This window comes from Cygnus atratus, chromosome 1, assembly GCF_013377495.2.
Source record: "Cygnus atratus isolate AKBS03 ecotype Queensland, Australia chromosome 1, CAtr_DNAZoo_HiC_assembly, whole genome shotgun sequence".
In the NCBI taxonomy this organism is placed as follows: Eukaryota; Metazoa; Chordata; class Aves; order Anseriformes; family Anatidae; genus Cygnus; species Cygnus atratus.
In genome coordinates this window covers 42,477,629-42,592,684 of record NC_066362.1, presented here as the reverse complement: position 1 = coordinate 42,592,684, position 115,056 = coordinate 42,477,629, and the positions used below count along the sequence as shown (strand labels likewise).

The following is a 115,056-nucleotide window of genomic DNA, read 5'->3' as shown; positions in this document are numbered from 1 at the left end:
TTAATTCCAATGATGATCCTCAACTGAAATTTTCTAACCAAAAGGAAAAGAATCACTCACAAATTCCGAGTTTTGACAGGTAGCCATAATCCCAAATCTTAAAATACTGGAAACATAGACATCAACAGCTCACTGGAAAGCCATTTAAAAGTAAATGATGGCTAAATTACACCTTGCTAAAAAGGATTTATATATTTCTTTCTACACATGCCAATATTTAAAAAGGTATTTAAAAAGGAAATTTGAACAACATAATGTCTACTAAATTTGAAAAGTTACATTATAAAACATAATTGGTGTCTTTTTTTTTTTTTTTCCTGCAGAGTAGTATATCCATCCAAGGTGAAAAAATAGCCTGGTGAAATGAAACACATTTCAGTTCTTGAGATGAAATCATATCCATGCAATGCTCAGTTCCATTGGCATGAGCATTCTATAGGTTCTTGAATGACATACATAATTTCAGTGCCATTTCCTGAGCAGTGTAGTGGCACAGTCAGATTACGTGTTCCATTTTCTCGACAACATTTACAGAATCTTAAATGGCTATCAATATTGACATTGAAAATTGTTGCAGACGGGCATTTTCCATCACAAGAAGCCACATTTATCTATGAGTAAATAAAGAACTGTAGTTAGACATCTCAGGTTTTGTTTTCCAAACTTCTTTCTGATTAAAATCCATTTTAATTCTTGAAAAGAACTCTGGTTTTAAAAGTTATCTTCTAAAATTCATTCATTCCAAACAGAGATACATTTTTTAAATAAAGCATTTTGGTTGTATTCTGTCTTAACCTTGAGCAAAACTTTGTGCTGTGGATACCAAAATCGTATCCTTAGTTTACAAATGAATAATTTCGAAACAACATATCCAAATTCACATCCGTTTCATGTTCACTGCTGAAAAGTTACATTCTACTAAGCAAAACAAGGGATAGTCTATCATTCCTTTTGAACGTTCAAGAGGAAAAGTGTATCAGTGCTAAAGCTTTTCCTTTCTTACTCATACTGCTCACAACTAAGAGCCCAACAACACTAGCTGTGTCATCACTGTAACAAATATATTAGCAAAGTAGATTTAGTGTCAAACAGCAAGGGGAGAGACAGGCTATAAAATTATTTATTTGTGCTCTAGACTTCATCCGAGCTAGTCTTTCTCTCACTATTATATTACATGAAGTCTTCATAGGTAATATTGTAACAGAAAAGAAATTAGTAGTTTTTAATTAAAACTTCAGCCAACATTGATATACTACGAAATCAGAATTGGCCATATTAGACCTAGTTTTTTGTTGTTGTTTGTTTTTTTTTTATTTGGTTGTTTTTTTTTTTTCCATGGTAGTGTTTCAATCTGATTTCTTATTCAGGTGAAGCCTGTGAAAGGTACTGTGATCCACACCCTCCAAGTGGTGTCTGAACAAGTGAGACATATCCAAACAAATTATATCAAAAGGTTAATCTTAAGGCTTTCATGAAATTTGACAGGGAACAAAAAAAATAGTATATTAAGATCTTGTCCTAATCGTTAATAATCTCATTTACTAATTAATTAAATGTAATCATGCTCAGCCATATCAGAAGTTTGACAGCATTAATCTGGTCAAAGAACACAGATGTAGCTCCAAACCAGCCACAGCCACAGCAGATACTGCCATTTGATAGGCCAAAGACTTACAATGAAATAAGGTCCCAGGTATTTTTGTGGTAGGAGATCTGGAAGGGGATGGAAGTAGAACTGAGGAAGTGAGTAGAGATTATGTGGACATTAAAATGTGGACATCCTTCTGGTGAAGGCTGAAGGAATCTGAGCTAGCAGCAATAAATTAAATGGGAAAGAAGATGCTGGGGAAAGGGGCTTGTAAGATGGATGGAGGTGAGATGGGGCTTCTTTCTAGATGTTTTTTAGAAGGTGCATAGACGTGGAAGGAAAGATAAAGAATGTATGGTAGGAAGTCAGAAGAAGCAAGGCTTAATTCATTGTGTCATTCATGGAATGACTCAGTGAACATTCTCATTGCTCTTCCCTGAACCCTCTCTAGTTCTGCAGCAAGGTAGGGAGACCACAATTGCACGGAGGACTCTTGATAGTATTGCACCATTGGCTCTTAAGAGACGCTAGAATGAGTTTGTTGCCATTCCCTGTCCTATTTGCTAAATGTCCTATTCGCTACTTTAAAAACCTATGAGTTTTGACTACATTTTTCTTCTTAATATTATTTGCTTTAGTCAACACCATGTATTTGTTTTGTCATATTGGTGTCCCCAGCTTGCTAAAGTAACTGTGAAGGTCTCCACAATCTTCTCTGCTCTTAACTACGGCAAAAAATTTTAATTTAATCTACAGACGTATACTCCCTAATTACCTACCTTTCTTCTAAAACTAAATAAATACACCACACATGCTTATTCCTCCAGTTAAACCTCAGGTATGTCACTGTTGTTCTTCTGTCAGGCTGGAAATTAACCTGCCCATCTTTCAAATTGTGATGCTGTTTCACATCTTCCCTTATGACTGGTTCTTCAGCAGAATCGTATCAGAACCATTTCAGAAGGCTCAAGATATTGTGTCAATTGCTTCTCTTTTAAGTGCTACATGAGAAGCCCATTTGCTCCTCAGACATGTCCTGGGTTTTATAGATGGGGCTACATCAAAGCTGAGAAATAAGATATATGAAGCAGACTCATAAATAAATGGGATCATGAATTTATGATATGGAGACATGCTATGTGGAGGAGAGGACACACAGAGTAAAGGTCTTAAAGGAGAAATATAGCAGTGTTTCCATCACATCCTAAGTGGAAGCATTTCTACTCCTCTTGAAGAGTGGGATGTTATTTCATGGTGAAGAGTTCAGTGCCCTTGTTAGTTATAAGCAATTATGGTGTGTACTTTTCATTTGAAGCCAGATGTTTTTCCAGGTAGGAGGACTCAGTCTTTCAGCGACAGGAACAGCTAACTTTAATCCATTTACGAGTAGAATAACATTCCTGGGGTCAAAGGTCTGCTTTTGAGAAGATAGCAGCATTTTTTGTTGCTTGTTGATAGGCATAACCCATTTCTAAATACTTGGTTTGGTACGCCATAGGCCCAGCATAAAACACAAGTTTTTTTTATGCTTACCGGGCTTTGACTTATACAGTCATTTTTTCTTATAGTTGTCCTGATTGTCATTTTCTGGCAAATCCTTTCTTCCTTTTTGCCTGATAAAATATAAAAAGAAGGCATATTGAATCAATATACTTTTTGCACTATGTTTTTGTTAATAAAAAGTTAAATTATTAAAATAAATTCAATGATTACACATTAGTTTCATTAATTTACACACTGAAACTATTACTTTCACAATTATTTTTTCTTAGAAAAAACTAATATATTAATAAATACTTTCAGGAATTATTGATTTTTTAGCTGGCACATATGAGGCATCAACCTGTGCATTAATCTATACAGATTTTATAAATACAAAAATATTAATATGGTTTAAAATTGTCCATATTGCAAGATAAGTATAATACTAGTAACTAAGAGAAAGATCAAGTAATTTTGAATAGTGATAGAATTAATTCTCTTTTTAATGGGAATATTAAAAGTATGATTTTGTTTCTGCATTTTAGAAGATATTCAGAACTTGATATTTGAGAAGATAAAGCTGTGAATGTGATTACAACTTTGATGTGATTACAACTTTGATGCTACTATGGCTGCTTAGAATTTAAATAGAACGATATCCAATATTTTTCTTACAAAGAGATCCTTGAATGAAGCTTTGAAAGAGAAAGATGCATATATTTCCTAAATAATGGTGCAGCTTTTACCATCCAGAACTGAACCATGTAGCATCTAGTCAGCATATAGATCCAGGATTATGAAAATACTGCATTTTATCAGTATGGTCTGGGAGATATTGATAGGAGAGCTTTTCTTTTATTTGAAAAATAAAGCCGTACAGTGCAAAGCCATTTTTTAACATAACAAAAATCATAATATAATACTGAAATAATTAAACATAAAATCTTCCATGCTGCACTCCATACCAGACTGTTTGCTATTACTATTTGTGTAACAGAAATTATTTAGATCTCCAGTTCCAGTAAGCATCAAAATCATCTATTTGTTTTCCTACGTGGACATTCTAGGCATACAGTTTATAAAATAATAACCACTATACAGCAGTCTCTTCACCTTTAGCACATGTGTGCATAGTCAGGTGTACATAAAAAGCACAAGTTTTCTTCTGAGCACTTTTATAAGATTAATGAGCTCTGAGTAACCAAGATATTCTGCAATCATAGCTTCAGTGGGTATCTGAAAATTAGTCTGCCTCCATAATACATCTAGCTTTTAATCTAAGCATTGCAGGATCAAACAGGATTCTCTTGTGGAGCTAGGAGATGACTGTAGGACCAAAACTGTTAGCCTGCAGCATCTTGCTTTTCCTTCCTCAGCAACACTAGACAAAAAGTATTCCTATGATTTTTCCATCAGAAAGCTTTTGCCATCGTGAATGTGCGTAGACGACACAATCCTTATATTTCTACAACTTATACAGATATATGACATTTCAGCATATAAGGTGCTTATGTCTAATGAAAACTTCTCTGCTGCTATACTTTTCTCTCGTCCGTTTTCAACTGTCAAAAAGGTCTTCATTCAGTATTAGGTGTACTTGTTTCACTTGTTCCTTGTTTGAGTAAGGAATCTTACTAAAATTTCTGTGACCTATCATTAAAAGCAAAGAGTTATGACCATAATGCGACAGTTCTGTAACCTCCCACAATTACTGCTGTAAAGAGTATTTATTAATGCGTGATTGTACTTTGAGGATTGTATGTTTTTTTCCCCCAACATTTCCATAACTTTGCAAAACATGCTATTCGTGACAAAGAAGTACTATATAAATCCATATCTACAAAGATGAGATAGGGCAGTAATGTGCACTTTTGATCTATTTTAAGGCAAAAACAGTTTAGTCATTAACTTCAGAGACATAAACACGAGATCAGAATCTCTTAGTAGCAGTATTAAGGATGATGATATTTTTAAAAGTAAAATAATTTCTTATTATAACTGTATATTCTATAGTTATTTCTTATTATGTACTGTACCTTGTACAGTAGGTCCATGTAATAAAACCAATTTTAGAAACAAACAGGAGGAAGAACCATCTGCAGCATATAACATAAATGGATGAACCTAATTCTGACAGGTGTTGAGCAGTGAACCCTAACCAGGTTTTAAAAAGTCACTGATTTAGGAGGCCAGCATCTGATTTAGGAGGATCAGCATCTCCCAGCATCAGGCCCAATACCATTAAATGCATTTAATGGTGATGGCACCTATATGCATATATACAAGCAGTGCTTACACTATTATTAAAATAAGAAAATACATTATTAAAAATAATACCTGGTTCACAATTAATACTATCAGTAGGCACTACTGGACTAATGGCAAAGGGTAATAGACCCAATCCAGAACCTGGTAGAACCATTAGGAATATAAGTTTCTCGTGAAATAAAAACATATTTATATAAATCACATTTCATTAATTCTTACACTGCCAATTGCAATTTTTCTTTTAGCAAAAGATGATGAGCTTTCCTGTTAGTATTCCAAATTTAGAAACTGTAGCTGCTTCAAGTCTCACTAAAGATGTCCTAAACTTTAGTAATAATCTCCTGATTAACACAAAACTGGAATGATGCTTCCTTGTAGACCAAACTTTTGCAATGAGTCTCTCTATGGCAAGGTAAGAATTAAATATATGCACTCACTTTGCATGCACTGAATCAGGCTCTTCCAGAAAGACTATTTGTTCCCATTAAAACCCCAAGGTTTTGCAAGCTCTATTTACACATACTGTTTTTATCTGCTTCACCACTGGGCACATGCTATTAGTTAAAAATAAAACAAAAATAAATATAAAATAGCATATAAGTGTATGGATCATATATATTTTTGGCAGCCACCTGAGTAAGAATTTCTGAAGTATAACAACACCTTTCCTGAGGCCACAGAATATGGCCAAAATTATAAATCTTCCTAGTCAACAGATAATCAGTAGTCATTAATTCTTTAAGATAATTTTCTAAATAAAGCCAACCCATTTTTTCTGGTTTTAGTTAAAGATTTTTCAACATAGCTTATTGCATTAGAGAAAGAATATTGATTCATAAGATTTTAGCGCAATTCTGGTGTGTTACTTTTCTCTGCTGATTCTCATTCAAAAAAAAAAATGGTATTTTGTTATATCAAAATTGCTTCTATTTTCTATGCTATGCATATTATAGAGCAACAATACTTGCAGATCACTTCCAAAGCTTTACATAATTTGGAAACTAGAGTATTGCTCTATATTTTATAAATATGAATATTTCCCCTTATATAGCCAAATCATTTAGCTTACAAACACACGTGTAGCTAATCCATTGCACTTCTGAATTTTACTCAATACCAGTGCAATATACTTACAAGCCTGTGACTTTCTATTCAATATTTTTAAAGCCTTGTTTAAAAAAAAAATCCAAAGACTACTTTTTCTGTACATTTTAACTCTGATATTGAACACAAAAAGATCAAAAAAGGGAGGTAGTAATTTCTGTAGCATTCAACAAGTTCTTGCTCTATGTAATTAATTTCACAGAACAATGTTTTATTTTTACATCTAGATGATTATTGAACTTGATCAGAAAACCTTTCCTAAACAAAACTGCAGAGAAAATTAAAGATTGTTCTCAGCCTGTTCTTAAACTTTAAATAATGAAGACTTCATGTGTTCATAAACTTATGTAAACTTTGGTAAACATGCATCAAAATACATTCATCAAATTTTAAAGTTACACACACAGAAAATGTGAATGTATTTCCAGATATTAAAAAGTCAATTTTATATAAGAATTGTTAACATCAATACTACTCAACTCCCAATGACTTTTCCTCATTTGGGATTGAAATATATTTTCTACAGTGGAAAGAAATAATTTTCAATTAAAAATATTTTATTTCAGTATTTTGACCCTGGAAAATACACAGCAGTGAAACAGAATAAATAAGTATGTTTGGAGACTTAACATCAAATTAAGTATCAATTTTAGATGGAAAATATTTATATTTTATGGTGAACCTAATTTAGGCAATATTTTATAGTCTGCTTAGCAATAAAGGCAATCTTTTAATTATTTTAATTGAGATAACTTTTCATCTTCTACAGGTTATATTTGGAGAGATTTGGTTATACTCCAGAACATTAACATTACAAACCACCAAGTCAGCAGCCAAATGAAGCGAGACCATTTAATAAGAGTAGTTAAGTAACTATAACAATTTTGATTTGTGTAGGGACAGCATGCTTTTTCCTTCTTTGTGTCCCAGCAACAGGTTAAAAAACACAGCCCTCCAAAACCAAAGCCAAACTAGCATTTACTGCAGCCTTCCTCACTTACAGGTCTTGCAGCAGCCATCATTATATGTTTGCACAATTCCTCCATTCTAGAGAAATAAAAGAAGAATATATCAAAAAAGACTGTGCCCAATGCAAAGGTATATTTTATCTCAAGAGGTTCCATGTTTTAAAGATGTCCAACTAATAAGAAGTAATATCATCTAAATCAACAGAATTGCACAAATATGCATCAAATGTTTGGTTCACAAATTCTTTAGTCTTTAACACCGAAAATGAACTCATCCCTGGTTATCTGACCTGATCTAGTATCCTTTGAATAAGCCACTTAGTTTCTATAAGCCGTTTTTTATATTGCCCATTATCATCTATTTCACCACCAGTGAGATTTAGCAGGAAAGTTTAAAAAAATTCATTTATGTAACTTTGTGGATGATGTAAAAGGATTTACACTTCTTATATACCTAGCAGAAAATTAGTACCTAATAAGGAGCTATTTACAACATTAGATATATATATGCATGTACGTATATATACATATACACACACTTTTGAAACAGAACATGAATTGCAGAATTTCACATATATCAATGTGCTCAATTATTTTTTCTCAAACAGTAATAGTCTTTGCTATTTTATTTGCTAAAGTCACTTGTTAGCCAGAAAGTAAAAATGTATCAAAGTGGAGAAAATGTCCTTGTAAAATTAAAAGAAAGGACGAGGGAAAGAAAGACAGAAAGAGAGGCTGCCGTCTATCAGAATGTGTGCAAGGAAGAAATATGTCCCCACAGTTTTATTGCATAGCCCAGAACTGTGTGTAAAGCAGACAACTGAACATCAATAGCACTTTTACAACAAAAGACCAAAGCTTCCATTTGTAAGGTTCCGTCGTTTCATGCATATGTGCATTTTTTATCTCATTACAGAAAAATTACTAAGTTGTTCAAGAACTTCTTAGATGAGCACTTAAACTCAGCCTCTTAAATCTGTATTTGTTCCAAAGTTATCCTGAACTGTCAGAAGAGCTTTCTCCTGGATCAAGTCTACGTTTAGCATCTCTGAAAAATAGGTCAGCCTGATTCAGGAAGTTAATTTTAGTGCTCTGTTCATTACAATCTCAACTAGAATTATTAAGGAAAGATCCTAATAGATAGTGACAAAAGGGTTCCAAGGAAGAAACTCAAGGATAAAGTTAAAGTGGAACAGGCATTAATTTTAGATTGAATGCCTTCTTCATGACTGGAAGAAATAAGGAATTTTAAACAAATGCAGTGGACACATAAGAGTTGGGCTAAATTTGTAATGTGTAGTCAAGACAGCGATGGTACTTACACTCTCTACCTTTTTTTGTTTGTTTGTTTGATAGCTTATATATGGTATGATATACCACAAGTGCAAGAACTAGAAATATGAGAAGTATTATAAAATTAGGGAAGTACCAAATTACAAGTATACATTTTTCAAACAAATTTGTAATGTACATGAAGCATCCACATTCTTTAAATCAGCTTATATGGGCATGCCAAAATTACATTTTTAGATATATGGTGTAGGTAGATACCCTTTCAAGTATGATAAATACTTTTTGTTATGTCATACAAAGTTTAGTTTAGGAGATAATAAAGTTTATATACACATGGTCATCCTTCTAATCCTTGCATTGCTTAAGTAATTTTTAATATAGTTCACATTTATATGCAAGATTTCTGAACTACTTCATCCAATTTATTTAATATATATGCACTATAAACTTAAAAGTATTATTCTGAACTGAAGTAAGAACTAGTGATTAGCACTTTATATAGTGGTATCTCAAGCGCAACACAAATTCAAGAATATTTCAAAAGCAGTTTATTTTATTTATTTTTAAAGCCCAAAAGGAGTTTCTGTGCTCCTCACAGATACTGTTAGTCAAAATGCAAACAGAAAAACAGAAAACAAGACTGTACGTTGATCACTTACATCTTATAACTTACCACTTTTTTAAGTTTGAAAAAGCCCACAAAGTATGTGTGCATTTTCAAGTTTAGGCGAAACTCCATACTGAAAGATGAGTTACTGTTACTCACCTCACCCAAAGTACAAACCTTTGTACACTCAGTGTCATTGAAAGGGGGGCAAACCACACCAGAGCCCAGTATCATAGCCCCCGCAGCAGTCTTTGTACACTTGTAGTTTGTGCAGTTGGTGCTCCAAGTGCTTCCCTCCTGAATGTGTAATACAAAACTGTTGTCAGCAAATAAACACATTTCGGCTATATCTCAACTCCCAGATGTCTGTACAAGTCTTGCCTTCATGCTGCAGTACCTACTGGAGTGGAAAGTTTGTTACACGTTTATCCACACCAGCAAAGACCATCCTCTAACTGCAGTGGCGGCTCCTCCCTGGAGGTACTGGGTGTATGTACTAGAGCAAAATGAAAGGGGTCCGTGCCAGAAAAAAAGGGGTAATGCTTTCTTTTGCTCTAAAAGCAATGGAAAGCATGAACCAAGCTGTGGCTAAATCTAAATGTTCTTGTATGTGGATGCTGGAATACACCAGTCAGATTCTGAAACCCAGTGGCTGTTTGCACACTTGCTTGCTGTAGAAACCAGAAATGGAGAGAAGAGTGGCCCTGGGAAGAGGGGGACGCAGAAGTCCTGATGTGGACCCAGAAGCCCAAAAGTACTGCCAACTCATCTCAATCACAGGATATGACTTAGAGCTACAATTCAACCTCTACCTTGCACTTAGAACATATCCAGCCTTAAGTAAATGATGACTACCTGTCTTTGTGGAAGATATTACAACCAATAAAATGAAACACAGTATTCATCTGCTGTGAAATGGCAAGTCTATAAATAAACATAATTTTTCCCTATTATATCATTTACCATAAACAGCCCATAAGTGCATTAGCAACAATAAGGAAGTATGAAACAAGACTCACTGCATGAGTTAACTAAGTGACCATCAGACACCTGTGTTTATCATGTCGTTATACTTATCTTCTGTCCCTCTCCAGAGGCACTTACCTCATATACAATTTGTGTGCCATTATCAGTGTGAAAAAAACAGGACACATTTAGACAGGTACCACAGCAACTATGATGACTGGAGGAAGGAATATATATTTGATGCTAGAAGGAAAAAAAAAAAGGCATTTTTTTGTAAACATACAGTATATAAAAATTCATTGAATTCTGAAAATAAAAATACCAAGAGAAACAATATGGATGGATGGATGGATGGATGGATGGATGGATGGATGGATGAATATATTCACGAACACTACTAAACATCACCTCTTAAAAGAAGCCTGGAGTCACAGAAAATATACATCATCACTGTTAAGTTTTCAAATTCTTTCTGAGCAAACTAGACTAGCAAAAATCTGCCCTTTGATTTTTGTCCTAATTGTGAAGTTGTGCTTACAAATTGCATCATTCCACTGTTTAAAGTATACTTACAGCTTCACATTGCTGGGAACAGTTCACTGTTGTAAAATGCATGGCATTGTATCCCGTGTTGTGATCTTTTTCTTCTAAACACTGTACAGTATAACAAAGGTCTCCATCCAAGTACTGAATCACCGATTGTCCAGGATTCAGTACTGTTACTTCTTGGAAGATGCACACATCATCCTTTTCTGACACCAAAAGAAAAACATGTTACGAGTAAAAAAAAAAAAAAAATCATCAAATAAGTTAAGAGAATCTCTGTGAGGACAAAAGTAGGGCAAAGTCCTATTTGTTGGAAAAGGCTTCCAAGTTTTAGATTTGATCAGTTTGTGGGTTTAATTACCAAACAAAAGAGGGAGGGGGTGTAATTCAGCTCAAAAAAATGTTACAAAGTGCATTACTGACTAAAATTGACAATATTCCTAATGTGGAATTTAAAAATAATAAAGATAATAATAATCTGTTGTTCTTTTTTAAAGAGTTCTGTTTTTTAACATTGGGACAATTAAATTACATGAATTATTCTGCACATCATAAAATGTAGCCTTTTTGTCAAGTAATAAAGCATTCCTACAATTAAATGTGGGACATTAATATATTCAAGCTGCACTGTAAATTTGTGCTTTGCTACCAGAGGCAGTTTAGCCTGGGCTTCTGTCAGGATTATGAGATGCCTCATGAACTCCCATAGACAGTGGGCTGAAATCTAGTCTGCATAAGGTAAATGAGTTACAGAAGGGAGCAGAAGTCTGATCTTAAAATTGGGCTCCTACCCTCATGCTGGCTCATTTGAGATTAATAATGTGCAGAAGAAAAGAAAGGAAGGAAGGAGGGAAGGAAGGAAGGAAGGAAGGAAGGAAGGAAGAAGGGAAGGAAGGAAGGAAGGAAGGAAGGAAGGAAGGAAGGAAGGAAGGAAGGAAGGGAGAAAGAGAGAGAGACAGAGAGAGGGAAAGAAAGAACGAAAGAAAGAAAAAGAAAGAAAGAAAGAAAGAAAAAAGAGAAAGAAAGAAAGAAAGAAAAAGGAAGGAAGGAAGGAAGGAAGGAAGGAAGGAAGGAAGGAAGGAAGGAAGGAAGGAAGGAAAGAAAGGAAAAGAAAAGGAAGGAGGAAGAAGAAGAAGAGGAAGAGGAAGAGGAAGAGGAAGAGGAAGGGGAAGGGGAAGGGGAAGGGGAAGGGGAAGGGGAAGGGGAAGGGGAAGGGGAAGGGGAAGGGGAAGGGGAAGGGGAAGGGGAAGGGGAAGGGGAAGGGGAAGGGGAAGGGGAAGGGGAAGGGGAAGAGGAAGAAGAGAGAGAGTATGGACAGTTTTAATACACTCCCTATGCCTCTCAAGACCAAACACAAAATTGATGAGTTTGCAGACAAAATATAATATTAAGTAATGACAGCATAATTCTATATCTTGGTAGACATCCATAACAAAAGATTGTTAAAATTGAGAAAGTGATTATCACCCTATTTCTTCTTTCTTTGTATGCCCTTTGTAGTAAAATTTAAAACCAAGCAGACATGAATAAAAAGTTACCACAAATGTAGTGAGTGCATCCACAAGCACTGTAAATGCTACTGTCTATTTTTTTAACTTCTCCCTGAGTGTAAAAAGATAAAAGAATTTGCAAAGTCACACACAAATGTATTTCTCTAAATTTCTCTAAAAATCTAAATTATTGCTTTCATCACTTTCACCCTTGCTTCCATAGAAGAGTAAAATCGCAGTGTCCTCAAGAAACAATAGCACATTCAAAAATATTCAATGTATTTATCTCTTTAAATAAGTGCACAAGATTTCATTTTCTCTAGGGTTGAATATAAATAGCAGAGTGGTTATAACAGCAGTTTTTCCTGAGATAATAAGTTATTTCAATAATGAACATATCAGCAAAAGAATGCCTGCTACGAATTTTCTTCCCAAAGATAGATAAAAGCTATTAAATTTTGCTACTCCTGTTTACATGTTACATTATCTTTCTTCACATAAGAGGAAAAGGGGGACAAGCATTTAATAGGGAAAATGTCCCTGGTATTAGGAGTTTGAACATTCACTTATCAATATTTTCCAGATCACTGTCCCTGTTGTGGGAGCATACAAGGAGCAAAGTATTTATGACTTCTCATATCTAAGCTAAGATATAGCTAAGTTCAATAGTGTTAAATCATCTTAATTGAAAGCATAAATGCTTAACAAAGTAACACATTTCTCCAGATGATACATATGATCATAAGGGTCATTACTCATTAATTGTTAACAAGTTAGGAATTATTTAAGTGGGGAGAGTTCTAGCATTTTGTTTTGAGTAAATATTGAACAAAATAATATTACAGTTGCTTTTCTTCTTTTGTCATCCTAAAACACACAGGATGAAATTTCCCCAGGGAACAGCTGACAACACCATACAGAAATTTGATTGAGTTACACGCTTGAGCTGAGGGCTGAAAAGCAGAGTCCTAGCCTGTCCAGGTTCAGACTCATCACCCTTTACAACAAATTAAACAAAGAATTGAAAGGGAGGAGTAAGAGTGCAGTCCATGATTAATAAAAATATTTAAAGGGCAGCTCTTACCAATTTGCAGGTCACCGTAGTAGCATTTTCACAGCTACATTCTGAAAAGAGAACAAGAAAAGCATATCAGTCAGTTACCTAATTGTTTTTATTATCTGCAGTGACTAAGGAATAAAGTAATAATTACCACAGTGCCATTCTGGACAACACTGCCCAGGTATTTTTTCCTTCACAAGTTTCATGTCATCTGTGCAATTAATAGGAGGATCAGAACAAAGGTTTTCATCACAAACTAAATGGGAGGAAGAGACACGTATCAGAATACTAATGAAGAGTACAACAGAGGTACAACTACATAGAAGCTGTCTATTTTATTACAGATGTTTTTAATGTATGGATGTATATGAACAATTGTATATTTAAACACTAAGGATCAGATTTGGATCCAGATTAATGTATTGGTGTCTAGATACCAATACATTGAAAGTAGCTCTTTAGTGTTTGGTGAACTAAATAAACTCTCCAGACTCCACTGGCTGTTCTGGTTAGACCACCATTGAGTATACCAAGAACTTTGAGCCTATCTCAAATGTAGACACCCTCACTTAGAGCACTTAATCTCTAGCTGAAGCACATCCTAAATGCTGCATCAAAAAAAACTCCACGCACACTTCCTGTCATTTTTATTAAATTTGATAACATATTGAACTGACAACAGTTATACGCACCACAGTAGTAATGAGGACAACAGTAATGTATGGTATTAAGGTCTACAGTGAGAATTTCCCCTTCATTACACAAGGGAACAGGCTCAATACAGGATTCACAAACTAAATGAAAAACAAAACAGATATTTACAAATTTTAGATAATAGTTAACATGTGCACATTTTATTTATTAGTACAAGTCTTATGCCTCTTACTTGGATAACAGAACTTTTATGGACTGGTATTCAAATCCAGAAACATGCAGTGCATGTAGTAGTGCATACACTTAAGTGTCAGGACTTACACCAAGTCATAGAGAGCTTGGTGGTAAGGAACTACTGAGGCTCAGCTGTGATCCATGATATGGCACACTGACAACACAAATCATATAATTTAATGGGGAAGATCACTGTATGTTAACAATATTAATCTACAGTGCAAGTATGATGTTAAAAATTATGTTTGAAATGAAAGATCCCCAAACCCAAGTGTAATTCATGCTCCAGTCAGCTTGGCCTGTGTGAAATCCCACTGACATCTTCAGGAATTCCTGGATTAAGTTATAAGGTTTAAAAATATATACTATTTTTGTAAATACTTAACTATTCCTCAGTTACCCACAAAAATAATAGAGTTTTTTTACCACAGACGTAAGAGAAACAACAGGGATCTTCCTGTTTTGCTTCAACAATAAATTGGTCTTCTCTGCAGTCCAGCTGAGAAGCATTGAAACAAACTGAAGGATCACATTCTGTAGGATATGAAATAACCAGTATTTTAAAAAGAGTCAAAGAAACAATGCTAAAAAGATAAATAAAATGAAATCTTCTTTTGCTTATTAAAAAAAAAAAAAAGACTGTAAATCAAAACTGGCACAAAACACAAATACAAAAAAAAAATTGAGAATTTGAAATAGATATACCATTGCCTGGAGCTATTTACAGTGTCCCATTCTGCTAAAAATCAAAACAGGCTGTAAGGCAAACTTTCTTACTACAGACAGTAGAAGCCTGGAAAGTGTCCCAGTAATTGTGGTTTTGTGTTTCCCTTACCACATCGGTATTGTGGACAGCAGGACAGAGGGTTGTAGCCTACAACCAATTTTTCATTGGTTTTGCATGTTGGAATAATGGCATCACACAATGACATGTTACATTCTGTGGGATAAAAAACAATCTGTTTTAACATATACGAACAAATACGAGTGCAAGTCCTATACCTCAAGGTATTTATACCATTTACTAAGAGATCCACAAACAGCAGTCCAAGTCAGCTTGCAGTGTGCTGCACATCAGCACGTAAGCCTCCCAGCTCAACCCAGGGCTGGTATAGCTCTGTTTATGTAGCACTGTGCAGGCACAGTGTACCTAAAGCAGGTACTTACTTTGCCCTGCTTCCTACAAATGGAGCCAGCTAAAGTGTCGCAGTGAAAATGTTCCTTAAACAAATCAACAACACAGTGTTAGTTACAGGTAGCTAAGGAACAAAATCACCAGATCTGCTGGACAATTTGTTCTCTTTTTCCCTGAAGATGTTATGAAGACGGAAGTATCTTCTGCTTAACATTTTTAGCAGCAATAACTATATTCTTTTTGCTACAAACCATGGCTGGGTAGAATACAATCAGTGATCATATCATGGAGTAATGTTTTCTTTGAAACGGCATGAGGTCAGAGAATACTTCACTTAGCACAAAGACACTCATAAGAAATGCAGATAGGCTCTGGTAACTGCCCCAACTACCAAGCAACCTCTATCATTGAGTATTTGTTAATTTCTTTTGAAATTCTACTGAGGAGCTTAAAAAATCATTTTTTAACAGAAGGTTTGTTTCACTAGTGGATGTGGAATACAAAATAAATAAATACATATTTCAGTGAATCACTTCTTACAAAGAAGAGAACTTTGCTGACCCAACCAGCCAAAATTACCGAAAAATCACTTCTCAAAAATGTTACCTTGAACCCTGTCTAAAAATAAACCTCTGCCAACAAATACCAAGCACTTAACTTACACTTCTGTTACTGAAAATGTGTGCAGCTGGGTACATACCACAAACTTTCTTGGGACAGCAAGCCCTTTCTTCAATGACATGGATGATAACTTCTCCTTCTCTTTCACAAGCTGGTGGTGGATCATCATTACATTCAGGTTCTACAGCAACAACAGTTCCATTTTCTAAGCAGTTGTATATGCAACAACCTCTCATGGACTCATTCCAGATCTCCCCAGCAGAGTGGGGTTGGCCTCTGTTATCTGTACATGCTGAGAGAAAAATATCATATCCCTTTGACAAGTAGAGAGCACAGATTTCCTGCAAGCAACTATTAATTAGTTTGTCATCTAGGTGGCCATACTGCATAAAATAAGAGTGCTGCAGAACATTATGATGAAGGAATCCCCCCCAAAAATGATGACATTAAAAACCCCAGATGAACAAATAATCTGCTAGGGGTGGAAATAATCAGTTGATGCAGGGGAAAGAAGCTGTCCATTCTACTCATTCCTAGTACTCTAGGAAAGAAAGCCTGGGAGCTATGGAAGAATGACCATCATTTTTCCTGTGCAGGGTGACATCAGCAAGTGAAGTTAAAGTGCAGACTGCTATAGCTTGAGATTAAAGCTAGGCTCTGCAGAAGGGAACCATTCCAGATTCACTCTTACTGAGGACTGAAATAGAAATTAAACAGCTTACACTGGTCTGTGGTTAATATTAGCAAATATTTGCCAAACCCCTCTGTCCTGCTGAACTTACTACATTTTTCTTCTGGAATACAGAGGTCAGAGTCTGTTCTATGTAGAATAGTGCCATTTTTACACACACAGTCTTCCCTTAAATAGGAACAGGGAGAATCTTCATACAACCACTTATTCAAGCATGTCTTTGCTTCACACGGTTGCACACAAGGCTGGTATTCCTTGCCCTCTGGACAATTCAATGCTGCAAGTCATAAAAAGAGGAAACTGAGTGTTGCTATCATTCTTTCAGAATTTCATTAGGTAAACAGGTAATAGGAACAATAAAGTATATCACAGAAAGCATATATTTATATTTTTAGTGGTACTTTAAATAAGCTTCTTTTTCAATCAAGATTAAAATTCTTTCATGACACTAAGTGGTGATACATTTCAAGAACTTGGACCATGGCTTACTAATGCTGTGATAGAATGAGACAGCACGTCCAATAGCAATAGGAAGAAATGTATTTTTTAACCCATCTCTATACACTGCAGCAGGATAAAGTCACATTAGAATATAGAACATTGCTGTCTGCTTACAGCAATAATCAGAAGTCCTCCATTTAATGCAGATATTGTGCTTGTTGCATAACGCCACATATGCAGAAAGTGCATCACACTCATAATTCAAAAAATGAGTGCTGTTGATCCACATCTTTTCACAAAACTCCTGTGGTGAAACCTAGGAACACATTGTAATTGAGAATTAACACGTAGAAGAGTTTTCTGTAATTAAAATTAATCATTAATTACAAGAAATAACACAGGTAAAGGGGAAATAAAATCACAAGCATTCTCCAAAGTAGAAAATATCATTTTTTTTTTTTTTTCAGAACACTCATTCTGCAAAACTTAAATTGCCAGAAACTTATTCTCATTAGTAGGCATGAGACTGTAATGCTACTTACAAGAACTTCTGCAGTACTGTCTGATCAGCTAAAAGTCAACAATCTCAATTAAACATTGCAGCTATATCTTCCATAAATTCCTGCTGTGAATGAACTATTAGCAAGTACTCTTTTTGTCTGTGTATAGGGCCTGATTGCCTATGTTACTGAGTCTAAATGCAGGTTCCAACCTATTTTATTTGCATTGTTTTTCTTTGCATAAGTTTACAAAAAAGGTGGAAGAAGTCAGAATTTGTTTTATTCTGCCTGTCCACTACTGTGCAACAGCCCAGCCCTCCTGGTGGTTTCAGCAAATCTTCAACCAGTTTTTCATTCTTGCCTTACAGTTTGTTACACAGACGATTCTGTTACCTATCCTTGTCCAGTTGCTTCATGTCTGTGAAGCACACAATATGCTCCATCCAGTCTCAATCTGCTACCATAATGTGCATGAAAGAAAACAAACCTCGTAATGGATGTCAGATTTTGATATAAGCCAGGAAGAGATGCAATTGCATTGCACCTCAGGATATGAGAGTTCTCCTGGAAACATATATGAAGTAAGAGTTCTGACTATTCAGATTAAATTATTTCCAAATCAGATATGTTAAAACAATTATGAAAAACATATTGCTGCCCACTGGTGGTATTCTCCCTTATGGATTCCACAGTTCATTCCTTGCCATTCAGCTTCTGTGGCAGATAGCTATAAAATCTCTTTAAGCCATGTCTTTAGGAAGAATTCCCTCCATTTTTTCTACCTGGGAAAAATGAGGAGAGGACTTGGGATTTTGAAGGAAGGGGTTCAGCTGTCTACAACACCTGTAACAGCATTTGTCTGCGATGAAGACCACAGAAAGTAATGCAAAGCAAAGCCAGGCTGGAAAAGCAGAAGAGCTAGAATTGAATCAGGAATCTAGACATGTCCATCTCTGAGAAAGAAAGGGACACTTAAATAATTAATCCTTTTTATATTGAATTAAGTGGGAAAAGTCAGTGTTGAGAGAAATGGGCTTTTTCATTTCCCATTGTGGGAAGCAGCTGTGCTGCTCTAGTCGTAGTCTGCATGCTAGAGATACATCTCTGTTTGAAAGCACTGTTTCCAAAAATAAATTATTATGATTTCTGTAAGAAAAGCTACCAAACTGTCAACATAATAGTAACTACATCAAAAGCTGTTTAACAGGAAATGTCATTAGTCCAATCAGTCTTAGGCTATGTGAGTTGCTTTTGTATGCAGAAGAAGCATGAGGCTTTTATTTGTAGTGACTGTTGTCAAGCTTTTGTTAAAAAATCGATCTTTAGGAATAAACCTGTGTTGGGATGATGAACTGGTGCCACTTCGTTGAGCTTTGCCTAATCAGTGATTTAAGAAACAGAGTTAAAGCACTGAGATCCACGTAGATGTACTTTTCTTTTTACCTGAGGAATTATTTACAATGTACAAGATGACAAAAGCATTGGAGCCACCCTGTTATGAACTCATGAAAATAAGCAAAACATAAAAAATCTGCATCTCTCTCACTCTTTTCTTAACAATGCAACTTCCATTTAATTTGCACCTGGAATTTCTTTGAACTTTGTACTCACTTTCTTGTGACAAGGGAGGAAAACACTTCTGTTTAACAGTTCTATGCAGTATGTGCAGTTATCTTCAGTACAGTTTCTTACTGGCCTCCTAGTTGTTACATCATGTGATTTCTCAATTTCCCAACTCTTAATGAACATTTCAATTTCCTCCACATTTGTAATTATGGTCCTGTTTTGCATTTTCAGGTCATCGGTAGGATCTCCATTACACACCCCTGGAGTCAGAGCATCACATTCAAAGTAAAAACAAGCAAACAAGCAAAAAAAAAAAAAAGGAAAAAAAAAAAAAGGAAAAAAAAAGGTGTATTACTTCCTTTGAGAGAGAAAAGTGCAATTGATAAAATTAACATTGCAACAAGTTCATGTGTGAGACTTAGTCATCTGAATTTATAAATCACAGCAACTACATGTCTGCTGTAGATCCAACCGTCTAGTTATGATTCCATGATCAGCTTAGCAAAGCAAGCAGATCATATAATACAAGTAATAATACTTTTCCCAATAATGAATGAAGTTTTAAGAAAAACTGTCACCAAAATGTGCTGTTGAGGGGGCTAATTCATTGACATGGCACGAAATTCTCTGCTCTTCTACTGAATAGCAATCAGCTGCATCGGAGTAAGTGTAGATGATTTTCAAATTAATTGCACATTGCTGACAATCTGATGCTTTATTCAAATTTAATTGGACATCTAAATGCAAGAAGTTGTGAAAGAAGCCTTTTGATGAACAAATTGCTTTCTTTATTGAAAATACTTTTCCAAACCTGTATATTAATACCAAAGCACTCAAAAAAGCACTCCCCAAGACCCGAACATCAATTGGCTATCTGAGCTAGAGTGTAAATAGAGTGTATTTGGTTAGTTAGTTAGTTTAGAAATAGTGTATTTAGTTAATTTGTCAATGGAAATACGCATCTCTTATGAACACACAAGAAGTCAATAACATCAGCCTTTTTAATTTTCATAATAGTGTTTTAAATCCCAGAGACAGAACACCCAAAGTTTCTATATCCTTTCTCCACGTTGCTTCTACATGGCTAATCATAGCCCAAGTCTTCATGCTTTGAGCCCTGTTTCCTGATACCCTCCAGGGACCCCGGTGGACTAGGCTGGTGTGACAGGCCCTGCTATTCTCTCAGACAGCATGGGGAAGTACAGGAGATAGTATTTGCATGATAAGAAGCACTTGATAGTAGCACTGCTTCTTCTTGCTGTCCCAATGCCACCCCACAGCCGGTACTGGCATTAGAATTCTGTAAGATCACCCTACAGAACTGCAGAACCAATACAGGTGTAAAAATAAAACCAATTTACCACATAGCCCAACATTTTCTTCAGTATGAAGGGGAGAGGACAGGAGAATTCCAGACAGAAGCAAACATTAGATGACAGAAAAAAACACTAACTGAGGCTTCATACTTTTTGCAAAATACCAGGTAGAGCAGCACTGTTCAGCTGAGATTGGAGTTGTGTGCATATTCTTCCTCCTCCTGTCTTTTCATGACAAAAAGAGCAACTATTCTATAATACTTCCTACCTGCAATCTCATCTCATCCCAACCTTTCCAGTTTGAATAGAGATGATGATACTGGGCATGATACCAGGAAAAGTGCAGTATCTGCCACAGCCAGCATTCCCCTTCTCTCACAAGATATAGAACTTTTCTTTTGTTCAAGCAGAATACAGAAATTGATTTTAAATACTTAATTTGCTTAGAATGTATACGTAAACCATACCTGAATTATTTTGTTTGCTTTTAAAACTAAAAGCAGATTGAAATATTTTAAAGAATATTTTTTTCTGGTCAATATGGGATAGATTTCAGTAAAATAAATGCACCAGAAAAGTAACATTTATGATGCAATTAATGTTACTCTAGAATACCTGTTTACATTTTTCCATAAAATTCATACTGGCAGAGTTATAAAGGCATTATTAGGGAAGCCTGGAGCATGCAAAATTTGCTGTCATTGTAATTTAAGTCTGATAGCTTAGACAGTCTTTGACCCTAGATCCAATTGTAACAGGTCTGAACTTGGATTCACCATCCTTAGTGAACTCAGACCCTCCCCAAGTTACACCTTTTATCAGTATTTACACCTTTTATCAGTATTTGCATAGCACTAGGTATCACTGCCAGCATCCTATAGTTATCCCTTTCTCCTATAATCATTGAAGCATACTCTCTGTACTTGAACTTCTTCAGCAGTCACTTCTCCATATAAAGTTTTGCCCTTTTCTTTGCTTGACTTCAATGATATTCTTAGCACAGGAAGAGATGACTACATTTTTTAAAAAAATTAATTAAATATAGTGTATTGATCATTACTTGTTCTGAAAACTGCTCTGTTAACAAGCATTGCTTTCAAACAGGATTATTGATTTATTACTGTTAATTAATACAAATTCACAAGCCTACTTCAAATATGATTGACAGTGTAATTAAAGGGAGTAACATGGAAAGCTATAGGGATAACAGATCACAGACACAAAAGGAAGGTGTAAATTGTAAATATGAAAGTAATTAATTGCCACCATAGCCTCACCACAAAGTCCTTCCGTCTTCATTGATGTGTTAGAGTGTAATCCATACTGTATATCTATGATGCCTGTAACATGAGCCCACTTGATGCTAATACCAGCTGGGGTATTAATGACATACATTGCACCAGTATCCTGAATACTCAGTCCTTCTTTTGAAAACGGTAATGATGGAATTACAGAATCCACTACTACCTAAAATAAACCAAATGCTTTTTAGGGATAAAAACAGATTGCAAGGATGTATTTTATATTTATTTACATCTTAAAGCAAAAGATAATTTTACAGTGTCTGCCACATACAATAGCAGTAGTCACTGTGTTTATATCACAATGCTTCCTGTTAGTGACTCTGTAACTGCAGATGAAGTAGGCATGAGAAAAAATAATGATATGGAAGTCTTCTCTAATTAAGGAAGCAATAAATATTATGTATCCTATATCATATGGTAAAACAAAACAACAAAAAAACCCTGATTATTCTGATTTTTCAAAGTTATCTGTTCTAAACTGTTCTAATCTGTTATTACCTAGCAGAAATGACAGCCTAAATATTTATCACATCTTGGAAAACTATTCTGTTCTAGGTTTTCTGGAAATATTGTCTCACATATAAATGCCTTTGCAGCTTCTTTAAAATCTCAAATCACTTTGAAGTGTTGTATAAATGACAGGCAAGTGAGGCTTAGTATCAGAAATGTTATTTTTTCTTCTAGCATACTATGAATTACCAGGAACATGAACTGCAGAAGTAATCCTATTCCTGTAGTACATTCATTATAAGCCTGACCTACCTCATTCTACATAGAATAGCTCTCCAGTTATCTCTTAAATGTACACATGCTATATGTTGGTGATATATACTTACTTTTCTTGCTAAACGATTAATAAGTAATTTAGATCTATGTGTTGTTACATTCAACTTCTTAAAGCAGAGCCCTGAAGTACTTGCAGGGGGAACCTTGAAAGAAAAGTGATTAAAAAGTTTTAAGGAGTAGAAGAATTATTTCAATATGTGTAATACTCATACAATTTATAATTAATAAAGGAAAAAAGTACTTACTAGATTTCTTATTGAATTTGCACTCTGAAAAAAAAAAAAAGTAGATTAGAAGTGCAATGATAGTCAGCAGAATTCTTATTTGGCAAGAATAAGTTGAATGTTCTCTTTGTGTTTAAAAGTTCTTCTACAATCAGCTTCCTAATTTAAATCATCCAATATATTCCTTATAAATAAAAAATAATACACATTTCCCAGCTAATACATTGTACCTTTCAATTAACTAATTTTAGAAACTTTCTTTACTTATTAAAAAGTTAAATAAAAGGGGTTTATATGGCAAATAATACAGAAAAGACAACCCAATGACCTAGACAAGTTGAATAAAAAAGAATACTTAGAGATATAATGGTCATCCCAATAAAATCCCCTGCCTTAACCTTGATAAAACTATTTTACCAAGACATCTTTCCACACATGATTGCAACTCATATATACCATAGCTCAGCTGGCTTCCAATGAATCACCTTTAACATTGAGAGCGACTCATTAACAGCCTCATTAATCTCAGCATATGCTATAAAACCTTTTTAGAAAATATTTATTAAATAAAAACAGCTACAGACTTCTCATTTGCCTATGTAAGCTGCAATCACACCTTTAGTCTGCATCCAAGAAACAGTGAAAAGAAAGAAAAAGAAATTCAAAAGAAAACATCTAAAACATTGCAAGACTCAGGACTTAACATTTAAACATACCATTGCCCAGAATGTATTAGAGAGTGGTTATGAGACCAAAGAGGGATGGGAAGGAAAGAAGACTGCTAAAGTACCTGGTGAGGAACTTGTTTATCTACAAGCCAAAGATGGAAATGCAAGCCAACTGATCAAGGTCTTCATGAATTAAAACCATGGGCAATGCAAAGGAAACATTTGTGCAGACTCTAAAGACGAGACTGACCTGACGAAAAATGGCAGTCCAAAAATGAAATGTCTGGACTCCCTCTGCAGGCAATGCAGAGGGGTAGACAGTGGCAAAGTATCTCATCACACTAATCCTGAACTTCTACTACCTTCCTTAAATAAAGGCAAAAGATTTTTGTGACTATTCCAAATATTTCTTCATTTTGACAATACTGTAATGTATAAATTCAGATGAATTTATAAAAACTGAAAGTTTTTAGTGATGCATTTTTGCACTATTTCATACCTATAACACCAACATTCAAGACACAAATTATTGAGGAAAGGCAAGTATCTTACCTGATTAGAAGGACATTTTTCAATATGAGCAATAATAACTTCTCCTGGTAGCTTGACTAAAATGTAGGAAGCCATATTACAGAGGGCTATGTTGTTTCCATCAAATGTAATAACACTCAGTTCAGACAGTACAGAACACTGACCTAAAAAAGAACTGTCATTTATTAAGGTTACCATGAAACAGAATACTAGGCATTTCTAAAAACATTTTTAGTTTGAGCAGTAGTTACTTTCATATGACGTACTTTCATGTATATATTGCCGGCATTGTTCCGTAGACAGCATATTGAGCCACAAGGAGAAGCATCTTATGTTATTTAGTGGACATAGCTTAATCAAGTGCTATATGCCCAGTAAATTTTAAAATGGTAAAAATTTTCACTTACAACAATGTTTTACAAGTAAGATTAATGAATCTGTACATCGTCAGATGAAATATGTACATTAATGTATACAAATATTTGGCACGCTGATAGCAAGATACACATCCATTTGATCTTGAAACAAATATTTTAAAATGTGATCTGTGTTTCAGAAATGACGCAAGGCTTTTAATATGACTTCTGTTTAACCTTCTGGTTCCCTTGAGTCTGCTACCTGTCTCTACAGTTTCTAAATATCATTAAGTACTCCTTTTAGAGCTAAGTGAAGTTTCGGGGGGTTCTTTCAGAAAAAACAAGTATTTAATTTTTCTTCCCAGAAGTGTTGACATCTCAATGTTTTCTAATGATAGAAATTCTGAAGATTTTCTGTTAAAAATGTTGACATTTGATATGTGGATCTAATTGCAATGTTTTAATTTCAACCATCTTTTTGACTCTCCTGAATGTTAATTCAAAGATACCAAAGCATTTACTATATTTCATTGTTTTTCTGATGAGGCCCAAAACAATCTCCTTTAAATTCATTTCAGTATTCAGCTTAATCTTCCCACTGTATTAATCCCTTAATTTATCACTTGAAATTTCCATATTAAGTCTCTATGTTGGAAGTATATAATAATATAACTGTGACTTACAGGGACATTCCCATTCTGGGCAACAACTATCAGCGTTAACTTGAACTGGCATTCCTCGAAAACCACAGTCTGGCTTCTGCGCATCCTTAGGGCAGTTCCTTGATAGGTTGTATAACATCCAACCCATATTAACACATATATACTGGCTACATTTGTCGACAGGTTCAAGATATCTTGGCTGTCATATATGGAAAAAACAACCAGAATCAGCTTTACACTCATTGTACTTATGAAGTCCAAGCGATCGCTAGTTTATAGCCCTACTCTGAGACAGAATTAACACATTTATGTGACTCCTCCTATATATTTGACTTTGGGTCTGGAAGCTGGACTAAAATATTCTTTTGTCATGCAAGTTTAGATACAGTACAAACTAACACCTGATCTTGCATTTGACTACAATGAGATGCATAGGATATCAGCAAGCTAACGATAGTCTCTAGATCTCTCCCAGGCAACCTGGTCCCAGGTTAAAAAATAAAAATAAAAGAGAGAGAGGGATCATTAAATTAATATTCTGCACTGCTAGTACTAGAAAGTAAAAGACCCCTAAGTAACCAGAACACTGGGAACAAAAATGTAGCACTTCCTCAGAGAGATTAAATACATACCCACAAACAAACAAAAAAGGCATTAAAATAAATTGCATTAAAATAAGCAGAAGTCTGAAGATAATTTGGCCAGTTAAATCCTTCACGCTGACAAGACAAGAAGGCTTGGGTGAGGCAAATATGTCCTACAATTTAGATACTGAGTGTCTAACTTTGCTGTACAGACTTAATTATCTTGCAGTTGTTGTTATTTGCATCAGTTATTTTGGAAATAATTGCTTATTTGCTACAGATGACAGTGATGAACATCAATTCACCTACACCCCTCCTGTTCCATCTAGTGACAGTGGAATACTCTATATAAAGCATTATAACACAAAAGCATTTAAAAAAAATACAGAATCATGCATTCCCATCATTTTATACCCTATCAGAAAGAAAGAAATGGAAAACAGAAAGGCCAGATTGTGCACAAACCTCCAGATTCTATGGACTATGGCTTTTTTCTGAACCTCAGAAATATATTTTGCTGTCTAGAATCAGCACAAAGCTTTAGACTTTTTTTTTTTTTTCCCTGAGCAATAGATCTAATTTGCAGAATATACCAGGGCACTAAAAGTGCAGGGATACAACAATCCGCTAAGAATAATTCATTTTTACATAATAGAAAAATGAAACGAAAATAGGAGATACTTAAAATCTCTGGTATAACATGCTGAATATCAGTATAGATATCCATACATTAACGCATCAAGGCAAGTAAAACTATCATACCACGCATTCAGAAGATGTATACGACAGTGGATGTATCATTGTACCAGAAGAAGCCTTGTCAGCTATAGCTGTCAATGTTTTTGTGCTTGCCAGAGAAGTTTGTGTTTCCATAGTCTCTGAAGGGGAAGAAAGCACCATTTCACCAACAGAATGGGATAAATCTATTACAGTTCTGTTCTCCAACTCTGTGGGCTCTGTTAAATTGAAATAAGGTTTACCTGTTCTCTGTGTTAGGATTTTAGACCAATCAGATGTTGTTACATCTGGAACTTCAGAGAGATTTTTTGCTAAGGTTATATTTCTTTCTCTTGAAAAGGGTGAACTCTGACCTGCAGGTACTGTCAAATAAGGCAGGGAAGATTTCTCTGTTGTGGTTGACTTTGTCTTGGTTACATTTCTTTGCAAATGTGAAGTCTGGCTGCTTTCTAAAGTATCTGAAGTTCTTTCAAATGAGGTTGCATACTTAAATTCTGAAGCTGTAAATGAAGTACTCTTTGTCTGTGATAAAGGATTTGTAGTACCAGTTGTTTTCATGATTGTCATTTTTGGAGTTTCTTTACTGCTCTGTGAAACATGAGATACTGGAGATGTAAATAAAGACTTGCGTGATACATACATAGGTGTTTCTATGGTGGTAGGAACTGAAGGTGAAGCCATATGAAACTTCAAATCAGCAACAAAAGAATCAGACGTTTTTGAAGTAATCCTAGGGAATACAGTAGTGTCAGAAGCAATTAATAAACTGGCTGAAGAACTGGGTGGTATTTTTACAAAAGTATAAGGTGTTTTTAGGGATGTAGCATTCACTGTTGTGTTCATTATCATTGGTGCAGTGGATTGAGTGATGATTCCAGCTGACATGACTGATATTGTTCCATCTTCTGCTGAAGAACTTACCGAAGAACTCTGTTTTCCTAGAGAAACAGCAGAGATATGAGTGGTCTTAGGAGGAGGTGAAGACATGGAGACCCTACCAGACTGGCTTTCTAAAGTGACCTTAGGAGTTTTAGGCATTAGTAAAGAGGGCATTATAATGGATGTGTTTAGTGTTGCTGAAAGGGAAGTACAAGAGCTAATGTTTAAAATGAATGCAGAAAAATCTGTAGAAGCTGCAAAGTCTGTAACTGGACTTTTTGAGGCTCCTTGTGCATCTAGAGATGAAACTGGTGTTTGGGTAGCAGTTATATTTTGTGTTAATGAAGATGTCCTGCTGAATATGGGAATCGCTGAAAAACTTGTAGTATGAGATGTCACAGAGGATGGTTGTGATGTTGATAAGATTCTAAGTAGAGATGACGGTATTGTAAAAGAAAGATCTTTAGGAGCGAAAGTGCCTGCACTCTGTGCAACAGGCATGGTTTTCATCTCTGTGCGAGGACTTACTAGGTACTCTGTAATTTTTTCAGTGGTTGTTAATGTTGCATTTGGAGGTAATACCAATGTCCTAATAGGGAATACTGTAGAACTAATGGTTTTCTTCGGCTTTTTAGAAATGAATGACAGTGAAAACGAATCAGTGGGGATTATGTATTTATTTTCTGTTGAGGCTGAGCTTGCTAAAAACATATCAGAGATTGTAGGATTGGCTAGTAGAGACACTGAAAAAGTGGGAGGTTCTTTATAAATACTTTTTGAGACAACAGTGACATCTCTCATAGCTTTGGGCTTCAGGGAAGTAGTCAGAGAATGCACTGGTATTGAGACTGTGTGTGTTACAGAAGGACTTGAAGAAGTTTTTATAGGGATTTGAGAAGCAACTTGAGGTGAAGATCTAGCCACTATGGGCAGAGCAGTTGAAATACTGCCTTTCATTAATGGGGCTGTCTGCTTAGAAACAGTCACTGAAATTTCCACTGAAGATAAAAATGGCTTTGGAGAAAATCTAGCTAACGAACTTGTATTTAATGGTACCAGAGAAGTTTTAGACAAGGGTTTGGTTGTTTCCGAAGATGAAGATGAGATTAATTGAGGAAAACTTGTCTCAAAGCTAGTTGTTTTAGGAATTTGAGGAGCTGCTGAAGTTAATGCAGAAATGGGTGTTGAGTGAACTACAGGTTGGCCAAAACCAGACATAGTTCTAACAGACAAAGTGGATACAGGAGAAGTAGGTGCACTTAATGTCAGCCGTGAACCTAGAAGAAATAGGGGTCTTGTGAAAGTTGCTCTGCCAGCCAGTAAAGCAGGCAAGGACACTTCAGAAGATATTCCTGTTCCCTTAGAATGACTTACTGAAGGACTTCTACTCCTCACAGTCCCTGCTGGCAGCTCAGAAGTGACAGAAGATGGTTTGGAGATCAAATTTGTTGAGGTAGAGGGAACAGTTCCTAGCTGAGTGGTTGATGCTTCAAGTGGAAGTGGAACTACCCCTAGTGAACTGGGTATTAATAATGTAGAACCTGTTGGAAGAGGACTGGAACTGAGTAAGGTTGTTGAAGTTGCTACTAGAATAGGTGAAGTTATAGATGGGGTAGAACTGACAGTATGTGATGTGACTGCTGAGGTTTGAAAAGCAGTTGGAAAATCTGTTGAAGATATGAGTTTGGAAAGGACAGAAGGGCTTGCTGTGCTGTGAGGTACACCAGAAGGCTCCACTGTACTTGATAATGAAAAGGTCGAATAGGTGGCTGCATTAGATGCTTCCAGTGAATAAAAATCTGTAATGGACTGCGCTGACATATTCATTCCTGCTGAAGTTGTGTTTGCCTTCATGGTAATTTCGGTTGTCATATGGGTATGAGTTGACTCAGTCCCTGAAGTAACAAGAATAGGATGTTTCTGAGGAAATCTTGCTGTGGTACTAATCACGTGAGGGAATAACAAAGAAGGTTTTGTTTCAATTGCTGATTCCACAGGTGTCACAGCTATACCTAAAATGAAAATGCACATTTCACTGTATTTTGTGGATTATTCGTAAAGCAAGATATCAACATCTATGTATATTCAAGTCCCATTTAAATACTAACAAACCAGAGCATAATTTTGCTGAAAAGATAAGTTACCAATGGTTCCAGGTTGCCTGATGGCTTTGAGGAACTCAACTCACTCTCAAGAAGATTCTAATTTTCTTTGCAAATGGAGTAGCCAATTTTTATTATTACTGAAAACCTTGAATTTGCAGAGCAGTTTTGAAGCAACAAGGGAATTCTATGGAAAATTCAGTAAATCTAAAATAGTAAAAAAAATTGGCATAAGTAGAGTATAGAGTATGCTATCTTCTTTTATATCTTTGGAAGGCAATATAATATATGAGATAACTTTATACTAGCAAATATCAACATGCAAATAATTTAAATTTGTAAAGGAAAAAATGAAGTATTAAAATGCAATAGTTGTGTTAAAAGAATGCAATATTCAAAAAATAAGCAAATAGTGGTATCTTCACACACTAAAAGTTATTAAATAGATCTAAGGAAGTTGTTAGGGATGGCTCACCTACTGAAAAGTCTGAACTTTTCACCAAAGCAATATTTTTTCCATTTGAGATCTTTCATATACATATGACACTCTAGCATTATATAGTCAAATCACAGTTATATTGAGTCTAAAAACACCAAAAATGTTGAATTTCACACTATTAGATAAATGAAGGAATTCAATATAGATATTCATATGAATGTAGAAGATGTATTTTGGATGACTGGGAGTGGAGCCTAGGTCCCAGAGTGAGGCTCTTCAACAGAAAGATATTTTGTTATAACATTTAATAAAAATAAAAAATAATAATAATAAAAATCAAAATACATCTGATTAAATCACTTCTCATTATCTGTAAAACAATTTATAAGATTAGATTAATATCGTAAAATATACTTACAATCTTCTGGGTAAACACATTTAAGTGTGACCTCATCAAGGATCATGTTTTTGGGACAGTATGGCAAGCATCCTTCAACCCTTTAAAATATTGTATAGTTAATTCTAAAGCCACAGCAGAAATATAAATCAATTTTAAATTATTTCATTTTGGTAAAACGAGACATTTGATTGTCTTCCCCATCAGAGTTCTGAGAACTTTCCAGTGTAAAGATGAACACAGAATTATGAGTTATTTTAAGGTCAATGAGACAGCACAATTCTGTTTCTAAATTGTTAATAATCAATTATGTGCATATGCTGATGGATGTGATGGTTTTGGAGCATTCTGCTTCCACACACAGGTGGAAGTTCAGGTGCCAAAGCTGAACAGATTCCAACAGGACCAAGAACTTAACTTGCAAGAGTGCTGTTTTGCCCAGATATGTTCATTTCAGATATTAAGATATTTAGACTGACTCTATAAAAAGTCTCATTCTTGTGCAGTTTCAGAGTGGAAGACTACAGACAAGTCTACATATTATCTTACTTTTTAATTATGGGGGATTTTTAACAATAAAATCATTCAATAAGCAACCAGTGTGCCAATACAGAAAAAATGTAAAAATAGCAAGACAGGAAATTAGTTATATTAGTAATAATCCTAACTATAGATTGCATAGGCCCATGGAGATAATCTGAAATTCAAAATATCATTTCTTTTCCACCGGATTTTGTGTCTTGAGTTTTTAGACATATTGTCCTTTGGTTTATTTATAAAAATTCACTTTCCATAGATGCCGGGGAGATCCATGGAAACAGGAAAGCTTATTACTAAGACTAACAAACTAACACCAGCAGGGTAAAATCCCTCCTGTCATGCCAAAGACCATCTTTTAGTGTAAAGTTCCATCCTCTCACAGGAGAGGGCGTCATTCACCCTAACTATTCCTCTAGCTTTTGGTCTCAGACTTTTAATCACCAGAAGGATTAAATCAGTTACAGTATCATGAGATACCAGTTTAGGATTTGAATATATCATATCCGCTGAAGGGAACAGAGTTCATTTCATTTAATAAATGTCAATCTAGCACTACCAGAAGCTAATCCCCTAGGCTAAATACAAACCCTTTTATTCTTTGTTCCTACTTACGTCAAAAGTTCATATGTAAACAAGAATATATAACATGGAAAACAAGTGGCTTGTTGCAAATGTTTTCACACTAATTGTGAGAGTTGCTATTGAAATTTGGATGACTAAAAATTAATGGACATTACAGCTGAAGTAATTTTCAGAAAACATACTGTATGAACATTACATGAAAAAATATAGCAGTAATATTGAGCTTAATTTGACTTACGGAGGAAGAAATTTACATGCTATTCCTTCAGGATCACTACATGTTTTAAAACAAGGATTAGCACAAGATTCATATCTCCATTCACACATCCTTCTATAAGGCACAGAGGCACTGAGTTCTGATAAAGAAGGAGAAGGTATTATTTATTGGTTTAGTAGTCAAAAAACTGTAAATTTATAGTATTTTCTATACCTTTGGAATTTTCAGAAAAATGTAAAAAAGGAAAACCCAGTATGGAAATATTCAAGAACTTTAATAGGTGAGATTTTGTTCATTTATGTCATTTGAATAAGTATTTTAAATTCAATCAAGGTAAAAGACACTGAAACATCAAAGATACAAACAACTACTTATTTTTCACAACACATTCTGTTTAAAAAGATCAGTTAAACATAGCTAAACATAGTGAATGTACTCTTTGTTTCAAATGTGATACTGTTACTCCATTCATTTAAGAAAAAAAAAAAGATATCTGTAGCTCAATAACAAGACATTAACATGCACTTTTTGTGACATGCCACATTTATTTTGAAAGAATAAAACAATTAAAATATAGTCAAAAAGTAAAGTGTTCTTTGTATCTGCAAAAAAAAAAAAACATTTGGATGTAGAATGGAAGACAAAGACAGAATAGTACTTAAGAATAAGATAAAAATACTTGTTACTATTGCTAATGCATGAGAAATGCTCTGAAGGCAAGAAGAAGAAACCAAATTTATCCCTGTGGATTATGCAAAATTTACCTTCAATACTAAAGCTACTTAGACGTTTGAATTCTTCTGAGTCATCGTACTTTGCCACTTTAACACCAGATGATGTGAGAATGATGAAAAAACCTTTTTTACTGTGCAGTTCGAAGGCACTGAGCCCTGGACTCCAGAGGCCTTGGTGGTGGAAAAATGTGGCTCGTCTCCGAAAGGAGGCACTTGCCTGCCACTGTTCCAGACCAATGGTTTCATTAGCATGTATGTACAGAAAGTAGTTTGGCCTTTCAGCAGATTCAAGGGAAACAAGAGAGAGAGCTTCGACAAAAGAAAAAAAAAATTAATAGCAAACTTTTCATAGAAAACAATCTGAAAGTGCGATTCAATCTATATATTGGCTAAGTGGCTCCTTTTAAACACTGCTTTATAGAAAAATAAATAAATAAATAAATAAATCTATAGTATGGAAAAGGTAGAAATGCAGGTCAAAAAGAAACTTCAAGTGATCACATAATGCAGAGTTCACCAAAGAGCTAATCAGACAAAAACTACATTCATCCTACTACTACCAGCCTTCAAAATAATTCATAAGCAGTCTCAACTTGGGATATGCTCAAATGGAGATAGTTTTTCCTCAGCTTTGGACATCCAACTGTTCAACTGCAATGAAACTTGTTTAGTAAGTAACATCGCAAATTCTGTAAGAGCGTGCTTTACTTCATCTTCATGTCAAGCTTTTTTTACATACAGTCATATCCAGAAATACAGTAAGAAAACTTGTGGGCAAATAAAAGACTCAACCCCCTGTTTTTTCTACTCCTGCCAAAAATTGAAAGTGAAGAAAATTATCTGAGAGTTTAAGAACTTAGAATAAGGCTGACTTCAGATCTGTTTGTCACCTTGAATACAATCCAGCAATATCTTTAATCTAGATGAGCACTACCTCATCCCTCACAAATATGAAAACTGTGTACTGCACAGACATAATGAATATTTTACTTATACTTGACACTGGTTGGATAATCGGACAAGACTGAACTAATTCTTCTATTTTATATACTTTCTGTTTTTAAAATTGTAGCTAAAAACCTACATGGAAAATTGTCCACAGCTTGTGACTATAGTTTCAAATTTTATAGTAAATACAGCCCTTCTCTATGTTGACTTCTGAGGGTTTAGGATTTTGTCAAAAAATTAAATTCTGTAACTATAGAAAGCAATGAGAAAGTCAGTATTGACTTCAGTGGCACAAACTCAGTGTATGTGAAGAAAAGAAAACATATGCAGAAGGCAGAAGGTAAAATATTTAAACATCTATTTTTGGTTATATTGTTTGGATCTGTCTCTGATAAATGAAGAATAGACTTTAGGAATAGCTGTTGATCTAAGAAACTTCCTTCTACATTATATTGAGATGCTGCTCATTAATAATGCAGGAGCCAGATTGGTTGTTCTAATTTGCATGCTTTATGGTGCATTAATAGTCACAAAAGAGAATAGATAGAAAAGAAATGATTTTACTGGAGACAAAATTTTCTTCACTCATCTTCAGAATTGTTACTTTTTAGATACATATGCAAATTTTTCCATTTTACAGTTACACAATCTAATTACATTTTCCTCAAGAAGGAATTCTTCACTCATATTTTGCAGCATATCTAAAACAATTTCTGAAGTCAGCTTTACAGCTGGCAGGTAGGTTTTCCAATATTTTTTTCAAAAAAGTCAGTATTCCTCCTCAAAAGCAGAACACTTCAATGTTATTATTCCAATAACTAAAAATATCTAGACTATTTTAGGTTTAGAAGGTGCAGCAAAAAACATTCATATAGTTTGAAAAATATGTATTGACATTCACAGTAATGTTGAGAACACTTACATAAATCTTTATCTTTGAAAAGACCTGGAGTTATCATGAAACTGAAAAATACATTTCCATATGCTCCAGTTCTAGGCAGGGGAAATATCCTTCTACTAGATACATTAGCTCCTATAATTGTGTCATTTTCTCCAGAACTTGCCAAAATATAGGGTCCTTCACCAAGCCCTAAGAGAAGAAAAATCAAATAGTAAAAGAAAAAACAATCCAACTTGCATAACATACAAAACTTAAGCCTTAGCTGACATAATATATTGCCTTAAATATTTCACCTTACCTGGAATCAAATATTTTTTGAGCTACAGCTCAATGCCTCAAGGTGTTATGCTGGAGTAGGTCTGTATCTATCTGTTCAAGGTACTCCCTTCCTCTTTGCTTGCTTTCCAAAACACAATAGATACAAAGTGAGCATAAAAAAGTGTGGGCAGCTATCCTCATAAAATGGCACGTACAAGAAAGCGATCTGGGCTGCCTCTGTGTAGTATTTTGTCTTTCACGTGTCCTTATTTCCATATTTTGGAATATCAACACAGTAACTTTAATATTATTCCCCAAATAGACACTGAAACTACTCCAATATCTACAAGGCAATTAAAAAAGAAGGCTGTAATTGAAGTTCTGGCAGCTCCCTTGCTTAAGCAGTTGTCTAGTTCATCTTCTCCCAAAGACCACTTGCTTCTGTCCCCCTACAGCCCCATTTATTATGCCAGCCTAAGTACTTCAGCAGTAAACTAATCCTACTGAAAAATGACCAGCTAAATTTTCCAGTCTGGTTCAGCACATAGTCATCCAAAAGTTCATGCCAATATAGCGGTGACAACATCTTCAGCTGGTACAGCTGCCAAAATGCTGCTGTCCCAACTATGCCCCAGACATCCTATAACATACCCTTAAAGCTATTTCCGCGGGGCTGGAAAGGCTCACAGGGATACATTGAGATATAACAGCATCAGTCTTTGTCACTATACCCCACTGAAAGAACCAAGAGCAGCATACTTCTAAGACCTTGCCTTGTGAGTAATAAACAAGGTTTGTAAATTTTGAGAAAGCTTTTAATCCTTTAATCCTAGTGAGAAGACTGTACCCCTTTCCTAACCTAGAACATCTGCTCTCTGATATGACTCTTCTAAGGGGGAAGAACTTATCTTAATAACGAGATTTGGCTTTGCTAGAAGTTAAACACCATTTTCTGAAAAAAACTGCAAGAAAATAATTAGTGTTTTTATAATGAAGCTATGCTGGAGTTCGTATGCACTGGAAGCTCACAAACTTGCCACAAAGTGATCCCTTTTATGGAAGTGGCAAGTCAATTACTGACTCTACCCTAAATCATGGGATGTTCATTCCCACGTACTAACAGACATTTTGCCTGTGACTACAGCAAAATCAGGACTGAGCTGTAACTGAGAAAGTTTCCACAAAGATTCAACAGTTTGACATCATGCAGAACAAAAAAGAATCAGAGGAAGAGCCATCCCACACACCAGAAGGTGTTTTGATGGCATTCAATGGTCAACACATGCCATCCTTGATTTTCATACTACTTTTTAAGTAAGACAAAATTCCACATTGCAAGGAATATTGTAGAAAGCCAGGTATACGTAGCAGTATCTAAATTCTGCTAATGTAGTGGGTTGGACTCTCTAAAGCAGAAAAGCATTGTCTACTGTATGATGCTCATTACAGGATGCAAGTTGCTAAAAAGGATGTATCGAAAGTCACATTTGTGTGATTGCAGTTAGCCAATTTTCCCTTCTTTTTTAATATCTCACTTCCTACAAACGCTTGAACAGTATCCAAATCTAAGAAGGGATGCCACAGGAAGTTTATTACATGAATACTACTCTCGTTCTAAGGAGTTAGTTACTTTACGGTACAGGAGTTAGTTACTTTATGGTAGAGTACTTGTGAGACCTGTGCAGAAAATCATGTATCCTACCAATTTCAAAATGTAATAGGTCTCAGTTCTGAATTCTGGAGCACAAGCACAAGCTAACTTCCTTCTAGAGCTTCTCCCTGACTTCTAAAATGTGCTGCATGGCACAGCAATCCACCCACATGCTGAAAATGTTGAGGTTATGAATTGAGACATCAGGGAATACTAAGATTATTTAACACAGCTGGATCACTGACCTTCACCCATTAAAAGTAGAAGCAAATCAGTTATAACTACACATGCCAAGTCAAAGAATCATCCCATCAGTTGGTTCAACTGAATTCTTAATTGAACTAGAGCAAACTCTTTTATATGTCAATATAAGAAGGAAAATCAAAAGAAAACAAGCCAATTTAGAATAAAACCCAATAGCATAAGTTAATAACTGTGACAAATATTCATAAAATGAGGTGTTTTTTTTTTTTCTAAAAATCCTATCAGATTAATTATGATGATGATGATTAATCTTAACTCAGTATCATCAGAGATGCATTATGTCTACACCATTCCTTTCTGGATAAAAAGACTTAAATTTCACAACACCAAAGGTAATTAGTTCAGTGGGGTGAAAATTCAAATGGTGATAACCATGTATAACTATGTTAGATGCACAACAATGTGTCAATATTTGAATCACTTACTAATGTGAGATTATCTGTTTTTATTCACACTGGTCAAATCCCAAATAGTATATGAGATACTGCACAGAAAAAAAATAATAAAATAAAATAAAATAAGCTTAAAAAAAAAAAAAACAGCATTTTTAGATACCTATAGCAGAACTGAATGGAAGAAACACACACACACACACAAAATAACAAAAATTGTGGGTTTCCTTAATCATCAACCAAATCTTTCATGTTTTAACATCCCACATGCAATATCCAGTTTCCATATATTTTATTTTGTTCTCACAGATATTGTAGCACTACACCAGTAAACAGACAGTGGCAAAAAGTAATTTTGTGCAGATTCATCCTGTGAAACTGAAGAATACAAGGGATGTGTTCATACAAGCACTTGCCTCCAGCGATACTTTACTGTGTCTGCCTAAGTGGAGGAAAACACCTTTGTTACTAGTCAGAGGTTATGTTGCAAAAAAATAGTCAGTATAGTGACATAATGATATTAAATGAGCAAGGAATATGTGGCAAATTACATATTTGTCACCTCTTCTATATAATGGATCTGAAGGTCCAGAGAACTCAAGTGATTGTGGTGTAATCCCACCCAGGGAATGGGGAGCACAGAAATGAGATAACCTCCAACACTGCTGCAGCTTACAGAGACTCTTCTCAGCACAAGCTATAACTAGTTTTGTCTTCTGTGTGCAGTGTATCATATTTCATCTGAGATTCCAGATGTGTGTTTTTACTTACAAGTAAGTTGTTTGTTTCCATGCTCCCACTGTCTCTGGACATACAGCAAAAAGACTCATGGAGACTTGTTTTGCTAACTTGCTGAGCTCACTGAACTCATATACCCAAATCAAGAATCCAAACAAATAAATAAATAAACCAATAGATAAATCATAACAACTAAAGAGATATAAACTAAATCATAACAGCTAAAGAGAGATATTACCAAACTAAATGTTTTTCAGGTTTAGTCTGAGTGAACCAATATAAGACAAGTATGTCTTGGGTTTTTGTTTTTAAAAGAGAAACAAAATAATAGGTGGGGAGAAAAGTATTTCAAAATAGCATAGTACAGAAAGAAAGATGATAAACCGTTTGTCAAAAACACCTTCCAAATTCTAGAGTGGTCAATGTGAGAAATTACTGGGTTTTAGTCAATGGCCTGCAACTAAGTGCTTTATAAAAACAGATTCGATGTTGTAATCAGGGAATACAGATTTGTTTCTAGCACATAGCTAGGTGGTATACTAGCAAACATGAAGCCTATGTATTTTCATCAAGGTATATAAATACCAGGATGAATCAAAGAGAGTAATATTAAGTACTACATACCTCGATTGTAATATTCACAGTCGTAAGCTAAAAGAAAAAGAAAACAAGGATATTATTACTATAAATTAACAACAGAGTTCATGCTTACCTTCACCCTAAAAATGTAAAATTCACTTTCATCAGAGGAAGTTTCATTTTCTGTAACATATTTCAACTAGTGACTTTATTTCCTCTGGCTTTTATTCAGTGACATAGAGCATATTTGAATAGATGTGCCAGGACAGCAGACCGGAAGCACTAATTATTCTATAGCTAAGAACTCTTCCCACTGTCAGTGAAAGGTAGAACAGATTGAAAGTCTTTGCTACCCTACACAGAATCCTGGGCATTCCCCACATGTGGTATGCCTGTGCCTTTCCAACAGCCTCTGAGCACAACCAGTCTTCTAAAGAGAGTATATTCAGGTGTTTAGCAGCTAACACACAGGTCACTTTAAAATATGTAAAGTGTATTTATTATCCACCTTCTTCTGTTAAATTTTTAATTTTGGGAAGAGAAAAGCCAAAGATGTCCTTTTCTCTGAGTGGGCTCTGGTCTGAGGCCAGCCCAGGTACATACCACAGAGAGAGGGAGATCGCCAGTGTATCACCGCTCCTTGCTGGCAGCACTTGTGGGCATAAGCTGCAATACTGGTACACAAACATTCACAGTCTCCGCCAAGATTGCAGTTACATGTGTCTGTATGACAGTTTTTGACAAAGGAAGTCACATCAATCTGGAAAAAAGGAAGGGGGAGGTGGGGAGAGAGAGTGGGTGACTTTATTGCATGAGCTGTACAGATTCCTGTTGCACAATTTTCAGCAGGAGTGCTACTTCTGGAAGGATTGTCTGAAGTAATTTACCACAAATATAAGACATTTTCTAAGGTTTGGATACAATCCTTTTCAAAAACTGCATTGTGGATGACCATTTTGTACCTACCTTACAGACCAAAAGAAAAATTTAACCAGTGATTATTAACAAGTATGACTGTCTACACTTTCTGTTTGTTGACTCTGAAGAGCATGTTGAATGTGACAGTTCTGTGTTTTCATAAAGCAAATGCTGCCACCTATAGCCATCCTGTTAGTTTTGCATGAAGAACAGCAAAATCAGAGCTGCAACTGATGATTGAGTAATTAAAGTAGCGATTTGTAGAGGGGCTTTTGGTCAGGAAAATAAAGCTTGAGCACTTGGTGACATATTGCAGAAATATATTTCTACATTTATCAAGTTTTTAATATAATTTGTCCAAAAATCTTCATTAGTTCAGACACTCACTTCACCACTCTAAAATCCTACTGCAGTCCCAAATTTAATAGCATGATAGTGATACAGTATTTCTTGGATTTAAATCACCTTTTTTGTAATATCGAGCTAGATCTCAAAAAAAAAAAAGTGTTCTTTTTCAACACATAGGAACTTTAAAACAATGTATTTCTTCAGTTTGGAATCATTTATAGACTCTAATCTAGCTCAGCTGTAGAGCACTCCAGTGGCACTCATCAGATTACCCAAATACCGCCACAGCAACAAGGCAGCACTTATCTAACATTGAGACAGCTTCTCAGTTGGCAGTTGCTAGACGCTGGCAGAGATAAGATGACCATTTTTCTGCCTTTAGTGCTTGGAGAGAGATGCCATTTTGCTTTCACTCTTTTTCTTATTTTGAAAACCAGTGGGTCAGGGACATGAGCATTAGCTCCGTTGAAAATGGCTATAGTAGCTTAGCAGGAATCGCAAATCAGCAGACTGGCTCCAGAGTTCAACCTGTGTCTCCCATTCGCAGAACAGCATCTCTCCATTTTGTGACAAGCTGGGAGGCTAGGGTCAAAGCTCCTGCTGAGTTCAGGAGTTATGAGGAAGACCTTTCTTTCTGCAAGTGTCAGGGCTCCCCTCAGGCCCTGCTGAGCTCAGTGCTCAGCCGGGCAATTGCAATCCATCAGTCACTGCCAGCCAGAGATGCAAGATTTTGTCTCCCTGAAAACGGGGTTTTCCAGCCTATGCTGAACCCACAGGCCACCTGTCCTAGAGAAGGAGCTTGCCCCCATGCACAGTAGCATCCTCCACTGCCCACACAACAGGAGTGACTGCAAGAGCACGGCTCCATGCACCTCCTGAGACCCACATCTACACCTTCTGTTCCTCCCAGGCCTCCAGTGTCTGTCTCTGCTTGGATATTTTTTTTTTCCTTGGAACCACTTACCCTGCCGGTGCAGCCAGTAGTTAGGCAGGTAGGAAGTCACAGTACCTTTCAAAAGAGCAGTATTTTTCACATGCTAATGAAGAGGTTGTAAAAACACCTGAAAGATGTTTACTTTACAACCTGTCTCATACAAGATGGATATGTGCATATGAAAATACCTGGCAACTGATTAAATGCCATGTTTTGCACCTGACATGAATTTCTTAACATCATTATGCTAAGTTCTTGGAATAATACTTGAAAATGTTAATCACAACATGGGTAAGATACAGGAAATGAATGTTCAAGAGAAAATGTCTTTAAGAGTTATTATAATACAGCTCCTTAAAAACTCTCAAAAGTTCCATTTTTATTTATTACTTTCCACTTTGAAAATACACTCATCACTGTGTTCTCAGGCACATGCTCAAAAAATTCTTCACATAGTAACCAAAGTCAACATTAATAAATTTCCTGGGTTAAGCTACTGCAACCTCCTCTTCAGGCAAATTCCTAACCATGTTGATATCAAACTTCAGTCCTGAAAGTCAGGAGGTTCAGCTGAGACATCTAACAATCTCATTTAGTATCAATAGTCATAAGGAAAACAAGAGACTGAAACAAAATATCATAGTGGGTCTTGCCTGCACAGGTGTTAAGAAACACCTCCAATTACTGAATACCTTTGGGTGGCTAAAATCAGAAAGAGGCATAAATGTACAGAGCACATCATGTGTTGATAAAGGATGAACTATGATGGAATAAAAGATTCCCGCACAAGCTGTTGTCATCCCCATCTTGTCTAGACTGAACTTAAGGACATTCTTGCAACTCAAGTTCCAAGCTCAGCCAGGTATTGGGGAAACAAAGACACCATACTGCAGAGTTTTGATAAAAAGCAGATGATAAGCTGTCAGCCAATTAAAAATACCGATAGCTCTGAAGTTAAAATCTCGCTCTCTCATATTTCTTTCTATATTGAGCAGAACAGTTAACAAAATAAAACCATTTTAGATAAGCTGGAGGCACATTACACAAATGTTTATTTTAGAAACCCATGATATACACAAAAGCCTTTAAAATGCAGTTACCTATATAAATAAAAGATATAAATAAAACCTAAAGAGAACAGAACTCTGATTGTCCTGTCTACTAACTCATGACTCCCAGTTACCACCATAATGTTTAGGCTCCAGTTTTGATAGGAACAAGGAGCTCTGCTCAAACATAGCCCACCCACATAGTTGCAGGGCTCTACTAAGAATCCTCCATGGCATTCAGGCAGAGGGGAATGGCAAAAAGAAATTAATTACTGGAATTTTAATGTTTTCCTATTTGAGAGCAAATCTGGGTTATTTAATAAACTTACCACATTGCGACAAGGTGCGAAAACATCACTGTATAAAACTGAGCATTCCTTTTTGGCATAAGGGAACTTGCTCTGATGTACCTCACATGGTCTTAGTGTTTCATTTGGGCTCTTGCACTTAAAAGCAAACAAAACCATCACAAACATTTTACACAAAGATATGTTTACCATGGACTCAGGTACGCTATATGCATCATATATTTCAATACTTGCATACTCAGAAAACTCATATAATGTTTACATGCTATTTTCTCTATCTTCTTCTTTCCCTGATTTGTTGTTATAATTGAAAACATTTGAACAAAACAGAATCTTTGTGTTTTGTTCTGAAGTACTAAAATGTTCCTGCTGTCTGCTCAGTGTATGAAGACAAAATGTTTTCTTTGTGACACACTATAATCATTACCAGAGCAACCAACTGTAACATCACAAACAAATACGTGGTCCAAATCCATCCCTGGTGGTTTTGCACTGACTTTAAATGGAGGCACACTACAGATGGCTTTAGCCCTGTAAGTTCAAATAAAGAAGCAGCGGTAGGAAGAGAGCAACACATAAAAAAATAGAGTCAAAGATCATCACGATAACTCAAAAGGGCTGAGATACAGCTCCCTCTCTTTGAGTCTCTCTTCAAGAAGAAAAACAAATGAACAGAAAAATATAACCAAAATGACGCTCAGCTCAGAAAACACAAGTTCATCTGAAAGCATACTCCCTTGGTGCAGCAGAGAAGCCCAGGAGACAGCAGTGATGGACCTGTAGGCAGAGTTGGGGTGTCGTGGCACAGCCTCGGCTGCAAAGCAGTCACCCAGCGACTGCCCTCCTGTGCGGGTGCTCCAATAGTGCTGTGTGGGGACGTGCTGCCACTCCCCGGAGGGAGAAACCCTGGAAGCGTCCCACACGTCTCACCGTGCCAATGCTGGCATGTTTGCCAGTAGCAGAGTTGGGTTGTAGGCCTTCAGCTACCAAATACGCCTTTCCAGTGTTTAGATTATGCAGAAAGGATGACCAGGATACCTCTCTGCAAAGGCCAGAGGTCCTTTCTGAAAAATGTCCTAATGACGCCTACTGCGAAAGCAGATGCAGTGCCAAGACTGGCTGAGCACAGGCTGCCTACTAGGCCAGTAATGAATTCAGGTCCTCCGTGCTCTGGCAGCCACAGAGACCGGATGATTATATGAGATTTTACAAAAATATATGGCCTCAAAAAGGCAAGTGCAAGTTTGGGTTGGTTAAGCAAAGGTCATAAAACTCCAGAAGTTCATGTTAGGTTCAAATTGTGCAAACACTGTGCCGTTTATTAAAGCAACCACTGAACCCACTGAACAGAGAAATTGAAAAAAAAATATATATATATATGGGATTGGAACCAAAAAGATATCTTTAAATTTTTTATGGAATAAAACCCAAAGCCTTCCAGTTACACTTGCTTCTTCAAGTATTTTTTTCAAAGGGAAGAGAGCAAATGGAGAGCTAGTCTCTGGGACCCCTCCTCGTACCCTGCACTGGCTCTGAGTCATCAACACAGTGCCCAGCCAAGACGAACACTTTCAGTGCTCACTGTGTAGGAGCCAACACATTTCCCTTGCTTGGTCACAGGATTAAAAGATTTTATGTGGTGTAATATAGATCCAAAAGGAGAGATTGAGGGAGAAAAACCTCAAAGGCTTTCTTCCAAAGCAGAAGAGATATCATATTCTTTCATGAGGTGAGAGATTCTGGTTCAATTTCCTTCTCTGAGTCAGGGAGAGAACAGATTAAAAACAGGGTCTTGCAGGCATCCTAAGGGAGTGTTTTACAAATACTGATTTATCAGGAGGTTCACAATGCTATAAAACCTTTCTCCTTCTCAGCACAAATGAATAAAATACCTATTCTCCTGTGTGATAAAACGCAGTTGCACAGTTGCTCTCTCCAGCCTCCTCCCTCCTCCTCTGAAATCTACTGGGTTGTGCCTGATGCTGTTCTTGCCTTTTCTCTCCCACCGCTTCACCACTGCTGCTTCATCAGTTTGCTTTCTGATTACAAACTATAACCAAAAAGATCACTGATTGAACATGAATGTACATTTTATAGCCTCCTTGGCATAGCTCCTCCTCTGAATTTCCATCTTGCGCTGTGGAGAAAGCCCCTCGTGCGCTCACTTGTATGCAGGCAGCCTTGGAGGGCTGATGACACCTCTTTCTCCAGTTTATTCTTTCAAATCCTGTTTGCTTTCAGTATCCAGATCTCTTCAACATCCAAGAAATTACAATTGCTATTAAAATTGGTCTGAATCTAAATATCAAAAGCATTTTATCTAAATTTGTAGAAACTGAAATGCAGACAGCATCATTAATTATCCAGTGATAGATAGTTTTCATTAATTAATACAGGGATCACTGTATCCTTACCTGAAAAGATTGGATGGTTTCATTTAAATTCAGTATATGTTTCTTACAATATAAGGCATTATTATCACATCTCATACCTATACACATAAAAATTCAAATGCCCTCGTGTATACTGACCATCAGTTTAGAAAATCCTTGTACTTCATGTACTAATAACGTATTCATTTATAAATTAAAATTAATGGCTTTTTTTCAAAATTTTTACTGGACACGGAACTTACCTGTCCTAATACCCAGCTGTCTCCAAATATCTGTGCATTTCTCACCTCCATGTTGTTGGATGTAGTCAGATCATTTGAAGTGTATTTGTCAAAATTTCCACACAAACCTGCCAGTTTCCCCTAAATGAGAAGGATTTATTTTTAAAAAATACTGCTAGTCAGTAATCAGTATGGAGTATATATGTGGAGTAAAATATTCTTAAACTGAAAAAGGTGAATCCAACTCTGACTTACACTTGGAAAATATCTGATATTATGCTATGCTTACAGTAACCGATTGCAAATAACTTTCTTCATGTTTCCCAGAACTTGCTCTAACTACAAAGTAAGAACTTAGTAATATTTTCTTCTGAAAGCTTAGTACTACATCAAATCCAGAAGTCAAAAGTTCAGGTGAATTACCTTGTAATTTTGCAGCCTGACTAGTTGTTATGATTAAAACTTGCTGCCTCTAATTTTAGATCAGTTAGCAAGAACATTCATAACAGCAGTTATGAAAGAGACAGCTGCAACATTCTTGTGTTTAGGGAAGTGCTGCTGATGAACATACATATATGCATACATGCATATATAGATACATACAGAAAAAGATTCTTCTGCATAATAGTACAATGTGGAGCTGGATTTCTGAGGTGCTGCAGCTCACTCTAATTATTTTTTCCATAATGACTGCTGCAGACTTTATCTTACTAAACTAGAGCCTAAGGAAAAAACAGCTGCTAGAAACAGAAGGAACTTGAAGTATTTGTGCATCTGCATGCAACTTTTAGACTTTAGCCCCTTGTTAGCTTACTGTAAAATAGAAAAAGAATTTTTCATCATTATTATTATTATATGTATCGACGGTTGATAAATCAGCAAGCATGCATCTTATGGCTATTGAGAAAAAAGCCTACAATAATGTTGCTTTAAAATAAGATTAGATGGTTATTGTAACTTTGACCTACACTTCAAAATACCTGATACTGTTTCTAGCATGGTGTGCTTTCTCTTCTTTTACTGGAAATTGTTCCCTCTCAGTACATGCACTCATAGCTGAGATGGAGCAGGGATGTAATTATTGAAAGTGCAGATTAAGTTACTTCATCAGAACTCATGGATTGAGCTGCAGATGCACCAAGGCATATAGATGATGATGTAGAAAAGGACAAGGGAAGAACAACCGGTAAGATAAAGAGCCTCACATTCTGCCCCGCATCATTACCTAACCCTGTCACAGTATGCTTACGAGGTTTAAGTGTAAGTTCTTGTTTAGATCCTTTCGCATATTGCATTTTTTTTAATCAATACCCAAGATGCGACACCATCTGTTCATCTCAGCAGCCTCTACTACATCTCAGGGTGCAGTTCCACCATCAGCCTAATGCAATCGGTGCTACAAACCTGTTTTCTTCCGTGTTGCTAGCTATGCATTTCCTGTGCTTCTTTTTCACTGTTTTCAGCAATTACAAAAACATGCACATAACTAGGTAACTCAAAACAAATCCTCTTTTCCCATCTCAAATTAACTTTGAGTCAGAGCTGAATCACTTGCATTGCAAGGTTGCAATGTGTGGAACATCAGAGTAAACACGCGTATAGGAACAACCCCTTCTCTTCAGGACTTCAGTCATTAAATCACATCCTCAGGCACTTCTTACCCGTGAAATGCTAGCAGCTGAATACCATGTTAAACAGCTATATCAGTAATAGAAGAAGATATCACACTAGTAACAACGAGAACTACACAAAATCTCAGTTGCATTTTTTTTTTTTTTGGCTCACCTTCCATCGAGGTCCAACTTTAATATGCATCATGGTCTTCTTATCCCACAGAATTGTAATGTCCTGTTCTGGAAAGTGTATCACAGTATAATATCCAGCCTTCCACAGCTGATAGTTAGATTTGTTTTCCTGTCCCCTTAAGGCATTCTGACAGAAATGAATATTTATTAATATCTAATAAAGTAACTCTACCAAGGTATGCAGCCAATTAAGAATGTAAAGTGTATAGCGAAGAATATTTTACCTGTAGCATATAACTTAATCAATACTATTACTAGAAAGATTGTTTAATACTTCAATATTCTGCCTTTTGGATCATTCAAGTTTGCTTTTGTTAGATACTTTGGTCTCTCTTCAAAAAAACAAATGGAGAGAAACAAATAAATGCCAGTATGGTTTGACTCCTTGAGGCTTTTGAGCAGTCTTCTTTGTGAGACAAATAGAACTCAGAGAAAAAAATGATAAAGTAAGATTTTTCCTGGGAGCTGCTGTGTATTTGAGGCCTAGGCACTTGTGCTGCATTAACCCCGATTGAGAGATATTTTCCAAAAATATGCTCCTTTAGAGTTGTAACTTTAAAACACTTATCTTAAAAAGCAACCCAAAAAGGAAAGAAAATAACTAACCTGCTTCTCAGAAGGTTCACTGAAATAAATCTCAGTGTCTCCAACAGTGATGAAAATATTCTTTGAGCAAACAATATCATTATCAAAGCACTTTTTGTTCTGAGCAATTATAGATATGTTTGAGTTATCTGTGCTCTGCAACATGAAGAAGAAATCATTTCACTTATAGATACAATTGCATTTCATTCCTACAGATTTATTCCAGCCTCATAATCAAAAAAAAAAAAAAAAAAAAGTTGAATACCTTTGTGTTTTCACATCTTAGAAATTAAATTCAAGAAAAAACACAAATCAAGGAACTTCATTTTTAAATTCAAAACTGAGCCTTCAAGAAACTTGGACTTTGGATTTAAGCACAAAAAAACATTATGTTCAGCTGTGAGTCCTCTTTCTGAGGACCTCACAAACTTATAGGATCAACCTATCCCTAAACTAAGAGTCTAGTTTAGTCTTGTAAAATGTGCTCATACATGGAATCCAATACTTACTGCACAGTCTGGTTGTCAAAATTGAGACATGCTATAAAAAGAGCTTTATTTTTAAACCAAGGTACTTGAGATCAAGCTGTTCATATTTTTAAAGCCAAGAAACCTACCATCAGTCAGTAGTAGATAAAACAATTTTCATACAACCATCTATAAAAATGCACGAAACTGTGAGTCATACTCAACATTACTGGAGTGGGGAATCATTTCTGATTTTTTTTTTTTTTTAACATTTAGAGGTGTCTTCTCTGTTGTGTTGATTGTTTGGCTTTCTGGTACCTCAAATTCAAATATAATCCATGCTGCCCTCCCAAGCCCATATCCATTGGCTGTCCAGCCTGCAAATTAATTTTGCATTCTCAGCACATAAAATCACTTTTGTGATCTCACTCAACATATCTGTTCATTCACCTGCAGCTTCTGCAGCTCCTTCATACCCCCTCCCCCAAGGGAAACACACATCCATGCTGTAATTCCCCATGATAGGGTTGGTATTAGAACAAAGGAGACCAGTGGTACTATCAGCGTTGATAACACTGCCACAAATAAAAATCAAGTTATTATTACTGTTACCGTTTTTTTTTTTCTTTTATTTCACTTCTGTACCAACCCTTGCAGGACAACAAGAAACAGTAGCTGTAGAACAGACTCAAAAGGGTTATCCATAAAGACCATATAACCATTTATAACCATAAAAGCCAGTAACAGTGCTTCTGAAATAAGCTCAATTTATGATCAAATTGAGTCCCACAGTCCTTACAGACCTGTGACAGACATGAAATAAAAATTCTTGGAGGTTGCAAGCTCTATATAAGAGCACTGAGTCATTCAGTCACGTATGAGACACTTGAGTAGTGCTGGAAACAAAAAGATGTTTAAACTTCTCTTCTTACTCCCACCCTCCTTTAACCTCTCTCTGAGAACACGACTAGCTAGAACTAATTGCAGATGCTAATGAGCACAGTGGGCAAGATGGGAATGGTGGCTCTCAGCAGCTTGCAAGTGCTGGGAACTCTTGTCTCCCAGCAATGCTTGGAGAGCTCCACTCAGCCGCAAGGGGAGGGACCCCTGCCCTTGCCCTGGTCTGTACCCTCAGCACCTCTTCCCAGGGCCTTGCTCCCTTCCTTTGGCAGTGTACCCCAAAAGGTGCAGGGAGCATACCCCTAACTACTCCCTGCCTGTCTTACCCATATTTGTTCTGCACTCATCAGAGTTCAAAAATAAAAACTATATCAGCAATTTTTCCTTACCAGTGAGAAACAGTGCATACAGAAAATACTCCTGCTGCAGGAAGCAGCTTTTTTTTTTTTTCCCCTTTAATAAAAATCAAGGTGACCAAGCTGTTTTAAAGAACGCTTTCAATCCAAAACCACAAAAGAAACAGACAAAAAAAAATCCTAGGTGATGGTAAGTGTAGAGGTATTTTTGTTGCCACACAGAGGAAGTGCTCTACAGCTTTGCAGCCCTGAGTCTAGCATGGTCCACAAGCCAGCGGATGATGCTGCTTGGCGTAGAGAAGGCTACAGCAAGCGTGAGTGGATGCGATGAACATGAGATCCAGTAGATGCCAGCGAGTTTTGTTACCATAACACCAGGGTGTAAGAAACAAGTGGGTGGTGTGTGCCAGCAATCAGCTGGGAACACAGTGATTAAGGTGGGCTAAGCAGGGACTAGATGCCAGTAGTAAGGGGCTGCAGGAAAGCAGCTCTGCTCTTCACCATTTAGCAAGGAAGCACAGCTCAAAAGTACTGGGAGCTTTGGGGTAGAGTGAGGTTCATCTGTCCTGTCCTGTGGTAAAGTTGTTTTAGGTTGCACTCGGAATAAAATTGCTCGCTACCTTTTTGGGAAATACACTATGTTTTAATTAAGTCAGGCTTGCTGCTGGAGCCAGTCCAGTAATTATTCCCCTCTGAGTCAGATAACAGCCCAGAGCATTTTGGGATTTATTGGAGGCGATGCTGTAAATTAAAAAGGAGACAAACTCATTAGTTTGGTAGATAGGATGCAAGCCGATACCTTCTATGCTGGCCAAGGGAAAAGTGAGCAAGGAAGCTACCCCCCTGCCATGAGTCAGTTCAGAAAGGGGCTTAGCTTGCAGTCTGTGTGTCTAATTGATGCCTGGAACATTACGGGCTGTTTTCATTGCAAAGTTCATTCCTCTTCAGTTAGCTTAGCCTCAGTAAAAGGGGGTACTCTGAGTTAATGGGGAAGCAATGTCTTCACTGTAAGGAAAGAGATGGAGGGTTTTATTTTAAATAAGGATTGTTAATTCAGGCTAATTATCCCACAGTAAAAATACACCTTTTTTGGCAATGAAGGCAAGTTCTTGGAGCAGCATCGGGTAACTGTACTCGCTATGCTAATCATAACTGCTGCCTCTGCCTTCTGACAGTCCAGGCCAATCCCTTCAGCAGAACAGCATCAACATACTCGAGTCAGAAGTTTTTGTGTATGGTTGGGATTTGAGCCAAGGGCAAAAGTTGAGTTATATTTCAAGTTAACTCTGCAGCAGAGAGAAGTCTGGAGACAGGGAGTGTTTTGCTGACCAAAGCCAGAACAGGGAGTCCTGAAGACATGTGAAGTACTTCCTTACTTGTAGGACTTCATGTTGGTGTTAAATTACTGGAAATGGTGCAGGATGGAAATGCAGTTCAATAGAACTATGCGTAAACAGACATTTAAGAAAAAAAGGTTTACATTAAATACTGAATCTTCTGTACTTTCTCCCTTTCCAATTAAATCTTAGACCTAAACCCAAATTTAAAAACAGTTCTCTCTTATGGCTCAAATCTTTCAAGACAAGATTTCCTTTACTTACGCACCCTTGCCATTCTCTCCATACACCTCAGTAAAAATGGTTCTTTCGCCACCCATGCAATACGATTCAAATTCAAAGTTGATTACACAATTACTACAATGGCCTTCAAATTAGTCTGTAGCTGCTGTATGAGCAGCCTCTGCTATCAGCAAGGAAGAAAAGTGTGGTTGGAATATAGTGCTTAACTATTGCCAATGCAGAAGAAACAAGGACTATTTAGATAAAGTGAGGATTGTCTTTTACTGTTTAAGACAGTGAGGTCTTGCGGAAATCACTGGAGCTCTTAGGGACTGTGACATTATAAGTGATAATGATCTATTTCCATCCCTCTAATCTGTGCTGGATCCACACACAGCTATGAAAAACAGCTTTTGTCAATGCTGTCGGAAGAAATGTCTGAGTGGACACTAGAAGCAGGTCTAATAAATAATAAGGTGTGTGTGTGGGGGTGCTTTTCTTTCCTCTTTCTTTCCTTCTTTATTTCTTTCTCTCTCTCTTTCTTTCTCTCTCTTTCTCTCTTTCTTTCTCTTTCTCTCTCTCTTTCTCTTTCTCTCTTTCTCTCCCTCTCTCTCTCTTTCTTTCTTTCTCTCTTTTCTTTTTTCTTCTTTTTTTTTTTTTTTTCACAGCCTTTCGAAGGCAGAGTTGCTCTTTACCTTTTTAGGTAAAATGCACCCGACAGGGGATGTACTACAGTTCATCATGTGAAACCTACTTACGCTGACAGAAACTAGAAATAAAATGGTTTTCCCACTGCAAGAGTATCTTCCCACGTAAATTACCATATCCAGCCTGTTCCAACTTAATATCAGTTTCTTTGTGATAACATGGAGTTGCCAAGCAACAGGGAAGACAGAGTCACAGATCTGGGCAGTCAGTCAAGCGCTCATTGTCAGTCCTGCTTCTCAGAACATTCTTTTTCTAGACTTCACTGCAATTTTTTTCCATATTTCTTCCTATCCAAAAAAACATGGTCCTTCTTTCCATTTTTTTAGTAGTGCTTGGGAATGCTAGGGCTTATTTTTTTTAGAAAGATACTATTTCAATATCCCAGCAGAAATTTCAATCAACCAATAACAGCAGCATACTTACATAATGAAAATGAAGCCTGGGATGAGACCATTTACAGGGGGCTGTATTTATTTCTTTGAAAGGTTCATTAAAATCTCTCTAATTTGTTAGTATGAAGACTTCTTTTCCATTCTTGATATGCTGACTTCCCTTTTTTTGTGTGTTTTGTTTCCTACAATATGCTAACTTGCAAACTAGGTTGCCCACAAAAGCATCTAGGGACATACTGTAAACTGGACAGAGATAGATCAGCCCCATTTTCCTTTTGTTTTCATGACTCATTGGAGATTTTCATATACAGCCGCACACGCAAATACATGCCAAAAGCTCCAAAATAATGAAAAAAAAATACACATTAGTTTAAAAAGTATATATATTTTTTCTCCTTCCTGCATATTTTAAGAGAAATGCTATTAGCTCTGTTCAGTCTTAAGCTTTTAGGAAACTCAGAATTAGTTTGGTGGTCGTTTAATGTGCTGTGAATTTCTTCTGAAGGAACTTAACTCTCGAAAACGTTACTTCAGCAAGCTTGATGAAACGGGGAGTAAAGCATCTTATCCTAGGTTTAGTGAGCACTTCAGCATAAATGTTAAAGTGGTTTTGGAGACCAGACATATGATTTGGTACCTGACATGATCTTTCTCTGTTAGTTTATTGTGCCATTTTCTAGGGTGTTTCATAATCATTAGTTATTCAAAATTCATTCACAATTGACACCAAGAAGCATCTCTGATTGGAAGGCTTTTTTCTTTTTTCTTGTATGATAATTTCTCCTGTACCATTCCAAAATGATATACATACATTCTGTATAACTATATAATACCTGCTTATCCTGAACACATTTGTACCATCAGTTTTTCCTATAGCTATTCAAATATTGGAGCAATATTGTTCAAAGTCAGCAGATGGCACTGATACACACTGTCTCAGTTTAGGAGAAAATCTGCATGAGATTTTGGATACAATATTATAGGAAAGAGAGAAGTTGTCCTCTCACAGGAGAGAGAAAAGGAATAGTAATATTATTTATTTTCCCACTGATGTTATTTCTATATAAGTACACAAAAACACACTTCGGAACTAGGAACCTAAAAGAGCTAAACTGCTCATATACATACAAAAATTTTTAAATTCCATCAGTGTCTTCTACAGTGGCAGACTATGTGATTATTTGCACTTAAAATATGGCAAAGAAACTTGCAATGAGTCTGTGCGATATGACACATTCCTGTTACTGTCATACAATTAAGTAAAGATGGAAGAGAGCAACACTAAATAGAATCGCTGAAGAAAATTCAAAGGGAGAGAGATTATCCCAGCTACTGAATCACTCTCAAATTACTTCCAGATGTCTGCTAATGCATTCATGATAACTCTTTTCTATTTCTTTAAAAGAGACTTCCCAAAAATTATAAACCTCAGGAAGAATGAACTCTCAACAACTCTTAAGATCATTACAAGTATTTGTACATGTATACAAGCAACAGGAAAAATAGATCATCATATCAGTTTTTCTTTATTATATAGATATTTAGTTGTAATTTTTATGGCAGTATAGAGTTGTTGGGTGTTCTGGGGCTTTATCAGTAATACTATTTAAATCCAAATAAATTTCATAGATCTACTGCTAATAATGTAAAGTATATAACAGGGAAAATTTTACTTGATATACTTCATAACCTTTTTTTCTAAGTCAGCATTTCTGAGTTTTTAGAAATTTGATGAAATCAAATAGAGATAGCTGGAATGGGTTTGGTTTTTCTTTTTAATATTTTAAGAGAAATACACTAAAGAGGTTTGAGAAAAGATCCTTTAAAACAGATTTTCTTTTGTTCCACTTAGTTAGCTTTGCATGTTTATACCGGCAGACTTGGCTTTTGCTCAGGTCACATTACTGCAATCCTTTTCTAATTAAAAATTAGATATTCTGAAGATTAAGGATTCGGGAACATTCAAATATTTGTTTTCAAGTGACACAGTCTGCAGCGCAAGCTGTTCTGATATATAAACCAGCAGCACAGTTGGTGATGTTATTTTTACATAGCTACATAACTATTTATATGAAACTTATTTGTATTGTATTGGGATTGTTTTATTAATAAGTGCACAATAAATGTAAATATTTTATCACTATTCATTTGCAATGATAAAACGTAATAGAACAGAAAACAGAAAAGGACAGGACATAGTGGTGACAAATTTGCCTTTTCTGATCTCTAGCAAATTATGGCAGGAACTACAAAACTGGAACTTGCAGGAAAACTTTTTATTTGCTTGTTTTTAATATAATAAATGTTAAATGTGCTTATTTACACTGCTCTAGGCTTAAGTCTTGTTTCCATACATTCAAAAACAAAAATATTCATATCCTGAACTAAACCAAAGTAAATTTACTTCACATCTCTCATTGACAACAGCCAGCATCAGAGGCCATAAAATGCTAAGCAGCACCTATGGGTGACAAGCCTGAGCACCTCCCACTTCAAAGATGGCAATAGGCTTCCATTTCACTGCTGACAACGTACCATAGAGCTTCCTGAAACAGCAGCACATGATACTATTTTTTCTTCACCTTTTACTGCTCTATCAATAGAATGTGGGCATCAACAGTCCACAAAGCTTTACCCACCAGAGGTGACTCAACTGAGGCAGCCATTATTATGGTGATCTGACTTTTTGGGCAGCTATCAGATGATAACATTTTAGAGTTGGTATGACCAAAGAGCTGATGGATGCTGAACATAAACAGAAATCCAAGGTGAAAAGGTCACTTTCTTCAAGCTGGGTGGTTACTAAATGGCAAGGCCTTCAGAAAGAGGATCTAACTTAGGAGTCATACCATGCTCCTCCAAATTGCCAGCATCATGGCAAGAAACTTTTCCCCAAGCCTTTCCTGGAAATCTTCCATGCTAATCTGCACAAATTGAAAGAAATCTTTCCTTTGTTGGAGAATAAAAGTGATTCATTCACTGCATAATTTAATGGTCTGAAGAATCAGGTGTTGGAGACAGAAAGGCATGTAGAGGTAATTGAGTCTGAAATCATTGATCTGGAGAAAATGGAACCAGAGTATAAATCCGTTGCCAACTGTAATCAAATCTTCTGCTCACAGAAGGCATAGAACAAATGGAAAAATACAGACAAGCCAACATTATCTGAGCTCTGTGCTGCCCAGCTGAAGACTAGGATGGAAAGGGATGTCTCCCACGGGGACCTGGCTATTGTCTTTTGCAGGATTTCCATAGACCCAGAAAAAAAGTGGGCATCCAGAATGATTTCCTCTAAAATAATAGGACTGATGAAAAGCAAACTGTTGGTGTTCTTTGCAACTAGAGCAAGGCAAACAGCTCACAGTAAATAATATTTTCCCTGAATAGTAATGTCCTTTTTGGGACACTAATTTGCACAGAAACTGTCAAGAAACACATTGTTATTTCTACATAGTTACTGTTGATATAACTTACTTGACAAGTGGTTTAAGGGGATATATTTTGGCATATCTCTTACTCATGAAAGCCTTTGATGGAAAGTGGCTTTGAGGATTAGGTAGGTTAATTAAAAAAATAAAGACATTCTGATTATAACCCCATGTTACAATTTTATTCCCTGAATAAAAGAACTTTTAGAGTCAGGTTTCCAATTTAAAACACCTATGATATTAAATTCAATATTGTTTACTTTCCCTTTAAAATCTTCAGCCTGTTAAAAGAAAAGAATTTTCTCAACTATGAACAGTTCATTTGACAATGTTGGTTAACTGTGAATCTGCAACTGTAATCCTCCATAGGGTGATCAACAGCAAGCAGAATGTATTAATTTTACCAGCAGGCTATGAGAGAGATCATGAAGATGCTACTTCATTCTATAGGTTTGCTAATTTAATGGATCCACAGACTGTCTGACACAAATGATGTTCAAAAAAGCCACACACAAAAAAAATATATATATAAATATTCAATAAGGGGAAGTGGGATAAAGGCTACTTCTGCCTCCTCAGATGTGACAAATAAATAATTGAAGAGCGGTTGCTTTGTGTGTGGTTGCTGCAGTTTATACAGTCATCATTTAATAAATTTAGTAACCACGTTAAATATATCAGCAAGTAACAGGTAAAAGATTATCACTGCATCAAACAACCTTTGTATTAAGCCTTCTAATAAAAAGAGCATAATCTAGGAACTTCAAAATTGTCTCAAGTTATAAAAGAAGGGATATATACAAAAGAGCTTCCTTACTGTATTCCTGAGGGCAGACCCACTATCTAACGCAAGGGACACAGGATAGTCATTTGGAAAACTGGGATACTGGTTTAGCTGATCATGTATGTTTTGTTAAACGAACTTCTTTTTCAACAAATGGGCTCCCATGTGGTGACTCTTGAACCTTCTAATTGGCATTACATTCCAATTATTTGATCGAATGTCTGGTTGTTGTTTTCATAATCCTCCAACACATTAAAACCAGTGGCAACTTTGTCTTTAAAAGTGCCTTCATGGTTGCATCAAAAAGATTTAGAAAGTGACTTTAACATGGCCAAACCCACAGTCCCTCTAAACTCCCCCTTGGACATTTCACCAAATCAGAGAAAATATAAATCTGCTTCTCAGAAGAAAACAAGTCTGAGGGGCTCCAAAGTGCAAACATTCTGACCCTACAAACCTCAATAAATAATATACTGAACTGCAGGACTGGAAACCAACAGAAAGCTAGAAAAAGACCAATGTGTATAATAGAAAGACCGCAATATTACTGTAAAAGCAGAAACTCTATAAAACACACAAGTGGAAGAAATAGATAGCAAGCACAAATAATGCTCAGTAAAAGTTTGCTAGAAAATAAGATCATTTTGTTAGGGAAAGAACGTAGCGTCACCAAAGACAGAAGATAAGCAGGAAAATGTAATAAAGCTAGGTATTTACATCTTTTTAATTAGGAAATTGGTTGGCATAATTAAATCAATGAAGTATTTACATGATCCATACTGATAAAAGAGAAATTCATTGGTCTCCTATGGTTTTCTTTTTTCCTTTGAAATTACTGAGTCAAGTTTTAAAATGTTAGGAGCGAAAATATTGATATCTTCTCTGTGAATGTCATTTATTCATACAGAAACTTTACTCCTCAGTGTGCAAGGTAACTCCTAATTCCTTGTTATCATGTCATGAAACATTAGTGGCCTAATTTTCTTGATTGCATTAAATTCTTTTGGTCGTTGTCTGACTGATGTATATATCTGTTGAACTAATCATAAAGGGCTTTTTCATTCACCTACTGCCACCTTAAACAAAAAGATCTGACAGATGATACTCATGTTGAAAACAAAGTTTAAAGTTTCATAATTGGCTGAAAGATAATACTTGATTTTCCCCCCATCAGAGCACAGGAGTTCCTTATTAAAAAGTAAGGACGACTTCTTTGTTCAGTAGAGTGCAATACAGTGTCAAATTAAAGAATTGTTCAAATATATCAGATTCATAGAGGCTAACAGCCAAATCAATTGGTGTGTGTTTGTAAAGCATGTGGGAACTGAAACTGGGGACATGGGATCCAGATGATAATTCTTAGACCCGGTTCTGTCTCAGGGAAGAATTAGTATGCTGACAAATTAATTGTAGTTATGGTTTCCCTTATTGCACTGCTATGGTACCCTTGTTTAAAGTATTTAAGATAGCAGAGATTAAATGGTCCAGTTCTCACAGGAAAAAGATTAATAAAAGGACAAAATTATTACAGTGTTGTATATATATAAAATATTAGGACCACATCAACTATTCCAATTTCAGGTGTTTGGTGAGCCAACACCTGAGCCAACACGTTATTCCTAAAAATCGACCATGTAACAGCACTCCAAACTACCAGTAAACCAATTAATTTTTCACTAATAACTATCAAATCTATGATTCTCTGTAATACCTTGCAGGTGTGCAGGTGGGGAACCTGAAGAACACAGCATATACATCAATTTATTTTTAAGTTGAAAAATACAGGTTTATGGGACAGGTAGTATGGTTTAGGAGACAGCTCTGCCTGCCGGGATGTTAGGTGAGGCATTTAAACTTTGGCAACAACATCTACTTTCCCACCTTTCATCTGCCTTTTTTATCTGGAGAACAGACTATAAGAGACAGGGCTCTCTAGCACACATTCTGTACAAACAGGTGCTCAAGGGGACTCATTATATTAATGTGAGACTATTATTTAAAAAAAACAATGCTGCACATGGCCACATCTATATAGAGTAGGGCAGTGATGAAAATACAGCCATGGAATCCTCTGATCTAGGAACAACAAAGCCTGCTTTGAAAGAGCAGCCTCCTCACGAAAACAAGTCTGCACATATCGTGTAGTTTAACCACATCACTGCATGGTACGACTGCTCACATGTATGCAGTACAGTTGCAGTGGAACTGTGTGCATGGAAATAAAAGCATATATGAAATTGGAGAATGGATGATACCTTGGATTATCACTCAGGTTGCTGCTAGTAAGACACCTATTACAACTGTTTCTTGTACTTTTGCCACATAAAATTTAATTCCTGCATATTAATAGGCAATTTAGAGCCTATCTTCATGGTAGCACAGTCACAGTTATTTTTTCTAAGTGTGCACTGATCTGTATTTTTCATTGTAGAATTTTATTTTCCATTTTATCTTGTAGTGTTTTCTGCTGTAAGATATGCTGAACGTTTTGGTGGTCCATTTCTGTTTCAGCTGCTCAGACTGTTTCTATATGATCAGCACTCTGTCTGCTCAGTCCCAACAAAACCGTTTCAAAATTGTTACTGAAAATGCTAAACACAGGTTTCAGCATAGATCTCCATGGGATATCACCAAGTTCTCCCCATTCAAAAAAAAAAAAAAAAAAGAAAAAAAAAGGCCATTTATTCCAATCCTTTAAATTCTAACTTTTAAGTTATGTTTGTTATGTTTGTATCTTCACTCTCAACTAGTCTCTAAAAATTATTTGTTGAAATCTGTCTCCAAAATGTCTTTATGTCTAAAATACACACATATTGACCTGATCATTCTTATCCATATGTTTGTCTTCACCGAGTAAGTCAGAAGATTCATCATGTGTGACGTTCTTTTACAAAAAAGAGTTCAATTCTTCCCCAATATCATGTCATTTCTCTTTATTATGATTTCAATTAATTTCCTTCATATGGAAATCAGATGTATTAGTCTGTTCCTGCCAAATTCAGCTCAGGAGTCCTCTTAAAATATTTAGTTGTATACAATCTTCCATTCCTCTGATTCCAGGATTACAGATCACATAGTTCCTCAATTCTATATTTTAGTTCCTTCAAAGCTCTTGTGTATCTGCCATATGATCCCATCTTTTGTTTCTTTTTTTTCCCCTAAAACTTCTCCAAACTTTTCACGTTTAAAAAGGAGCCCACAGATGTATCACCTATTCTAGACACAATTATTTAGTGCCTGACTTGTAAAAAACATTCCTTCAATATAGATCAAGTTTTCCATATACTAAAGAGAAATGAAAGATCATGAACAAATTAGGCCATATTTTCTCACATTAGCTAAGTTGGGAGGAGGTGGGATCTGAAAAGTCTGAAAAACAGATCTACACATAAGCAGTAATTTAGTCACTCCAGTTACCGTGTTCACCTGCTGAAAGGACTGTTGGCAGTGTGCCATGTGCCTTAATGATGTGACTGCCAATTCTGTTCTTGGTCTCCAAATGCTCCCCATGGTTTGTTTCCAAATAGGTGTTTTCATATGTAGTAGAGTGTCAGGTGACATTTGATTGTAAAAGCAAAACATTCAAGTATCATATGAAAATTTGAAAAAGCAGCCAAGATTTGTCTTATACATCTCTCTAGCTGGATGGCATACAAAATAAGAAACAGCAACCCACTTTTTTGCCTTGTCATATGGGCAAGATTATTTCACAGTTAAAGTAATCCCCACTTCTTGCATCTTAAAGCAGGAAGGTTTGTGCAAATATTCATGTTCCTCTAAGAGTAAGAGCTCTGTTTTGAGACAATATGATACATGGCAGGAGTTTGTAATGAGGTATTCTTATAGAAAAAATCTGTGACCATATTTATTTTGCAGCTGTGAATACCCTACCGAAGTGTACATGAAATAAACTATTTTCAGTAGTCCTTGTTGAGAAACCATTCTTTTTCTTAAAGTTCGACATTTAGGGTTGACAGAAAATGAATATTCTTCTAAACACATTACTGTAACTCAGAAGACAGACTCTTAGCCTTAATAATAGCAACAATAACAATAACAATAGTGTTGTGAGAAATAACAATAACAATAGTGTTGTGAGAAATAGAATATATTTCTAAATGTCAGTAATGGTATTTTTAAACAAAAAAGGCTAGCAATGTACTGTAAATATGTGCTATGAAGAACATTAGCATGTAGTTGCCAGACAATCTCAATGAAGTATTTCATTATTCAATTATGAAATCATCATGCTTGATATTATTACATAAACTCCAGACCTAATGCAGAGCACATATGAGAGATTCCAAGCAGCCTCTGTGGTCCTCATTAACCCTCTGCCAAGCAGAGTTTACAGATAATTTTTGAATAAATCTAAAGGTTGTACCTAGCTGTAGACCAGTTTCTATAACATTATTCTTCCCTCATTGTGATGAAAACATGGATAAGGTGGAATAGAAAACGTTGATTTCTGTTCTTCTCTAGACCACATAGCTACACACCCATGTACCATTTTCAAATGAATTAGCACAAAATGTCATTTATGGAATCTTCCTTTAAACACATCTGTTTTACACCTGTTTTCTTGATGTTTGTTTCTCTATATCATCTCCTGATGTTCCAAATATTTGCTTTTTCATGGAAACTTTCAGCTGGACATATGAAAATATATGAACAATCTTCCTACCTTTAGCAAGTAAGCTTGGCAGTCACTGACATAATCATACTCCAGTCCATCAAAGGTATAATAATGTCGATCTCCATAAATAGTGCATACAGCTGGACAGGGGTAACTAGTGCAATTGAATATCCCTCTCCGACAAACACTGTAAGGAAGAGTAACAATCAGTATCTTCTCATAGCATTTTCTTTTCTATTTTTCAGACCTTGAAACACAGAAATATTCTGTGGATTGCTTTTGAAATTCTTGGTGACACAGTGGAAGAAAAGTGTTGAGTATTTGGCCATCAGCACACAGATACAACAAGGATCCATAAGAAATTAATACAAAATCTTAAAAATGTTATGACTTATGCAAATATTTTCCATCACTGCCTCCAGTAGAGCTAAAACACTCAATCATAACATGCTCATTCATAAAACATCAATATTATATTTTTTCTTAAGAAATTTTGTTACATTTTCTAAGACGTAAACAGCACATATTCAGTGCAAAGGACCTTCAGTTGCTGCCTGTAAGATTTCAGGGTATCATACAAGTATGGAATGAGTTTAAGAAATAAATGCTCATACTTTGAGGGATTACTTTACCTGCCAGCTATATTCAGAGACATGCTTGAATATGTTCAAAAGTAGCAGTTCCAAAAATTATGAGAGCTTCTGGTTGTGCATGTCTAAGTTTATAAGCTCAATCAATTTGTCAATAATGTCTTCAGCTAATTAAAAACTGCTAGACCAAACTTTTAATATTTTGATAATTCAATGTATATTAAAGTAAAGACAGATATTTTGGCTAGCAAATTATAATGGATGAAAAATTGTTTTGTGTCAATGTGAGTCAGATTTTTCAGAAAAGATGCTGGTATTATCCCATTCTCCAGTATTAATGCTTTTTTTTTCTTTTTTTAATTTCCTTTCTATTTTTATTGCCCATTTACTTCCTTTACAGTCCCTCATGCTGAATGGTAAACTCACACTGCAAACAGTCCCATTTCCAAGGCGCAGCCTATTTACCACTGTGAGACATTTAATTTTCCTTTTTTTCTCTCTGGTTCTCTTTCCTGATAATCTATTCCCAAAACACCAAATGTCTTTTCTCTCAGAGATTACCTGATATGTGTGTAAAAAAACATTTGTTCTTGACGGCTTTTTAATTTCAATACCCACTGCTTCCTTTGTATACCTGAAGAAGTACTCACCCAAGCCTATCTATTCTTCCAAGACTCTTATTGAGCTTAATAACAGATATTTCTTGCAACTGTTTATAAACAAGCACATACATTTTTGATTTTCAATGTACTCAACACATTTTCTATGCCAGTTTCACTCTGTGACTAGACTGGGATGATTTGGAAGTACGCAAAATGCATGCCACTCACCAAGTGTAACAAGGCGTAGCTATCACTTCTCCTGACAAAAATTCCCTGTCTTTCCAGGTGCATGGACAACTGTCAGGAATATAACATTTCCCTCTGTGTTCAGCCATCCTTTGAAATAAAAGAATTATTAAGATGAAAAAAGTAAATTCATAAGTATATCAACATAGATAAATGCCCAAATCACATCAAGGGCAACTGGCCTTGCATCCAGCCAGGGACAGTTGTTTCAGCAGCAAAAGCTGCCCAGATCAAAAGGTGTCCTCTATGCACAGCTGAAGACCTCACAAAGCCCATAGTTATGGCTCCTCCTGCTACCTCAAAGACGGGATGTTTGTGTGAGGCAGCAGTTTCTCTGCAAGAGCACAGGTAGTGTAGGTACTCCTCCCTGCAAAATGCAACTGCAAAACCAAGTATCCTTCAAGGGCAGTGTCCCACCTAACTACACAACATCCTTGTGTTATGCATGCTGCTGAGGCCACAGCTGGGCTGCCCTTCCCTCTCTGCTGCTCCTTTGTCCTCATGTACCAGAGAAACAGCCAGACTGGCATGCCTGCACCTCTGTCCAGAGCAGCAGTCACCCTGTTCTGAGCACAAGGGAGTGAGTCAGGCTATGGCAGCTGTTGCAGAGTTGGCAGAATGAAAGAAACACTGTTTACAAGGAGCAGTGCTGGAGGTTACCTGCCTACACCAGGGAAATGGAAACAACTAGCGAGGTTAGACCAATATGCTGGCATTTAACGCATAAAGTTGCAAGTCCAATTAGATCATGAACAAGTGACCTAGAGATGTGGCTAACTAGTTTTTGCTGTCTCCTGCTTTCCCACTATTTGGCAGCATTAACATTTTAAAAATGATACACTGCTGGTGTTGCTCTGGAGGGGAGCACTTTCTGCAGTTGTCACTGCAACTGTTGAGAGTACAAGCAGAGGGTTTTTTCCTCAAAGTATGATCTGTAGATGCTTCACTTGAAGCTAAAGCTGAAATTAAAAGGAATACACAGATTAGAGTTTTCTTCTCCTCATAATTAATGGTTTGCTAAGGATTAATTAGTTTCAAGTAGAGTCAAGTTAAATATTCAGAAATATGATTAAAATGGGAAAGCACTAGAATGGATGCCTTAGGAAGGTCATTTAGAGTCTCCATGAATGGAAGTGAGTTTAAAATCTGCCAAGAATAATACAGGTACTGCTGACACTACCTGAAGGCAGGAGAATGACTTAGGTGGCCCCATGAGGTCTTTTCCAGCCTACTCTTCTCTGCTTCTGTGATTCAACAATACCCTTTTATCCGTATCTCAGTGTTAGGATAAGTTTAAGGACAGCTTTGGATGATGAAATTACTGGCATTCTCAGATCACTTCCTCATGAAATTTTGGGCTGTGCTATTCAGGTTTTATAGAACATTCCAGAGAGCTTCAGCATTTCTTATTCTTTGCCACCTCTTTAATTACTAGCTAAAAGAAAAACAAGTTGTGTAAGAGCTTTAAGAATAGAAAATTTTTAAGGTTTTTTTTTTTTTTTTTTTTTTTTTTTTTTTTTTAAGAGGACCATTTTTTGCATAACAGTTTGTCCTGCCATGTGTTTCCAAAGGAAAGGGCTTCACTACCATTCACAGTAGTGCTTAGTCATCTGGGAACATTACAAGTTTTTGGAAGGGCAATTCTAGCAGTCTCATTACACTGTGATCTGTGCACAACCAGTATACTATCAGGGGACCATTGACTACTATTCAGGGAAATAAAATCAAATGTTGATTTAAAAAAAAAAAAGTGAGCAATCCACTTGAGGTCAAATTGCAGCAATTTGCACAGCATATTTGACTCTTCAAATCTGAAAGTGCACACAGGAGGTATTGGAGGGGGGACGGGCAGGGGAAGGAGGGAGTGGTAGTAGATCCTGACAGAGACTTCACAACAAGTGTTTTTAGCTTTCATACTTTGATTTGACCCCTACAGAGCTCAGCAGACTGTTTCTGGGCAGCAAATAAAAATATGTGAGTGGAGAGAACAAAAACCTTGGCTGAGTTCAAAAGAGCAGAGAATGAATGAAGAGGAAGTGTGCAGGATCCAGCCCATACCCCCTCCCTCCCTCCCTACCCCCATCAATACCATAACCCTGACTAGAAGTCTGGGTGAGACAATTACTTGTGTAGTAGGCAGGAACACAGATGGTTTACTTTATGATTTGTGTCATGTTTGCTTCTACACTCATAATAACCTGTACTGAGCAAATGTTGGGAGTCATCCCCTGTCCAGACAGTCCCAAATACCAGTTAATCAGATTGTTTGAGTAAGCTGGGTATCTCATGATACTGGAATCATGGCATCAGGATGGAAAAACCATGGGACTCCATGAAAGCATGGATCCTCATGCCAGCAGGAAGGAGAAAAGGACTGTCAGAGACAAAAGAGACGGACTTTTAAGTGTGACTCTATATTTTCAAAAATAGATAGAGCAATTGATAAAGTTTCAAAATTAGAGGCGTGATGCCAGTGGAATTTAAAAAGAGGAAGAATACACAGAGTCAAACTGTAAAAAATATGCACATAACTTGTGCTACATATCATTCTGCCGAAGCTTACCCAGGGGGGCAAATACAGCCACTGGCACAGGGTGGTGAGGGGACACAGGAGAAGTTCATGGCAAGGTTTGCACAGGAGATCCCACAATTCACACCTGCTGCTGGTAATCCAGGTGCAGGAGATCTGCAGTCATAGTAGATTTTCCCTTCTGGGCATGTGTGAACTTCAACCGTAAAATACAGGTTAAATGAGATCAGCTGCTCCCTTACACTGACTATTTTCTACATGTTTTAGTTCAAAATCTATTTATTTTAATACACAGCACACAACATAGTATGTATAAGAATACATTCTGAGTAAAAGTCTATAGCTTCATCTTTATTACAGAGATATATAATGATATATGTTTTAATGTAAAACAATAAAAACATTTAATGTTAAGCATCTGTATCTATGCACCCTGGATCTAATACACAGTCCATTCTTAAAGGTCAAGTCATTATGCTTCAGGGTGGACAGGCTCTTTAGAAGTGGCAGTTTTCAATGCACTGAAATCCTTTCTGAATCCACTAGAAATTTATTTAAAATTTACTTGCTAGAAATCAAGGTCCTAAAACTTACTAAACATGGATACCAAGCCTTAATTTAGGTATTCCCAAACATCCTGACCTACACCTCACATTCAAAACCAAAAAAATCCCAAGTGACAAAGTACAATTTTTACTATACAGGCAAAAAAAAAAAAAGGCAACTTGTGCTACTAATCTCCTATTTTAAATATGTCATGATATTAAGTATATCAAAATTATTATAGACATGAGGGGAAAAAATGATTATTCAGTATCAAAAACTTTTTGTGTGCAACTGTAAGAATGGACAAGACGATTTACCTGTATTGTCTGTAGTAGCTTCCATACATTTCACTGTTCCATTCAAACACTGGCTGATTAAAAGAAAAGCAAACCCACCTTTATTCTATGGGAAAATGTACATAGCCACCATGTTTAAAAATAAATAAATACAATTTACACCCAACTTAAACAACAGAAATCAGGGGGAGAACAATGATTAAAATCTGAAAGTGCAAGTTCTGACCAACATTTTCTTGGCTCTTCTAAACACCGATGTGTAATGAAGGCCCACATTCACAAAGGTGCTTAGGTACTATTTAATTGTCTAAGTTTCACCAAAATAAAAAATAAAGTGGGTACTTAAGTCTCTCTGGGAACATAGGACCAGGTGGTTCAGGATGCTGGCAGTGTAACACAAAACCTTATCTGCCCTCGTGAATACAGAAGGCTACAGCACGCAAAATTGCTTGTTGCAGAGAAGGTAGGATATACAGCTTTATTCTTTTGCTGGTAAAATGCAGAATAGCAGAAAAACACAATAGACAATAGACCTAGTCCACTTTTTTTTTTTTTTTTGTTTCCCCTCATTAAATAAAATGTAAAAAACAGAGCATAGGAATCACAGAAAGTGAAACCCCCACTCTCACCTCTTCAACTGTATGATTACAAAGCTTCAATTATAACAACTGCAAAATATGAGACCTCACCAAGAGCCAGTCTTGACACTCAGGTCCCAGACATGTTTTTAAATTAGCAGGTTGAGAGAATTCCTTGTAAAATGAATAAGTTTGACCAGGAAACCTGGGAGGTTTCCTCACTTGTTTCAGTGAGGTCAGGATTCCATCACAAATTCATAATACAAAATGACACAAATATAGCTCCCTACAGGCCTTTGTTTGAAAGACTTCCCAAGATAGAATCACATTGTTTATTCTTTGGAAACCAGCCTCACTTTGCTATCATAATGCCCCAAGTCTAAGAACAGCACTGCAGTCTTGATGCGTATATTTTGAGATATTTAAAGTCTCTTTAGTCCCTGGCTTACAGAATCTTTATGGTATCCTCTTCTTAAAACAACTGAGTATACAATATAATTTATATTAAGCTACCTATCACTAAGTGTGTAAAAGATATAAAATCTTGATACAAGAGACTTTCATTCTATGTGAAGAAAAAACAGCAAACAAACAAATCTCAGGACTCTTGAGTAGCATCTGAACTGTAATGCACAAAAGATAAAACCCTTGGCACTGAAACCTACCAGGAGCCTGTTGGTGTGGGGAAGATTTCTCCAGGCTGTAGGGCTTTGCCCTTGTAATGACAACGACAGGCAGATCTGTTAAAAGAATGTTTGTACATAGAGATACAAAAGCAAAAAGAAATGGGATTTAAGGGCAATTATCAAGCTATTATGATAAGAAGGCCTTGTAATTCACTAATTCAATCTCTGAAGGTCCTTTCATCTGAACTATTCTATTCTATCCTATTCTATTCTATCCTATCCTATTCTATCCTATCCTATTCCATTCTATTCTATCCTATTCCATTCTATTCTATCCTATTCCATTCCATTCCATTCCATACTTTTAATTTATATTTACAATATACTTCTAAAATTAAAGGATAACACTCTAGCTGTATTGAAGTTAATGGCAATACCCCCACCATCTTCAAAAAAGCCAGGCCTTTCCTCAATCTCCATATTATTTATTTGCTATTTCTGTACATTACAGTCTTATAGAAAGAAACGTTCCTCCCTAGTTATGGGAGTAGTATGGCAACATGTAGTTCTTGTTCAAAGTAATTTAAAAATCATGGGAGAGGGGAATTGTCATAGCAAAATCCATTAACCCTGTCCTTGATAACAGCCAGATGGGACAGAAGTAGTAATAGAATTCCCTAGAAGCCGTCCAATAACATAGCAACACCTGGCTACCTCACACTCTTCAGTCATTTGAAGCAGTCTTCATCCCAACAGTATGAACTTTAGGGATCTTTCCAAAATATATGTCACAATGAACAGCAATATCTCTGAATAATCTTGAAATTTGTATAAATATTCATTCTAGTTTTTACTCAGTACCTGAACTCAGTAACTACCCACAGTTGTAAGCTGCAAGCTTTAGGTACACAATTACAGAAACTATATCCTTTCATTGACTATTTCCTTCCATTTAACTGGAAATTCTTGCATCGTGAGAAAGTAAAAATACTCCTAGCCACTTTCTCCGTACTATCTATGACTTTATGGATTGCTACTATGTGCATCCCTTCCAATTTTTTCTTAAGTGTTAAAAACAAGCTTTTCATGTGAAAATCCTTTCCCAAGAATTAAAAAAAAGTTTCATCACCCTTCTTTAAAGCAGTATGACATATTTTCTGTGATGTTCAATAGATGGCTTTACAGACAATAGGGTATATATAGTGTATGAGGCCCCACTATTGATTAGTACATAGCAGTGTATGAAATCTTAGAACCAGAAGTATTGAATGGTTAAAGATCACCTAGTCCAAGCCTCCTGCTACAGGCAGGGACATCTTCCACCAGATCAGGTTATGCAAAGCCCCATCCAACCCAACTTCAAACACTTGCAATAATAGGGCATCCACAACCCCTCTCGGCAACCTGTTCCTGTGTCTTAGCACCCTCATTGTGATTTTTTTCCTTATATACAATCTAAATCTTCCCTCCTTAAGTTGCCCCTTGTCCTGTCACTACAGGTCCTAGCAAAAAAATATTCACGTGTTGCTTGCTATCCTGTTTCTTAGGCAGTCTACACATTGAGGGAAACAGCAGAAAAACTATTTTCAGTCTTGCTGGAAAGAGAAAAATGTGCCTACGCATATATTCTATTTTAGTACGACTTACATTGATACACAAAAGTTGACCGACTCTTCAAAGTATTTCCCATCAGGACAATTGCATCCTTCTGCACAGTCATCACCACAGATATTTGCCATAGAAAGTGAAGCACAGGAGTGTTTACAAAAAGAAGAGCACTGATGATAAAGCATACCACTGTGACACATCACAGCTGGGGGGGAGAGAGAGAGAGAGAGAGAGAGAGAGAGAAGGAAAACAGCATACTCTTAAAATGTGAAAAAAAAAAAAAATACAGTATATCATGGGAGACCAAAATGGCAATGCAAAATGGTCTTTTGCTGTTCTGGGGTGAGTTAAAATGCATGAGAAAAATAAACTATTTAATTGATTTCTAAAGTTAGAAATGTTCAGGATGGCCTTATGTTAGAAAAATCCTTGGCTGGAAGTAAGTCTATTTTCTATTTCTGTGTGTGTGTATGTGTGAGTGGTGTGTGGCTCCATTCATCCAGTAACTCAGGAGAGGAACAATGGTCCAGTTAAAACTAAGGCATTACTCTATGATTTAGAAATTTCCTCTTTCAAATCCCTGCTCTGCCACAAATATGCTGTATCCCATTTGGAAAATCCATGCCCACCCCCGGGCAGTTCCCACCACCCTGTCTCACCTTCCCTTAGGGAACAGCCCTTCTTCTGCTGCTTCCTGACACTGTTCGCGACTGGCTGTAGCCTAATGTGGGCTTCCACATGGCTTACAGGTTCAAAGTTAAAAATTTAAGTTCTCTCTGTAGCCAGCAGAAAGGGACAGACACCTCTGTGAGCCAGCTCAGGGTCCCTTACTCAAATGCCTAACATAAGGCTATCAGCATTCTCCCGCAGAGCAAGACTTTAGCCCTTGGCACAATTCTAGCTTCCACCAAAAAATCATCAATCGTTGTATTTTGTGAAGCCAGTGACATTTCTAAAATTTAACACATTTGAAAAGAGTCTCTACTTTGCAAATATTACTCACCACAGTAAGAAATATGAGATCTGAAGTCCACGGCAATGCCGTGCTTTCCACAGACATAAGCATAGTGTGCAAGAGCATTACACAAACAGCTGCTTCCGCATTTGCAGGCGTCAAAGCGGCATAGTTGGTAGTATAATGCTGGGCTGATGTAGGCATGGCAGGGAGCAAAAACTTCTTGATTGATGATATCACAGTGAGAAGCATAACCAACTAAAATAATGTGACGTTGTTTTAGCCAGATCCATGTTAATATAACAATTAATCAAATTAATAGCACAGAATATTAACACCAAACATAATCAGCCAGTTGTGCAACAAAATCTTCTATACAATGTGTTTCTGAAAAGTTCTATGGTTTAAGATTGTTATTTTTAGCAGCCCTCTCAACAACAAACTCCACTTAAAACAATATTTAAAAAAAAAAAAAACTTCTTTCTTCCTGTAACAATGCAGGAAATGTAAATGGCAAAATAATATATTTCAAGAGAGTTGACAAAGTCCTCCAAAGCTTGGAATGTTTTTTCCTACTTGATGTTTCATTTAGCTTTGAAATTGGTAACATCCATATTGTTCTTGGCATGTCAACTCAGCAAGCATTACAAAACGGAGCTCAGAAGCATACAAGCCCCAAGCTAGCCATATACTTTCTAGTACCAACAGACCCTACTGCTGCCACTGGAACATACTATCATTACAATGGTGGAATATCTCAGGAACACCATAGCGTGGATCATATTTAAACCCGTTTTGCTGCTAAAAGAGTGTCCCTAACCTTCCTCCTCTCTGTTCATTCCTATATTACACACTGACACAAGGGTTTCTGGAGTCCATCCGTAAACAAGATTCTAGGAGTGAGTGTATGTGACTTGACTGAAAAATAGCCTGAAAAAATAAGTAAACAAACAGATCATGGCAGGCCTGAAAAGATTCTTCTGCTGGCTCAGCACAGGTGGCAGCATGCAACAGCACCATGTAGCCAAGGAATGTCTTTTCCATAATCACAGGAAAATATAGGTTAGAAGGGACCTCAGAAGGTCATCTAGTCCACCTTCTTGCTGTAAGCAGCTTACATATATGTCAAACTCCACCTCTACTGAGGAAACACAGGACTGAAGTTAAGGCATAAAGTATCTTATATAGAGCTAACTTGGCTGACATATACTGCTTTAGAAGACAGACAATGCTGGAGGCATAAACAGTCTTATAATGCCCCAGATTCCTAAAGGTTTACGGTTATTCTGGGCTCACTCCCACTAAATATGGCCAAATCCCACATCCTTACTTCTGAAACATTAAAAACACTAAACTAAATTCTGTCAGAATTGGCAACTGCTCTCTGCTCCATTGTCTTCATTAATTGGAAAGAACAGCAACATGGAAAGGAGACAGTGAAAGTTGCACATAAAATGTGGGCATGTCAATGAGCCAAAAGTAGGTCTTCAGTCAGGAATTTGAACAAATCTGCAGATCTCAGATTGTTTGTCTTGGTTTGTGTGAGAGACCATAGATGGAGGATAAGGAAACCTTTAAATACAGCTTAGGAAAGCATGGAGAAGCCAGAGGCAGGACTTTTGGTCTGAACACTGGTTAGACAAGACACTGTCCCATTACTTTCTTTGTCAATTAGGAAACATACATTAAAAATACCACTTAGCCTTCTTAACTGAAACAACCTGCAAGACTACAGATAGCATTCTGCCTAACATTCTGCACATGTTCTAGACAGCAGAATTTAGGGCTTGTGGCCAGTATGCCCAGCATAAAATGATCAACTTACTTATTTTAGTTTACTTGCTAAATGTGTGGAAAGAAATCATTTTTATCAAAACAGAAAAAGAAAATAAAGAGTGTGCTTTCAAAACTTAAGTTTTATACAAGTTTTATATTCATATACAAGTATATATTCATTAATGACTAGTAACTGTGAAACTCATTCACAGAGAAAACAAAAATGTCCCATAGAAATAAGATACAAATAATTCCAGATTCCCATGTGAAGTCATACCATTTTGCTGGTTAATGTTGCAGGGATCAACTACGGGAATGTTGATAGGCACAGAACAAGCTGAAGAAACCTTCCATGCATTGGCGTGAAGTTGCGGGGTCCCTTCTATCATCCCTGCTGGAGAACTGAAAAGGAAAAGATCAACACTGCAAGCATCCTGCTGGCCTTACAGACTACACATGTGAGGGCATGTGTACAAAGTACATCAAAAAGCTTTAGATGCATAGAGACATTGAACATTCATCATGTTAAAAGAATTTCTGTCTGTGAGGTATAAAAGAAGAGAGGATATGTGAAGTTTTTTCCTCAATATTTTGCTCATGCAAAAATACTCTTAATACTCAAAGTCTGCCCTCATTTACACTTAATGCAATTATTCTGAAATCAGTTGAAGGAGGCATTAATGAGAGAAGAATTTGGCCTTTGTTCAGTGGAATGTCAGAAAATCAACCCTTTAGCTTATTTCAGTATTCTAGGAGGGGGCTGTTTGCATTTTGATTATGTTTTTCACTACATATTTCAAAATAATTTATTATTGCTAGAAAAGTTTCATGATATAATAGCTTGGAGAACTCTGGTTGAAATGAAGTCAAAGAATAAGGAAAATGTACCCTTCTAATTAAACTATTCCTGTGGCTCAGGAATACATTTTTCCATTAGAACTTGATGTGGGGAAAACAAAACCAAACAGTAGTAAGTGTTAATTAGGTGAGGATTCTACTAGTACTGTCATCCACTCCTTTTATCAGTGCTCATATATTTGTTCTGATGCTTAGGAAGCAGCAGGAGGGAAAAGAGTGCATTCAAGCAATATTTTGATCCAATAACCAATCTTCAAGCTTTCTATAACAACTTGGTTAAATGTCTTAGAATGACTTAGCTAATGAGTTTCATATTTAAAAGTGCCTAAGTTTTAATTAAGATATTTTGTATTGGTTATTTTAATAAAGTACAAGAAAATTAATGAAATAAAAATATGAGGTGATTACATTGAACAAAACTTTTCACTTCTTTTTAAAAACATTCTGAATGTACTGTATGTAACTTACAGAAAATCATCTCTTAAATTCCCATTGTAAGTTCCACATAGTCCCAATGTTCTTCTTTTCCAGCTGACATCAACTTGAACATAGATTCTCACTCCATCTTTAGCAAACAGTATCTTCAAACCAAACGTAGTTTTTAGTTGAACAAACAAAGAAGATATATTCTGAATTTCAAAAGCCCCTGCAAATAGCAAAATAAAATAAAAGCAGTCACTGAAATCCATTTCCAGATTCTACACTCATCCCTAAAATAAAATAGATTATGTACAACCTCACCTGTAGACAAATAACCTTGCACATTCTCTATCTAAAATTATAAGACTACAAATCTTTTTCATTAGCAACACAAATCAGGTATTACAACTACTGTCAACAGTAAAAAATCTCACCTTTCTGTACCTGTGACTTATCCAGAGAAACCACATGCACTTTTTTTTTTTTTTTTTTTTTTTTTTTTTTTACAAAAAGCAATGCAACAGCATGCCTCTAGTAATGAGAAGACAAGACAAGAAACCACTTGTTCCTTAGCCTTCAGGGATGTTGTAAGATAAATTAACAGATGTCTGTAAAGTTCATTGCAATCTTCGGATAGAAGGTTCTCTCTTACTGCTATTGGTATGACATCAGTATATCTCATACATACACATACATACTTAGATTGTATGTGAACTAAGGCCCTATCAAATTCCCAGCTCTCCTTCCTAGCAAATCCATAATGCGAGGAAATGGAAATTTCACGGTCACAGCATTCATGTGTTACACATTGTTTGGCTACTTGCAGCTGCAGACTTAAATCAGGTCTGTCTTCACAGCAGCCTCTACACACAGAGACATACAGACAGTGAAGATAAAATGCTTATGTGAGCTGATAAGACTTAACAGATACAGCCAATTATCAAGAGTGTGACACTAAAACATTTATCATAGGTGGTATTTGTCATAGACTGTGAAAAGGGACAAGTCAATAGGGACTGATTCAGAAGATATGAAATGAAATTACCAGCAAAATTATGAAGCAGAACTTTTGATATAACTAAAAGTATAACTGAGCTGTGAAACTCTTTGTCATAGGATGCTGTGAATGCCAAAAGCAAAACTATGACTAGTAAAATCCAATGAAGTAAAGAAATAGTTGCAGCCAACAGCTCAGAACTCCCTAAGCTCCTGACTGCCAGAGGCTGGGAAAGGACTGGTATAGTATCACCAGTAAGAGCTTATTACTGATCATTTTGAGATACAAAATTTAGCTATATCATTCCCACCTTCAATGCTTGATTTTATAACATCCTTTCAAGGTAAATTTATCTTACTATCCTTTTCAAAAATGTGAAGAAACCTGCCTGAAATCACCAGTCAGCATTGAAAGCAACATAGACCCCTTTGAGTGCATGGATTCTATTCCATGCAATTTATTCCAAAAAACTTCAATCGAGCTCCACCTTAACATCAACCTTTTAACTTTCAACATCTCTTCTGGTTTTTTTGTGTTTTTTTTTTTGTTGTTTTCTTACCTCCTCCCCCCTAAACAGACACAAACCAGATGAGTGGAATTTCTAGGTACTCTGGAAGATAAGAAATGCAAAGAAAGGAGGGTGTAGTTTCACAAGGTGAAATGGTATATTTCTGGAACCAATACAAAGGTTATTAAAAGTAAGTGATTTTACTTTTCATACGTTATCTTTGAAGAAGTATCTTTTCTGATAGACAGATATAATTAAAAAGCTTTGGAGAATATAAAAGAAGAAATGTGAATCCTGATAAAACTCTACTCAATTTATTTCTTACCATTAAGGTTAAAAGCTTGATTAGGACCAGTTTGGACTTGACCATTTCTTGTAAGAGTTACTTGTTTGCTCACATCATCTTCAAGAACTAGTGTTATAGACTCAATGCAGGCATGATCAAAGTTCTAAGCAGAAACAAATTTCACCATCAGAAAGAGAACAAAGACAATATTAGCATGGAAAGCAAAAGCAAACAAATGGGAGAAAACAGTTGTATAAAAAGAAAATGACAGAACTGTCATCAGGTAAATCAGGTGTAAACTATTATTCATAGCATTAAAACTGAGTACCCAAAATTAAATGCAGAACTTAGTAAAACATGGATGTAAGAATGAGATGAACTCATTTTAGCTATTATGGCAGTCTAATAGTAAGCAGACAGAGATCCCCAAGAATTGATACTGGGTTCACAAGACCACACCTGCACATCCACCCTCAGTTCTCTTCATTGCTGGATTACCCTATGTCAGCAAAATTCTGCCCACATCTGGGCTAAGCTGGTACAACCAGAGCCCAAATGTAGCACTGCAGTAGAAAGAAACTATTGCACTTCTGGAGGTGCTTCTCTTCCTTCTTGAAACATAGTCATGACCTCCAACTGCAGACAAAAGGATATAATTTCTCCAGAATTATACTAAAATAATTTATAAATGTGTGACTATCAAAAAATGATGACATAAACTAACACCCATCGTTTTAAAGTGCTGTACAAGCAGAATTTATGAAACCATTTACAGGACAAATGGTGACACATAGCCAACTAAAACCAACTTATGTTCCCCTGGGCCTCTGTGTTTTCACATTGGAACTTTTTAAGTTGCCTAGAGTTGTGCTAAGGGTCATTTTCAGTAACAGCCTTATCTCTCAGTGGCTACCTAACCAACTGTATCATACTTGAGGCCACCTGAAATGCAGAAACAGGAATCTCAACACCTATGCAGAAGAAGATAGGTACAGAAAAGCAGAGACACCAGCACACAGGCTGCTGTGAGGCAGTCTCAGAGTCCTTTCCCCTAACAGCCTAGTTGACTAAAAATGTCTTTAAATCAAGTCTCACAAATAAGTACTTTTTATAAGCACATCTATTCATAAGACCTGTCATTGAATATCTGCCAAAATGCTTTCAAATAAATATGTATGGTGCTTAGTCTTTTCAATAATTTTCTAAAAGGAATGGTTCCAACAATGTAAATATGCTATAACATAAAAAATACGTATCTAAAGCTATAAAAAAAAAATCTCTTGCCTAATTGTCAGTGTATTAAGCGTACTCCATACAGTCAGCAAAAGCTGTTCTAAAGCTTCACGCAACTGTTTGTACTGTAAACATAGAAAAATATATTTATTTAATGTGCATAAATTAATAACTCTTTAGACTTAATCCTTCAAAAGTTGTCATTGCTTTTACAAAGGACAGTAAAACACGTAGCAATTTGACAACTTAAAAAAAGCTGTGAAAAGGTTTCAATTTATGATATTTTTCTGTTACCATAATCTGCTAGCTTCCAGTAGCACCTTTACAAATGTAAATACATATGAAATATATAACCACGTTTGTTATGGAAGTTCAATAACAGTGTGACTTACCTGTCCACAAGGTGCTTTCTGTAAAGTGATTGTGAATTTGTTTTTCCCAGTGCCTTTTACCAGAATGTACTGGCAAATCCCAAGAAAGGTAAAATGACGTCCATCAAATGTTGTGAAATGAGAGTTACCTGTGATGGAGCATTCGGCTTGAGAGAAAAAGGATAAATAAGAATGTTCACTGACATAAGAAGTTACTATCATTCTGTAAACGAGAAATATAATGTAATTTAAAAAAAAAAATCTCCCCTTATTTTTTGGCACATAATCTAGTCTAGCTTTAATCTTTATAGCTGTTACAGCATTTGGAAGTGAAATATGTTATAGACACTTATTTCTATTTTAGGTATGTTGCACGTACCCATTCGCAGCTTTGGTTCTAACTAGAGTGAGATATGAGTCACAGATTCTCTAGAATACATGAAAACAGATAATTAAAAAACAGAGCTTTTTCTTTGTCACAACTCTGAAGTTTCCTGGAATCTTCTTCATCTTTTGGCATGATTGAATGTAAAGGAGAGAACAAGCTTCTTTCTCCTCCCTCACAGGGAGCCTGTTACTGCAGGCATGGAGATGCCGTGTCTGAATATGGGGGCTGTCCTGAATTACAGGTGAGCAGAGGACACTCTCTGTCCTCAGGGTGCATCTATATTCATGCTTCAGTTCAGATCAGGAGTGCACTGTTGAAGCAAGTCCCCAGCACATACACACCAACCTTGGTTCAGTTCATGAGGCCACAGCAGAGCACATCTAACCCTCTCCCAATGTTAATAAGCATTCAGTCCCTAGGATAAGACTAATCATAACCAATCCCTTGCAGGCACACACAACAAATACGAGACATATGGAGTGGTTCTAAGTGTCAGCTTTTTTACTCTACAGATCCACCCTGTTAAGCTTTTTTTTTTTTTTTTTTTTTTTTTTTAGCACCGGCTAAGCCTTTTTTACTACCTCATTCAAAAGCGTTTCCTTAATTTGTAAAAAAAAAAATAATAATAATATATCTTTCAGAAGTTTCATAGCATAATCTTGTGTAAAGTACAGAACTGACAAGGGAGTTTCACTACTTGACTAATTCATGTTTGTCTGAGTAACTCATTACAGAGGCATGCAGTCTTTAAAGATGATGATCGAGACATGAACTGCTGTTATAAGGGAGACAAGATAGCATTCTGAGCATTAGAATAATGCTCTTCTTGTTCTCTGCACTACAGCTGCATCTAGAAGTGAGAACATCCTTAAACATGGCCCACTGTACAGATAGTGTGGTGCCTGTCTGTGGAATAAGGTGCCTGTCCCCAAGCACTTAGAGTGCAAGTAAGAGATAGAAGAGAAAAGGTGAATGTAACACACTGAGTTATGGAACCAAATGGGAAAAAGCATGGTGAGTACTGTCAGGCAGTTAACAGCTTTGCCTCAGCTTGCCCAGTGCTGCTGGGCACGTATCTGTTAAATCTTTCCTAAAATCACATCCCAAACCCTTAGACTGTATTTGAATCTGTTGTCTTTTGAAAAGTTTGTCTCCTATGTTCACTGAGGAGAGAAAGGAATCTTTAAATATATACCTGGGCAATCATGATCAGTACAGTTCCAAATGCCACCAGTGCAAATACTAAAAAGAAAAATCACAAAATACAGAAATTCACTGTTTTGATATTTAGCAAAAAGAGCAGCTTTGAGATAGTTAACAGGTCTTGAATTCACTGTTTCCATAGAATAGTCTGTGTATTTTGGTAATACACAGAGCTCAGACTGTAAAGCATAAACACTAACTATTCTTTAAATTTTAAGTGTGACTATCATGTTAAACTAACTAACTACAGGCTACAGTCACAGACAGAGGCTTTCACATACCAATTACTACATTCTTGTTCAATTTTTGAGCCTACAGGGAAGGCAGTTCCATGATAAGTACAAGGACAATTTGACACGGAGATACAAGTTCCATTTTCCATAACGAGACCTATTGGGATGGAAGTTTATAATTGAGATCAAAAACAAGTTAATGGACTCCAGATCACTGCTGTTCCCCCATCTGACTCAAATATTCAAATATGCAAGAAGGTGAGCTCATCAGTCTTAGCCAGGGACCAACATGAAGAGTTACCTAGTGAATGCAGATGGCTCAGAACAATCAACAGTATAGCTCTCTCAAAGCAGTTTTCACTCTGAATGGTTGCTCTATGAAAAATATCTGCCTGAAGTGTGTAAAACTGTACAGAGTCAAAAATACAAAGATTCTGAGATCATATAATCTTTAATCCTCCCAGAATAGGACTGTTCATAGTCCAGTCCCTACTTTTTGTTTAGTACAGATCAAAGGAAGATTTCTTGTACAGAGTGTAAGATACATTCTGTTTAAAGAAAACCTCAGTAGGTTTAGGAATCATTCAAATAAAGTGGATTAAATTTGTGCTATCCCTCATTGTAGAGAGCATTAGTTATGGCTCCAGGTTTTAATTGATATTTCATCCTAAACCACAGTGACTAGATAAATGTTTAGAACACAGTAAAAGGCAGAATCACAGTGAGAGTAACAACAGCTAAAGCAGAAATTACAATATTCATATTTTCTGGCTTTTAACTTTAAGCATAGTCTATTTAGGCAACTTTATTATTATGCTGCATGGTATCTTTAAACATATTTTTCACATAAAATTAATGGTACTTACCATCTGGACAGTAACAGCCATCTAAGCAGTGCAAGTTGCTGCCAAGACAATCTTTTTCAAAGGTGCAGGTTGGTGGACAACAACTGATACAATCACGGTGTACAAAGCTGTCTTCACACGTCTCAGCTAGGAAAAAAAAAAAGAACATTATTACGTTGCATATTAGTGTAATTTCTCTTTCCGTACTGGAGAACTCCTATTTATCTGAATAAACAGTAGTGCAACACTTCTGGTATAGGTAATTATTCAGATCAGGTACAATGGATTGTTTGGAGAAACTGTAACAGATGAACTGTGATGAATCTCTCATCATAATATTTCTATGTATTCTAGTATTTCATAGCATACTATGACAATGTCATAGTATTTAAATCTATTTATCAAGTTCTTACATCACTTCTCCACTAGAAGTTATAATTTCTGTGACAAGGGAACGTGTGCTCATATCTCAACTAGTTGAGAGTCCTGTGGATGAGACTGAACTGCATTTCATGGGTGGTGATGATGACTAGAAGGAGCTGGATTCACTGTATTCGTTCTGTTATAGAGCCAGTAGAGGCTGAAAGGTCAGCTGGGAAGAGGGGCAACATCAGATCTCCACAGATGTTTTTTCTTCCTCCTAGAATATGATCAGCATACATGAAGTTTCAAGCAATCTGCACAAACATGAATTTTGAATGGATCTGCATCAGATCACAATGGAATTAAAATATTCCTCTAGCAAATCATTTACCTCATTTTTCACCAGCAATAGTGAAACTGGATGATCTACTTTGGTATCAGGTTTGAGTCCTATGGTAACAAATGTTGTCAAGATGGAATTATTTGAAATGGATATGTGGGGTATTTCAAAGGTCACACGATACGCTTTATTAAAGAGTCTTACTACAGGCAGGAAAATCATCCCTCCAATCCCGCACAGGGGACCCAGCATGAGAGCATGCTCGAGCGTACTCTGTCACGGCTCTGCAATATGTTTCATCATCATCCACTCTGAAATAATAAAACAAGGGAGCAATCACCAAACTCAAATCCCATCTACAAATTTCTGCCACCAAACACTGCTCAGGATAGTTCAGTCAGCTGAGGCCGCTCAGCTATAGAGGCATACTTAGCGAAAATACTGTGAAAAGGGATGAGCTATACTGAATACACTGCTGTGTTTTTATCAGTTGATCTCACAAAAACTTTTTTCATGTTAATATTACCACAATGAACAAAAACTGTAATTTATTACAAAATAAGAAAAAAAAATATGCTTATGGTGAAAGAGAAACATGACCTTGTCATGAAGATGTCAAGATCTATGTCTTGGGCTCTCTCCTTCCTACATGACGTGGAAACTCTGACCTACACTGATAAGAGACATTCTGGGCCAAGTAACAAGTTCAAGTTTCTGATTTATAGTCAGTCCTTGAGCTTAGGTGAGGAGAACCCTGTTGGTAGACTCCTGACCTTGTGCTGAAGTGCTTGGCACCAGAAGCATAATCCACCAGACATTGTAGACGATTTCAAGGAGTTACAGTTCAACCTTGAACAAAGTCATTATCTCTGCCTTAGTCTGTACAGAAGAAGCCGGATAGTGCACTTTTGCCAGGATCAAGTAAAGAGACATTCATCAATATTTAGGTAACCTCAAATTTTATTCAGATTCAAATCACATAAGGCAAGACACCACCATTTTTTTTACTGTGAAAGTTCAACAACTCCTGTCACTCACTGTGAAGGACCTGATGACGAAATGAACTAGTCACAACAAGACATTTCTCGTAAAGCATGACCAGGACAGATTAGCTGAGTTTGTCTTTCAGCACAAAAGATCAAGCTTCCAAAATTAATGTTCTTGAGAATATAGTAAATAGTGTTTGTATCCTGCTTTCAACACATCTGTTATCAAATCAAACAGCACTATATTCTTCAGGACAGTGATCAGAATCTCTCCTAATTCTCCTTATCTAATCCAATTAAATGGGTCTTAATAGAAAGAATACTTGGCATATACAGTGGCCCCACAAGAAACATTGTAAACTTACACTAAGACACAAGAAGAGAGGTCTCTTTTATAAACAAAATAAGCCTAAATTAATGAGGTTCTCAGACACAGAAACTTTCTTCAAGGTTTTTAACATTCACACAATTCATATCAACACACACATGGAATTTGACAAAAATCAAATCCTCCTTAACATCATGACACTGATTCAATGCCACATTTGAAAATTTGATTTTCATTGTTCTTCCTTTGCTCCTTAACATCATGACACTAATTCAATATCACATTTGAAAATTTCCTTTTCATTATTCTTCTTTTGCTAAGGAAGAGGCACAATAAACTCCTGAGTTATGAAGAGGCAGCTCAGCTCTTCTCTTAGCAAAATCAATGTACAGATCATCAACTTCAGGAAGCACACTTTGGAGATTTGCTTACAAACCCATATTCTTCCATTCTGACTTGGTAGCAAAACAGAAAATCAAAAATTCATTGAAAATGAACTAACAAGTTGTAATGGATGTTTCTAAATGATTCTTAGTTTTAGTCTTATGATTTTTTCTGTATACTTTTGATTAAATTGATGATACTCTGAGAAGGCCACCATAGCATCTGGTATAATTCCTGCTATTACTTCTTAGTTATAAAACCTTTTCTAAAAAGGAAGTTATACATTGCTCAGTTTTGTTTGGTTACACTCTGGAGAACCTGTTTAGCTTGAATGACTGACATTAACTAAACGGTAGTCTGGAGCTAAGGTAAAAATACCAGGTTGCATATAACACAAGCAACTGAGGATATGTAATTCCCACCAAAGCCAGTGAGAGCTGAACTTTTAACATCTCTGAATTTACATAAACAAAGCAATTTTGAAAAAGTCTGCTGAGTTAAATGACTTAGTAGTTGAAAGGTTACTCTGCTATATTTTTATCAGAAAAATAGTACAACTGTGTCAGACAAATGGACTTACTCTTCCAGTATCATTGACATTTCCCCCTGTAAATTTTCCCAATCTCCGTGTATTTTTGATTCAAGACTTCCAGATATAGGTATATTGTGTGTGTATGGTTAGCAACTCTCTCTTCTGTCATTAGTGATTCTCCATAGATTTCTTTCCCAAGCATTTGTCTAGTATTCCCTTGAATCTATGTAAACCTTTAGCAATCAAATTATTCCTTGGCAGGGACAAAGGTTGTGTGTCCTCTGGTTCCACAGTAAATCACCCACTGAGTGAAACCCCATCTCTTTCGCTTTGAACTCATTTCCTACTAACTTCACTCAATACTGCTCAATTCTTGTCTGAATAGAGAGAGTGAGCATTCATTTCAAGCATCAAAAATAAATATACAAGAACTCCATTCTTACCTGCAAAGATCATTCATACAGCTAGAAATATAAGAATATGGATCTATGCTTTCATGACAGCTGAAAAAAGGAAACTGTAGGAATATTTGGCACTTGAAGAATATGTCCTGCACATTAAGGAGAAACAGAAGACAATACTTAGCAAATACTTTCTGAATGAGCATAATTGTTTTTAGATTTGTTGAGCTAATCCAGGGTCCCTTATATTCCCATTAAAACCTGAGAATCTCACAGTCTTGTTTTATTGTTATGTCTCCTTTATTGTACTTCCTAAAATTTGTCCTCTCTGTCTGCAGTGTCTTGATTGCATACTGCTGCTGCACAGAGCTGGGATGGCAGACTGAAAACTGATGACAACAACAACAAATAAAAACAAAAAAAAATAAGCATTTCATGTCAATCCAGGAGCTGAGTATGGTACTTCTGCAGTATTTCACAATTTCTAAAAATAATGAGGTGTAAGATTCAGTTCAGGAAACTGAACCCAGGAGTAATGCAGCAATAAAGAGCTCTGTCAGCAGACTTGTACCACTTGGCACATCCTATCTGAACATTTGTACTCTTAAGCTAAACTTCTGAAGATCTTCAGATATTCCCTAGCAACAGCCCTGATCTGAATCTTCTCAAATCTTCAATGAATTTGAGTTTTTTTTCAGTATGGTGCATATGGCTAGATTCTTGTACTGTCACTAAGTAGTGAAGATGAAAAAAAAAATCACTAAATGATTAATTTACCTCAGTGGATTTTTCATCAGCTGAGCAAGGACTGGAAAAATCTGAGGCAGTAGGTACACAAGCTGCATCATCTGGAGTTTGCACAGCCCAGCTATTTGCAAATTCAGCAATGTCTTCTGTATGTTCACCTACTGCATGAAAAGAACACCCAGAAAAAAGGTTGTCAACACAAGCACAAAAGGCATCTTGGAAATTTCTGAAAGTTTTAAAATATATTCATTACTTCAGATACAGATATGTTCAGAGTAGTGGAAGTGTAGAAAAAGTTTATTTTTCCTTTTTAACTACAGGTAATATTTTATACCACATTTAAATGAAACAAACAAAAAAATTTAATATAATTACTGACAATTTTGTAACAAAAATTCAAAGAAGGACTGCAATGAATACCTAAGAAAGAATGCATTTATTTAAAATAATTTAAAGCTTTCATCATATTTAACAAAGCTCAGTTAGCACTATTATCTCACTCCTTTTCCCCTAGTGCAGAAAAGCCCTAAAACAAACACAATGCCCAGTTCTCCTTATAGCATGAGCAAGGGAGAATGAATGAATGTGATGCATAATTGGAAGTCATGGCAACAGGCAAAGAACATATACACAAGAACATACAAGAAAGTTGGCAGTAGAGGAACAGACCACAAATTTCCATATTTTTGCAACAAGAACTAAATATTACATTTTCTGTATGTCCTTAGCTATGCTAAAAAGGGTGTATGGCCTCCACTTTGAAGAACCTTACTGTAATTAGTATCTATGCTATGGTGATCTATATCAATGCATGGTTAGGAGATAGGATATTGGAAAGAAATCAGCTATAGTTTGTTTTGTATTGTTTTGTTTTCACAGGACTGTATTATCCAAAACTTAATTATCTTCTTCCAGGACAAGTACAAAGTTGGACACCCTAGAATATGGAAAACCCCAAAACACAATAATCAGGTGTTTGTACTTGGATCTCCACAAATAAACAAAGCTAATATCCTAACCACCAATCCGATTTACTTAAGAAGCAGGGAGAGTTAAAACTTTTCTTCCTCTTTGACAAAAGAGCTCTTTTACACAGAAAACACTTCACAAACATAAAAGGTTTTTTTTTTTATGTTGTTGTTGTTTGTTTGTTTGTTTTTATCAAGAAGTAAACCTGTTGGCATAATTCTGGTTCTGCAAACACATTTTAAAATATTTTATTTTCATTTTGACATAGCTTGAAAAATCAGTTCTAAGTCTTAAAAAAATGCCACAAAATAAAATATGTCTTTTAAATAGTTTTATGCTCAGATACAGTCTCATATATCAAAGCAATGCAAAGTTGCCGTTAAAGATGAAGATTAAGGAAACAGAAAAGGAGCTGATTTTTTTAAAATATGCTTTGAAATGGAGTATAACACGTCTCAGCACCTTCTTTATTTGCAGCAATACAAATACAGGGCATTCAGACTGTAAGACTCAGGATAGATGTACAAACTTCCCTTACACTACTGTGGGAGTAGTTTAGCTGGGGGAGATAAATCATCATCCTGGGTGACTAATGACATTTGGAAACACTTAGAAAAAAGTTGCTGCTTAGAAGCAACTTCAATTAGCAGTATATTCTTGTGAAGATAGCAGAACTTCTTGCTTTGTGTTTGCACAGAGTCAAGGCACCATGTTATACAACTGGTTCAAGGTTAAAGTGATTCACAGTGCTCTGGATGGTACGCTACAATAATACTGTCATTTCTGACAAAGCAAAATACTGGAAGAAATGACAACAGAAAAAAAAAACATAGCTCTGCAAATGAAGAAAGCTAACAGCTGCCATACTTCAAATCTTTTATAAAATACATTTAAAGATACTGAAATTATTACTTTTGAAGAGATTGTGTGAATTTCTGTGAATTGTAAATCTTCCCTGAACTCCATTTTTATCCATTATTTTAGATCAACATTTTTAACTAGTTATTAAAAATACTATACCCTGGTGCGCAGAAGTTAATGTATGAACAGAGAACATACTTCTGTCATGGTAGAAGACAAGAGGAATTTATATTGGGAAGATTTTTAAAGACTATGCAAAGATATGTAGACTGCTCCTTCACTTAGGAAGAAAGTCAAAAACCTCCTACCCATTAACCATAATGAATAATGCAAAACAGCGGAGGGAAAACAGTTACTGTGAGGTAACCTTTGCAATTTAACGATCTGCAGGGATGTGGGACTTGATTTTCTCAGTATTTAACATAACAACGAGACAGTCCCATCTTTATTTCTACCAGACTGAGTAAAGGATTTCTCATATTCCCAAGCCTGCTCTTTTTTTGTATTAGTTGTGAGTAGGACAAAAGTCTCTATAGACTACTCCCTATATAGAACTACAAAGACTGCAGAATACTCTATCAACTTAGCAAATTACCTCTTCCTCAGGTACACCATTGGGCAACTCCTAATTCTACAGGGTAGTAAGAGGCCCATAGCACAACATACCAACAGAGAGATATGAGGAACTTTCTGGAAAGAGCTTTAAAAATGTACATATTTCAACTCATATTTTTATGATGGTAATGTAAACGAATGACTAAAGATTGTGTTTTTTCCAAATATTAATATTTTGGCTTTTTGCTCCTTCTCCCTCTATCCTTAAACATAGAGAAAACCACAAGCATTTGTTTATTTATTTATAATTTGAAGGCACTTTCATCAGCTAAGATAAACATACCCCGAGTGCTTTGCTGAGCAAGAAAAGGCTTAAGCATACATATAAATACTTTCTTGAACTGTTTTTTTTTTCCCTTAACATTTTTAATGGCATTGAAGAGTAGAGATATTCTATTTTCTACTGAAATAAGGTCTCTGTCTTTTTACATAATATTTTTAAAGTGAACATTGAAGCTGTTTAGAAAAGGTAAGCATTTTTAAGTTATTTACTTACTATTTTGCAGTATCAGGTCATCATATTTATTGCCATTAAAATTTCCACAGAGGCCACAAGATTTCCCTTTATGATCTTCTGTCAGCTTAATATAAATACCAGAGTTTCCATCCCAAGCAAGAGAAAAACCAAAGGTAGTTTTCACCAGAATATAGTCAGCCAATCTCTCAACGAAAACATTTCCAACTGTCTGAGGCAACATTAATCTGCAAAAATAAACAGCCTACTTCAAAGAGCTCAGATGAGATGAAGTTAGTGATGGAAAAATACCACATAAAATATCACCTTCTAACTCACTACACCCTTTTTTCCAGTTGTATACAGTCACTTAATGGCCTCAAGTTGCACCAGGAGAGAGGTTCATGTTAGAAATTAGGAGACATTTCTTCTCAGAAAGAGTAGTTAAGCATTGGAGCGGGTTGCCCAGGGAGGCAGTGGAGTCACCATCCCTGGGGGTGTTTGAGGAAAGGTTGGACATGGTGCTTAAGGACGTGATTTAGTGGGTGATAGTGGTGGTAGGGGGATGGTTGGCCAAGATGTTCTTGGAGGTCTTTTCCAACCTTAATGATTCTATGATTCTTTGTTGCATTTTTACCATGTTCTTTTCTATTTGCTTCTCTGCATTGATCATCAAAAGTGAATGCTTTTCTACTGTATACATCTATCAGTTGTACTAATTCTAAGCCTGAACGAATCTTCTTTTCAAAGCCCAGAAGGGGCACCTTAAAGAGCACATGACTTCATGAGCATGCTGTGTTGCACAAGGAGCTCTGTGACACTACTAACTGTGTTCCTGGTGTGGTGAACACCAGCAGCCCTTCTGAGCAGAAGATGGATCATCAGATTAGACGTATGCCAATGGAGAAACTTACAGTACAGAAAATACTTTTGACCAAAAAAAGTACATCCTCTTCCTTCAGCCATAGACCATTGGAAAATAATATTTCAGTATGATTTAATCCTAATCTTCCAAAATTGCTTCTGTTGGGATGAAGACAGATGGCACAGTAGCCATCAGTCTCAGATGTTACAGTATTATTAAATCAAAGGTAATCTAATCTAATCTAATCACCTTCTAAGGTGATACAAAAAAACACGTCTTTACAAGTTTTTGAAATTTTCTGTACTTTATCTAACAGTAAAAAAATACTTATGATAGCCTTGTACTCATTTATTTGTTTAAAAAAAAAAAAAGGTATGTTTGAGGGTTTGATGTACCTCAGAAATGTGGAGTTTTTGCCCAAAAGGGCCAAAGAAGACTTAAGATCTTTGATTCAATTAGTTCAGGCTTATTCATAAGAAGGTTATGTGTTGAATTCAGTATAGCTGCACACCAAGCATAAATAAAGACTACCTTGTTCAAAATTGTATCAGGATGCACCACAGATTAACTAGATTAGTGTGGTGTAGACCTTGTCTATACAAAATTTAGATGGTTAATCCCAAGGTCAGAGCTGAGAAGTTGAACACAAGGCTCATGGGGAGCACATGCTACCTTCATTCATGTATTACAAGAACAGCATTACATCTTTTCACACTAGCACTCTATCAGTCCCAATATAGAATATCCAGGGATCAGTAAAAATACATAGCAAATTATCTTCTCTGGTTGATGTCAAAAGCATTAATTTCCCAAACTTCACATTGTCCTTCTGCAATAAAATATTTGAAACCATCATTAGAACACTTACCTTTTTCCTTCTTTTCTTACTTCATGTCCTGAAATAATTATTTCTTCTTGGTTTGAAAAAAATAAGCTGACTGACCTCTGACAAGAATATACTGAACCATAACAGTCAGGACTGTTATGAACCTTAGAGGGGAAGAATACACACACAGTTAGAATAAATATTCTCAACAATTTCATGCAAGTTTTCGTAAAGTCATATATGATAATTTATTTTTCTGTACACGAATCACTGAAAGAGTTTTAGAGAGAAATATTTAAAATGTAAAAAGGTCATACTTACAAACATATGCAAAAATATGTTCATGTTACTCAGTACTACTGAGAAACACAGCAAGTGCTTAACAGCACAAAGCATCACAAGTTAGTGGCTTAAACACTGTGTGAAATACTCAGGTAGTTTACATAGATGAACTTCATAGACACCATAGTGAGCTGTTTTATCACTGCCAGTGTAGGAGCTTGTTATTTGCACCGAGACACCCCTACTGCTCATTTTCTAGAGGTCTAGAGGGGACTACTGTGCAATACAAAAACTCAGCATAGTGCCAGCATTCTCCGAGCCAGCTGAGACTGGCATCAGCTGATCCAGCATGCCCTCCTGAACCACTCAGTATTTGTTGAGATTTTGGAGTGCTCCCACAGATTACTGCAGTCATCTAACATAAACACATCTGTTAAAACCCATTTTGCATTAGCTTCTCAGCACTGTCAATGGAGAAGTGTAGGCTCTTCCAAAGTCTGCCTGTCCCCATTGTACATAGATAGGGTAGTGAGTCAGGGTGCTGCCTTGAATCTGACATCAGCTTCCCCAGTTTCAGCACAGAAAGCATCACTCTACCAGAGAGAGATCTGCAAAATAGTGTCTTACAACTATTGGCAATATGTGACTTCCATGACTGCCCACTACTAGGGGTGTTAAGCAAATCTCAGATGTGTACTTCTAGAAAAGAAAAACGTGCAACTCCTGTCTCAGTGAGCCTACAGATTCATGGCAATGAAGTAATCTCAAAACAAAAATAATGTTTTATCAGAACTAGGAATAGGCCAGCATGCCTCCTTTTTATAGCTTGCAGAAAGGATGCTACCTTTGCAGTCGGGCTTCCTTTCCATTCCCAGCCATCAGCCATGGCAGAGCATGACTCCTGCCTTGCAGGAATGTCTGTATCCCCAGAGACAACAGGGCTTTTGTTGGCCAGGGTGCACTCTCAGGACATGAAAACCATTGGCTCAGGTTAACTCTGACTGATGATAGGAATGCAGGTCTCCAACTTTCTGTGCATATGCTTTACCCAGTTAATCACTACACAGTTTTGAATTACGTTGACAGTAGTCTAGGTGAGTCTGAAGAACATACCTAGTCCAAGGGCCTATGCAAAGCTCCCGCTAATCTATGCTATGCTAATCTCAGCGGAGCAGGAATACCCAAACTGGTGTGATGCTCTAGACTACTATGCTTCAAAAGCATATGTGCAGGTTTTAGTAATGACTGAGGAGGCATGGGAATATGCTGTGAATCTTAGCTACCTTTACCTAAATTAAAATGTAGACAGAGTTTAGACAGCTCGAGTATGGCTCCTCTGACCGTGTGCATCAGCTTTCTGCAAGAAGGATTTGAGCCATGTTACCAATTTACTTGACAGTGCTGTGAAGCTAAATAGATGAGTAACTGTGAAACATTTTGCCAGCATAGTAATGGGAGCTGTAACTAGTAACTAGAGCTATCACTTTTGTAGAAAAGATTTATTGGTAAACACATACAGCGCTCACACATACACTAACTAATCTTCCTAGGCTGACAGTTAATGCTGGAAATAAAAAACAGTTACTGCTTCTCTGAGTGAAATAAACCAAGCCAGTAAAAGCATTAGGGTTTTTACATGTATAAAGAAAGTTATAATTAAAGACATAATAAATGTTACTAGTATTGACAGATGGTTTCTACGTAAGCCTGGCCTAAGGCAGAAACACAGTCAAGGAAAATCAAAATAATTCTTGTGTTTTCTTCTGCTCTAGAGAGGTGGATTATTAAAACCAGAAGGACCATAATGTGAGCACTTGGCAAGATTTTCAGCTCTCCACTGCCCAGCTGGTTGTGACTGTATTGCTTCAACATTACTTGTGACTTTTCTGAATAAACATTTTAAGTTTTTAACAAAGTATGGCATTTGTTCCAGCAATTGAAAGGTAATTTCTCTCTTTCCAGAGCAACTGGAATCCACTGAAATAAAGATTCTAGATTTTTAATATAATCTTGGGGTTTGCTATAGCATTTTCTGAAATCTTGTAAGAGATGATAGCTGCATGCAAAGAATTAAAATAAAATAATGGAAAGCAGATGTAACAGCATTTGCCTATGATCTGAGTGAGTAGAAATGGCAGATTAATCTTCTTTAGATGCTAGTATTTTGGGGGACAAGATATCATATGTTGATAAATGAAAACTAGTTCTTGGAGCAGGAATCAGAACCTAGATCTACATTTGCCCCTGTGATCACTGTGGCCACCATGGTTGCATTACAGTTAGGACCACTCTTGTTCCCTCTCCCCTGCCCAGTCAGCACCAAATCCCAACCATTGAAAAAAATACCATAATGAGCTTATGTTCTCTCCCCACAGTAACCTACAGCCTGGTAATTAGGACACATTCCTTCAAAGAGGATAGAGGTTTGAACTCTGCCTGATCTCAAAATCATTAACCATGTATACCCATAAATCTGAGGAAATTACTAAAAAGAATGCCCCCTATACATAGGTCAAGATGAAGACTTTTGAGCTGTTAACCTTCTCTGCATGACGCAGGGGTAATCCAAAATTAGAACACAAATCCACAGTGGGGACAAACTTTTTCATGGGTCAGGGGAGGTAGCTCCACATCCTTGCATGCCAATGGCTGCAAATCAGAGCTTGGTACGATTGGGTGCCCAGCTACCAGGCAGGTGACAGCTGTTTGCACTTTACTCAGCAGCTCAATTTTTTCTACAATCTGACAGCTAAAGTTTATTGAAGTTTCCAAGGTCTGCCTTAAGACCCAGTTTTGCTACACAGGTTTTCCCAGAGAGGAGAGAACAGAGATCCTTTTTAGGAGAGAGGGAGTAAGAAACACTATTTTTAATATACTGACTCTGTTGATTATCATTTCATCAGAGTTTTGAGTTGCTGCACACATGCTTAGACATTTTCCAGCAGCATAGTTTTGTATTTAAGTAAGTAACGCTACAGTTTGATCTATTTATTGTCTCTCTACTTACTTTACTTATGAAATACAGGTATACTCAGTGTGTTATTTCTAATGTACGCTCACATACTTACCCAAACAGTGTACTGGGGTTCTGAAGTACCACAGTCTTTTGCAAAAATATAGGAGCAATTTCCCGGAAAGTAGTAGTAGATGCCATCAAATGTTTCAAAGTGATACTGTCCCCATGACTTGCAAATCCCATCTCGGTCCTTACCAGTGTTAGGAACTGGAGAAAACACACTGAGTTTACAACAAGCACAGTAATCAAAAATTGACAGGTGACAAAGGTGTCCACAGAAGTAAATGCTTAGAAAGGAAATAAGAGCTTATAAACAAAATATACAACAATGATGAAAGATAACCTCACTTCTTCAACTTTATTTAAAGTCAGTACTTTTTTCTTTTTTCTTTTTAATCTTTAGAATGCAGTTTTCGTCACATGCAATCATTGTAAGTTTTGGATTTGCTTTGGTAGAGGCATTTTAATTCTAAGTAGAAGCAAGGGATTAAAGTCTACTGACGATCCAGAAAGATGATTCTTGCTAAAGGAGATTCCAGAAACCAGTGCATTGAAAGAGTTAATTATTTTATTTGCAGTAGCTCACTGCTAGAAAAATGCAGTGACTTTTTAGTTGTTCAGTTAACTATAAAAAAGCTGGCCAGCCGCTGACATACTAGACAGTGATCTGTCTCTTATGGCATCTATGAATCATCATAGACCAAATGTTAAAACGTAGGCATTTGTGACGGTGCTATTTCCCTAACATATAACATAATTTTAATCCATGTGTCTTCTAGTGGATGACATCCCTACTACAAAGGAATCACAAAAGTGCTGTTAACAATATTGTTTTAAAAACTTTCCCCTTAAATTTCACTTGAACCCCAAACTTGATTCTTTTGGCCCCAGACTTACCAATTTGGCACCTGCTTCCTTGAGCCCGAAATAACTGACAATCACAGTCACCTGCCTCTGTGCAACCTGCTCCATTAAGGCACTCTTGAGAACATGAACCTGTAAGCAAGGACAGCAGCCTTTTAGTAGATACAGTATTCGGCAAACAAATTGAGACTCGCATTAAATTTTTTTATTGTAAAATCATTAGCAGCTGTATTAGCTAAGAAAATTAACCAACAACAATCTCCAGTTTTTAACGTTTACTTAAATTTATCCTTTGTGTTTCTTGGTTAAAAGACAAGGTTCTCTTTTGGTCTGAGACTTGTACACTAACAAAGGAGCAAAAGGTCAACCTCCTCCCAGCAAACAAAAGGTCAAGTTCCCATGTAAAGAAACCAAATCCCAGTCCTCCTGATCTTGAAATACCCAGGACACAGATTATTCTAATTGACCAAATTCAGCACAATTTATGCATATGTTCAACTCCTCCCTCCTAGGCATTACAGCAAAGGGTATATTCAGCTTATGAACAGTCTGGAATGCATAATTTACAAAGTCAAAAACAGTTAAAAATAGCCCTCCACGCATGCTAAAACTTTTAAAAGGTTATTTCTGCTTAAGAGGTGACTGGAGTCAGAGACTTAAGATTCCATGGGAATGGCTTGTTTTATGTTATAATTAGTAATTGTTTCTAAATGCAGTTTCATTAAAGGGTTATGTTGTCTGCTTGGACGCTAAGACTTCACCGTCTACTAACCATTCACTGAGGTGGGTCTAAATCATAGTTCCCCAAAAGTGAAGGAGAAAGGAAATTTCAAATTTCAGGGTTTGCAGATAGTTGATTTCCCTATTGGGGAGGAATTAAAACCCTAGATACAAACATTTACAAAGTTGCTTACAGAGATTTAAAAAGCATTGCAGAAAGCAGGAAGGCAATGAAATAAACAGGCCCTTCCACACCTGATGGAAGCCACTGTAAAGCTGCTAGTGACGCTAAATGGTAACAAAACTGGACCTTCATAGTAAAGCTTAGTTTTGAATGCTTAGTTTTGAATTTTTCCCATTTAAGAATTGCTTTCCAAATACGCACAGATACCCTGAAAGCACAGGGCAAAAAATACTGTTTATAGAACAGCATTAATGTGGAAAACTTTTTTGCTGTTACAGCTATGAACTATGAATTATACATATTCATTTACATGGAAAAATACAACAGGAAGCACCTACCCAGGCATACATGTTTTCCAAGGATACTGAAGTTCAGTTGCATACAACAAACATTTCTGCAAAATAACTTGGACCTGCTTTAGGTGTTTGGACAGTGCCTGAACCCCTCTAGGAGTAGCCCTGTGCTCATTGTCTGGGTACAACTGTACATTTGCATAATCAGTTCATGCCTCTCAGACATACTTACATCCTCTCACAAGGACAGAAAAAGTGGTAGCAAGAAAATTGTACTAGAAATAAACTTAAAAAAATCAAAGGATTAGCTTAATTAGCTGTTCAGATTTGGTCATAAATCATTATTTTTAAAGTCTAATTTCAGTGGGAACCGTATGCTATTTAACATGGATAAAATGAAGTAATGAGTTAGTGTGGGGTTTTTTAGGGGACAAAACCACTGGCAACATGGGAAGGTGACAGGAAGGCAGCGTGTCCAGGGGCATCTCCTCCTGGGACGAGCAGCACTGACCTCCTGGTGGGCTGCGCGTCAAGGCCCCATGCAGGTGTGACCGAGGAGAGGCAGCTCGAACCTGACAGAAACACAAAAGGAAAATCAGTGTGTTTCTGCTTTATGAATGCACCACTATGAGCCCAGGGCCTTGCAGCAGCATTGAGTGAGGACTTTGAGGGTTTTTTTAGCACAGTAGAGACACCTGTGGCTCGTCCAGCACAGGGCATGGCCTCAAGTGCTGTGATTGACAGCCCAGACTAGCAGGAAAGGCAGCGACTGCGGCACCTGGCACTTGGGGAAGGGAAGCATGTTTTCTGGGGGATGTGGAAGGATATGGCTGTGCCCTGGGATTGCTGCTGGCCTCCTCTCCATGTCTTCTGCTTCACCAAAGGCAACAAACCAGCAAGGCTCCACTGAGGGAGATTTGTGTTTACATTTGGGAGGAAGAGTGAGGGCCCAGGCAAGACTCTTGCCTTTTTTGCTTCCATCGAATACCAAATGTTTCTCCCGTAACTCATGCCCTGTACCACTCCCCAGTCATCCAACTGTGGCCACTTCAGCTGTGATGGATTTCACATCCCCCTTGAGATCCTTCAGAACTCATTTCAGCTTGTCCAAAACAAAATGGGGGGGGGGTGAGATCTTCCTGATCTGCATCCTGTCTTGGATAGGAACAGGGGGACTTGGGACTGTAAGGAAGTCCTGGATCTGACCCAGCACTCTGCTATTGCAGTTTGTCACGTCACATCATCCCTTCCAAGAACTAATCAAGTTCCACATGACAAGCACTCTGGGGTTTTTGCCCCCACAAGTACGGTTGGGAAGTTTACCAGGGTGAAGTGCTGGGCAGTTAAATATTTCCCCTGTACATTTATTCATGGCCATTTTTAAATCTTTTTGTTTTACAAAGCTTTGCCCTTTTTCTTAAATAGCTCTTCATCCCGGCTTTGTTTTGTTATTTTGTTTTGTTGTGTTTTTTGGTGTTTTTTTTTTTTAATTCCCTCTGTGATATGTTACAAGAAAGCAGTTACCCTTCTATGCTCCCCATACGTCTAACACCAGCCTTCAGCAGTACAACAGAGCAAAGCAACTTGTTTAAGCCTTCACTTGCAAGATACTCTTTCTTTGCTCTTTCTGCTAGTCCTTCTCCATGTCTGGAGCTTAAACTAATGGATCTCAGCATAAACACAACTGTACAGTAAATGGTTCAGGTGAAGTCCCACCAGTGCTTCATGCAGTGACATAAATACTTCCCTCCTCCAACTGGAAATACTTTGATGCACCCAAGTAGCACAATCTGTCTAAAACCAATCTGAAATGGACCTCACCAGCTCACCAGAAAGCTGTTCCAGGGTCCATCATTAGCCAGAGAGGTTCTCCACCACCCCTGCATAAAAACACCCCTCTCCACATCCTCTCTTGGTTACCCTGAGCCAGGCCTCTCAGCAAAGCAGCTTTTTGCTTTTGTGTTGTTTTGGGGAGATAGAGCTTATTTGCTGTGACAGCACACTGTCCTACTGAGCACACTTCTAGACCACCATCAGTCCCCAGAGCCCATTTCCCTCAGAAGGTGTCTTCCTAGTGAGGAGAAGAGGCATGACTCACCTCAATGTTATGTTTCATACTGGCTACCTTCTGACTTGGTGAGGAGACACAAAATTCTCCAAGGGACATAGAGAAAATGATTTGTGGTTCTGTTGCAGCCTGCCTGCAAGACCCTGAGAAGAGGCTTTGGGCTCCATGCCTGCCCCTGTAAAAAAGGGCTGTAACAGTTGCTCGGGCTCTGTAGCCCAAGATGTCTACCCACAGGGGAATGAGTTTCCCCCTATACTATTAAATTGTAGTCAAACATCACCTTTGTGCAGCATAAGGCAGCAGTACAGAGCGTGGATTGAGGAGGGACAGACCTCAGGCCGCAGTGGTGGGACCGGGGCCTGGGCCGAAGCTGCCGCCATCACCACACCACATGCAGGCTCCTTGTCTACAGCCACCATTGTGCTTTTCACCAAACACTAACAGCTTTCTAGGGCTTTCTGTTCGCCTTCACAAAAGGCAGAAGAACCACGGTGTTATTTCCCATGGTGTGCGTCAGTCGGTCTATCAGGGTGGGTGATTCAGAGAGCGTTTCACCAAGAGCGAATGAATGTGTGAGGCCATGGGTCTTGGCTGGAGGTGAGCAGGTAGGGAACAGCGGCTCCTCCTCACCGTCCTCCTGTTACCATAGCCTTGCTCCTTACAAAGGCCCCATTGTAACAACAGCAAAGCCCAGAGCAGAAAAGGGGGAGGCTTTCCCCACCCTCCCCCTTTCGGAGGTATAACCTACCTCTGCTGTTAAGAGATCTCTTTTCTGTCGAGTTGCATTAAACTCATTTCTGGAAGAAAACAAAAAGGAACCTGTATAATCGAAGGTCCCTGGAACAGCCTGAATAAGCAGCTCCCCAGAGAGAAGTGTTTCTCTCTGATTACCATCACTTTATCAAAGAGGTCTTTTTTGGCTTAACATTTAAAATGGCGATTTTTTTTTCATGGTCTCATTTTACAGAATTCAATAGTGCTCCAATCTCTGCTGTCAAACGTGGGATGCTTTATCAGGGAGGTACATGGGGCTTATGAGGGAGAGGTAAGCAGGCAAAATAAGCTTATATGACAGGATACAAAATTGCAAAGCAGTTTCATAGGTACTTGACAGCGTGTGTGGCAGCAAGTTCCCCCAAGTGTGATTTGAATATATTGTGATAGAGCTTTTAATAGCAAAAGATGGCTTGCCAGCTATAGCTGACTTAAATTTGCAATTAAGTTTAGAAACAAGGGCAGCAGGCTATAAAACATACTTAGTTTTATCAACAGTCCAAGATGGCATATCATTCAATATGCATGTGTGCTCACTAGATGCAGAGGTCACTAGACACCCAAAGCTATGTCCAAATGGACACTTCTACTAAAATTGATGGCATAGTTCCCATTTAATTCAATGGGATCAGGAACATTCCCTAGTTTGGGTTTTGTTTGGATTTCAGCTTCTACATGAAAACTTGTATTGAAAATGTTTATTTTATGGCTGTATAGCACTTACTTTTCTGTGCTTCAAATAGCAGCTAGGATTTTATCATGCAATTAAAATTGTAGAAGGATACTCATTTAATGTATTTTTCCAGACATAAAATAATGATCTCATCCTGGTTTCATTCCATTATTCCACTAAGCTTTCTTGAGACCATAGAAGTATCATTTTTCATAAGTGCCTTCATTTTTCAAATAGAGGATCCATGCCTGTTGTGTAAATTCTTTGAAAAGAGATGTAAACATTCTGAAAGTGTGTTTTACATCCAATGCACATGTACTTGACGTCTTACATGTCAAATTCAAGACTATATTTTACTTTCTAACTTACGCTATATCAGATAAGCCTTATATGTTTTTGTTTTATTTGTAGAACTTGACAAATATGGCATAAAAACTTACCTTGAAGTTCTTCTCAAAAGAGAAAGCTTGCAATAAGATCCTGTAGATTAAAAAGTCATTAAGTTAAATGTTTTTCTACAGCCTCACTCTGCATTTGGCAAACAACACTACTGAAATTTATTCTTTAAAAAATAGCTAATGATCCTGAGTTTTCCAGAGCACTTTTACATAAACTTTTTTCTCTTCCTAAGGGACCTAGCAACAGATGCTTTCCTTCCTGATAGCTTGATTCTTTCAAGGGCTTATCAACCCCAGTTTTCCACGGTCTCAACTCTGTTAAATACTACCACCAAAAAGAGAGAAGAGTTCTTAGTTGTTCAGAGCCTCAGACCAAATCTGATAAAATTACAGGAGGTAATTATAAGTACAAGGGATACTCAGAGCTATCCAGAATCAAGCTCCTTGGCCAGTTAGGTGTAATTATTTTCTGAATATTACTTGCAAAATTCAATTGTAATCCGGTTACACTCTTTCTCACATTGTCTTAGAAATCTTCATAATGCCTGCAAATAAACTATCTGCAAGACCCATCTAAAGTGAATATACTGGTTAAAAATAGGATTGTTTCTATAACCAGAAGAGCAATTATTTATTCTAGCATTCCAAAAATGCTTAAACAAAGTGCAGGTGCGGTCTGATGAAATAAAATCATACCTTGTTGAAATTCATTACCTGCTTACTCATCTGACAGTAGTGGCAAGGAATAAACGAAACTTAAACATAGTTCCTTGATAATTATTTTGTAACAAAATTCAGACATAGAAAATATGTCTTTTTAAAAAATAAGAGCTATATTTTAGCTTCAACACCTGTCAGAGAGAAGGGAGATATGTAAAATGGGCTATTTAACCTATGTTATTGTTTCTTGAATTCCAAAAAGGGTTAAAAATATTGTTTGATAATGACAGAAAAAGAAGTAGCCGTATTAATAAAATATTTAGAGAACTCATTTTTAAAGTTAGTATTTCTTCAGAAATGGAATAAAGTTCTTACCTTGCAAAGAGGACAGCAGTGAATGAAGCAAAAATATACTCCACGGTATCATTAAATTGAGTTTTCCCACAATGTTCATTTCAGTATAACTATGTATTCCTACAGTGTGTTTAAATCTTTTCAAAGTTAAATAGTTGGATGCATTATTTGAAATAATACAACGCAAAAAGGAAAAAAGAAGACATCAAGCTTGGTAGATACATACAGCTTCAGGAGCTTTGCAAATGTTGCATACAGCTTTCTGGCTGCATGTCTCTCATTAGTAATGCGTGGTAACTCCTCAGCAGAGTCTGTATTAGTTACACTTTCGCTAGACCTGCGAGTATTACTCCTCTTTTGAGCTCAATCGGCCCTTTATAACACAGAAGACAATGACATAGAAAGAAATTTTGCCATGTCATGATGGTCTGAGAGATCCTTCAGTCGTCATTACACCTTTGTGTGCTTTGCGGCTTGTGTTGATCTCTGCCCTTTGCTTCTTATAGTGAAAAATTTTAGCAAGAACCTCCAGTTATGTTAATGCATAAAATATAACCAGATCATTTTCGAGATTAACATATGAATGTTCCTCATCTGTTCCAAGAGGAGAGACAAAAAATTCGATGAACCAATACACTTGGATTTTTAAGAATATTTGAGATACGTTTTTGTGTATAGTTTGCTCCTGTCATGAAAGAAAACTTCCCAGCAGATAATTGTATTTCACTTTCATTAAAAAACTTGCTTGGAAATTTTCATATTACCAAAAAGGAGAAAGAAGTCAACGGGGCCAAGGGGTTTTGTTTCTAATTTTCATTAAAATGGAAAACTGTAAATTCACCAAAATTTAACACGAAAATATATTAAAATGGAAAAAAACCTTACCCACTTTACTCTAAACATTAATAGAATCATTAAAAAGTGCAGTTTTAATGACACATATAATGCTAATTGAAATTCCTACAACTCACTTTCATTTGCAAAGCCTATCTTTTGCCTTACACTTCATTCCTCCTAGCATGCACTTTGTAGGATGCTGGGAGCATTCTGCACAAGGTGGTTGTGGACCAAAATAAAATTCAGAAGTTTTTGGTCTCTCTCAGGTAAAAAATTCTCCCATCAACTCTTTTAGCCCTTTCTCTCCCCTTCTCCCCTGCTGGACTGGAAGAGAGGGCAAAGGAAAACATACAACCTCTCCAACCACAGTCAAAGACAAACCCTTATGCCCACACAGCAGTACCCATGCAGGTTTAGGATCACTGGTGGCCTAGGGACAATTATTGCAAACTGATGTACATTATTACAGTACACTGTGGTTCCAGTATTTCTTAAGATTTAGTTTTATTACTGACTGTATTTAAGTGACTCTGGAAGCAGTTTTCTACAAATACATACATGCACAAAATATTTACCAAACAGCCATTGAAATGGGTTATCTGTCCATCTTGTGTTTCATTATTCTGTAAATCCTAAAGGAAACTTATTTACACAATTCACATTTCACGGAGATTTTTGCTTTGTTTTCACTTTTGACTAACTCCAGGCTGCTCCCACTCACTGAATATGCTTATCTGCAACCAGTCTGCATCTTCCAGCTTATTTTCATCTGCTCCACAAGATCCAAAACCACTCCAGTCTGCAAACTGAAGTAAAAGAATTGAGCTCCTTATCCAAATTAACACACTAATGTAGTCATAGTCACAGATTGCAAACATTTAATGGGGGCACCTACCCTGTAGGAGGTGGCAGAGGCTAATCAACATTTCATGCTCTCATAAATCTCCTGTTAGAGGATGATGCCTTGAGGTTGCTGTAAAGCTGAGATGAACCCAACACAGCATTAGAGTTTCCAGTTTCCATTACCAGTCTCTGAGTTATTTTCCTTTGAAGCTATGTCTGGTGTAGAAACCATTTCAAACTCTTATAAGAAATCTGATCTGGGATTCTTCCACTCCTCAAGATGATATTTCACACCGTGTTTCATATGCGGCATCAAAAATAATAAAACTTTCCATTAACATAAATTAACTCTTTTGATTTAACAGAAGCCATTAAAATGACTTTTTGTTTGTTTGTTTTCAATTTTTATATAATAAAATTGAGGTAATATTCAGGGAGTGTTAGTATTTCATTGTTGTTTGGCTTCTAATGACTTAGAAGTAGGCCAAGCCTCTGCAGCTGTAAAGGGTCTTTTTAAGAGTTAGAGCAATAGGTTTCATTAGGTCTGGATATCTCTGCTCAAGGCAGGGTAGGAAATAGCACGGTCCCAAGAACATGAAGGACATTAGCTAATAAGGAAAAAGAATTATTCATCCAAGTACACTGAACTGTAGCTCATAGGACTATATTAAGAAAGAAAGAAAAAAAAATGAATCAAATTATATTCAAGCAATGACAAATTATCTACACAAGTAGTGGAATACTCGCAGATTGGGACTTCTGGACAATGTGATCAGAAACAATACATTAGAAAATAATCACTTTAGTGAGAAAAAGAACACAATACAGAACATGTATTGGCCTACACTTAAAAAATTCTAGTGTCATATTTTCAAGTTATAGATTTTTCTTTCAAAATTAAATCAGAAGTTTTCAACACTAATATTTGTTTATTATAGTCAAAATAAATTTGCCCAAGATTTTCCAACATAACATTTTGAGATGACTTAATTTTATATACAGCTTATGCATTTTATCAGGATTATAAATAATGGCCGAAGAAATAACAGCCTTCAATGATCTTGGGTTCAAGCTTGCCCTGTTTTGGACTTGGATCCGTTATCATCATTAACAAAATATGGTACTTTCTAGAGCTCACACTCCAGCCTTCATTGAACTGGTAATTGAGTACTGTGTGCAGTTTTGGGCACCACAGTACAAAAAGGACGTAAAACTATTGGACAGTGTCCAGAGAAGGGCTACAAAGATGTTGAAGGGCCTAGAGGGGAAGATGTATGAGAAACAGCTGAGGTCACTTGGCCTGTTCAGCCTGGAAAAGAGGAGGCTGAGGGGAGACCTCAACGCAGTCTACAGCTTCCTCACAAGCGGGAGTGGAGGGGCAGGCGCCGATCTATTCTCTTTAGTGACCAATGATAGGACCCGTGGGAATGGTGTCAAGCTGCGACAGGGGAGATTCAGGCTGGACATCAGAAACAGGTTCTTCACTGAGAGGGTGGTCACACACTGGAACAGGCTCCCCAGGGATGTAGTCATGGCACCAAGCCTGTCAGAGTTTAAGTGTTTGGACTGTGCTCATAGTCATATGGTCTGAATTTTTTGGTAGGCCTGTGTAGTGCCAGGAGTTGGACTTGATGATCCTTGAGGGTCCCTTCCAACTCAGGATAATCTACGATTCTATGGCATTTTCAATGAATAATTCAAGTGGGACCACATTCTGTTGTGTGTGCCTGATCTTCCTAAGAAATAATATCAGTGAAGCTCATGAAAGAGCTGGGTGATACAAGATTAGGGGCATTTCTTCTGTTCCAAGAACTACCTCCACAGCTGCTCAAAAACCTCACTAGGGGCTTGAAGATCAGATTGTTTGTATTTCTTTGTGTAAGGGTGTCCTTGGCCAGAGCAAATGCTTAATCACCAGAGCTTGATTGACATCAGGAAAGGGGAGGGAAAAGAGGAAAGGAGAAAAGGGAAAAGGGAGAGGAGAGGGGAAGGAAGATTTTTGTGAAAATGTTTTCTCCTTACATCTTCCCACAGCTTAAAACTTCACGTTAATTACCCTTCCGCAATGAAGTTAAGCCCTCTAGTGGTTAATCGGCCAACAACCGTTTAGAATAAAGATCACCACCACCCAGGCAGACACTAGCCCAATTCCGCAAACATTTCTCATGTAGAAAACAAGTTTGTGGGAATGACATCACTCTCCGGGATTAATAGGGCATTTTCGTAGGATCAGAGTTCAGTTCAGAAAGCATTTTTATTATGTTAAGAGCTTTTTGTCTGAAGAAATAACACACAGATATCATCTCTGGATATACTAGTAGCAATGCAAGTTTTATTTTCAGCCTTTCCATAAAAGAACAACAAAACAAAACCCCCCAGTTGTTACAAGCTCTTCTGTGGGCAGCAAAACTGATAAATCAGGTTCCCCCATAACTGTGAAAACACCCCCAAGGTTACTGGCACTGGGTATTCCATTTCCCCTGCCCCTGAGTTTCACATCCCAGGAACTCTCTATCCCCCCCCTTTTCCCCTGTGTCTGACTGGTCTAAGAGCTAGGCAAGAATCAGTTTTGGACAAGCCACAGCATAAGGTATGTATGTGCCAACTGGCAGGCTAGTACACATTTCCTAAGCACTGTGAGCCATTGCTTGTCAGTCGCCACACGAGCCAAACAACTAAAAGGCTTATTTTTCCTCAGCTGAAACTAATTAACATCCATCAAGATGCCAGTTTTCACAAAACTCATGGGAATTCAGTAATCAAATTTGAAGTTATCCCTGCATAGCATCTTTTCCTTAGAAAGCCAGGCTGCAAGTCAGAACACTGCAGTTCTCAGCTGTCCAAGAGCTAGAGTACTTTGTGAGCAACTCTATTACGAGGTACAGACTCTAAGCAACTTGCTGGACAAGAAATGGGTCATATCTGAGGATGCAGAAGGGAGGGACTGAGGAAAGCAAACTATTCATCTTGCCAAAGAGACAGCAAGTGTCTGGAATTTAATATATCATTCACTTAGCATAAGACAAAAAATCCTGGTATTTCAATTGGCTATAGAATAGGCAACAGTCCCCTCCAATGAAAGTGTGAAAGGTTTGAATAAGTTTTCTACTTCCATTCAGGTCATGTATTGCAGTATTTTGTGGCAGACACTTGACAGCTAAAATGAGAGATGGATGGAGAATTCTTTTTCAGAAGGAATTTGTTCAAGTTACACATTTAACTCTTGAGTAACTACACTTCAGTGAGAGTACTTTAAACAAAAGCTTTATCCTGAAAAAGCAAAAAGATAACAAGTGCCAATGATTATAAAAAACTATGAATAATCGTTTTCCTAAACTAAAGCAAAGGACAATATTGTGCTATTATCTCCAGTTCCCCAACTCAACTCAAGGAAGTCAGTTTAACTTTGTATAGACTTGGTACACTGAAATAATAGCCTTAAGTGAGAGAAGAAATATCACATTTCATAGAAATCTGGACAAAAATCTGGAGTATCAAGATGCTCATATAACAATTTCAGTATTGTCATACAAGTGTAAAGCAGACAAGAAAAATATCCAGCTACAAGAGAGCAGAACAGAAGCTAGGCTATTGGTTGATTCGTCTTCAGTGTTTCTTCCAGTCCCACTCCAGACTGGTTTCCAAACAGGAAACAACAGTACGGGGCTGTTTTCGTGCCTGTGGGGTCAGCTCGTTTCCAAGGTCTCATTCAATCACTTACAACTCTTCCAAGGGACAGAATTAGCCTTTCCAACAGCCTTGACACATCCCAAGTTTGACTCGGAACTTAACTCTTTCTCTTCCTAACCAGAACACTTCCAAAATGAAAATCCTCAAAGCTTCAAAAGATGAGAAACTGGAACTTCTCCAGCATTTTATGTTTCATAAACACACACCCTAGTTATGGTCTTCCAAACTACTGTCAGATTTTCAGCTCTGAATTTTTCACACATATTTCCCTAAGGACTTCAATCACCTCACCTAGCTCATGACATGAGCAGTCTGGCTACCAAATGGATTTTACTGTTATTAGATACAGTTCTCCACGTCTATATCCACCTGTGTTTGTAATGAGCAAACATGGTTGAAAGATGGAGTCCCAATGTGTTTTGTAAAACAAAGCCCTTTTTATGTTTTACAGTTACAAAAAACTGTTTTTGAAAGAAAGTAAATTGTGTTTACTTCAAAAGTTTCCTATATTTAGACATACTAATCCAGAAAACCGTGCCTTTTATTATCTGGTAACAGCTGGTAGGGCAAGAGATCATTCTCTTCATACATGAACATATATAACTACTTTGGTTTTGACAATGTAAACTTTAAATAGAAATTTTAAAATAGCGTCTGAATATACACTTTAGACTATGCTGAGGGAGTTGCCCTCAAGGTGGTAAATTATTTGCCACTCGCCATCACGCATGTATCAACATAAGCAGTGCATGCAAATGCAGTGCTGTCACTTAATATTCCATGTCCACATTTGGGACTTTAAAAAAGTGGTTATTTCAAATTAATATATAATGGAAACAAAATTCCTTTGCAAGAACACTAAGTGCCAATCCCAAAGTATACAGAGATGCTTAATGCAGCATTACTCTAGGGTGGCATACTAAGGCAGATCACGTAAGATGTTACCAGCTAGGAGTCATACCCACTCCCACACATTGCATGCTGCCTGCAACCAGGCTTTAACAGACATTTTCACATGGGAAGAACATGGGTACTTATCCCCACCCATAATACCAGGACAATCCAGGTCCCCGAAAAGGTCCACATTTGTTTGCGTATCAGAAATGCAAAGACTGGAGTCTGCTTCAACAAGCTGTTGCATGTACCCACCCCAGCAGCCACCCTGCCCCCCCAAAAATAAATAGGATGTAAGCCCTTTATGTTCTGGTAATTTATTGTACATCCATAGTAGACAACTGCTCTTCTTTCCTGAGACCCTGAAGTCTATCAAGACTTCCTATGAAGGGATCAAAGAACTGCCAAAAGCCCTGATTTTACTTCAGGATCAGTGGATTTGTGAATCAATGTAAACTGAAAAATCTATTTACCCACACAGAAAAAACACAATTTATAAACACGGAATTTATCAAATTCTTTGTCTTTATTGACTGTCACATGACTGTTGACCAATTTTAACGGTAAGACTTCTGGTAGCGTGCACGAGCCCCAGGTCCTCCAAATTTCTTGGATTCACAACGGCGAGGATCTGCAACCAGCAGAGTCCTGTCATACTGGATTAGGATATCCTTGATCTCTTTCTTGGAAGCTTCATCAACATCTGTTTAGAAAAAAAAAGATTTCAGTTTTCGAAATTTCACAAGGAACAAAATCTTGGCATTTTCACACCTATCAGAAGCCATACATTTCCACTTCAGGCTAATATAACAATCAAAACAATGAACTTACATTTTTGATAATAAGCCACCAATGCTTTGGAAATAGCTTGACGGATAGCTGTTAAGAAAGAAGATGGATCAGTAAGGATTGCAAATATATTTAAAACTCAAAATAAACACAAAGTGCCAATTATCTGAGAAACTTGCTGTCTTGTTCTCTGCCAAATTGTCCTTCCCCTCCTTCATCTCCTCTCCCACATACTCCATGTGACCTTTATTTTGGCAAATCTGAAGAAACCTGTGCCAAGAGGCCACCCACAGTTCATTTTCTGATTCAACAACTGCTAGCTAGCCAAGGAATTGTACATGGGCAGTCCTGATCACCTTCTTTAAAATACAAACTTAAGTTTATCTTCTACCAGGCAGGATTTTCAAATCCTTAGAAACACAGCTCTCTAAAATATCTAGAATTTTCAGCAAGAATAAAATTTTTGGTGAGTTCAAATGCTGAATGCACAACAGGATGGCATGAGTAGTTGTCAGCATACCTCTGTAAAACAAGCCTGTAACATAGCCATCGGAACTCAAAACAGGGCTATGGGAGTGACTGTAAACATTTTGTTTGGCATCAGCATTCTGATGAAAAAATGAATTTTCTGAAAAATTAACACAATCAACTTAAAAGACTGAAACGTGTCCCCGCTCCTCCAAGTGTTTTCAACTGCACTTCACTGATCTATATCCAAACTGTAACAGCAGAACAAATCTATCATAGGTAAAGAGCAACCCTATCTAACACAGGTATGTTCTCAATCTATTCTGTAAGAGAAAGAACCACCTAGCTCTGAAGGTCAGATGAAAGATGCTTCTGGACAACTTAAAAAGTTACAATTAAAGACATAATTTCTAATGACAAGCCCCCTTCTCTGCCTTCCAAAAATCTTTGCGTTGAGGCACACTTCCAATTATCATGCTGCAAGATGCAAAGATCCGTTCCTCAAATCTCCTCAGAATTTCACAAATTTTCTTCGTTCAACTTATTCCAGATTTACAACTCCGCACATAAAATATAACCGCTATGCCCATACAAAAAGCTGTATTTGAGTACTGAAACCAAGATGCACAAGCTGCTACTCTCAACTCAGGCCTCTCACATGCGCCATTTGACCTGTTCTATCCCACACCGAAGGTTCCACACAAAGCCTTACCGTAGATTTGCGCTACGTGGCCACCACCCTTCACACGGACTCTGATATCAACACCAGCAAATCTTTCCTTCCCCAGGAGCAGGACAGGTTCAAGCAGCTAGAAAACAAAACACAATAAAAGAAGTTAATTTGTGATCAGAGACAGCAAGGCCTAGAGCTTGTGGCAGGTTTACAAAATGTGAAGTCACTAAACATTCTGAAAAGCAGAGCCTTGATTTTACAAGTACACATCCCACGTAAGTGGGACTTGTACATCTCTTCCAGCGTTCTTTGACATCTACTAATACCATTGTAAAACTAAGTTGCTGGGTTTTTTTAAGTTTCAAAACGCCAAACAACTGTTCTATTAAGTTCTAACGAATCTTTTGAACAGGAAGCTTTGAAGTTTCCTGTTTCAAAAAAAAAAATTGATTATCTCCTGAAAATACTTCTGACAACAAAATGCATGGTAATTGATTTTACATAATTTTGTTCCACAGCACTTCGTATCATCTCATGCTCATTTGAGACTCTTTGTGTATACATATGTATGTTTGAACACATATAAGTTAAATCACTTTATACAGTGTAAATAAACTACGTTAACCCAATTAAGCAAGAATCCCTCTGCCAACAGCACAATTATGGCAGGACAATTTTCTGCGTTTTCTGCAGTGTTTACATTTCTACACACAAAAAATATTTAGTACCATCAATAAGGCAATCTACTCTTTTCCATCTTCAAGCAATTAAGTGGATAAAGGTATTTTAATATCCAAGCAGGTAGGAAGGCTGGGTGGATGCTTACTTTATACTGCAGAGTTCTGGGCTCAATCATTTCCAGAGGTCTTCCATTCACCTTAATGAGGCCATTTCCTCTTTTGCAGTGGGCAACAGCGGTTGCTGTTTTCTAGAAGTCCAAACACATGTTAGTGAAACACTTCGTTTTTCACAGTAGCAGCATAAAGTGAAGCCTTCTGAAAATTTAACAGTCTAAAATCTTATTTTGTGCTGAATATTAACACCCCTCAAAAAACAAAATGGTACCACTTCTTGCATTCCAATGTATTCATTTAGAGTACTGTAGGACCACCTTAATGAGATTATATTTCTCTGAGGGTGGGTGAGATACCCAGTGCATTGAGCAAAACGTTATTTTTGTGGCCCATCTCTTCATAAAAGCATGCAACCTATGATTTTTGGATCGATTGAATCCCCCCACCGCAAACTTAATTTCCCAATTTATTTAATACGGCTCCCGGGCACCACAGCAGAGGATCCGGACAAGCCCCCAACGCCCCCCGTGAGGCGCCCTGAACCAGCGGGGCCGGGCCTGCTCCCTGTGGACACCTCCTCCGACGGGCCCACCGCGCCACGACACGTGGATGCCGAGCAGGCCTCGCTAGCGCCGGCCCTGCCGCATGGCAGCTCCGGGGCACCACTCCCGGGGCCGCGCCTGGCTCCGCCGCCGCCGAGCAGGGGGCGGGTGGGCGCCGAGAGCCTGGAGGCCGCGGCCTAGTCCTGGGGGGGAGGCGGCGGGGGCCGCCCTCACCTTCCTCCCGAAGACCTGGACGCTCTGCAGGGGCCCCTTGGCCGGCATGATGACTCCTGCAAGAGAGAGGGGCGCGGGGTTAGCGCTGCGGGGGGCGTGGGGGTGCGGCGGGGCCCGGCGGCGGGGGGAGCCCGGCAACGCTCACCCTGCCTCGGCGGCGGCGCGGCGGAAAGGGCGCACGGGGCCGCCCGGCCGCGCCTCAGGGGCGGCCCCGCCGCAAAGTGCGCCGCGCTTCCGGCAGCGCGACGCAACACCGCGCCTCCGCCAGGCTGCGCTTTACGGCAGCTTAGGGGCGGGGGCTTTTTTTTTTTTTTTTTTTTTTTTTAAATAAATATGTGATAGAAACAAAATTCCTTTGCGAGAACGCTCAGTTCAGAGAGGATTTGTCCCTGGGGGAGCGGCGCAGCCCGTGCCCTGGGGGGTGGTGGTGGGGTCACTCGCTTTCTGCACAGTAACCCATCAAGTGTGGGCCACACGCAAAAGCAGCGTTATTGCTCCTCTAAGTCTGTTAAAATGCTGGAGAACATAAACCATTAAACTTTGTACTCCGCAGTAACATCACACACTGAGTCACGTTCAGGCAGTTCTTCATACTCTCGTAAATAGTCGCCAACCATTACGTTTAAAATCAGAGTTCTGCTTACGTTCAGGGATCCAAGCGCTCAGAGCATTGTCAAATTGACCTTTTATCTCCGATTTCATTTTCAGTATGTCATAAAATTTAAGTCATTTTCAGGCTGTAATATTTTTCTTCTACGGTTTGTATTCAGTATGCGAAATTCTCCAGAAGGACAAAAGCCGAAGCTATCAATTAAGCGAGGTCATGCCTCTTAGGTATTTTAAACAATAGAGATTTAGATTACTGTGATTAATGTGAAAGTTGACTGCTCAAATGAAACAATCAGTTCTTCTGTCTTTGGACAGAATTTTAAATACTGAACATTAGTCATCAGTCATGTGAGGATTTAAACAAGCACTTAGCTTTATGCAATTTGAGTGATTAGTTCTCTCCAAGTGAATAGTGCTGTGCAGAGCATGTAAGATTTAGCACATCTCAAACCCTCAATTGTACAAAGCTTCAACATGTGACCTGAAAAGTTTTTTGTTTTTTTTTTTTAAAGCTATTTCTTAAGGAAAAGTGTTTTTGCAGTCACACATGTCTGTCATCCACTCTTTCCCCATCACTGGGGGAGGGAAATGGTAGCCAGCTTGTTGGCCAATTTCAGTTAGTTTTCACAGAAGAATGGAAATTTCAAAACCAACTTAGTTTGTGCATATTTGGTGAAAATAGGTGGCTCCGTATAAGAGATCTTTTACTTGCATAATGAAAGCAGCTGCAGGAGCTGAGGTATTAGATGTTAACAAAACCTGTATTCAGATGAAGAAGGAAATGTACTACCTATTTAACCCAGTTAGACCAAAACGTTCAGCTAAGACTTACGATCAACCCAAAGGTGAGCCATTACCAACAGAGCTTTTTTGGTGTTCAGTATGCTTTTAAAGAAACAGAAAGCAAATCTAAATCAGTTCCTTTTGTGGGCATTATCTGAGGTCTGCTAATGAAAAGCCATGTTTTAATACTAAATGCACCATTGGGGGGGGGGGGGTGTTCAAATATCTGCTGTATGAAGCTCAGCTTTTGTAAACATGCTTTCTTAGGTCCTGTAAAATTCATCCTCATTTGGGTATTACTCTGCTGTACGTTCTACCCAGAACTAAAAAACATTAATCCCAGAAGAACCTGTTTACAAAGCTGGTAATGTGCCTACAAATATATACCTTTCTGTTAGAAAAATAAGTTAACCAGCATATATTGATAGCACAGTCTAGAAACAAACAAACAAAAAGGTTAAATGCTTTGTGCTGCTTACTTCCTTTGCTTTCTAGCGTAATAATAGGAATAGGAACCAAAACATATTTCCTAAGGACCTACTACAGGAATTACACTGCATTGTGGGAAGAGAGAATTAGATCATAAATACCACCATACACAAAAGTACTGAGAAGTAAGACACTAAAAGGGAGGAGAAGGGGGGAATTTCAGGTAAGATACTGTACTTCTGCAAAAAGTCCAAGCACTAACAATATCCCTACTTAACTAGTGAGCACAGAACACTGTAAAATAGTAACATATCTCTAACTTCAAAAAATATAATAAGTACCTTCAAGCACCCCCTACAGACTCTTTTTTTCACTTCCTTTATACTTGTAAAATAATTGTACCCGTGGAATGTAAGGCACTTGTTTGGCAGCCTTTTTGTACTTTACTTTGCACAGGTGTGAAGAGGCACACAGCATGCAAAAGTTAAGGCCAACAGAAATTAAATTGTATTCGCTGGTAAGCCACTTTTACCAGAAAGAGTATTTCAAGAGAAAGTCAGAAGACTTGAACCCATCTTGCCAAGGCATTTTTATTATTTCCTAATAGGAGGAAAAATATTTGGATTTGGCTGCAGTCTATGTCCTTGATTTCACAGTGATTCTGCATTGTACTAACAGATGATATCTCGTCTATCTTTATACCAACAAGTATCCTACTGCTACTAGATCTTTTACATGGGATTTTAGTGAGGCTTTAAAGGATTGAAAGTCTCTCACTGACTGACCTCCTCTACTGGAGCTGCTCTGACCTCACTGTGGGCATGAGATGTAGCATAAGACCAACAGTCCTCCCACAGACCAGGCACAGGTTCTTCTGCTCTGTCAGTCCGCTGAAAAGAGCTCCTTGCAGGGTGTAACGCAACAGGGGAATGCAGCTTGTCTCCATTCGTTTCCTCACTATGCACAAAGGTTGTGTAAGTAACAGGGCTCCACGGGGAGGAGGAAAGAAGGGAATTGCAAGGGATGGGCAAGGGTGGCCCGAGCAGAGTCCATGAGCTGGGCTGACCAGAGCAGCATTGCATCTGTTTGTTTGGAATTTGGCCAGGGTGGAGCATGTGGAAAACTGCTGTACACAACCTGGATGTTAATCCACTATCCACTGGTACTGTGAGGCTGAAGTAGTGCAACTCATGCAGCTCAGATTCATACATGTTAGTCACCTGAATGCTAACGGAGATTTTATTTGGTGTCCTTGCACAGGAGTCAACGTGTACTGAAGATTTTAGCTTTTTAGACTTTAAATAAGATTTTATTTAGTTTCAAGTATTAAGTGATTGGACTTCAATGTGAAATCATGATGTTGGCTCTCCACTTGGACCTGTCATCTTCCAAATCAAATTCATATATAAGTTCAAAACGTAAACATTCCAGGAGGACAGTATTTTAGCTTCCATTTACACTCACAGTAGCCACATACTTCTGTGTTAAGGCAACAAGGAGTCAAGGTCAATATGTTAACAAGGCCACCTGTATTGTGACTCTAAATTTCCTCATATTTAAAAGAAAGAAAATAAGTTTTCTCCGTGGAAAATTAGTATGAGAATTAGTGAAATTTTCTTCCTCGTGTAATATCCAAAATATTAATAGAAAGGTGAGAACTATGGCAAAATATGGTCAGTTACTCCTATGTCATAGGAGTATAAATCATATAAAATAAAATAAAATTGTAGAAGTAAAGGAGCATTTAAGGGAAATACAAAGAAATATTTATTCTATGTAGTCTGTAATCACATTAAAAATTCATGCCTTCTATCCAATGTCCCAGTTTGCAGTTGAATTGTATATTGTAGGGTTTTTTTTCAGCAGAATGGATAGTTTTAACCAGGGAAAAGATTTGTTCATATTGCATGCATGATAAGTGTTGAAATAAACATAGCATGTTCCCTGCAGTTTTTCCTTCAGACAGCAAAACCATCACTATAAGCTTCAGAAGGCTTATGTCTGGTACAGATTTATACATTTTGAAAATCAGTGGGCTCCTTAACTGAGAAATATGAAGTATTTCAGGAAAGAAGATACTTTTTTTTTTTTTTTTTTTTTTTTTACAGCAGTTCGTACAATCTGAAAGATCTGGGGACCTGAATACAGTTCTCATATTATATTTTGCAACTGATGCATGTTTGATGATAAAGTATAATTAGCTAATGGATCCCATTATTTCTGATGCTTGCTTTTCACAGATCATGTTCATCCAAGCAGCAGCTGAAGAGTTTTCTAAACTCAATTAGTACAAGAATGCTGTGACCAATGGAAAAATGTTTGATGCTTGCCAGAAAACAAATCTTCCCAGCTCTTGGAAATAGTGTTCTGAAAACAAATAAGGAACACACAAGATTTTCATATTAATAAATATTATTTTCTAAGAAAATATTTTAAATCTAAAGCTTTTTTTTCCCCCCCTGTTTTCATTTATTTATTTATTTTTAGTTTCGTTTAATGATCTTTCTCTAGGAAGCTCTATATCATAAGGTCTGGAACACAGGATAAGCATTATCCTGACTGGTGTGAATACTGACTCCCATTCACAGATTATAAACATTTATGGCACACTGAGATTGAAAACTCAAGACAATTTGTTATGTAGAAGTTGACAAGTGACAAGCATATTCAAACTAAAACTTATTGCATGTAAATAATTACAATTCAGTAGTTTGCTTGGGACCCACTCAGCATTGCTACTTGGGAAAAATGACTATTAGTGATTGTCTTGACTTTAGTTTTGAATGAATAGGAAAGCTGTTTCAGTACAATAAACAAAAGAAAGCTTGAAACGAAGCCTATCTTGGATCTAAACATATAGACAGTCACTAAGGCACTGTTTCAGCTGTGATGCCTGACTTGTTGCTAGCATCTGATACAATGTTGTGAATTAAATTTACAACATGTGTCCCATTTACAATAGATGGAAAATGCATATATCCAATGAACATAGTTTAGCTGAAAAGCAGTAGTGTATTGACTGCTCATTTTAGAATATGTCCATATATTCAAGGCTAAAGTCTAAAAGTCAAGGCCTTATGTTTGGAATATGACATTGTCTATATATGATCTCTCTTAGAGTATACAAAGCTTTAGTGGAATTTATTGACAGTAAATTAGAATTATCAAATTCTTTTGTACGTCCACAGAAGCTGCTCTTAAGTATGTGTGCTTGAGCTCACACTTTTATATATCAACAGGAATTAGAGTTGTAAGAAGCTGACTGGGAAACAACCCAGTACCCCCAAGCTACACAAATAAACTAACAAGTAAATAGAATCACGTACATGAAACAATTTATTTTTATAGAACAGAGTTGCATCTCCAAGCTTCCTGCTGTATTTTGCTGCCCCTGGAGGCTGCTTCTCATTTTAGTTCCCTTTTTTAGAAACTAAACACAGCAGGGTCCAGTGGGATCCAGCTGCCCTCTCTCAACTCTTCTGCAGAGAAAGGAATTGTCCTGGGTCTTAGCTTCCACAGGCCTGTTGACATCCTTTCTGTTTTTCTGCATTGAAGGAACTCAGGGAAGAGTGACTATAGAAAAGGACATCTATTTTGCACATTTTCAAAATATGGACTTCTTGCCCCAGTTGCTTTAGTTATGTTCACATTACAAATACAAGATAGCACTCCACCCTGTATGTCTACATTTAACTTTAAATCTCTCTTTAGATGTAATGCATAGAGAATATGTATTCTGGGTAGATGAAAAGGTGTGATTATTGTTAGTGATTGTGTAAATACAGTTAATTATGCATACACTTAATCTGCTGAAACATCAGTGATGGCTTAGAACAGAACGAGATAGATTCTGTTAAGTTATATTAATCTTTACTTAGGTCATTTCTATTTCTGATTTTGAATCTGTTTGTTGTTTCAAGTGAAACATTTTCCATTGCCTGTGGTAAGAGGGCAGATAAGGCAGAAGTATCAGAGCTTATGAACTGTTGTATACTTACTGACCTGCGGAGAACTGAGGCATTTTCTCCAGAAACGGGAGCAGTTGAACTCTGAAGGAGAATGAACCCTTTTGGCAAGGGTTTGTAAGGGCTCCATATGGAAAATCTTGTGTTTATGAAGCAGGGAGAGCGAGCAGAAATGTAGTGACTGTTCAGCTTGTAGTATTAGGGGAGCATAATTATTCATTTTATTCACACAGGGATGAAAACTGGTGGGTTATCTGGACACTGCATGCTGCTAGGAGTCTTGGAATCGTTGAAGCCAGCAGAATCCCTGCCTGGTGTAGATCTGACAAGGTGTTGGTTACCTCTTGCCAGCTGTAGCTCTTGAGCTGAGACAGTTCAGTTCTTGGTATCTTGTCACATGTTAATAGCTGATGCATTTTAAGTGAGCTGTCCACCCTAAGCTAGCATTTTGTTCAGGGGTAGCAGTTAAGAAGTCTTAGGATCTGGTATCTCCAAGTTTCTCTTCCACAGAACGTTCCTCCCCTGTTCCCAAGGGAATCTAGCCTGTAATATCTACCCACTAGCAGAACTACAAGCAGTTCACAGAAACACAAACACATGCAGTATTACAACACACGTATTAAAATGACTTTTTTTTTTTACAAGATCAAAAACAAATAGAAAAAATAAAGTGCTGTGGGAAAGCTTTTACCAAATAAAAATGTCTTTGGAGGGTTGATCATATGTGGGCCTTGAATAACACTCAGGAGACTATAAACTTTAGACAAACCAGATGGTCAGACAGCAAACCAGATGGTTTTATTTACGCAGACAAAGTTCACATTTAGTGAGGTACTTTGTTCTTCTAGAGAAGGTTTCACACACAAAGTAGAAGAATTATATACATGGCGAATGGTGATGGACTGGAATATTCATACAAATTTAAGTTTTGTCAAGTAGACAGTTGTCTTTTCAATAGAAATATCATCATAATTATGTCATTGGGGTGCTTGTTGGCTGCTCTTGAGATGGTGTTGCTTCTTTTTACTGCAGTAGTCTCCAAAGACTTTAGTGAGGATTATGACCAGCTTTTGGCACGTGTTTTAAAATTATATAGGAAGATACAGTCCTTTTTCAGAAGAGTTTAGAGTCTAAGGAAGGTGAAAAGTATCACAGAAGTTGACCTACTATAGAGGGAGGTAATAATCTGTTACTGAAAGAATTTGATGGGTGTCAGCTACGAAATAACTCTCCTTTTCAGTATCCGTGAAAGGGATAGAAAAACAGCCTTGAAACTAGCCAAACTGACCTTCCAGTCCTTTACCTTCAGTTTTATTATAAACACAGATAGTACATTTGTTTTAACCATAAAGTCTAGGCAAACCTACTTTTCCTTCTCTTTTAAAAGCTGCTCCACCTAAACTGGTTAAAACCTCCAGGTGTCTTGAAATGCCCTGTTTTGTAAATTTTCATCTCTACTCATTCAGATGTGCTCCAGCCACTCCAAGAAACAGTTGCCTGTCGGGTGGAGGTCTATCTTCTGACAGAATGGCAAACAATAGGTTGATTCCAGATTATTTCAAGCGAAAGTGAATTTCTTAGGTTAAAAGCCTGATGCTAGCTCTACTGCTTAGACAGTAGCATCCAGCAACACAGTAGTCATAGGCAGCTGATGATCTATAATGTCTTAACAGGACTCTTTTTTTGAGTGTCTAGTCTATATATATGTCATAATTTCACAGGAGCTTTTTCTTCTCTTGCTGATACTACCTGTAGCTTCTTATTGATGTTCAATAAAAGTATTTTTGGAAAGTGTATTTCCACAGTTTCATGTAGGTGTGGCATATAGTGACAGATCTATTGGAATTAAACAATTGAGAAGCAGGAAATTGCTTTGGTGGCTTTCTTAATGTAGTTTAAAAACAACAGATGCCAGAACTTTTACCATCCATTCCTTATGAAGAATCACACATAAATGTTTTAACACGTCTTCAACGGAGTCCTGTTCTGGATTCTCTTCCTATTTACACTTATATTCAATCCAGATGTCAGTCTTGCTGAAATTTCATTTTATCCATATTCTTGCTCAGCTGTTGGCTTTACAAAATTGTTCTTTAAGTGTTATAACTTCGCAGTAGAATTGTGGAGATTCAGAAAATACAGAGCAGTTTTCTTTTTTTACTGGTAGCAAAGGTGTCAAGCTGATATAAACATTACAAAGACAATCTCATAATTTTTACTGGAAAGTATTATCTTTCCAAAATAAATATCATAGGAATGATGGCACCAGCATTGGCACCTTAGACACTGTTTCACTTCCACAGGTCAAGCACTTTATTTTTTTTTTAAGAAGAATAAAAATAAGGTGTATCAACCAGATATCAACAAACAAAGGCATTACTCAGAACAATTAGCAACAATCCTTCCACCCTGATTAGTGTTGCATGTGGTCTTACCCAGTAGAAGACACTGTTGATGCAAGCTTGTAAAGTCCTGTCAAGTGGAGTTTGGAGAGTAACGTAAGTACTGAAAATACAAAGTACTGAAATACAAACTATGGTGATTTTATACAGCAGGGAAATCAGTAGTTACCTCAGAAATGAACCCCAGGTGTCAAAAATGTGTAAAATGTTTGTGACATTTAGGTGCCCAACTCCCAAAGGAATACAAAAACCCTCCCTTTCAGTAAATTAGGAGACTGAGATTCATTTGCAGAATGATGTAGATTATTAGTCTATATCTAATTGAAATTTTTTTAAGTATCTGTAACTTTTGAAAATAGGACTTCTTTTCACTGGAAATGTTTGGAACATTTGTTTTATGTTCAGTGTGTTCCCCGAATCAAGTGGAGTAGCCCTCTCAGTTCTAGCATATCCATTACTTGGTAGGAAGTAAAATCAAATAAGTCAAGTATCTCACAGACAGTCTAAGGTTGTGCCTTGGGACAAATGCAGTATGACATTAAGGACTGAAAGAATGTATTCCATTGGATTAAAGATACTCTGAATTGTTATTCTTTGTTACTCTTTAATACTCCGAATTTTTACTCTCTCTGGCTTTTCTTTTCTCTTTTCTTTTTC

The 115,056-nt window shown here is 37.0% G+C and overlaps 2 protein-coding genes across 2 annotated transcripts; both read right to left on the bottom strand.

Annotated features, from left to right (window-relative positions):
* Nucleotides 1-410: 410 nt before the first annotated feature.
* On the bottom strand, nucleotides 411-96,553 carry OTOGL (otogelin like). Its single transcript, XM_050713222.1, has 59 exons — nucleotides 96,469-96,553; nucleotides 95,476-95,515; nucleotides 94,337-94,385; nucleotides 92,032-92,092; nucleotides 90,357-90,455; nucleotides 89,512-89,666; nucleotides 86,204-86,325; nucleotides 84,513-84,718; nucleotides 81,602-81,732; nucleotides 80,867-80,973; nucleotides 78,398-78,504; nucleotides 77,512-77,637; nucleotides 76,694-76,802; nucleotides 76,405-76,451; nucleotides 74,843-74,988; nucleotides 73,257-73,380; nucleotides 71,475-71,652; nucleotides 70,426-70,550; nucleotides 68,421-68,630; nucleotides 67,457-67,622; nucleotides 65,849-65,923; nucleotides 64,627-64,679; nucleotides 63,797-63,959; nucleotides 61,216-61,323; nucleotides 59,844-59,982; nucleotides 46,587-46,721; nucleotides 45,961-46,107; nucleotides 44,197-44,316; nucleotides 41,583-41,699; nucleotides 38,608-38,764; nucleotides 38,050-38,076; nucleotides 34,144-34,311; nucleotides 32,304-32,582; nucleotides 31,561-31,678; nucleotides 30,222-30,301; nucleotides 29,005-29,274; nucleotides 26,408-27,321; nucleotides 25,083-25,260; nucleotides 24,065-24,207; nucleotides 22,866-22,889; nucleotides 22,671-22,763; nucleotides 21,808-21,997; nucleotides 19,260-19,474; nucleotides 17,323-17,464; nucleotides 16,799-16,984; nucleotides 16,096-16,308; nucleotides 15,096-15,200; nucleotides 14,687-14,794; nucleotides 14,065-14,166; nucleotides 13,524-13,628; nucleotides 13,397-13,437; nucleotides 12,361-12,424; nucleotides 10,850-11,028; nucleotides 10,415-10,519; nucleotides 9,488-9,607; nucleotides 7,444-7,489; nucleotides 5,408-5,479; nucleotides 3,122-3,201; nucleotides 411-611 (listed from the first exon to the last, which is right to left on the bottom strand). Exons 1-59 carry the CDS (start codon nucleotides 96,545-96,547, stop codon nucleotides 411-413), a joined length of 8,169 nt encoding a protein of 2,722 aa, XP_050569179.1. The 5' UTR covers nucleotides 96,548-96,553.
* A 6,665-nt stretch (nucleotides 96,554-103,218) lies between these two features.
* Nucleotides 103,219-106,476, bottom strand: RPS16 (ribosomal protein S16). The gene is made up of 6 exons (XM_035544308.2): nucleotides 106,357-106,476; nucleotides 106,212-106,267; nucleotides 105,468-105,569; nucleotides 104,681-104,777; nucleotides 103,543-103,590; nucleotides 103,219-103,414 (listed from the first exon to the last, which is right to left on the bottom strand). The coding sequence occupies exons 2-6, from the start codon at nucleotides 106,257-106,259 to the stop codon at nucleotides 103,269-103,271; spliced, it is 441 nt and encodes a 146-aa protein (XP_035400201.1). The 5' UTR covers nucleotides 106,260-106,267; nucleotides 106,357-106,476; the 3' UTR covers nucleotides 103,219-103,268.
* Nucleotides 106,477-115,056: the final 8,580 nt, after the last annotated feature.

Excerpts from the sequence above, each read along its gene's own strand:
- OTOGL (XM_050713222.1), bottom strand. The coding sequence starts at position 96,547 with ATGAACATTGTGGGAAAACTCAATTTAATGATACCGTGGAGTATATTT. Across the intron at positions 59,983-61,215 it reads GCTACGCCTTGTTACACTTG|TGTTTGTCGGAGAGGGATAT; the intron begins GTGAGTGGCATG and ends TCTTCCTTACAG. Across the intron at positions 31,679-32,303 it reads AAGTAGCTTTAGTATTGAAG|AACTCAGTGCCTCTGTGCCT; the intron begins GTAAATTTTGCA and ends CTTCTTTATCAG.
- RPS16 (XM_035544308.2), bottom strand. The coding sequence starts at position 106,259 with ATGCCGGCCAAGGGGCCCCTGCAGAGCGTCCAGGTCTTCGGGAGGAAG. Across the intron at positions 104,778-105,467 it reads CCAGAACTCTGCAGTATAAA|CTGCTTGAACCTGTCCTGCT; the intron begins GTAAGCATCCAC and ends TTTGTTTTCTAG. Across the intron at positions 103,591-104,680 it reads CCACGTAGCGCAAATCTACG|CTATCCGTCAAGCTATTTCC; the intron begins GTAAGGCTTTGT and ends CTTTCTTAACAG.